The following is a 120,339-nucleotide window of genomic DNA, read 5'->3' as shown; positions in this document are numbered from 1 at the left end:
ATGTCCAGAATGTTGCAAGTCAAAAAGAAAAATGTCATTGAGCTTGTTTGGGTGGAAAATGAATAAATAATAAAACCCCTGAGGCAAACAACATTCTTAAACATGATCTTTTCTCTCAGCTGTAAGCGTTAAAGAAACACTTTCTATCCTGCTGTGTTACAACAGCCCCATCTACAGGACATGTGGGGTCACTGAATGTTTTAAGTGTGAAATAGGGTGTAAATCCTGTGATTTGGACAATCTATGCCAAGCTGCAGGGATGCTGTCCTGGTGACTCATGCTGCCCCATTTCATCATACTTTCAGTTCAGAACAAACAGTGAGAGAGGGATATGTCATACGGTCGTCACATATGATAACGCCCTGTTCCTGCATGTTGGCATCAGTGTTGGTGTAGCTTCATTCCTGTGATTCTACTTCCTCCCACATTCCTGAGTCATGTTGACGGCAGATTGTAGAATGTCTCTGCAGTTATAAAATGTCTGGTGACACTCACAGACTGTAAGCAGTCCGCTGTCAGTTGATTGAATTCATATGACTTCCTTAAACTCTGTTGTCAAAGGAGGGCTTCTGCAATTCTCCAATTTGACTTAAATAGCCTCCTTTTCTGCTTCCTCAAACATAGCAGGGGGGTTGAGAAGACATTTGTCTACTGTTTACAATACTGCTCTGACAGCTGTCCAATGGGATTGAGTCCTTTGCTCATTTGTGTCTACGTCCTCTGACTGCAGAGCTGCAGTAGACATATTTGGCAAATAAATACTTTTCCCTGCCGCTTTTCTTTTGGCAAAATACCTTCAGCTTTACATTTTTGACATTAGTTTCCCAGGACCAAAAGTTTGATGAATAAATAAAGAGCATTTGCCTGATATTTCATTGACAACACCAACAGAAATTGCAATTTTGCCCAAATTTAATCAGTTGACTTGCAAAAAAGATCACCTGCTTGTCAGCAGCCACTCCCTCTCCTTTAGGGAATGACGTATTCACAGATGTACTTCTTCAGGCTGCGACACACCTCATCAGACCATTTTCCCTGTGCGACCACCGAGAGAACAACACAGCTCTCTCTCTTGGTGCCTGTGGGCTGCTTCTTGGATCGGTCCCAGTTGAAGAAGCTGATGGGCATGCTGTTGACGTCCACATACTGGCCTTCTTTCACTATGTCGGCCACACCGATCCAGAAGTCCTTGGAGGCCGGGGCACTCCTCTTTGCATAATCTCTCAGTTCATTATTTTCCATCAGGTCTCGCGGCGTTGCAAGAGTTCCTCCTTGTGCAATGCAGTCTTCGTTCGCCTCATGGTAATGTTTGGGTTCCTCAATTGTAAGATAACACTTCCTGTTAGCTTTGATGCCCCGAAGACAAACTGAAAACAAAAAAAAGGTCTGCTTCATATGTATGTCCGTTTGCAATTTAAGGGGTCTAAACATATTAATCTTATTATATATATATTATATTCCTCTTTCTTCCGCAAACAATGTACTTTATACTATCGCAGTATAAACCCATCTACATGTTCTGACATATTTTACACAGTGTTACATCACACTTATCCTCTTTTGTAATCCAAAGGTCCCTAACATGTAAATGATATGGATGTTGCTGCCCTCTGCTGGTTGTAAATCATTCTACGAGGATCAAAATCTGGATCAAAGTGGTGTTTTGTTATACATCTGAACTCCTGTTATGACTGCTACATCTGATCTAAATGTACAAGTAACACAGAGAAAAGGTTGAATGTGCTCCATCAATCACAGCTATCATACAAATTACAATACAGACTATTCCATTAATTATTCATACTTGAGATAAAAAAGGAACAAATGAATCTCATCTCATCTCCTCTTCGGATCACTGCTTCTTTCATCCGTATTGATTCAGGGAGAGTAATACCTGTCTGCAAAGCCTGCATCTCTTTCAGTGAGTTCACCTCGTGCCACAGCCTCTCCAGCTGGGACTTCACATCCTCTTCATCCGCCGCTGCATCTCAATGGAAAAGCAACAATGTCCCAGGTCAGAGGAACCAGTACGGCTGTACACCGACACATTCCTGACAGGTGCTTTATGAGCTTTCATGCTGTGTATAGTTACCAGAATGACGGGCTGACACGGCCTTTCTGGTGCGGGGCGGACGGCAGGAGCTGAAGTGCAGCAAAGAGAGGCAAAGGAGGAGGAAGAACGGTCGGGTCAGACGTGCCATTTCTCAGGCTAACAAAGCACAGGGGCAGCTTGTAAGAGTGTGAGAGGAACCAAAAACAGCACGGCCGGCTCAATATATACTGGCTCCCTGTATGCCCTTCTGGGTTCTTTCCCTACATTGGCTCATACTGTGTTTATTTTCTCCAGGGGGTGGTGTTGGAGTGAGGGTGGAGAGGCAAATAATGCTTTCCTTGTGTCTGGCTATTGATAAATATTTACTCGGGACAAGGTGCACTGAGCAGTATTCCCTTTCATTTCACAAACAAGCTGGAAATTCATTGACGGCGTATCACTGTTGCAGTGTTCTGCACCATATTGCTCTTCAAAGTCGATTCTGGAGACTGGAGAGATAATATTACACATCTGTGTCATCACACAGTGACAGCACGGCCACCTGTGAACGCTCATATGCTGTTACTCAGATGTGATACAGAAGGATTGCATACACACACACACACACACACACACACACACACACACACACACACCATATGCTATTGAATCAAAAATGGATTCATTCATGCCTTTCTGCCGTATCAAAACAAGTCACAGGGTAAATATTGTTGTTTGATATAAATATCTTTGCCAATCACACACAGTTGCATAATCTTACATAAAGCTGCTGTTAGATGTGAGGAAGTCCAGCTCTCTGCTTTGGTGCAGCCCAGGTTATTTTTAGAGGGAGATGTTGTAGACAGATGGGAGCTACTTAAAACGCTGCTGTCTGCTGGATCACAGGGACTCACAGAGCATTGATCTCCTGGATGGAGCGGCTCAGTTTAGCAATACAACCATTGGAACCATTCAGAGTAAAGTATCTCACGTTTAACTTTAAAGTCGCAAAGTTAAAACTGTATAATATTGTATGTATTTATTCTAAGGTTCTAACAAAAACAAACATTATACAGAATGTTCTCCAAATTCCCAAGCAGAGATCACACCACAGCAACTGGTTATGAAATGGTTGGAAGGTTGTATGGCATGCAGGATAATGGAGGAGGGCAAGGATTGGCTGGTTGTGTGGAGGTTCTGTCCCTCAGGCATCGTCTCGTCCATGCCTACGCAGAGCAAAGATTGTGAGACCTGAGGGAGAGATGGAGGCAGTGTGTGTCAAACTGAAAGAAGGAGCGGAATAAAGGTCTAAGAGGACGGTGGGGTGGGTTGTGTGTGGAGTAGCAGCGTGTTCAGATGGATGTGAGGGTTAAAGGCAGTGTAATGGCTGCCAGCAGGTAAGCTATGCTGTGTGCCAGCTGTGGCTGTGCAGGAAGATAAACCTCACTCCACTTCACCTCTGCTGGCATGCTGGTGGCTTGGCTGCCTGCTTGGGCGTTTAGCAAAGCGTGTCGGCCTCCCGATCCAAGCTCAGGGTGAGGTCAGATACAGAAGGGTGGGAAGGATTGGGTATGAAGGTGGGTCAAGGGAGTGGACATAAAATCTGTGAAGAAACTTTCTAGCAGAGAATGAAGCCATCAACAACTGCCTGCAATCAACAACACTACATTCACAAATAAGAACTTCTGTCTGAGTTATCATTTTCATCAGTTAGCACTAAACGGTTTGTTATCTCATTCAAACACATTTGAAGTCTCTCTGGCGCCCCCTACTGTTTAGATACAATACCCCCAAATTACCAACGTTGCTGTATGAGGCGACATGGAAAGAAAACAAACACTCACTTTGCAGATACATTTAATCTGATGAAACAGAACTGCACACAAAGAAACACAATAAAGTGCAACATAAAATATACAACCACAGATCAAACCATGTCTGCTCAGAGCTCCAGGATGGACGACGCTTCATCATTACAAGGCAAACTGAAGACACAAACATGCACACTGTGCGTGCCAGAAAGATAGTGAACCGGAGTCGAATGTCTTTCCAAAGTCACCTGTCATTTATTTATTTACTAAATAAACAAATTAACTTCTAGAATAATTGATCTCTTCAAATGAATCCAGTCTATCTACACTTTCAGTTCATTTAGAGGGAAGTCGGCCTGAGTTTGGGTGTTTGTCTTGACAAGCGTTTAATGTTTAGGACCCTAACACTTTATTATAACAGTATAATCACTTATTATTTTTATAGAAAATATCCTAGATGTAATATCTGGCTTTCATTTGATCAACACAGGCAAAAGAATGATTCATTAAACTGATCTGTGTTTATTCAGAATGTCTAACCTGCCTGTGTCTCTGGAGCACTCAGCAGTGAATCGCTCCCTAACACGCAACAGCAAATTACTCATTAGATCATTGTTCAGTGATTTGGTTAAAAGGTGTTTCAGTTTTTTGTTATTTGACCTTTTGTCTGTTTCATGAGGACCTCACACAGTCGATGCATTTCAAGTATCAGAGCGGTGAAGCTTCTCGCTCAAAGGCACTGGTGATCCCATAATAACACGGTAAGGTTGGCCCCTAATAGAGTAACTATCATGTAAATATTGACACACAGACGTCTGGTATCTCACCTGAGTCACTCTTTGCTGCAGTAACACAAGAGCGTGAGACACAACCGCGATTTCCCCAGCTCTGATTCACTCCCAACACTGATGGGGCTTTCTGGGACCTAAATTGGATTTGTCACATTTTTACAACTGTGAGCATTGACGGGGAAAACAAAAGGTCGCCGCTTCTTTCTGTGAACTCAAGAGATACAACAACATTCATTTCACTGACATTTGTTTGAGTCTCACTATTCCAATCTTAACAATAGCAAATAAGCACGTTTACATGCTTATTCAGTCAACTGCTCATGTGGCACTTGACAAGAATCAGGCAACAGGTAGATGTGTACTGTTCACAATAGAATAATACTAATATAATACTGAGAATTGCACTTATGTTAGGCTGATTCAGATTAGTCTTCATCGAAACGGACCAATAGACTGGGAAACATTAGGCAACAGGCAGAAGCACAAGCACATACATACATACATTCTGCAGATCGTAAGCATGTGTGTGTGTGTGTGTGTAGTATGTGTGTGTGTGTGTAGTGACCCTCCGTGTTGTCAGAATTTGAGTCTCCAGCGTGTAGACAGACGTGTTACAGGTGGACTTCAGCGCCTAATGGATGAAAGGCATCCGCTCCTTGCTGTCGTTGTCTCCCTCAGGCTCCTCTTCCTCCTCCCCTGCTTCACTTGTCTCTGTGCTGTCACTGGCCATCTAGTGTTAAAATTAGACCTGTTATCTTACACACACATGCTGAGGTACCAACACAAAACACAGCAGTAACCTGTGAGCAGATGTCCAGCAGAGCAGTGATATGTAAATCGGTCTGCTAACGGGCATATATATGAGTGTGTGAGTGTGTGTGTACATCTAATTTAGTTGTTCTAGATGTGATGCCGAGATCACCATGGAAACAGCTGCTGTAAAACAGGAGGAAATCCTACTCACTGTTCCCTCACTGCCCTGACTATACCTACAAATATAAGCACCGGGCAGGTTACTACAGCAAAACCTGAGTCGTGAATGATTAAAGAAGCTTCGCAATCGTATGAATCATTGCAGCAGAAGCAACTGGCGTCATCACAGAGAAGTCCTGCCAAAAATATAACAGCAAGGAAAGGGCAGGTTGAGTCAAAAATGAGCAGGATTTCATGTTGTTCAGCTCCCAAACCCATTTTCTGCAGCACAGTAAGACTTGGCCTGACCGGCTGAAGTCAGCTTACAAGTCAGAGTGTAAGGACTCATTCCAGAATACACTAAACTACATTTAAGCCAGTTTCTTAGCACGCTGGTTGACACTTGGAGCGGTGACCTCTGCTCAACATTAATATCTGGGGCTTCAGGGGTTACTGCGACGTGCCTGGGACGTTGTGGGGGCTCGAGCCACGACCCGACAACCCTCAGCAGAATAGGCACATATGGAGAATGGATGGACGGGTGCACAGTCAGTGGGATATCATATTGATACATACATACATATTATATGATCTCTTAACTCTTTCATAGCACAAGTCGATAAGTTTTTGAAAATTATTTAAATCAAATGAAAGCTGTCAGCCCGTTCAGCACCATGGACAGAGTCACACACTAAGCGTTGTCACATAGATGTGTATTGTCTAATACAGCCATTGTTACAATACCATAAACAAACACATATAGTTACCAGAGGCGTAGGAGACTTCTCCACATCCAGAATGAGTTTCCCTATATTACCTCTGTCATGAACCCTCTGCATGGCCTCTTTGACCTGAAGGTAAAACACAACAGTTCACTCACTTCACAAGGTTCACTGTCAGAATGAAGCAGTCACAGTCACAGAGCTATGCAAAACTAAATCAATCTAAGCTGCTCAGTCACAGTAATATGCTTGGACATAGTCATCAACACACATAATGACTTCAATAAATCAGGTGGAATATCACTTAAAAATCACTTTAAAATCAGTGACATCGATCTCAAAGTAATTGCAAAGTGAAGTGATTGGCATATTGAAGACATGTTTGGTTTTCTGTTCCTATCCACCCAAAGCAGAGGTTCAATCATGAGTGCATTTTTAATCAAAAATAAACTGAAAACATTTCTCTGCTGTCTCTCATTAGTGTGGTTTATTTAGAGCAATGATGCATGAAGTACAGACTGACTGTTTATCATCTGAGACATGTTGAACCTCCAAGCATACAAACTGACCAACAGGGGGCCTGCCAGTAACATTACAAACGCATTTCGCAATACCACAATACCAAGACCAAATCCTTTTTGTTAGTAAAAAATATTGTATTGTAAATATTCTTCTATATTATCACCATTCTGGTCTTCAGAATCAGCAAAGTGTCAGAAACACAACACTATCTTTACTATGACAAACCTTCATTTCAGAATATCTCACTGGTCTTAACGTCAGAGTCTAATAGTCTAATCACTCCACTGAGGCCTAACGATCTAACATCTATATTAAGCTTGGATGCGTTTTGCCTCGGCTGAACAAAGATCAAAGGAGCCATAACAGCAGAATGTTGCACATGAGATTTGATTTACTGAGGCTGAGGCAGGAAGAGTCCCCGTCTAACAGCCAGTAAGTGAAGAGAATAACAAACATCTATGCAGTTTTATATTTTGACTCCCGCATCAACCAACACACATAAGTCTTACATATACTGTAGTGACTCACACTGACTCAGGTCTTCACTGTGACTCACCTCTTGCATAAACGAATAATCAATGAGGGATACGGACAGCCAGACTTCCTGTATGTTTTTCAATAATCCTGTTTCTATCCAGGGAGCTTAGACCGGCTAAGACCAGACTGAATTTAACAGTTAAGACCAGAGGTAAACGTGTTTATACGAGACAATACCAAGACACACAGCAAAACCTTTTAATCTCTACATGAGAAAAGGAGCAGCAAATCAAACCAGCACAGCAGGGGGCCTTAACTCTAATCCCCATGATGTGTGAATATAACCGGATGACATAAGTCTGCATCTCAGCAGTAAAGCATCTTTGCTTTGCTATCTGCTGTAGTTCAAGCTGAGAGGCTGTCTGCTTCAGAAAATGAGAATTTTGCCTCGAATCATCCCTCAACTGCAGTCTAATTGCTGTGAGGCTAGCAGGAGAGGGAAGATGAGTGTGTCGGACCTGGTCCAACACAGAGCAGAGACCTGACTGCAGCCCCACAGACTCAAACCTGCTTCTACTCCAGAATGATCCAGTTTGTAAAAAGCATCTTTGCAAGTTCTGCTTTCTGGGTACAGTGGACTTACATACACACATTAAATCAGAAACTATTCCAGTACTTTGTTGCTGCCTGGGCAGGATTAGAGGAGCAAAGAGAGAAGATCCTCCAGTTTAGTGGCTATAATAAGACTTTCCTGGTACTTTGTGTTCACTGGCCAATAATGAATGTGATGGGTTCAGCCTCTCCTCCTTGGCACATCCGAGGAGAGAAAGAGCCAAATGAATATCCTCGGCCCCAATATAGCCAGCGGTGAGACAACCTCCCCTTATCCTGACACGGTCACACACACTCCAACTTTTCATTCCGGCCAAAAAAGAAAAAACTGTTGCCACGGTCAACATTTAAACTAACACAGTCTGAATTCAACTTCCATAATGAGGCTGGCTGTGGCCCCAGAACGCCACCCCACGCCATCCTACCCTTTAACAAGATTCTTCACGGACATCGCTTCCACTGAATAGCCCAAGTATTCTGCCAGCAGGACACGGAAGTTTCCCAGGACTGCTGAAAATCTGAAGCTGATACACACTCATATTATGTCTCGTAGTTCAGGCTGACTGACCATTGTCTCCTTGCTGCATCGCCTCACTTTATATCAGACGTGTTGTTGCAAAATTTTGGAGTATAAATCAACGATAAGACATAAAAGCTTACAGGCAGATGATATTTGGAGAGCAGTAGTGGGATCAAGCTGCTCACCTGAGTGTGTGGAGAGTAAATGCATAAGGAGATAACTTACTTTAACTAGTTAAATGCTGGATTTATAGGCACATAATCTAGATGTTAAGAGTTGCATACTTCAATTAGTGACCATTTCAGTTTAATGACAAAACTACAGTAAGTAACTGGTAGAATTGTCTGAAATCCTCATTAAATCCTGATAGGCGTGCCTCTGGGTAAAACAACCTGTCTCACCTTCATGTCTCGTGTTCTCAGGAGAAGAGAACCTTTCTGCCACAGTGACACCTGATCATCCATTACTCAATTCCCCATATCAGCTGCTGAGCATAGATCCTAACCCGTTTTCCACCAGTTTTCCCTCAATTCTACCATTGATTTGGTAAATAGTGTCTCTTCACCAACACCAGCCTTGAGTTTCTGGTTATCTACTTTGCCCCTCTGCCTTCCATCTGGTTTACCATCATAAATTTTCCTCTTCCTTTTCCCGGTAGCTTCTTCAAATCCTCCTTCAGTCAAAGCAGTTCTGGCATTGATACATCTTTTGGGAGCAACTTTTCATTCTGATTCCATCATTTTGCTTGGATAACCGCCCAAAATAATAAATGTCTAGTAAGAAGCGATGAAAGCAGTCTCTGCAGAGCTCTGCACAGTGGTTGGCTGCACCCACTGCCATCCAAAAAAGCTAATGGCAGCATTCATCTAATCATTGTTCATCAAATACTTAAGAATCATCTCTGCTGTGGGCTGAGATTTCCAGCCAAACAAGCAAATAGATTGTCAGCTCTGACTGCCTGCCGCTCTATCTATTTGTGTTTCATTCTGATAATATAGCAGCAGACAGATTCTTTGACTTATGCTGTTCAATCAGTAAGCCTAATTACAAACATGAATCAGTAACTCAGCGTGTATATTTATCCTCTGTGAATCATTCACATCTCTTATAAAATGACTCCAGTCCTTAATTACGGACTAGAAATAAAAGAGACCCATGGAAAACACTCACCATGTGGTCAGCTGATTGGGAGGAGGTCTGCCTGCCTCCATTAGAGAAAAAGGCAAATTGGCTCAGAACAGAACTTAGCTGAGTTGAGAAACATCTACATCATCAAATAACCTTAAATCCAATCCATGTTTCGACATCCGACGAACCTTCACAGACTGTAAAGCAGCACTGGTCGGTCTTCCCGGCTCACACACAGGCCTAAGAAGTGTCCACTGTGTGACAACTACTGCATTCACCTGCCAGACGTCACTCATGGAACAAAAGCCTTGGGATTTGACAACGTACAGACGTTCTGGTTGAACACCCAACACCATTTTCACATGAATGAAGCCAATTTCAGATCACAATGAGTTCACCAGGTGCTGCTGCTCAACAATAAGGACTCATGCTTCAAAGCTGCTGAAACATAAAAAGCCAATTAAACTTTGACTGAAGATGCCTTCTGTGTCTGAGGGCTCAAATCCACACACACACACACACATACAAGAGAAACGACAAACACACACACACACACCTCACAGCAGTATCACAGGAGTCTAATAACACATTAATACCGTTTCTCCAATACGATGTTGTAGCAAGAGTGAATGCTCAGGGTGTTCTTCTATATTGGTGCTAATTCAAAGACATGATAAACTGTGGAAATAACAAATGAATAGAGAGGGAGATTGTAAAAAGGGAGAGAGACGTGATTGATGTATGGCTCACAGAGTGTGTGTGGGTGTGAGTTAATAGTGGAACAGGAAAACACAACCGAGCCACCATCTGTGGAAGAACAGAAAGAGGCAGTGACGACAAAGGCAAGATGTTTACCTCTGAACCCTGCTGGACTCTTTACTGTCATGTCGCCTAATTGGATGGGACCCTGAGCAGCGTTTGAAGGCTTTGACTCTTTGCTGCTATATCAGAAAGACTATTCCAATATTCACTGCCCACACTGTTACACCCATAAGCAATGATGCAAGACATGCTGGTTTGTTTTAAACATGTCCAGCAAGTAGCAGCACTACATCAATAATATTGGCTTACACACCTATGGCATAAATGAACTACTTGTTTTGTGTTTGAATACATGCTTCAAATATTACAATAAATACATAACGCTTGTCCTTACACATTCATTTCTACATAATTCCAGATCTATTGCAGGTCACTCTACTATCTCAATACTAACTTATACTCGACTACCAACGGAACAAACACGTATTCAAATCCTCAAACAGTGGGATCCAGCTCTAAAGATAATGTTCATTATAATATGATCATCATCTCTCTTCCCCCCAGTCTCTTACCTCCTCCAGGGCCCACAGGGAGTCCACCACCGGCCTGATCTTCTTCTGCTCATAAAGAGACAAGAGTTTGTCCATGGTTGCTTTCACCAGACTACACTTCCCCTGCCTGAAGAGGAGGTTGAGGAGCGAGAATCCTGCAATGACTTTGTTCTCCTCGTAAAGTTTAATCGGGTTCACCTTCTCCACCTGCCACCACTGAAGAGATCAAACCACAGACACACATTCATCCTGTGAGTGACTCTCTTGTGTTTGTGTCTCATTTGCCATGAAGTGTTCACAGGGTAGTAACAAGGGATCCTTTCCTACAAATGTTGATGACAGACTGCATCGCCCACTCACAGATTTTGCAAAGCTGAAGAAACTCTTTGTTTCCCCAGTTACCATGTTGGATGCGCCTGGAAAAACAAAAAGAAAAGGTTTGCTGGATGCTGTGCAAATGGCTGGAAAGACGTGACTGGTCAACAATGGCGGGTGAGGGGTTCAGGTGGGGGAGGACAGTTGGCACCTTTAGACCTTTCAGATCTGTGCAAGCATGCCCGAGCACATCCTCAGTACAATTAGAACTAATGAATTCCTCTCCCTGTAATGCTGTTAATCAATTCATAATGTGCATGTGTCAGAAACTTAAGTCGGTCAGACACATCTGAGAGTTGACAGACGCTAAAGCAATTAACAGAGATCCCACACAGTATGAATGAGGGATAACACACGTAATACAGACTAGGGAGGGTTTATTCATTCTTTGACAGCCAGTTTAGTGCCATAAGATTCAGCTGCAGCATGACTTAAATACATCAAACAGACAAAATGAACGAGCCAAGGCTGCATGAGCACACAGCCGGGGCAGGATTCTCACCGTAAAGGATGTAGGTTCCCAGTGGCTTGAGCAGCCCCAGGCTTTTCCCTGTGTTCTCCCCACACAGGCAGTCCAGCACAATGTCTACTCCCTCTGGTGAAATCCTGAAGCATAACACAGCAAATTAAAGCTGCAATGAGATGATGACACATCCGTCCAAAGGATAACTAGAGGGGTGCACATACCTCCACCGAGACCAAAACATGTCTGAGTGAAATTCCTCTTCTTTATTTGATCATCGTTACTACTTTGCAACATTCACACAGAAGAGATAAGAGCCAGTTTGGGATTTGACCAGAGGACCTTCTGCCTGTGATTGAACAGTGCTAACGACTAAAAACCCACATGATTAGAACCAGACATATTTCGGGCTTGTTGGGCCTTGGTGGAGGTATGCTTTCCGATTCTAGTTCTGCAGGTTTGGTTGAGAAAGAGTGGAAGTAGTTACAGGCAAACTAAGGACCTCAACGGGAATGAAAGCATTAGTGAGTCTTTCAAGTGTTAGACGGCTCAGTTTGTTCATTTTGTGGAGACAAAGTGGTGTTATTAAACTTATTTTGCGATACTGAACAGGTTCTGCTCTGAATATCTACAAGCAGCTTGAGCAGCCGAGGTTCAAGGTTGACTTTACATGCAGAATAACACAAAGTGATACTGGTGCGTTTGTGAGTGCGACAGGAAAGTAAAACCAATTATACGTCTATTGAGTCGGGTGATTTATATTCATCTGGAGCTGCTGGTTCTCCACAGTGACACACACACACACACACACACACACACCGCTCTTATAAAGCATTAGTGTCTACTTATGGACACATTACTGTTCTTCACTTACATGCGTAGATTATATCACAACACAAAACGTTTATGTAAATATTCCAATCAAACAAGTTTAGCATAAAGAGACCTGTGAAAGGCTGAAAGGTGAAAGAGAAATGTCCTCGTTCCTCACTTTCTACCTTGTGGCCTGAGACACCTGCTCAGCCCAACGACTCGGGAGCCTCGTGATTCCCATGATCTTGCCTTTTGTTAAAAAGAGTAATTTAATTTTACTTTGTGCCTGATCCTGAGAAGAATGTGTGAGCCAGAGAGATGAAAGAGCTGTTAATCCACTACCATCGCTTACATGCAGGCAGAGAGCATGAAACAGAAATGATGTCTGAATCTCTGAGCAGCATAACCAGAGAAGCGTATATGTTTAGCCTCTTTAGTACAGTGTTCCTAAGCTACACTTACATTTATTCAGGGTAAATGACTTAGCAGTGCATTAATACCAAGCACAATCATGTAAAGTTAGAGATAAAGCTCTGAAGCAGGAAAAAAAGCTTTGACATGTAAATACTGAAACTTAACAGAATATTTGAGGTAAAACTTCAGCAGCATTGCAGCAAATTCCAAACAATGCAGATTGTTTGTGGTAGAAATTGGCTCAGTGTGTTGTGTTGGGAATGGAATGCGGTATCAGTGCTCAGCACTAATTGGCTCAGTTGTTCCACATTGCCGGTGCAGACCTCCGCCCTACACAATGCAAATGCTCTCTGAGATGAGCTATGTTGCCATGGGGACCATGACCACACAAGACCAAATAAGGCAACAGGTAACATCTGCATCCCTGCAGAGCCCTCATCCCTCAGTGTGGCCACGTTAGCACATGAGTTCACATTGATGCTGAGAGCGTGAACCTGCTGGACCACAATCTCAAATGTGATCTCATCCTCAGAATAACAAAGTACACTCAATTATTTTCAGTGGAATGAATGACTGAATATTCATTATCAAGGCATGAATGTGATAAGACAGAGAAACTTTACACTCTTACTTTCTGACTTCTTGAATATAATCAACAGTTCTGTCGAAGAGGTGAGTCACAGAGTCTCTGATGGCTGCATGTTTGAAACATGAGGCGATCCCAAAGACGGTGACATTGGGCACAGTGGAGCACAGCTGAGCCACAGCTTGACCCTGAAAGTAACAAAAAGCAGAGAGAGGCACAACTCAAGAATATAAGAAAAGCAGCAGATTCCACTGTGAAACAAGAAACACAAATTCTTTCAACATGAGATACAATGTAAAAGAATTATAATACTTTGCAATTCTCTAGACAGAAAGCTCCCCCAGTGCAACGATGCCATCTGCACATATGAAGGGATGATAGGTTCTAACTATGCTACTCCCACAAGATTCTGTCCTGCTCCCTCCAAAGCAAAGTCATATTTACCCCTCCTCTTATGGCTTTCCCCACCAAAAATGTGAAAATTGACTTTAGATGCAGAGATAATGTACCACTGCAGACTGGCCTGCACAAGGTCTCAGCTGAAACTACATCAAAACCTACTTTGCATTTTTACACAGAATAATAAAAGGGAATTGCAAACAAAGCAGGTCTTTAGAGACGCTGTAACTACTGGGAAGGAACCAGGTAGAAAGTTGGAAAAATATCATATTTGCCAATGTCACTAGGCTCTCCATAAACAATACTAACTTCTTCTCCTTCTTCTTCCACTTCCACTCTATAATAAAATAAAACACATTTCTCTGAGGCGGTTGCCACTGTTTTATCCTCACAACACTAGTGCACCCTCTAATGACATTTTGATGCAAATAAAGGTGGTTGCAGACTTACTACAGCACCTCCTGCTGAGTGAACCAACACGGACATCCCCTCTCGCAAATTGGCCACCTCAAAGAGCATCATGTAAGCAGTCAGGAAGTTGAGGGAGAATGCTGCAGCCTCAGTGAAGCTCATCTCATCTGGCATCTTATAGACAAAATCCGCTGGTGTGCAAACAACCTCTGCCCAGGCATTGTAATTCACAAAGGCCATAACTCTGTCGCCAATCTGGAAGAAACATTGAAGGGGAGCTGGTCAACAGGCAGCCAGTGATGATGTAAGTAAGGGATATGGATTTGAGAATATACATAATAGATGTTAATGTACATAATAATGATCACACTCTGGGCATCACCAACCTCAAATCCAGGTGTGTTTTCACTCACTGACTCCACTATGCCACAGCATTCAAATCCAGGCACAATAGGAGGTTTGGGAGGATTGTCGATGGTTCCCTGACGCACCATGAGATCCAGGAAGTTCAAACCACTGCAACAGCAGCAAAAACATGACATCATGTTAAACATTCAACATGAAATATTTGGATGGATGCTGCAGAACATTCTCTAATCAGTCCAATCAATCAGATATTCAAATTTGGTGATCTGCTTCCAAGTCTATGCTGTACAAACATACACAGTCACAAAGATTGGAGTCTCTGCTTCGTCCCTTGAACAGCACATAAAGGCTACAATGAAGACAACCTTTCACTCCCTTCATAACACAGCCAGGGTCCAGTTCTCTCACTACCAGATAAAGACTATTTGATACATGTGACATGTTATTGAAGACTTTTAGCTGCAGCGTCCTACTTCTACTAAATTGTCTGCTTACCCAAGCAAACCTCACCCAAACTCCTAAAGCACAGCGGAGGAAATCTCTCACTCAACTGCTTCTCCCAAGATTTCTTCCAATTTCCAGATGTAGGTATGTTAAGGATTCCCATATGCCTTATGCCACATCTCTCTACTTACTCATCACTCACTAAATGATGACCTAATCAGAACACCAGTGTTTGACTGATTTATAATGAATGTTGGTGTTCTGTACCTGAAGCTCTTTGCCTGCTCAGCATCAAACCTTTATCCTTCAATGTGCCTGCGACAGTTTGACTCTTTCATTGTCAACAATGTCAAAGTTGGTATTGTTTTCATTTAATACTTCCTCACTTTTAATATTTTATTTACGATATTGATTCATTTAAAGTGTCCTGAAACACATCAGTGTGTTAATGCACTCTAAATGAACTTTAGGTTATTTAAGAGGAGTATTCAACAGGTCACCGCTATGGCTTCTGTCTCACTTTCTGTCTCACTTCTGTCTAATTTTGCCAACACATCACAAGGATTACTGGACTGTAATCACCTGAAATCAAACCAAGGTTGGAGATTTGCAACCTACAAGAGGCCAAGCTACTAATTGAGCTACTTTTTCAGTAGCTTGACAGTTTGATGTAGTAAGCTACTTTTCTCAAGCGTTGTATAACAATTAACTACTTTAGCTTGATACAGTTTGATTACTTTAAATCCTGAGTGGCTTGTAGCTTGAAAGGCTACAATTTCTTAGTAGCTTCTCCAACACTGCATTACAAGAGATCAAGCATATACAGTAAATATGAATCATACGTAAATAAATCTCATACTACACGTTTGTAGTTTGGTTTACTGTGTGTTGCAGTCAGTCAGGCTCATGTAGCGGAAAGGACCTGTGGCTCAGGACAAAGATATTTCCCAAACAGAAAAGCATCACTCCTCCACGCTTCTAATCCACCGCCGTGTGGGAATAACGGGACTCGAACACCTGAGCACCATAAGTGCACATGCAGCACAGAGCCCAGACTGGCCGCTGGTCCCCGTCTTTACCAGGCTTTGACGCGGATCTTCACTTCGCCCTCCCGCGGCTCAGGCATTGCCTTCCTGGCCACCCGGAGTTTGTTGAGCCCTCCGAACCCCGCCAGGATCACCGCCCGCATCTCTTTGGCATCAGCTGAAGGTTCCACATGTTCCGCGTCTTTCTTCCCCGCGTTCCTCTCGATCATGTGCTCGGTCTCCTCCGTCATATCTGCTCCTTCTTTCGCCATGTCGGGGACCAGCTGCTCTCCGCTTCCAGCTCAGAGTGACGAGGTGTGCGGGCAGCTGAGCCGCTGTGTGGATGCTGCCTGAGCACACTGGAGCTCCAAATACCTCAACTTCATCCGCACCAACATGGGGAATTCATCTGATCAACCTGCTGATTTAACATTACATCTGCATTAAACTGTTTATTATAATGAGATGCGCGGCGTGATCGAGCAACTTATTTTCCTCCTGAAAACGCTTTGAAAAATGTGCTTTTATGTTGTATGAAACATAAACTACGCCATCTGCTGGTGAATGACGTGAAGCGTCAGTGTCGTCTTCCACATTACTGGAACTACAGCGTGGCAATAACCCAGATGATAAATGAGACCACAGCTTTGTTTATTAAGTTTTCATTTTAATCATATTTTTATTGAGCATTCCAAGTAACATTGATCACATCAGCTATGACCAAATGAAATATATCGAATTTCCTCATTTTCATGTACATAGATTGATCTGTTACTTAAGAAGAAAGTGGAAGGAAAAAAGCTCCATACCTCCATTAAGTTTCATTCAAATGATCTCATCCTAATAATCAAACAATCACTACAGGTTTACTCCAAATCCATTTCAGAATGTGAAGGGTACACAGTGATGTTCAACACTTATTAACAATAACTTATCAATATTGAATACCTGGACACACACACACTCATGTTTACATCAGCATCACTGAAAGCTCCTGTCAGCCACGGGAGGACTCCACATCTGGAAGAGCTCATATTGGACCTGCTCGTGGTCAAAGTCATTTTGTGCGGACGACAGCGTCGCAGAGCTTTTGTCACAGTTAAAAAATATTCATCCAAACTTTTTGTGATCTTACATGTATTACATCACTGGCGCTGTGGAAAGGTGGTGTTTGATAGTTAGTGGTAGGTTTGGCTTTAATGTTTTGGAACGTCTGTGAATATCCGCAATCCATGCATTCCTTCAATCTCATCCTTGAGAGCCTGGACAAAAACAGGACAAAACACATCAGCTCATGCATAAAAATGAAATATTAGGACAATAACTGGCAGAGATTTCATACCTAAATGTCCTCAACTATAAACATGTGGCAAGGACAGAATGTTGCTGATAAATGACATCTTCAATATGTCAGATCTATTTGTGGACTGTTTATTGTTGTATAGTAATGCTGCTGCTGAGTCTTTACCTGATTCACTTGCTGGTGTTGCTGAACGGTCCTCTTGCCTTTGAACTCATTGGACTCTATGTGGATCTCGTACATGGCACCACAACCACCTGAACACAGCACAAGGGCACACAAACATCAGTGTGCTCGGCTGTGCTGCAAAGGAAGCCGACAGACCTCAGCTTTGTCTGTGTTCACCGGCGTGACAAAGCCTGAGCGCCACAGTCAGGTTTAATCGGTATCACCACGCAGGAAATCAACTCGCTTAGATAACACTGGCTGAGTAATGTGGCGGGGGGCGGAGCCTATAGCAGAAGCAAGGATTATATTAGGGGTTTATGAAGATTTCAAAGCGTTAAATTGTCCATAAAGTATACTGAGACATTGAGACACTTCAGAAACGCAATAGTCCACAGATCATTATTGCAACAGCTCGGGGCTCATTTAGTTTAAGGAGATTCTGGCACAGCGGACAAACAAACAAACAAACTTAATCAGAGTATCATCCAAGTTGAACCTGCATGTAAATGTAAGAGCTCTCTGATAATAAAAGAAGTCTATGTTGTGTCATAAACACAGAGACACCGAGAGAGAAGTGATACAATCAAACATAACGTGTTGCGTTTGTGGTCCGTTTGCAAGCGCAGGAATTAAGTTTATAAATAACTGCACAAAACTTTAAGTATGAATGGGAAAGTTTACTTAATTAAGCTTTTATCTTTGCCAGCGTGTGGAAGGTGTAGCTGACATGTCTTTGTCTCTACGCTGACATGTCTCTGTGTCTCTAGCTAACATGTCCGCTTTGCTCTTCCCCCATGTTAGTTTGTTTGTGTGCAGACCCTCGCCTCTCGCGTGTTTGTACCTGATATGTCCACAACTTTAAGGGACGAAGCTGACGGAAACTTCTCCTTCAGGATCCTTGCGATGCGGACCTCCCCGTCTGTCTCCGAGGACAAACACCTGCGACTGTGTCCCCGCAAAGCCACCTGCGGGACAAAAACAAACCAGTCCCTCAGCTCGGTGTCCTGTTAGCTCCGCGTGCTAACGCTAGCGCAGCTACGTTTGTTTACCTGGCCGAAGCGAAGAAGCAAAGCAGCAAACATGGCGCCGGCAAAACTCGATTTAAAGGACAATTTATGTAAGTTAGCTGTCAACGGAGTTTTGAACGGGACATGACCTCCCACACACACACACACAGCGGACTGCGTCTCAGTAATATGACGTCACAGATCCGGGTACTTCATTGCCTTCAATTTGAACATCTAGTTTACGCGTTGTGTTTGTTTACTTAGATTTGTTTACTGTGAACTAGATCTCTAAGTACTATACACTATTTATTTTATGGGATTAAAGTAATGATTAAGAAAAGTGTATCTTAAACCGAAACATTTGGTCTTTCGTGGCTTTCCAGATAATTACAAATTGGTAGTGATTAATTAAACAACTATTAAGGATTACCCTATTTAAATGAAATCACAGATCAAAATCAAATTAATGCTTTAAAACAAGTTCAATATGATTATAAACTAACATAAACTATACTAACTATCATTTCTCGACAAATAGTTAAAACTCTAGGAAGTAACTCTTAAACCCCAAAAATATGGGTTTTTTTAAATATTTTTTATTCACATTAAAAAAACAACAACCTGAATCTATCTGAATTTATCTGAATGAGAATATTTGATTGAGTTTTAAATCTTATTTTATGAATTCCAAGAGAAATGAACTATATTTACCTATTATATAATTACACTTTACTTATATCAGAGTTTGTACGCAGTCCACATTGTCTCACCCAAACGTCAACGCCAGTATCATTGCGAATGGTACAATAGGATGGGCAAAGTCTGTGGCTTTAAAGTAAACATCACTTCTCTTCTAGGTAGGAATGAGTCTGAATGAGAAGCTTATCTCTCTGTGCAGGTTGTGGTTCCCTGCATCAATGAAAGCAGGGAAGCAATCAGAGGCTGTTGACAGTAGGCTCTAGCCCCTATTCACCACAGACGGCAGCTTTGTTTGTACACAAGAATTATGGGGCGAACACAAAGCTAGAGAAGCTTCTATAACGTCCAAAACGACCCCAAAGACCTGATTTGTGTCAGAAATGTTGACGTCAGGACCCTTTAAAGACACGATATCAACACAGTCAGAGGGAACAGTAGCACAGACAGACAGACATGGAAGGTGCTGCTTTTCCTCTTCTGACTTTGATGCTTCTCTCACTCAGCTGGACCTGTTATGCTGAGGAAGAAACAGAGGCTCTATCCTGTCCAGAGCACCAGCAGGGCTTTGATGGATCCTGCTATGAGTTTGTGGGCCTGCAGCGATCCTTCCCCAGCGCCCAGGGTTGGTGTGAGCGGGGCGGCGGACACTTAGCCTTCATCCTGAATGACGAAACGCAGCAGTTCCTTCAGAAGCACCTGGAGCCGCAGAGGGACTGGTGGCTCGGTTTGGCGCCCGCGTCTCCAAACCTCACACTTGACTCTGCTGTCACAGATGGTGAGAGAATGTGCAGCCAGGGCGACCGGAGCAGACATTTCATGAATTCTGATGACGAGAAAGATTTTTACTAACCTTGTGTCTGTTTGATGGCAATGATTTGGTACAAGTCTTACAAAAGCTAAACATGTTTAACAAAAGCTGTGAAATTCTCTGAATGCTGGCGTATCCCTGAACATAAATTGAAAATATTTTTTGATCAATGTTGGTATACCTCTATTGAATGGAGACGGTCAGGAATGAAAAGGATATTGTGCGTCTTGTCCATTAGAAAGGTTTGTTTACTGATGTTTGTGAGGAGGCGGGCACATTGGGCTATCTCCCTGAAGCAGCAGGCAGAATGGCAGATTTTTCTCTTTCACTTTAGCCTTTCAATAGACTTGTTGTCAAGTGGTCTGATTTATAACTGAATCCTGAGTTCCTTTCACCAGGAACGAATCCCTTTCACTTGTATTGCTTTGTTGTTTTATGACGTGTCCCTGATGCATCTCTAACTAGTTCTCTCGTTAGGGCTCATACCCCCCTCAAGGCAGAGCCAGACGAACTGGTGCCTCTAGAATGTTTTCTTAACTGAACTACCCTAACCCTAACACTTTTGTGGTGGAATTATTTTGAATTTGACCGGACTAACAACTCTGGAAAATACACAAAAGATGATCAGGCTGTGGCTTCACGTACAATTAAATACTCTTTTATCAATAAATGAATGTGTGTTTGCTCTCTCTCAGGTTCTCTGTCGTGGCAGGACGGCTCTGATGTCAGCTATAATAATTGGGTGAACGAGCCAAATGCGTCAGCAGCCTGTGGACACATTCTGAAACATTCTGGTTTCCAGTGGGAAGCTACTGGGAACTGCACCCAGGAACTGACCTTCATATGCCAGTTTGGTACGCATACCTAAATCAATCCAAATGGTTTGTGCATTCATTAGTACTCATCAAATCCCAGTTTATATATATCTCATTTTCTTTCTCAGATTCTGGGAGATCTATTGCCTGTGAAGGCCAGAATGCCACACTGCAGTGCGGCTCAGGTCAGGTCATAGAGATAGACGACAGCTTCTATGGCCGCAAAACGGTACACTACTGCAAATCCAGACATCCCACTTCACCCGCTTCTACCCAGGAGGAGTGCACATGGATAGATGTGGTAGAATCTGTAACAGGTATTATGTAATACAATCACTTTCATTAATGTAGCTGTGTGTCTTATTTTATGCTCTACTGAAGCCAAACATGCCTTTGCGTCGTTCCACAGCACATTGCCATGGACTGCAGGCCTGCCAGGCTCCGGTGGATCTAAGCTCTTTTGGTGAACCTTGTCCTGTGTTGGGAAGTTATCTGTCTGTGGAATATCACTGCAAACAAGGTCTTTATATGCAGTAGTTCATTGCCATTTAAACACAGCTAACACATCTGTATGTTGTCTTTAACTAGATATTGTTGTTTGGTTGTATTCCCTCTCAGGTATGCAGCTGTTGATGACCAAGCTGGCTGCTGTCTTTGATAATGTCACCATCACTGTGAAATGGCTCCTTCATCCCTTCCAAGGAAACCTGACGTGCACACTGAACGCTGGAGACGGACACGTTATTGATTCATACAACCCAGAGGAGTGAGTGACTGACAGATAGACAGACAGACAGACAGAGAGAGAGACAGGCAGACAGACAGACAGACAGACAGACATCATTCTGTTTCATTTGACCTGTCTTGCAGCTTGGAGAGCACTGTGATGCATAAATTCAGCCGCCCCGGTGTTTTCTCGGTGGGGGTGGAATGCACGACCAGTGAGTGGCACGTCACCGCTCAGAAGTCCATCACCATTCTGGAGCCTGTTGGAGAGTTTGGTGCCATTGAGTGCTTTAGCAGGAACTTGTCAACAGGTGGCACTAATTGCAATGTGTTCCATGGCAGTCCCTTTCAAATCCAGGTCATAGTGGAGGCAGGTGAGGACACGAAATAAACAAATACTTCATCATGTGTCACTTCTGAACACATTTTTGAATAATTTGATTCTTTGCAGGTACAAATGTGACCTACACAATTCAAACTGAGGAGCGCTCGGTGGCAAACTCCTCAGTGGGCAGAGGAATCACACCGCAAAACATAACAGTCCATGAAAAGGAGATGGAGCAGCTTGGACCTGGCTGCCACTTCCTGACTCTAGTTGCATCTAACAAGATTACGGCTCACAGGGTGTCCACTGAGCTGCAGGTGTGTGTGCTGGAGCCTGTCGAAGGCCTGCAGGCCACAGTGATGGCAGAGGAAGGCCAGTGTCCAGACTCCTCTGATCTAATCATCAGTGTTTCTTTGGAACGGGGAGCTCCTGTGCAGCTCCTCTTCTCCCTGAGTGGAGCCAACAACAAACTGTCTGAGAGCAGAGACATGAACGGAAGCTCACAAGCGTTCACCTTCTCCAGTCCGATTGAAGGTACTCAGTTTAAGCTGCAGTGCGACGTCTAGGAAGTTAAAGTGCAATCAAATTCTCTTTATTGCCATTTTGCAAGTAGACTGACTTTGACTTGTCGACTGGATTTGAACCATCCTAACTATTAGGAAGCTTACAAGGCTGTCACACTTAAGAAACCTTGTCTGAACAGGATAGGAGTGGTGAGACTCAATTTGTCTGCTGTGTTACATGCTGCTACATGCTACATGCTACGTTGCGCAGCCACATCGGCATCCTCACAGTGGGTGTAACTGTCCCAGTGCTGGGTGTGTATCTGCCTGCTGGGAATAAACACCATTACGTTTATCAGCACTGTTTGGAAGTGAAGAAGCCTTTTGCATGAATCATGAAACAGCTTCAGGATCATATTCAGCTCCATTGATTGCACTTAAAGTTCCATCTTTCCACTCGGCTGATTTTAATGAACCTTCGCAGACTTTATTAGACTAAAAATTAACTTTAACTTTTGTTGAAGGGCCTTTAAATGTGACGGTGCGAGCAGTGAACGCCCTCTCTGCCATTCAAGTGGAAGTGGACTTACAGAACATATTCCATGTTTGCCAGAATTACACAGACTTTACATCGGATCATCATGGAAACACAGTATGTCCAACACCAACAGCAATAATGGAAATCTGATGAATTGTCACTTTGAAAAATGTTTACATAATGACGTGTAGGTTCATTTAAAGCACTATGACTTTGTTTCTTCAGACAGAAGACATTATAATCCCAGATTCTGGAAGCCTGAAGGTCATCACTACTCCAGACACTTTGGTTGACTACAGTCTAAACGTCACGCTGGATGTAAATGGAACAGAATCATTACCCAGCAAAGGAATCTCCTATGAATGGAACTGCAGTAAGTAGCACAACAGATTGCTCACCGCTGATATTTGCATGAGTTATGTTAACTAAAGCAGCTGTCAGATACAGATACAACCCTGTAATGTTTGCAATTTGTTTTTATTGAAGCAGACATTGTACATGACATTGTGCATGCAGGTGTAGGATATTTTGGGGATCTTTTTTTGTATAGAAAGAGGGGAAAGAGGAGAGAGAGAGAGATAGAGAGAAGGGAGGAAGGTTGTGTTATCCCTGCTATTGTTGTTGAACTTTATACGTAGACCCTGAGGTAGAGTACAAGTGGTCTGGAGTTGCAATGATGTCATGGGGTACATACAGAACCTACAGGATGATGTCAAACAGCAATGTAGGCTCGTACAAATTGCATCATAGGTTGCGATAGAGAGAGAGAGAGAGAGAGAGAGCTAGGAGAGAAACAAACAGGAAAGAAAAGATCCAGAGAGAGGACATCCCACCCCGAAACCCCACCCAACCCCACAGTCACACAACCCCGCATTCACCCACCCCCGCCTGAAATGCAAAATAAAATGATAAAATAAAATAAAATTCAAAGCTACTCAAACCTAATCATGATGCTTCAGAGTTGATCTATAATGGCCTCACAATGCATTTATCATTGTGTTTTCATCCTCCAGGAAACAACTGCACATGCCCTGAGAGAACACATAACAGAAGTCACGTTGTTGGAAGTGATTGCCTTCCAAACCCATTTCAGGTGTTCATATACACTTTAACTGTGAGAAAAGCAACTTGGTTCAGGAAATTGGTCCGTCTCAGTTCTGCTTCCACATGCATTACTGTCACTCCTAAAGAATTCACAAACATCACCATCAGGTAAACAGAGACATTCACACTCATATACGCTCAGAATAACATTTTAGGGAGTGGGAAATCCAGTCAAACTATATTCCAAAGTAGTCCAAACTACTATTTCTGTAAACAATATGACATGGTTTCTCAGATCAGGTTAGTCTTCTTCTACTCTCACTTCCAAAAGCCTGTCATGTGAATATATGGTGCTTACTGCTTCAGCTCCTGGCAACAAGGTGTTACTGCGATTGAATTCACAAACAGGGTGGAGTCAGACGTCAAACTGACACAAAATCATTCATTTCTTTGGGTGCTGATGATTTCTTTCTGTCAACAAATTTGCTGATGTATGGATAAAAGTCCATGACTTATAGCTGAAGTATTTCCAATCTATTCCATACTGCTGTTGTCAGGGAGATGTAAGGTATCATCATCATCAAGTTTTAGACCTTTCCTTTTTTCAAAAAAAACCTCTTTTAGTAAATTATGAATATTACAATGATATCATAGCTTTATATTTACTTTCATTCTTACAGTTGTGATAATTGCACCTCAATAAGTGTGGACAATGACATAAAGCTCAGACTGAGCTGTGTGAATGCTTGCCCAGGCGTAGTTTGGCAGATTGAGGATCCCAAACCTTTGACAGTAAGTTTTTGATCAATTTTATATCTGGTGTGAGATTAATGCGTCAAAGAAACACTGTTAAAAGTTACAATCTGTTAACTGGTGATCTCTCTGCAGGATGACCACCAAACATGCTATAGCAAAGCAGGAAGGAGGCCACTTATCAGGAGGCAGGATGGAAACACTGAATACACTGTGCACAGCCAACATGTTAGAGAGGCAAAGGATGCACAGAACAACATCACTGTGATTGTTTATGGTACGTTCTATGCATCATATGCAGTATCCATAAGATCCATATGTCATGCCAATGTATTGTTGACGACACACTTAAAATGTGTGTGTTACAGGCAAAGAGAAGCCGGGCTTTGCCAAATACACGATTCCGGTGGCAACATCAGCCCCCAGCCCCCCCTCATGCAGCATCTCCCCACCATCAGGAACAGTCCTGGATGCTTTTAATATCACCTGCAACACGAGTCCCTTCTGCTCCGCCGGATGCATCTACTGCTTCAAAACAGATACTGGTGACTTACCACAACATTAGGTTTAACATCGTTACAGTGTGTGTCGCTCTAAAAATGAGTGCCTGAGATTAATGATGATGCTTTTGCTCATAAATGATTGAAAAGTGTTTCCAAGTGTTTCACTAAATTGTCTCATTTGTCTTGAAGGCAAACATCTGCGCTGCAGCCCTGCCAACGAAGTGAAATCCATCTTCCTGCCTCTTGGCGATAAGAACAACAATTACAGCTTGTCTATTGTGGTGACTGTGAAAAATGAAAATGAGAAAACTACAGCGACTGTCACCACTCAGGTTTGTAACTGCCAGTGGTGATGTATGGTAATGAATGAAGCTTTCTGCAGTATAAAAACATGAAGTTTAGAGCTTTGAATCATTCAAAACAGATCTTTATCCTCCTGTAGGTGTGGACAGACAGCTCCAGCTCATCTGTGGAGGCTCTGCAGTCTGCAGTGGAAGATACTGTAGCTCATTTAGAGCAGCAAGGTCTGCTCTCTGGTGAGGCGCTTGGACAAATATTTACTTCAGTTTCCGATATGCTGAATATGGAAGGTGGGGAAAATCAGAAGGATGCAAGGAAGAAGGTAAAGGAAGGTGACAGGGAGTAGAGTTCATGTGTAGATGGTTTAATGAGACTGAGTGAAGCAAATTTCTGGGATGTTTTTATTGTTTTCACAGTATCAAAATCCCTATTATCTGAATGAATCTCTACTTCCTTCTTTTTCAGCTAAGAGAGCAGATGTTGACCACAATGACTGTGGTGTTGCTGGACTCCCCCAGCAATACAACTCAGGGTGTGCAAGCGACAGCCAGAGCCGTGGCAGGACTCACCCAACGACCAGACGAGCTCAGTCCCGCTGCTCAAGTACAGTACATCAGATTGAAACAAATTCAAATTCAGCTTCTAACAGTTTGTTTGATTCCCTGATTCAGACCAGCTGATTCATCTGCCTGGTTGAAGATTGGACAACATATCAACCATAATCTCATATGTTACTGTATTTATTCTCTACAGGAAGAAGCCAGTTCCCTATTGGCAGACATTAGCTCCTCCCTCACCTCCATCAGTGTGAGTCAGGACAGTGGGGAGGACGGAGAAGTGGTGGAAGCTGCTACACCAATAGTTGAGGCAGCCAGTAACATCTTAAATGTTTCATCAACTGTAAGGACAAAACTATTACTGAGGTTATTATGAGAATTTTCCTTCAGTTCTCAATCAGAGATATTTTACCGAACCATATTCAATCTTTTTTTCCACAGAAAAAAGTCTCAGATCTTCTTCTTACTGGAATGAGCAATGTTCAGAGTGCTTTGTTGAATGGAAAAGCACTGAACGGAGAACCTGCTATCATCGACTCTGGTCAGATCAGTGTGTACGTAAACAGGTAAGAGGCCTTTCACATCAGCTTAGATGAACTACTTCAGAATGGACACACATTTCATAAACTTGTTTTGATTCTGCTTGCTTCAGATTTTCTCCAGAAACTATGCAGCTGCAGAACATAAATGTTGCGAAGAACACTTCCTCCAGATTTTCCTTCCCCACACTGCCCACTGAAATCCTCTCACCAGAGGAGCCTGTGGATGTGAGAGTAAGTGTGTGCGCTGTGGTGCAGTGGTTGGCAAATGTTGACTCACAGCCCGGAGATGAGGCCAGCGCTGACCCCTGGCATGTTCTCTCACTTTCTGCACGGGTTGCCTCTGGGTAGCTTAGTGCCTTGCCATTGCCCTGGACTGAGCCTGGGGTCGGTCCCTGGGCACTGTACAGCGGCTGCCAACTGCTCCTAATTGTTACGATGGGTAAAATTCTGAAGAGAATTATATTGTACAATGACCACAAAGGGAATGACATTGCACTGGAGAACAATGAAAACAAAATACTGTTACAATTTGTCAAGATCCAATAGATTCATGAGCACATCTCTGGTTTTATCCCAGTGCTCCACATAGTTTTGGTAAATGGAATCCAGACATATCGGGGCGTTATGACATACTGTGTAAAGCGATGAGGCCCTTATATAGAAGTTGTTACTGTCGTTACTAGTCGTTTAGATTTTAAGATAGCTTCACACCAAGAAAATTCTGAAAAAACTATTAAGCAGATTATAGCCTCTGCTTAACCTTTTACAGATGATGAGCTTTGAGAAGAATCCGTATGCTTGGAGCAAGGGAAACATCAGCGGCGCTGTGGGATCTGTGTCTCTCACCAGACTGAATGGCAGCAAAATTCCTGTGGAGAACTTGCCCAATGAGATAGAGGTAATATCTCTTTTTGTGATCCATGTTAGCCTAGAATGTGTTTACAAAGCTGTTTCTTCCAAATTATGTGTTTTCTGTTGTGCAGATTCTCCTCCCAAGACTCGAGGTGGGACAAGAGAACAGCACAGTCCTGGACCTGGCTAATTTCAGCACATTAATCATTGATGTTCCTGCGCCTGATGTAACACTGGTGCTGAGGATGGAGCCCTCAGAGAACATTTCATTCAAGCTGTTCCTGGGATATCAAGATTATCCCAGTGATGAGAATTATGTAGCCACAACTCAGGTTCCTCTAGAGAATGCCAAAGAGGGTGAGAGAGAGAGAGAGAGAGAGAGAGAGAGAGAGAGACAGAGAGAGAGAGAGAATTGCTGGTGGTGATAAATGTGTTGATAATTCTTCTTCTTGTGTGTGTCACAGAGGAAAAATACACCTGGGTGCTTCCTCCCAGTGAGAGATCTGGGGATGTTGGGGTGCATTACCTTGTGCTGAAGCCCGTCGTCGAGCCAGGAGTGAAATCCATCAATGCCACTGTAACTGTCACGACAATCGCTGCCCAGTGCAAATACTGGAAGGAAAATGAGTCTTCTTGGAGTGAAGATGGCTGCAGGGTGAGCGTAAACACCGTAAATCACCCCTCAACAAAGAACATTAAAGTGTAACCAACTCCTTTTTTGTTTTTCCTCCAGGTTGGCCCACTGACCACGCCGCTGGTCACTCAGTGCCTCTGTAACCACCTCACGTTCTTTGGGAGCTCGTTCTTTGTCATGCCAAATTTAGTGGACGTATCAAGAACCGCTGAACTTTTTGCCACTTTCACTACCAATCCTGTCGTGGTGTGTTTCGTTGGATCCATATTTGCTGCATATTTCTTGGTGGTCGTGTGGGCTCGCAGGAAAGACATCCAGGACTCAGCTAAGGTGGACCTCAGAGAAGAGTTTGACCACAATATACGATTGGCTTTAAGTCAATGCAAGACCAGTTTAAACTCAGTAGATCAAGAGTTTGCTACTAGAACCGTTCTAAAAAGACCTTTAGAGACACTTTAACCACCGACTTGTGATCATGTGATTCTTCATGCATATGTAAAGCTTGACAACAAAATACTTGCATCATATTTATATACAGTATGAAGCATATGTGTGACAGTTTTATAACAGTAAATTCAAGTCTGTGAGTCCTTATCCTGAAGGTTTTGCATTCACCTGTAGGTCAAGATAACTGTGCTTGAGGACAATGAACCCCTGGCTGAGTATCGCTACATGTTGAATGTAAGCACTGGACATAGACACGGTGCCTCCACTTCCTCTCAGGTCAGTGTTCAAACATATAGGTTCTCACAGAAACATAACCTGCCTGCTGTGTCAGCTCTGATTTCTTGAATACCTATTGGTTTTTAGGTGACCATAACTCTGCTGGGTACAGAGGGAGAGAGTGAGCCACACCACCTGACAGACCCAGAGAAGCCTGTATTTGAGAGAGGTGGGGCGGACATGTTCCTTCTGACCACACACTTTTCCCTCGGAGAGCTGCAAAGCATCAGGCTGTGGCATGACAACTCAGGAGCGCACCCTGCATGGTATCAGACTGAGGACAGGATATGTAATATGACCTGAGACTTAGATTTGAGGTTATTTACTGTCATTCAACAAACACTAGATAATGATTGAAGTTCACTTGTAGGTATGTCAACAAAGTCGTGGTGCAGGATCTGGAGAGTGGTCAGAGGTGGCACTTCCTGTGTAACGCCTGGTTCGCCATAGATGTGGGCGACTGCACCCTGGATAAGGTTTTCCCAGTTGCCACAGAGATGGATTTGAAGGGATTTAGGTAAGCTGAACTGGTAAAGACACATTCAAAAGTAATTGGATGTCATTTATTACTGTTAATACTCTTGAATGTTCTTACTTGTTCTTGGTGCTCTGTAGTAATCTGTTCTTCATGAAGACGGCCAAAGATTTCCGTGACGGCCACATCTGGTTCTCTGTCATCAGTCGCCCTCCCTGCAGCACATTCACTCGAGTGCAACGAGTGTCCTGCTGTTTTTCCCTGTTGTTGTGCACCATGCTGACTAGCATCATGTTTTGGGGCATTCCCACTGATCCGTCTGAACAAACCATGGACCTGGGTATGTTACAAAATACAAATCATGACATCCTCCCTGCAGAAACTACAAAAGTATGACGTGAAAACCTGCAGACTACATACAACTCTTTCTTCAACAAATTCTTTAAACATTCTTCACTAAAATTTAGTAGTAGATACAGAATTGAAGAGGATTTTGTTCAAGCATCTGTTTAAAGTAACTTGGTCATCTTGTCGGCTTTGCAGGTCACATCGAGTTCACCTGGCAGCAGGTTATGATTGGAGTTCAAAGTTCAATCATTATGTTTCCGATCAATCTTTTGATTGTGAGTATCTTCAGAAACACTCGTCCCCGAGAGAAGGCAGAAAAAACAGATGCGTCTAAACAGGGGAAGACGGTTCGAGTTTCCCCCTCACAGACCACCTCTCCACAGAAACAGATGAAGGACATCACCCCAGATACTGTGATCAAGGTAACAAGTACATTCATCTGCAAATTTAAAGTTTTATCTCCGGTGTTCAGCATGTCTGAAGCGTTTGATGTGATGCTTTCTACATCAGGACATAAAGAGAATTGCCCAGTCACTGGCAAAGGCCATGAAAAGTCCTCTGCCACAATTGGATCTCCGGCCTGGTCAGCCGGCCGATATCAACACCTTGCTGTCTTTGGTGGAGGACATCATCAGACAGCAGAATCGTGCAGGTGGAGACTTCTACACTGATGCCTCCAAAAAGGAACGCTCTATGATCCTCACGTTAGGAGCAGTCAAGCTACAAGGTAAACTGCAACAAGTTCATTCATTCATTCATTAACGCATAACAAAGCAAAGGTCCACCCACATGCAAACAATCATATTGAACTGTAGAGATATTTTGACTTCCTGCCCTTTAAACCAAACGACCTCCAAACCTCAACTCCAAACTGAATTTCTGATTTCTGTGAAATAGATTTGATAGTGTTGACATGGCAGCTGAGTAACTCTGCTCTTTGTTTGGACAGAAAACAGCGTGTGGGGGAGCCCCGAGAAAACTTCAGATGGGGTTCAGAAGAGCAACAACAGTCAGTATCTGTACAGGCAGCTGCGTCACGTAGAGAAGGAGCTGGATTTATTGGGACCTTCTCGCTTTCCCAACCCAGACAGCTACAACCGGGCTGTTCAGCAGGTTCAGGGCATGAGGGGGCTCCTGGAGTACCACTTGCCCTCTTACAGCCTGGAAGGGGAGCAACTGGATCACAGCCCCAGTCCAGAAGAGAGCATCAATGGGGACACAGCCAAGAAGGGAGGGCTGCCATGGTGGTTTGTTTTTGTTGGCTGGATACTCGTGATTGCAACAAGCGGTGTCTCCGGATACTTTACCATGATGTATGGGCTGACATACGGGAAAGACCGGTCTATAAGCTGGCTTATCTCCATGCTAGTCTCCTTCTTTGAGAGTCTCTTTATTACCCAACCTCTGAAGGTGAGAAACAATACAGTGCACGGTCAGAAGAGACCAAGTCATATTTATACAACTCAGTTTGATTCCTCCCACTAATTGTTTCTCACAGGTTCTCGGTTTTGCTGCATTCTTCGCTCTTGTTCTGAAAAAAGTGGACCAGGAAGAGTTCGGAGAGCCTCAGATAGACGATAGCTTCAGAAATACAGGTACTTTATTTTCTAGTTTTCCATTTTCAGTTATACCATTGTTTTGCATGAAAGAACTAAACCCAGTGGTGAAACATTCCACTCACAGATGACCCTGATGCAGTGCGAGCAGCCAGAAGAGACAGCACATGCAGTTTTTACCAGCCTCCGCCTGCCACTGACATAGAGAAGATGAAGAGCAACATGATTAAAGAGCAGAAAGTGTTTGGCCTCATTAGGGAGATTCTGGGTAGGAGATCCCTTTTGGTATACACTAACCCTTAACCTCATATTCTATCCCTTCACTATATCGACCATGCATCTTCTCATAATACACCTATCAACACCAAAGTTTGATCTCTGTTGTGCAGCCTACCTGGGGTTTCTGTGGATGTTGCTCTTGGTGGCTTATGGCCAGAGGGACCCCAATGCTTACTACCTGACCCAACACATCCGTCAGAGCTTCACCAAAGGGATCGCAGACACGATGAGTATTCAGGATGTGTTCGACTGGGCAAACACGACTCTGCTCAGCAACCTGTTTGGAGAATACCCAGGTATCCCCCATTTTCACATCCTTGAGAATTAAAATATAAAATAACTCATTGGGACAGCAGTGGAATGTTTCTTTAACTGATTTATGTCTTCTTTTTTTTCAATACTGTGCACTGGTTAACAGGATTTATCACAGATGGAAACTCCAAGCTGGTGGGTAATGCTCGTCTGCGTCAGATGAGGGTCCAGAAAAACTCTTGCCTCGTTGCTCCCTCCATGCAGCAGTCTGTGCCACAGTGTCACTCTCCTTACTCGTGGGAGGTGGAGGATATGGACTCCTATGGTCCGGGTTGGAGCAATGCAATGGATAGTAATACGTCAACGAAGCTGCACAGTCCGTGGACGTACCAGTCCCAGGCTAAACTCAAGGCCTCTCCCATCTGGGGCAGTGTGAAGCTCTACAGAGGCGGGGGGTTTGTGGTGGATCTGGGACCAGATTTGCAAAATTCCAGCAGGTAGGAAGTTTATTTCTTGAGAGAACACCATCGTTTATTCTAAAACAGAGATCATGTTGGCTCTCTCTAGTCGATAAGCTCAATCAACTGCCCATACACCTGCTGCAAGGTTCCCCTGAGCAGAGCACCAAAGCATCAAAGGTTTTTCAGGAGTTGACTGTTGGAAAGGGGGTGTCCACCTCTCCAACCTGTTTGTCAGATGCAGGATGCAAAAATGTGTTTGAAGTAAAGTGACAGAACGAGCTCAAGATTTATGCCGGTTCACTTCAGGCACCAGGGATGATGACTCCAGCCCAGAGGGTTAATGGAACAATGCTTAGATGTAATGGCAAAATTACATAATGTATCCACGTTTTCCTCTTTTAGATCTCTTCAATACCTTTATGACAACACCTGGCTGGATGTGTACTCCCAGGCAGTGCTTGTTGAGTTCACTGTATACAATGCCAATGTCAACCTCTTCTGCATTGTCAGGCTGATGCTGGAGACCACAGCTTTAGGTCAGTAAGTTCATGTTCTGTCATGAGAGCAGCATGGAGGCCTTTGTGTGTAAAGCTGCGTCTGTTCCAGGAGCGTTCCAGTTCCGCAGTGAGCTTCAAAGTGTGCGTCTTTACCAGTCGACTGGTGGCCTTCACATCTTCGTTATGGCCTCTGAAGCTATTTACTTCCTCTTCGTTATCTACTACATGTTTGTCCAGGTACTCGCTCATGACCTTATGTTTAACATGAGATAAGGTTTATTGTCCCAAAGGCAAATTTGTGTCCCTTCACATTCAAATGTACACATAGTACACATAACACCTGTAAAAAAAAAAAAGAGATGCCATTGTTGTGATGTAATAGGTGTGTTGTAATTATTAACATGATGACATTGAAGGTCTGTCTTCACACACACTCCTGTTACATCTTGACAGGGAAAGCTGATGAAGCAGCAGAGATTGGCTTATTTTAAGAGTAAGTGGAATCTGCTTGAGCTGGCAATCATCATCCTCAGCTGGAGTGCTCTGTCTATCTTCATCAAGAGGACTTTTCTTGGAAACCGGGACATGGAATACTACCAGAACAACAAAGACCAGTGAGGAATAACTGCAGCAACAGTAAACTGTCACTAGCAAACACCTTAGGGAATATGTCAAATAAATCATTTTAGTTATGTGCACAAATAGACACTACAACAGGGAAATAGAAAACTGTGGTCCATTAATGTTGAAATGCTGAAGAAATACTGAAGTAATAACCACAGCAAAGAAAGTACTGGTTCAAAAGCAGAACAAGGAATCCTATATACACACAGCAAACTGTAATAGATACCTTTTCATGGGGAAATGTGACAAAAGCTAAATGGTTGGTAGGTGGTTTAAGTGGGAAAATCCCAGTCAGGACATAAAACTGATATTAGATAGAAGAAATACTAGATAGAAGTTGTTTTGCTGATTATCTGAAAGGCTTCTTCAGTTCACATACAGATTTCTTGTATAACTTGTACAGGAATCAGAGAAGGCAGTTAGAAAAGACAGTACTACAGGAATCACATCCATTTCAACCTTTAATGTAAACAACACAAACCTACCAACTGCATTTAAACTAAACACCTGAAGACTTTACACCCAGTGTTAAATACAAGGCTTTGTCTCCAGATATGCTAGTTTCCATGAGACGGCACAGGCCGACGCTGTGCTCGGGTATCTGATCGCCTTCCTGGTGCTGCTGGCTACAGTTAAACTCTGGCACCTGCTGAGACTGAACCCCAAGCTGCACATGATCACAGCCACCCTGCAGAGAGCCTGGACTGACATATCAGGCTTCCTGGTGGTCATGACCATCATGTTCCTGGCCTACTCCATTGCTGTGAGACATAATGAACACATTCACTGCTTTTCTTTCTGCTGTGTCTTTACTCTGTGAAACTGTTGGGTAAAATGTGGACGTAGATAGTAAGAAAGAGGTTCATTTGCTGAGCTTTTTGTTCTTCTTCAGTCTAACCTGATGTACGGGTGGAAGCTTTACTCCTATCGGACTCTGCTGGATGCTGCTCAGACCATGATCAGTTTGCAGCTTGGGATTTTTAACTATGACGAGGTAAGTGAGACAATTAGAATTGTACACACACAGCAGATGATGATAGCCTGCTATTATTCATTGACTGTCCTTTGATCCCCTTAGGTTCTGAATTATAATCCAGTGCTCGGTGCTTTCCTCATTGGTTCCTGCATTGTGTTTATGACCTTTGTCGTCCTGAACCTCTTCATCTCTGTCATCCTGGTGGCATTTAGTCAAGAGCAGATACATCACAAGGTAACAGACACACACACTGAGTCTCATATGTCTGAATACTAGGGCTGACCCTACAGTTTAGCGTGTGATTATTTGTTTGTTATAGTGGTACTCAGGTTTTCAGAATTGTATTTATTTGTGTGGTCAAATAGGTTTGACTTATTAACCTTAACTGTCACTGTTGCTTACTGTTTTATAGCCATCAGAAGAGGATGAGATTGTGGAGCTGATGCTCATGAAAGTGGGCAGTTTGTTTGGCATCAAATGTAAGAAACCAGGGGGGAACGGCCCTGCAGAGACCACAGATGCTTCACCTGGACTGGCAACGGTTTCTTCCGAGAAAATGGCTGGCAATCGATATGCTTAAGTATACATGAGTAAAATAGATCTCATTATTGAAGGATCCTTTATTTGAATTGCTGCTTTTCATGACTCTATTTATTCATGCTTTACCAATGCATTATAGCCTGTGTAAGATAATCAATAAGTAGCATTTCTCTCTATTCTTGCACAGCTGTCAAGACGTTTCTCTTTGTGACCTAAATTAACATCTATGAATATCCCTCTATTGTTGCAGAATCGTGATTAGGAGAAGCAATATTTGTTATTACACAATTGGAGGACCTACTATATTACGCCTCCTGTATATATAAATATATTTATTGTTATCCAAATAAATTGATGTTTCTCCCGCGGCACTTTGAATGTTGTGATTGTTTTGTATAGTAATTCTGCCTACTAATGAAGTGCATTTCAGACAAAAGGAAACTGATTTGCCTCGTGTTAGTCACTAACATTCAATCTGTGCTTGTGTTATCACTTTCTATTTACCTTTCATTGTGAAATACTGAGTAGTGAATTGCTTGTTATTAAAGGACTAACACAAATATTTTAGTACTACTTAGTAATAAATATTATATACTGTATATATATTTATATATGTATGTATATATATATGCAAAGTGGTGTCATCATTTGTGTCATCAGATTCAAGATCATTTAAATAACGAAACAAGGAGCAGGCACCGGATCTCTCTCACTATGCGTCAGTGCCTCAATGTAGTTGTGAGTTGTTACATTTTGCCTTTATGCTATTTACTTTTAAATGCTTCAAATCTGCTGCAAATGTGCTTTTTAAAATATGGTTTAATGGCATTGTCGTCATTCACCGTTGGGGTAATCTGAGGAAAGAAGACAAGCTTTTTTTTTCTCTCAATCATAAATCAAGTGTACGTGCGTGTTGCGTCACGGAGTGGGCGTGGCTCCGCGTGAGCCGCTCTGCCTGTCAGCTCATAATAAACACGCGTCGTAGGCGGAGATCAGCAGAGGCAGCAACGAGGTGACTTCACGTGAAAGCGGCTGTAAGCAAACACTCTGGGCTCCGAAGAGGTAGTTTGATAAGTTTTTGAACGTTTTCGGTCCGACACGGAGAAGATAATCTCTCTCCGGGACGTCACGCTGTTTGCACGGGTGTCCGGTTTCCTCACGGTGAGGAATTGCGATGCCCTCTGACTTTATCTCCCTTTTCAGCGGGGACCTCGACCTGAATTCTCCCAGAACACTGTACTCCAAACGTAAGAACTGGTATTTCATCTTTTCTACTATTAACTCACAGTGTGTTTGTGTTTACTAGCTCCTGTTCACGTGTGTGTGTGGTGACTTTCAGCCCGCTCAGTGTCATTCATCTATTTCTGTCACTAACTCATGGTAATTAATCCGGGAAAGTTTTAATCCACATTTCCGCGCATGTTCTCCGGTGTCTTTCGGGTTGTGTCGGTTCCGCTGAGCAGGCTGAAGTGGACTTTAAGCCCTCACCGAGCCCCGAGCAGAACAGTTTATTTCCCCCTGGCAAAGGAAAAGCAGTGCTGTTCATTTTGTGTTCTGTGTCTCGTTTCTTTCTGCCCCCCTCGCCCCCTCAGGGCAGCCAGCAGAGCTTCAGCGTCCCAGCAGGGGGCGCTAGTCACGACTCCAGCATGAACGATGTTGTCAGTAGAATAAATGCTTTTATTAATTTTGTCCTGAGTGGTTTTGGTAAAAATTTGACAAATAAGCTAAACTTGATTTATTTTATTTTTTTCATTTCTTTCACTTACAATTTGTAATAATTATCGAAATTCCAAATGAGTCGTTATAATATGGTAACTACAGCGGATTATTATTATTCAGCCTTAGCTCATCGTGTTCCTTTTAACCACTTCTTTCCTTTATTTAAATAACAGCAGTAAAAAGTCCAAACACTGTGCTCTTCTGCATAGGAAAGTGAAAGTACAGTTCAGGGGAAAATGTAATAGGAGCTGTTAAAGTGTGCAGACTAGCCTTCCTGTCAGCCTCCTTCTTTTTATTATTTTTCAGTAAACAAAATTAAACTGAATAACAGTTGAACAGGTTTGTGTTTGCAGACCCGATGTGCCGTATTTACACCCAACAAGACGAGTGTTTGATAGTTTGACAGGGTCAGAATACTACTATGGGTTTGATTGGCTGGTCAAACTCAAAATCAGGTCCTCTGATTGGCCAGACCGAAGTTATTAGATATCCAATTTTGGGGACTTATTGTGGAAAACTGCAAAACAATTTCTGATGTCAACCAGTTGACTTTTGGTGACTGACTGATTGACTTTTTCCTCTTTTGACAAATCAGAATGAGTCAACCAGTTGACTTTTGGTGACTGACTGATTGACTTTTTCCTCTTTTGACAAATCAGAATGAATCACAGGTGTGAGGCATCATACCTACAAACTGTATTATGCTTTTTGTTCTCAAATATTGGCAAACATTCTACGTATCTGCACCTTCAAACACGAGGCTTCATACATGCGTAGTTCCACATGTATGTCTCTGGTACTCCAAACATTCACATATTTGCAATTGTGCTTTTTGAGGCATACATGTTTGCATATATACAAATCCAGATGCACCCATGTCCAAATGAGAGCCGCAACACGGCTGCCTTTGTTATTCCATATTCCATTATCTTATCGAACAATCTTCTTGTTTGTATTTGAATTGATTCATATTTGCACTCTGTTTAAGTTCTTTGTCGTTACTTTTTTTGCAGTTTGTTTTTATTGAAGCAGACATTGTACATGACATTGTGTAACAGGTGTAGGATATTTTGGAGATCATTTTTTATATAGAAAAAGGGGAAAGAGGAGAGAGAGCGATGAGAAGAAAGGGAAGTTGTGTTATCCCTACTATTGTTGTTGAACTTACATAGACCCTGAGGTAGACTGGAGTTGCAATGATGTCATAGGGTACATACAGAACTTACAGGATGATGTCAAACAGCAATATAGGCTAGTACATATTGCATCATAGGTTGTGATAGAGAGAGAGAGAGAGAGGTGGGGGAGAAACAGAGAGAGAAAAAAAAAAGAACCAGGGATTTCCAATGTTGGAGCAGGCGTCGTCTGGCAAGCAAAGAGGTGAACATGATGATTTCCTTTTGGGGGGTGTTAAAACGGTGTAGGTCATACGGAGTACCGAAGATGGCAATATAAGGGGAGGGTTGAACTTGCATTCCCAATATGGTGGACAGTATGTTGAAGTAAAGGAGCCTGGGGCAAAGAAAAAATAAGTAAATCTAAATAAATCCATAAATTGTTCCAAATCTGACAAAGACCCTCAAAGATAGGCTGTAAATAAATAGTAATGTGCTAAACAAACTTATCCTGTATTATATATAAAGATCATAGTGTACTTGATTACTAGGCCACTTGTTTTTGTATTCAAATAAGCAGCAGGAAGTTGAGTAAGACCAAGAGCACAATAAGAATCCAGTCTCATTATTCTCAGTCTTGTTGACTCATCTTCATCATGTACTACAATGTCTTCAAAAAAACGATTTCATTAAGATTTCATCCACCCAAATTTGACTTCACCCCTGCGACGTTTCCTGCTCTGACACACTTCCACTGGTTTACAGTAAACAAGGTAGTCGACCTGTGAAAACGTCTCAGCTTGTTCCAGTGGGATCCTTTTCTTCAGTGGATTATTTGGTTTTGCTGCGCTACTTATCAGGACATGGAATGGAGATGCAGTGCAAGTTATACACACTCGGCTATTCGAGTATGGCCGACTTACTGGCCGACTTACTGGCCGAGAGTATGGCCGACTTACTTTGACTTACTGGGTGTCATAAAACATATTTGCTGCAGCTTAACATCAAAGGCTGAGCCCGTAGACTTCCCGTCACTCTTAAAGCCGGGTTAGCAATTGTGAAAGCACAGATCTCCACATAGTTTAAGTTTTTCTTATTGACACCCCTTTATGTGCGGTCAATCATTAACCTCCTGGCTGCTCTGTGTGTAAACCTGGGATTAAATAGCACTCTATTAATATTGACTCTGCTGTGTTAAGCAAACTCGCCGGCATGTGCCTAAAAATACTTGATTGCCTTGAAAGCTTGTTGATACTGTATGTGATGATGAAAGGAAAATGCCATAGAGTGAAAACAGACACCGAACTTATCAGATAGATCAGAACCAATCTGCAAAATGAGTTTATTTAGACATAGATATACATTAACATATCAGTAGAGGGACTCATGGATCTGCAGTATAGCAGCACCAGTGGGAGTCAGTATAGGACCACTCCACCCAGTGACTTTGCCATATAATGAGATTTAATGATGTTTTCCAGTAGTTTAAGAAGGTTGTAATGTCTCCGTTTAGTTTCACGTCATCCTCCATCCTCAGTGGACTTTTTATGGACCAACTCCTGCACTGTAACTGTGATTGCGACAGAAACAAGTGGCATTTTACAACCGGAGATAAAGGCACACAGTACGTAAGCAGGGCCTGTTATTGGGCGTGTGCTCTGGTTGCGTCCATTTATGGGGATTTCAATCTAAATATGGTGTTGGTTTCGAATTCCTGACTTAGTGTGAGTGGAATAAAAGTGGAATAAAACGTCATCATCTACAGATCTGCTAGTGTCCTGGCTAGTAGATGTGTTATCTTGGTTTCATTGTCCCGCTTCATGAACTCGGTGTCATATTAAAACTAAAATAATAAAGTGTGGCAACATAGCAACACTAACATAAGTGCTGTGAGTTAACTTAAATAACTCTCAGGGGTTAATGGTTAACACTAACCAAACCTCAGTAAGAAGACTAATCAGCCCTGGGTCAAAATATCACCTCCACTATTTACTGCACACTTGTGACTTTGTTTTGGCCCGAGCCAATCTATGCTCGAGTGGTTTAACCTGTCGAAGACCGACTCTGATACCGACATAGCACGATCCTCATTTGTCCTCTTTCGTTTAGCGATGTGCGTTTGTGTATTATATTGGAGGTCTTATCGGTGGGTCTGACCCAGATCTTTTGCTCACCTTGCTCTAGATTTGCATCCATAAAAGCTGCTGTCATACTCCTGTGACACTGCAGTAAATATTTTGCTTTGCTCACAAAAGCCAGTGCTAGCAGTTGTTTGATCTGTTGCCTGAATGCAACAGCCTGCTGTAACACAAGTGTTTAGCCTATACACATTAGCTCTCTCAACATACCGATTGACGAATGCCAAAATGACCTCATCTTGATATCCTTCACTTCCATTGCTCTTTTTGAAAGCTTTATTACATCTTTTGAGTGTTAGAAGAACATTTTGTTGTACTAGAAGTAATGGAGTGTCTATGATGATCCAGTACGTCAGCAGAGACAAACTTCTCTTGATGGTACCGATTCCAGATGTTCGTCTTAGATGACAGGAGTTGTTCTGTCCAGGAGAATCTGTTTCCCTAGTGTCAACTTTATACGTAAACACAATGGATTTAGTGATCTTTCTTTTCAATCAATGGACTTTTCAGCATTATACACACGTTGGTGCCAACAGTGAAACTGAAATAGAATGAAAAAGAATAAATCAAAGAGAAAAATGAGATAACAGTAGTATATATATTTTTCGTGGCTCTTTTCTTTCCCTCAGCAGCCATCAATGCATTTTTCGAGGTGAATGTTGCTCACTGTCACCCAGAGGAGCTACAAAGGACAAACAAAGCAGAACAGGATGTTCTCCTGCCATGAGGTTAATGTGCTGTACATTTGCCAGATGATACTTTCAGCAGCTTTTCAATCCATCTATTCCATTCCATCCCATATGCCACTTCCATTTTTGAATGTAGATCTGTGCTTAGACTCATTCACACATTTGACCACCATGGAGGAGTGTTCATGGAAGAAGCTCTGGCATTTTATGGAGTTGTTGTGAAAATAGTGAAGATTTCTGTTTTTCTGGACTATTCCCTAAATAATCATTATTCAAATAAATTGAATTAGGCCTTGGGACCAAAGATGAACACCAACAACCGCATGTTAACGTCCAGACAGGTGTGGGGAGGACGGATGTCTGTTGCTTTCACTCTGCTTCCAATCAACTGGTGGATGATTTCACAGTCCGTAGTGAAAAGCCCAAAGCGGCTGTGAGTTCTCACATCTCCACCCCTCATGTTTCTATCCAACGTTGGATACACACGAACAAAGACATCAAATATTAAGATGGCAAATGTTGGCTGGCAGGAGTCTTTCCACTGGCAGATAAGAAGCTGTGGTTTAGGTGTCAGGATAAGCTCAGGACTTAGCTGATACATACTGCAGCTCCAGAGGGACATGACTCCTTATTCAGACTCCATTCTGTCCCACTACCCCCCTCAGAGCTTTGACACCTGAGTCATCTCCGTAAGTCTTTACAGTCTGAGACTGTCTGAGTCAGATCAGGTTTTTATGTCCTGGATGATTTGAGTCCCTGCTTCATGTCGGTGCACTAAAGGGGCTGAACGTGTCTTTGTTGACTCTGCTCCTGCTGGCGTTACTCTTAACCCACGGCATTCCACAGTTACCTCACAGAGATTTGATTTCAAGATCTTCAGAAATGCTGAGCATCTTTACCATAAAGGAGAAAACATTCCAACATTGTGCCATGTGATGCTTGTGTTGTCTCAATATCCTGTGTTTCTCTTCTTTTTATGAGTCATCGGTTGCTTCCCATGCAGACTGGTATGGGTGCATTCAATAGCAGCATCGGCTCGTCCAATCCCCCCCTAACATCCTGTCATTGTGTTTTTTTTTCTGTCTGTCTTCATGAAAGTGCCATTTGAGTTGTTTGGATACGGAGCAAGCACGAGACGACGTTAAGTTCAGAGCTGGGAGAAAGGATGACAGATTATTGTATGACCGGAATTTTCTCAGTTGACATGCCACCATCCTGTGAAATCCCATAGCGTGTGTGTGTGTGTGTGTGCACGTGTGTGTGTGTGTGTGTGTGTGTGTGTGTGCTGATCCATACTTTTCTCCTATTCTGAATCCTGACAAATAATCTTGACCTTCTGTGGACATAGATGTATGTAAAAGTAATATATAAGTAAGTATTGTGTAACTGGGCCTCAGTTAATGTATAGGTTACGGCACAACACATGGTGGTTGGAGCAGAAATAAGACATTCACTCACTTTCTCTCCTTTTTCTGGAACATTCAAGAGATAATCAGAGACCTTTCTGTCACTGTCAACATTGCAGATCATCATTTAATCCACACACAGACACACTAGTTCAGGCCCCACTCTCATTCCTCTGTATCTGCCTCCAGTGCAGCAATGCTGACATTTTGGAAATGCTACGTTGTTGGCTACAATCCCCACATAATGTACAGTGTTGTTTGCTGCAGTCCCCACAGGATCCATGTGTGAGCTCCTACATCTTGACCAGCCGGACTGAAAAGCATCCATGCAGCTTATTGGCTCGCTGGATTGACAGCACTTGGACCCCCCAGGCTCTAGACAATCCAATACTACACAGAAAAGGCTGCACATATAGCAGACTGCACTTCCTATGACTAATTGTTACTGGTTTGGGGGGGCTGAATATTCGAATACTTGGAAACTCCACCATCCTTGAATCCTTAGAATGGATCTCAAGGTCAATCTGCTCTTGAGGTCACTCCACATTAATGATTATTTGTCATTCACACTTGAGTAATGAACGCATGTATTTTATGAAGCTTTTAGCTCCAGGATACATTATAGGTAATCCTTTAAACCCGTTCCAGCTTATCTTGCCGTCATTGAGCTAAACACCAAAGGTCAGATCTGCTGTTCGGCCCCTGACCTTGGCATGACACCCGTGAAGACGTCTGCTGTGCTTCCATCGCAGTCCAGCTGTAGAACTTTAAACTGACATTATCCTGATTCAATGTTATTCAATCCTTTGTAGTATTATTATAGATTAGTGAGATTCCCATTGTTAATTTGTGCTTCTGTGTTATTTTCATGTTGCTTGAGCTGTAGTCACTCCAGCTCCAACCAGACCTCATGGAGATTCATTAAAAATCATGCTAAGCACACAGCCTCATGCCGAGTCAGCAGGGCAGAGTGTTGTGTTACTATCTGAGTGTGTTGACACGTAATACCGCTTGTTTTGGTGTTTAAAGACACTACTTGGAGTCCTAGCACAAGGGGGAAAGGAGCTCAGTGACATTAGAACATGTATGACATCAAATGAAAACATGCCATTTCACTTAACTGCCTAATCAACTGAGTGCTCTTACTGATACCGTATCTATTGAATGTGTTTAAATGTGTAAATATTGTGGTTGCATGATGCCACTTACCCTACATGGTATTCCACAGCTTCTCTCTGCACATTTTAAACCGTATGATCAGACGTTGTAGTAGTTGTGGTATGAGTGCATTTGGTCAGTATTTGTCATATGAGCTCTGTCTCTTGCCTCTTATGCAACACAGGAGTTTTTGATGATTTGGCAGAGCGTCATCAGCACAGCTCATGGAGTCGGACTCCCACTGAGCAAGCAGGCCTCAACCTGCTCCAAAGGAAATTTGGCTCTCGAGCTTCAACTTCAAGCTTCTCCTTAGTTTTATTTGATGACAGTGCTAATTTGGGCCGGAGCAGCACCAGCAGGACGTCTGCCTGCGCCTCCTTCAGTCACAATAATGAGGGGCTGTTTGGAGAGAGATGGCATGGAACCAAAGATGCGAACTTACAGACACGCTATGCTTCATCCAAAGTGCCGATCAGGGCGCCAGATCACATCTGAAAGCAGGGGAAGGTATTAGCTCGCTAGCTTTTCCATACAAGCTAATTTAGATGAAGAATGCAAATCTGTGAAGGCGAGCTTCCATTTGTATACGAAGTATTAAGTATGTGAAAGAAGACCCTGCCCCAAAAATGACTGCAGCTTTTTATAAACATTATTAACTTGTAGCTAAATAATATTAGCATAGCATAGCACTAGTGGTAGCTGGGTGTGAACCACTTTCCCTCTCAGGCTGTGGTGGTTTGTCTTAACTACTCACTAGACATTCTGAGTCCTTTATTAGATTGTGCACCAAATCCTCTTAAGTAATTAAACACACTGACGGTGTCGACAGTCTGGCTCGGGGATATTTGTTGAAGGACAAATTGTCATACTGTAAATCTGGGCACCTGACCTTTTAAATGAGAATATAGGGGTGGAAAACAATATGTGTGTGTTCAAAGGGCCATGCTGGGGTTTTGGCTTTGGGTCAGACTTGAGCAGACCTGCTGGTTCTGCTGCCTTTGGATTCTGGAGACCTGTGGATTATTTAGTATTACATTTCTAGGAATACTTAGAGTATCTCAACAAAACGGGCCTGCCGGGTGTGTGCGTTGGAACTCTGAAGTCATTTTAAAACCTGTTCCCTCTGCTCCACTGCTCATGTGCAGTGTCTTGGAGCTGTACTTCTTCTGTACACGTGTGACACATTTGTAGCTGACACATTTGTACCGGATAATGAAGGCATGTGGAATGACGTGGAACATGTTCATTTATATGTTAAAACTACTTTTTTGCACCACAATCACATCAAAATTGTCATAAATCATTTGTGAATCGATTTGCTCAACCATGTAAACAGACAAAAGTGCAAAAAGCATCCTCATGCATTTAATCCTTCATTAGATGGCAGAAAGATACAGATAGAATGGGAGTATGGTGTGCATGTCAACATACTATGTGTATACAAAACATGCGTCTCATCAGGCGGTGGAGTACATACATATACACAGGTTCATACTTATGTACTGTATGTTTACACAGGTACATACATATATACTGTATGTTTACACAGGTACACACACATATATACTGTATGTTTACACAGGTACACACACATATATACTGCATGTTAACACAGGTACTCACATATAAACTGTATGTTAACACAGGTACACACATATAAACTGTATGTTAACACAGGTACTCACATATAAACTGTATGTTAACACAGGTACACACATATAAACTGTATGTTAACACAGGTACTCACATATAAACTGTATGTTAACACAGGTACACACATATAAACTGTATGTTAACACAGGTACTCACATATAAACTGTATGTTAACACAGGTACTCACATATAAACTGTATGTTAACACAGGTACTTACATATAAACTGTATGTTTACACAGGTTCAGAGAGACTGATTTGTACTGTATAGTAGTATTTTATCCTGCTCGTGTAAGGCTGACATGTGACAGTTTAATAGTCTGAACCTGTGGTGTTGCCACTTGGCAGCTTGGTGATGTCACCCGGCTGGTGAGTTCATGGGTGTTGCGTTGCTCCAACCTCTTCCTGTTGCCTCACCGTGCCTGTTGTGTTGTTCTCGGATCAGTGAGGAAACAGGCAGTTTAGGACTTGCTCATCACCAGATTGCCAAACAATAGCTAATTTCTTGTGCAGCCTTACACACAGCGCCCATGCATTCCAGCGTGTGTTTGTAAGCCTGGCATGTTTGGCATGTGAGCGTGTATGTGTGTTTTGTCATTACTAAATAGTTTGAATTCCATGGCTTTCTCTGGTCTCCCTTTCATGTAGAGCGAAGTGTCTTCCTACTATAAATCAAAGTTCAACAGTGACAGTACAGTAGACTTGTAGAGCCGCATTCTCAGCTCGTTCTGCTCATAGCCAGGTTGGTTCTTAAAACTCAGTATTGATGTTAGATAAGCCCAGTCATCCATTCTTTAGACGTTCCTTGTTGTTGGAAGCTTTAGGCCCTCCTGACGGCTTGGTGGGCTGTTTTGTGCGGGTGTTTGCTGAGGGCAGGTCATGTAAACTGATGCCTGGAGGTCGTTCCTGGTCACTCCCGGGTTAGATGGACTGTAAGGTCCACATGCCACAAACCCTGAGCCTTCGGTCACACACATGACCGTGTGGAGCTCGAGCCAAAGCGGGTCTGACTTTCACTTTCCAGTAAACGATGACTAGATTGAAAAACCAGCTACATTTGGAAGCTGTGATTGCAACACTCTTGTCCCTAGAAGAACAAACATCTGTGTCTTTTAAGAGTCAAAGTGTAATATGAGCCACGACAGAAAAATGCTACCTGGGAGCATCGCAACACACGATTGAGTTTAGATTTCACCAAAGTGCTTTGTCCTGCAGGACTGTGGTAACTTTGTACTAATTGTTGCTTCATGGTCTGCAATAACAAGGCCCAGTGCAGTGACAGTAAAGTTAATAAAATGTCTGCTCTGGTTCCACTTAACTACTGTGTAAGTACTTCCACGGAAGCCCTTCTCTTTCAACTCGCTTAGTTACTGAAAGTGTTGCTGCAGTGACTGCTTCATATTGAAGTTGTATCTGACACATATCCCACCAGTGACTGATATTCATGTGGGGATTTGTGTTTGCTAGAAATTGAATATTCACACAGCTTCAATACTACAGAAATGTTGCAAGATACACTTAATATGAAAGGAAACAAGTCATGCTCCATCACTCCTGCATGACTCACTGATGAGTGTTTGATCGATCATGTGGCTCCATATTAACTTTACTTTGTCATATTAATTAGCACTGGACTCTGTTACATTTAAAAAACACTTTCTAGAATTTGCTCTTCCCCAGTGTTGCATTGGTTGATGAGTGACACTTCATCAGCATCAGATAATGCAGCTTTATTTCCTCCTTTTTGCCACATTATCCCAGCAGAGACGCAAACGCACAAAGACTTGCCTCCCTGCTGCTCTGGGTTGCTATGGTGTCGCTGACTCGCTGGCAGCCTTCATGTAGGCTTGGCTGTAAACATTTCAGGGTTGTTGTACGTAGATCGCTGCAGGTAAAAGCCCTTCCTGTGTTTTTCTCTTTCCTGGAATAATCATCCAGTGTACTGAGAGAGTTTGTATTCCAGTTTGCTTCTGCCTTTATGCAACTTTTCCTGCACTAACTTGGCAAAGCTAAAAAGTGAAGTTTTTTCTGCTTGACGGGCTTCACGGTGACAATGCCTCTAACCTGTTGAGCAAGTAGAAGTATAGAAAAGGGTCTGCGAGCACTGTAAACAAAACAGAGAGAGGGAGGTGGGTGAAGAGGTGCGGGGGGACGGGGGGGGGGGGAGATAAATCAGTCACTCAGCCAAAAAGCAGCGCCACGCCCCAGGTGCCAGGGCTAGTAAGAGCAAGCAGCAGGAATGTGAGAGAAATGAATGGGAGTAAGTCCAACCATTCACATGGTGAGTGCTTTCCTTTTCAGCTCTGCACTACTTACCATTAACACAAAGTATGAAGAGGGTTTAAAGAGAGGAGCTCCAGAAACATCTAATGATGCCAGAGAGGTGATGAGCTTGGCCGCTTTTCAATTGTGTCGATTGTAATATTGATTTAGGCTTTGAGTCGACTTGATCTGAACTAACCGCACGAGTGCAGTGTCTGTCAGTGTGAATGCTGTCATGGTGACCAGGGGACAGAAAATGAAAGGCATTCCTCAGAGGTCAGCTAGCTGCAAAAATATGACTACAAGTCTGTTCAAACCCAAACACCACGTGGTGTGTGTGTGTGTGTGTGTGGGGGGCAGTGCTTTTAATTTCCCTGCTCACAAAGTTAGCCAGTTTTATATTCCCACGTGGGAGATTTGGACAGTGTTTTGTCGCAGGGAAATAAAGAATTGCCCTCAGTCAGCTTCTAAGGAGCAGCATAGGACTTTTCACCCTTGGTCCTGGGACTGTGGAAACACTTTGAACAGGCCAGCCAGTGATTCAGGACCACTGCTCTGAGAGAAGAGTACATATTTTCTGTCTGTGTGGTTGGCAATCTGTTTACTGGAAGGCTCACTGTGCGCACATGTTCCTGCATGTGCAGCCAGTCAGTTCGCCCAGAGAAGACTGTAGACTTTAAGCGTAGATGCAGGGACAGAGAGTGATTTTTGTGGGGATGGGGGCAGAAGAGTGTGTGGTTGTGTGTGTATTTGTGTGGGTGTGTGTGCACATGAGTGCATGTGCACGTTTCTTTGGCGAACTAAGTAAATAGCCAACAAAACCACACTAGAGCCCCTGTGTGTCGCTGTGTGTGTGTTTGGTTCAGGAGGAGGTAGAGGAGTTTGCTGAGTCCAGATTTAAGCTTCCTTTCTGGGAAGCAGCGATCCCAGCTCGGCCCCAAACTTCACTGCAAGAGACTGGAGGGCTTTGGGAATGGAGAGACATGGGCTCATCTCAGTGTGTCCCAGGTTGGTCTATTGTACACTGCGAGTGGTAACAATGGGAGGGTTAAGTATCTGATACACACACACAACCCTGGGACTCAGCTGCAAGTAATTAAAGCTGGCAGTTTGCAGAGAAGAGAGTCAGGCAACTGTAATGACCGCTTAAGTTCGTACCATAATATTTGGATGATGAATCGGGCTGCTAGTAAAAGTGTTGTCATGCTGTTGACCCAAGCCCCCCCCCCTCTCCCGCCTTCTCCTGTAGGCTGAGGGGAGGCGCCAAGTAGAAAGAGCACAGCTTTGTATGAGCCTGTTCACTACTTAGTAATGAGATATAGTGTTGATTTGGTGCGCCAGAGTTTTGGCTCTGACCTCCATAGTGTTCAGTGATACATTCTAATAGACTGTAGTTGTGTCCTCCCCAAGGTGCATCTGTGTAAACTTCAACTACATGACTGTGGTACAGCAGGTATGTGTTGTACCAAAGCAGATAATCCAAAGAGTATAAATGGTCCATTTAAATTGAGGAAAAAGATCGACAGAATCGTCCTTAACAACATTAAGCTTCTTTTGTTTTCCAGGCTTTGTTACCAAAGTAAATGCATGCATTTTGCATTTGTACATGGTGTTGGCACTGTGTTTGCCTGCAGTAATGAAGTAGCACAGTGTTTTGCATGTGGACTGCAGCTTCGTCCCAGTGCGTCCCGGTGCTGCTGGAGGTGAATTGGAATAGAGAAACCTTTGTAATGAAAGATAATAATAATAATAAAGATTGAAATCAAAGGAAAAATGCAGAACTTCATTTGCTTTTAATTTCACTTTTATAATCTTATTTACTTTAAACCCTTTCCATCTGTACCATAATTGCAGCACCGTGCCGTTTTAATGTTCGACCTCTGCAACAACTTTGTCGCTAAGCTATTTCTGACACACAGACTTGTTTCTAATTTTACCAGGTGCCGAAGTGCTGAAAGGCATCAGTATGTCGCCTCATTATTCATGACACTCGTCTGCAGCGGAGCAGTTGATTGAAACCAGTGTGATAGAGCAGGAATAGAATGCAAATTCAATTAAAAAAAGACAGAGATCGGTCGACCTGATTGTTCTGCTATGATCCCAACATTACGTGTTTCTGATAACTTCTGATCATGGCTCAGGTGCAGCATCTCTCTGAGCACATCTCTAATTTCAGCTGTATCCACTTTTATTCCAACAGATTTGGTTCATGACCCTCTTTCCAGAGAGCTGCAGTTGTCATCCGTCACTCAGCAGAAACCAACAGCCATGAGTCAAAAGAGTGGTGGAGAGGCGGGCGCCCCCGCTTCAGCTGCTGCAGCGTCAGGTAGGACCCTGCTCCTCCAGCTCCCAGCTCAGGCCAATGTAACAGTGATCGCTCTGTACCTGTAGGCAGAGGTCTTCTCTGACCCACAACAACCCCAGGAAACACCCACCACAACCTGACAGGCTTAAATTAACAGGATAATATGTAGGAAGGCCTGCACTGACTAGTTCCACTCCTCAGTAAAGAACGCCTTCATTCCTCCCTGCAGTCCACATGATCTCTGTGTCACCTCAGCTTGTCCTCATTCTCCCCTCTGGTGATTACACCATGTGATCAGAGCAGATAGGGAGTCCACCTGTATCCTCTCAGTATAAGACTAAGTGACAGCCTCAGGGACTAGAGTGGACCCGTGGAGACCTCTGCCTGTCGGTACTGAGCTGCATACAGCAGCAAAGCCTCATATTGCCATATTGAGTCACTCGCTCACACGCCTCCCTGTATTCTTCTGCCATCCAGTTGATGGAGGCAGCATGCCCAGTGTCCCTCTCACTCCCTGGCCATGTGCCCCAGCTCCTCCCAAATGACTTTGACCCTTTTGTGCCATTAAAAGTATGAAAGATGACCTCCACATGCTCCATAGTGGTTCTAATGTATCTGCTTCCTTCGTGGCTCTTAGGGAACTAAAACCAAAGGTTCAAGATGACCGAAAAGGGCAAGAAGGGTCAAAGGGTCAAAGCATGTTTTCCTATAAACATATACTTCACTGAAGAATGCTGGATGTGTGTTTCTATCACTGCGTTTACATGCACACTATACTAATTGTCAGGAACACCAGAGTGAGGAAAGTCCAGCGTTAGTATGAAGGCGTCATGCTCCAACTATCATGTCTGAAGAAAGTGATTTATCCTTGCATAATAAAAATAAAAGTGCAACGCAAATATCAAAACACAAGTAAACCAATCAAAACATTGACATTTTTTTTTTTTGATTTTTAAATTATGCTCTTAGATGCAAATCCAGTGAATTGATCATTTCCATATTTTGCAGACATCAAAGTTGTGATCATTTCTGTGCCTCTTCCTCTACCCGACTGTGTTCTGCCAACTAATGAGTCAACAAACAAGTCCCACTGTCAGCAGCAGTCTCACTATCTTCCCAATCTGCCACTTCACTTGATGTTCAGCTCGTTGTAACGATCCAAAAGCTTCTCTCATGTCAGCATGCTGGAACATTAAGGAGAGAACATGAGCCACACGTCAATCTGACACACTAAATACACTGTTATTCTCTTCTTTGATTTGAATCAATTCTTCTGTTCAGCTCTTATTGCTCATCCGCTGTCTCGTTTTTATTCCAGGAAGTTCCCTCTGAAGCAGGGAGTGTCTGCATATAAAATGGTCTGCAGTTCTCTGCTTCATAGGTCAGAAGCTTGTTTATTTTGTCTCTGTGGCTACGTTCAGTCCCAACTAAATGATCTGAACCTTTTACAGCAAAACCCCAATTGGCATGCATCATCTCACGTGCTTCACTGATCTGAGATTAGGTCATTGTTTAGAAAGTTGAAGGCAGTGACATTCTAACATTATGGATAGAGTCACTCTGTACTCTGACTTGTTTTTGAGTTGAACCTTAATCTACTTAAGTATTGAATAAGGGTTTACCTCAAATCCTTCATCATTAAAGGAGACTCTTCATCTCTTTGGCCCATCTTTAGTCACACCCATACTCATCTCACTCTGCATTATACATTCACAAACTCCTCAGACCTCATCAACATCACATAGATTCAGTTTAAGGGGATTTTTGATTGGATGAGCAATTACATTTTTAGCTGAAAACAAAAATAAGCAATCATTGACAAATTTTGCTGATTCAATGGGACTGCTAGCCAGCGCTGGCAGAGATACCTGTGTTTACTGTCCAATTGTTTGCACTGTAGATGCCAACGTGGTCTCCTCTTCTATGATGGGCGGCCCCTGCACTGGTTTCCCCACCAAGTCCAGCTCCAGCATGCATTCCACCTCTTCAGCCGGTGACCAGAACCCAGTTCACAGCAGCACCAACGTTGACCCTGAGAATCCCAGGGTGGTGGCAGACGATGCAGGGGGAGAAGAGGAGAACTGCAACTGCAGGAGTCCCAACTGCAAAGCTGGCAGTGAGACGGGAGGAAATGGATGCTCGGGAGGTGGAAGAGGAGGAATCCAGGAGGCTCAACAGCATCACCAGATGACCGCGTCCAAGCGCCGCACTATATTAAACATCTCTCCACCTCCACAAGATCTGTTTGACAATAGCCGCATGTCCTGCCAGGAAGAGGCCACCGTGGACTCTGAGCAGAGCAGCACCATTTGGATGGACGACTCGCTCTCCAACTTCAGTATAATCAGTTCTACCTCTTATAATGACAACACAGAGGTGCCACGCAAGTCCCGCAAGCGAACTCCCCGCCAGAGGCCTGGCCCTAAGTCTGCCCGCGCACAGGAAGCCAGCATGGATGTGTTTGATGCAGACAGTGCCAAAGGCCCTCACTTTGTCCTGTCACAGCTCTGCCCTGACAACAAGACAAAAGGAAGGTTTGTGTAACCTAAAGCTCCATTCAGTTTGAAATACTTAACAACTTCTAAAGCATTTGTTAGGTTCTTTAGGCAAGAACATGTCTATGTCGGATCTGATATGAAGGATCCGATTCCTTGTGATTCCTTGGGAAACAATCGGATCTGGGCCACTTCATACCTGCAGTCTGAGCTTAGCCTTCGTCACAACGATTACACAAGCACGGGGAATTGGGCATTCCAAATTAGGAAGGAAAGGAAAGGAGGAACATGCCCATGTCTAGCCCTTCTATGTCTCCTGAAGTCGACCCAGGAGGCTGCAGTTAAGTTCATTATGACATCACTAATGTAGGAGGTGGTGGGCTTCACTTAATAGAGGTAATTGACATAGAATAGATTTGATATTGTTTTGTTTGGAGTTTCACATTAATATCTGAAGCAGGTCATTTATCTTAGTGGTCTTTATCTCCGGGCCTCTGTGGATCGCTTCATGTGGCACTTAACCCTCTTATCAGAATAGATATTAGGAAATGACACGCTACACAACAGATGGAAATCTTAAGCAAATGGCCCTGGCTCTCAGTTTTTCACTGGAGAGAAGAAGAGTGGTTGGATCAGAGAGCGGGGCGGGGCAGGATACCGAAATACAAACAATGGTCAGCCACAGTGAATCACAGTGCCTCTCTCAAAGCCCAAGGATAAGCAGAGCAGATTAAATAAACAGATAAGTCTGAATGCTTTAAAAGCTGGAGATGGAAAATGCTCCGTCCATTAAGATTCCTCTAAGCTCTGCGGCTTGTTTTTTAATTTTGATGATAAATGGGCTGTTCAGAACCTAAACCTGCTGCCCTCTGTGCCAAGTCTGTTCATTCAAGGTGAGGTGAGGTTAGACTCACAGAATAAAAGTGGAGGAAGCCTGATCTGTTACACTAACGCACAAAACCGTCCTCTCTCAGTTCCGATGATGCGCCAACAACTAATCACAAAGGAGGAAAACTTTCAATGCAATACCCACAGAAGAGTGAGGGGAAGGAGCTGAAGATCCTCGTCCAGCCTGAGACCCAACACAGAGCCCGCTATCTGACTGAAGGGAGCAGAGGATCTGTGAAGGATCGCACTCAGCAGGGCTTCCCTACTGTAAAGGTAACTGATCAACCACTCAGACTGAGACTGATATGTAATTCTCTCTCTCTCTCTCTCTCTCTTACTGGAATAGGACTCGTGTTTTGCTTTGCTGAATTCTTTCATTAGTCATTTATTCTCGCCCACCTGTGGCTTCTATTGCACCCCTGCTCATCCCAGAAGCCGAGGTCCCTCTTTGAATAGCCTCTCCCAATGTTACTCCCTTTTCCTTATGTGTTTAGGTTCTTTGGAGTTTTCCCGTTGTCCTTGGAGAGTGTTTTGAGCCAGGAACAGTTTGGTGTATTGATCAAGTTCTTTTGTCTTTTCTGCACACACAGCTTGAGGGCGTGAATGAGCCTGTGGTGTTGCAAGTGTTTGTGGGGAACGATGCCGGCCGCGTCAAGCCTCACGGGTTTTACCAAGCGTGCAGGGTGACTGGACGCAACACCACAGCCTGCAAGGAGGTTGATGTTGAGGGCACGACAGTTATCGAGGTGCTTCTGGAACCAAGCACCAACATGATACTACCGTACGTACTCCAGTGTAAAATGTCATTTGTAAACATCTTCAGAAATCAGTTCTCAGACTTGTTTTCCTAACTGTGTGGTCACTATACAGGGTGGACTGTGTTGGGATCCTGAAGCTCCGCAACGCTGATGTGGAGGCTCGCATCGGTGTTGCCGGGTCAAAGAAGAAGAGCACGCGTGCCAGGCTCGTCTTCAGGGTCCACGCCCCCCGCCCTGATGGATCCATGCTCACACTGCAGACTACATCATCTCCAATACTGTGTAGTAAGCAGATCTTCTTTACGTGCGAATGGAATGTTCTGTGTTTCCGAGTTTATGGGTCAACTGACAGCCCAAGATAAGCTCTTAAGTTTCCTTCAATGAGGGTCTTGTGTCTGTAGTTGCATACAATCAATCAGGACACACGGGAGACAATGTACAAAGACCCATCAGATTCCAATGCTCTGTGGGCACAGGGCAGGGAGTGGTCAGTTTGATAAACAGGAAAGACTCTCACAGACAAGAAAACTCCTGTGCAAGTCGGTTTGAAAGAAATGTTTTGAGTCATTGAAGAAAGACGAGGAAAGTCAGAAACAATAGAAGTGTGAGGCGGTCAGAGCCAACATGCAATCCAGGGAAATATCTTTCCACAGCAGAAAATAGTAATCCCCCTGGCATTTGTGTGTCTGTGTGTGTGTGTGTGTTTGTGAAACGCGTGGGGAAGGTAGTGGTGAGAACAACAGATTGTACACAGCAGTATTTTCCATTACAAGGCAAGAGAGTAAGTAGTTCGAAAACATAAACAGTAATATAATTAAATACACGTTTATCTCTAATCAGCACAGCATCACACACTAAACTGACACAGTAACTGAAGGTCGGACACAAAGCTTCGGTTCAGGTGTGTCCCAGTCAACAGCCATGTTAACAAGCTGCAATGTATTAAGAACTTGCTGCAGTCTTCATGAGCAAAGTCTGAAACTCAAAGAATAAGCATTAATGAAATATCTGAACATAAAATGCATGACCTGTGTGTTTCCTCCTGGCTGTATGCAGCCCAGCCTGCAGGAGTGCCTGAGATCCTGAAGAAGTCCCTCCACAGTTGCTCCTGGAGAGGCGGAGAAGAAGTCTTCATCATCGGGAAGAACTTTCTCAAAGACACCAAAGTCATATTTCATGAAAATATTTCCGGTAAGAATCAGAGTCTGTTGCTGTTTGAGATTTATCCATTTGAACTTTTCCACACACGTTGGCATTCATCCTCCTCTCTGTGTTCCAGATGAGACATCCTGGAAAGCAGAGGCTGAAATCGACATGGAGCTTTTCCACCAGGTAAATTATGATTGCTCTTGTTTTGCTTCGAACCAAATCATCACTAATGAGCCGAGTGGATGATAGCAGCCACTTCAGATTTGTTTTGGGGATTTAGATGTAATCCTCTTTAATGGTTGCTGGTTCAAGTGTTTGAGTGGTCTCATCGTGTTCTGACTGAAATATGCTCATCCATATTGATTTCTAGCAGACAGGCCAGTGTAAACATTTACAAAAGCCAAGTAGAGGAAAGTTTATGTCAAATGTGTGTGTCATTACAAACGTTTGTGTGACCACTGATTACATCATCACTGGTCTGCAAATAATGGAAGAGATTCTTGGTTCTCAGTCCTTAGAGTCCTTCGCCTCTCTCTGTTCCCTTTGCCACACAAACACATTTGGCTCTTCCCTTGCCATCGATCACATTGTTTTGAATGAACTCTGTATTCATACGTGTGTGTTTTTCCCATATGACCGCCACCACAGAATCACTTGATAGTGAAGGTTCCCCCCTACCAGAATCAAGCCATCACCTCTGCAGTGTGTGTGGCAATCTACGTTGTGACGAATGCTGGAAGATCCCATGATGTTCAGTCCTTCAGCTACACTCCAGACTCAGGTTTGTTTGAACGAGAAATGCCTTTACAAAAACACAAGTTGCATGTTCTTGCCCAGCAACATGGAAGGAAGATGTCTTTCCTAATTCAGTCATTCCCTTTTCTTATATTACCATTAAGAATACTCATTATCCACATTTAACTCTCAGGAAAAGTCATTCAGTTTCCTTTTTCTTTAACCCACATCCATTTTGAAGCTGATAATGTTTTTCATTTCACAGTGAGCTTCTTTGCTCCTCATGTTATCCTGTGAATGTTTCTGTAGAATCTCTGTCTTTATTGTACAAACACAGTTATTTGCTGATGTGTTTGCTTTTGTAGCAAAAAGTGATGTTTCAGTAAAGAATGAGCCTCCTTCTCCAGTGAAGACTTGCTCTTTTGATGAACGTATTAAAGGTATTTTCCCATATGGTATTTTTACAAACAAACTTGATAGGAATGTTGTTTCAATACTACAATATCATGACTGGCTTAATTATGTGTTGGTTAAGTTGTGCTAATGTGGTTGATGTAACATTTGAGGGTTTAGCAGTGGAAATAACTAATCAAGTATTGAGACTTTGACACAAGCAAAGACAATTGAGATGTTTTGAACTGATTGGTGAAACAGTGAATACAAACTTAAAAGCAAAACAAAACAAACCGTTTTGACAATGAAGATGGATAAACTCTCTGCTCTACAGTTCTAGACGGTGCGTTGATGTTGCCTCTAGTAAAGAGAGAGGAAGTCACACCCATGGAGGTCTCCAGCAATCTGCAACCTTCAGGGGTATTTAAGGTGAGTCTCATTACAGTCAAGGTCCGACAGCAAAGTGATACAAAATAAAAAAGAGGGAGAGAGTTTAATTCAGTTCCATAACATTGACTTTGATGACTCAGTGGCTGGATGAACTGTTTTACATAATGCATCATCTAGGTCTGTTAATTGAAGTAAGCAGTCCAAACAGTGTCAGCCCTCTATCTGTTTACTGCCCTCATCATAAGCATAATGGGAAGTTTTGAGAGAATGTAAATCTACTGATTATAAATACAATTTCATGCAGTAAAGCTGTATGAGATAAAGCACATTGCAAACTGCTGCAGCAAATATGAAACAAACAATCTTCTCAATACGACAGACCAGGCAGTTGTGGAATAAACATCCATAATAAATGTAAGATTGAAAATGACTGCAAACACACAAGACAGCACAGCCTCCTCAAATGAAACAACACATTTGAGATGAATAAAACTTTCCTTTCACTGTTCTCACACTTCTTTTCACTCTTATTTCACGGTCCAGCAGACAGCAGATGTGGTTTGTCCAGCCCAACAGAGTGTAGACATGACATCCAGACCGTTCTCCAACAACCTGTCTCAGCCTGCAAGCGACTCTGACAAAGGCCAGGCTCCCGTCTTTACCAATCCAGAGGCACTGAGCTCCATCCAGAAGCATGACATTGTTGCCAGCAGCCCCTTCCCTGTGGCCTCAGACTCTTTGCTCCAGCAGAGCTCACAACAGTTCCTGATAAAGCCCCGAGATGTGCAGGAGAGGCAAGGCAGCAGTCCTGGAGCTGTAGGCAGTTTGTGTGTGGAACCCACATCACAACAACAGCCACTTCCCCTGTTCCCCCCAGATGAAGTGGCACAATTAGAGGAGGCAGTGAGGCAAATGAAGGCCAAAGGGTTCTGCAGCTCCATTGCCAAACAGCAGCAATGTCAGCAACACATCCAGCACCAACAACAGATTCAAAAACAACAGATTCAGCAGCAGCAACTCCAGCAGCAGCAGCAGCAGCAGCAGGTTTTAGAGAACCTACAACAGCAGCTGTTTGCGTCTCAGATTCAGATGCAGTGCAGCATGTTCCAGGATGCGTCCCAGGGTAAGAATGTGGAACAGCAGGCGTCATCACAAGGGGTGGTACCAAACCAGGGCACACTGTTCCAGCAGGCCCAGCAGCAGCAGCAGCAGAAACAGCAGCAGCAGCAGCAAGCCGCCCTCTTTCAACAAGCCAATGAACTCCTTTCTATTCAGACCAACTTCCTCCAGCAGACACCCTCACACACCTCCCCACCCATGTTCCACAATCCCAGTTCTCTGGCTGAAACACAGGATCCGCAGGGGGCTTTGTTTCATACCCAGAAACCCTCTCACACCCAGGAGCAGGTCCAGGCTGCTCTCTTCCAGAACACTATGACAGTTCTGAGCGGAACAAGTCTCTCTCCAGAACAACAGCCCTCAACCCCAGGTCTTTTCCTCTCCCAGAATTCCTTGCAGCCGCAGCTTGCAACCAGCAGCACTCAGCAGCAGCAGCAGCAGCTGGCATTTCTTAGTGCACTTCAAACCCCAGACCCTGAACCACAGTCAGTATTCCAAGCACAGACCCAGCTCCCCTCCATTCAGCAGGGAGCCCCAATGGAACAGCAGCAGCCTTCACAGCCTCCGCCCCACACACAGCCAACCCAGCAGGCCTCTCTGTTTCAGAACCTGTCCTCACACCCATCTGCAAACAGCCTTTCTCCAAGCCAGCAGCAGCAACAGCAGGCCGGCCTCCTGTTCCACAGCGGCCCCATGTCCTCCTCAGACCAGACCCCCGGCCTCCTCTTCAGTAGCCAGGGTCAGATGCCCCCCTTGACCAGCAACAGTTTAGTGTCGCAAGAGCCCCAAAATCCCTCCCTGCTCTTTTCCCAAGCCAGCATGGTTACTGTCAACCAACAGGATCGCTCTGAGCCCATGGCCTTAGGGAATCCTCCTGAACCCCGTCAGCAAGTCCTGTTTCAGGAGCAACAGCCCATGCATCTGGGCAGCACCTCAAACAGCCACCAAGAGCAGCCTGTGGGCCTCTTCATGCCTCAGTCTAACATGGCCTCCTTGCAGGGGGGACTGGCTGCTCAGGAGCTCGCCCAGACAGCCATGTTTGCCACACAGAACGGTGTGACAAACCTGCAGACCACCACCTCTTCCCCTGTGCAGCAGCCAGGGACTCTGTTTCAAACGGCTGTCAGTGGGACCATCAGCCAGCCCAACCAGCCTCAACAGCCCGGCCTCTTCCTTTTTGGCATTCAGAACGGTGAGAAATTACTAAGGTCAATGAGAGCAGTTGTTGTTGCATGTGTTCGTGTCATAAGTCTTCTGTCTTCACCCTTGCAGAATGCGGCCAGCTGATGAACACTCCTGGAACCACAGTGTCGGATCAGATCATAGCGATCAGCCAGTCGGGTCAGAACCAAAGAGAAAGTGAAGCACGAATCCAGTCCCTGCTCAGCCAGTCCCTGTCCCAGCCCGGGACGGTGCAGAACAGCATGGCTGCTCCTCAGAATATGGAGAAGATTGATGACCTGCTGCTGGTTAGTTTGCAGGAGCCGGGCGGCAGCTTAACTCGTTCATACTGAGCTGGATGAAGATTCAGACACATTTGTATTTATCGTTTCTTTTTTACTGATATTTTAAAGTATACATACAATCTTTGAAATGCTTGCTGTTGATAGTGACCTGCAGGTTAAGGTTCAGAATGCATCGTGAAGGTTGAAAGAGTCATTTAGATCTGAGTAGGAAAGGAAATGACTTGGTGGTCTTCTCATATCGTTACTGCAACTCAAGTTTAATTTCTGTCCTCATCTCAGCTGAAGATTCCTTCATGTCCCTCAGTCAGAGAAGCTCTACTTCCCTGGAATCTTACCGTTAGTCCTTTGTAGTGTCTCCAGGTTCCATAGTGAGTAGATTGTGGATGATCTGGCATTGCTATGTGTTGACGTGTTGTTGGAGGTAGAGAATGAACCAAAACAAAAGTGGAGCTCTGCCCGCTGTCCCTTCATGGGTGAAGCAACCAGAAATGTGGCATTTGGACCAATTACAGCCAGGGGGGGGAGAGGGGGGAGCAGAACTCTGGCTCCACCATAGTAAACACTAAAGTGTGTGAATCCCTGCATCTTGAGCCTTAAAAGATGTTTTTTTTTTTTTCTTTTTCCTAACATTTCACATTCATATGAAACATTAAATGTAAGTTTTATTTTCCTCAACAATACATAAATAGATTGAGGTGGAGCCAGACTGAGATGTATTTGCGGGTGCAGACATTGTTGCCAGTGGGCGGAGCTCACCCAGCCATGTGATGTTTGGACCAGGGCTGACCCGGTATCAAAGGTAGAATAGACGAAGTTCAGCTTTGTCCTGAATGTTCTAGTGCTTCTGAAGTATACGTGGAACTCAAGTGTGTGTCCAACCCAGAGGATCTGTGAATCGATGAAAAGTCGTCTCTTTAGTCGTTAATCTTTTGTGTAAAGCAGAATGTTCTTTAAAGGTAATGCTGGTGTGTTATTGTCTGTTTTCCCCGTTTCACCGCCCTCAGATTAGAGTCAGTTTGAGTTTTATTTCTTAAGAGGAGACTGTTTTAGATGTTTTAGAAGCTTGGTTGTAGAAATCCAACACACTGGGAGAAATTCTGAATATTTTGACTTTTTCATTCAGCACTTTACAATATTCTTTGTTGTGAGCAGTTACTCGTTGAGGGATCAGCTGCCTCTTCCTCGTTGTTTACAATGAAAGAGAAAAGGAAAGATGTATCTAGCTCACAGATCAGAAACAGTGGTCTGCCTTGTGTTAAACCACCAACACTTTGCATCAGCAGACATTCTATTAAACCTTTATACATTATTCAAACATTTAAATCAACTTGAAATCTGGACAAATTAGGGAAAGAATATAGATTTAGATTGAGAGTGCCTTCATATTCTATAACTTCAGTCACCATAAATCTAATTTGAATACATGAAAAGCTATAATAGAGAAAATAATATAATGCAGATATTTTTATTTTAGGGTTGAATAGTTGTTTTAGTGTAATATGCATGGCATGATAGTGCGTCAGGAACGCATCAAATAGTATTTTTACACCAGTTAAAAAGAGCCTTAACTCCAGTTTAGTCATTTGATGGATGTAGTGAAAAGCTCTTTGCTCTCATCTGTTTGTCTTTGGCTTCATGTGCGCTCTGGATGTCGCTTCAACCAAATGACTAAATGTAATATAAATGTTATTTTGTTGCAGGCATATGTTGACAAGCAGGAATAGAACCCTTTAAAAATAAACGCAGTGTTCAGGTTCTGTAGAATTCCTCCTCCGCCACCTCAGGACCAAAGTTTGTCTCTGAACATGTTTTGGATCGATCCTGATGACGGGCCAGTTTTATGGCTTACAAGTTTTTCTTTTCTTTTTTTTTTGACTTGCCATTTGACACCAAGGATGGATGGAGGGTTTTTGCTTTTTGCCTCATAGGATTCTATCTCATTGTTAGGCGTGATATCCTGCTGCCAAACAATTGTTTTCAGCAACATGTTTGTAAACAGAACACATGGTGTTTAGTTTGCGGTCTGTCTGTGTGCATAAAGAAGGGGCTGGTCTCTGATGATGACAAACGTGGCTTGATTGTTGTCTTTCTGCCTGTGTACAGTTTGTTAGAAATAATTCTAAACATGTTACATTTTATACACTTTAAAAACAGTAAACAGAATTTATGATGGAGATCACGTCAGCTCCATTCACTAATGTGATTGGTGGAGGAGAGCGCAGTGTGTGGATCAGTCTGAGGGACGCTGCTCCTGAAGGAAAGCTTACTTTGGAGAGAAGAGCTATCTGTGATGGGCTTTCTTCAACATGTGAACTAGAAGAACTTAATGTTGAATATTTATGATTTCTGTATTTGACCAGATTTACAAATACTTTAGCACATTTTTATGGATGTAGTGCCTGTACGTCTTTTCAGAGAACCCTTTCTAATTTATTTGTGTGTTATTAACTAAATTTTTTTGCAGTAATCTTACACCAGCAATGTGATTTGTCCCCTCGCCTGCTCTTACTGATGTCCAGTACACTGAATAACATGTACAGCGCAGTTACCCCTTTGTGATATGAGGATACTTAATGAATGTGTTACATGTTTGTTCAAAGCGCTGGCCCTGTACTTCCTGTAACCAAACATCAACAGTTTTTATTATTATCGAAATCAAAAATCCTTCAAAGTAGGACCAACAGATTTCTGTGTTTTTAATTTGAATATACTGTATGTGATTATACAGCATTGCTGTAAATATTTGTTGTTTTTTTGTTTTATAACACATGGGACTGGTTCTACCCTGAAATACTGTACTAAATATACTTAAATTAAAAAAATACCTTTTTGAATTACATTTACATTTTGGAATATTTATTCAAACAATTCACAAACCTAAAATTCCCCAATTCCAGCAATACAAGTTAATATTTTACCACTACCAGTTACTATACTAAACAAAAGTGACTAAAGCATTCATATTTTGACAAACAAGTCTTTAGATTTTAGTCTTGAGACCAGACATCTATTTTTCCGTAGCGGCCTGTTTAACTTAGCTCTTCACTGGCACTTCTGCGGTTAAGTAGCAGCTCTATAGTGAGAATGTTGTGAGCCATCCTGTTGTGAGTGCTTCGACATGCTCGACAGCAGCAGCGACCAGATTAATGTAGTGTATCCATTGCATTTATGTTGTATGGCATAAATGCAGACATTTTCTCTGAAACTGCTATGCAGCTAATATAAATGTAGTTTTTTAATGTATATTTTTCTATATAGCCTCTCCATTTTTCCACGTAAAGATTAGATATTCTATTATTTATGTTTGTGATGCTTTGAGCCCCACCTAAAATGATTTGGCCTCTGAAATTAAAAGCCCACACACAGTGTAAGAGCCGGAGAGATGATCTGGGTGACATTTCACAAAATCTAGAGATACAATTTAGTCACATTTAAATGTGACATCATTGCTGTAACTTTATTTTAATGACATCACTCTGTTTGTTGGATGGCATCACTATGGTATATTTAAGTAGCTTTAGAGTCTGATACTGTTGTAAGCAACATTGGGAGAAACACAGTTCTTTGACCGTACGTTTGACTTTATTTCATCTTTTTGTAATTAAACAATATTAAAGGAAAGTTACTTAGTCTCCTCATGCAGGCTTACCCAAGAAGAGACACATCTATGCTCCAGAGGACGCAAGAGGCGCTACTACACACAGGATGATGTCTTTTGTGAAACAGGGCTCAATATTTGTCAAATAATCTTTATGCTGTCTGTCTTTCAGTAGCAGTTTGATTGATGTCCAGGCACACTGTTCATTGGTGTAGTGGTTCCTGATCTCAGTGATGTTGCCATATGGTTATAACTTTGCCCAATCATCAGACTAGTAAAAGGAAACAAAGGACAGATGTTTCCTATTTTGGATTTTTGGATTTTTTTAACAGGAATCCCCTAAAACATATATTACTGTGATTTTAACCATTTGTTCCCCACCTTGTTCTGGATAGGATATTTGCATTGTGTCATCACACTAACATCTTTAAAGTCCCTTTACTCCAAACAAAAGTGAACCACTCTCTGCTAGTAAACAGCAGGGGGGAAATTGCCTTCATGTTTCTAACCAAGTGAACAACTCTGAAATATTACCCTTGTGGGGAAAATTGTATTAATATACATTCTATTTTTGGCTTTTGTTGGGACATTTATATTCTCTTGCAATTATATTTCTGCAACCCTGCTGCTATCTATATTAAAATATATCATGTTATACGTTTTTGCTTTCTGTACTTTTTGGTGTAAGCAACTGCACATTTCATTTAGACTTTAACGTATTAAAGTGGCTGTCAAAGGAAAGCGTGGATGTGATGGCTTTCAGTAGTGCTGCTCATGGGTGAGAAGGGAGATGTGATGAAACGTTAGATCTACAGTATATTATTACAAGTTCACTTAATAATTATTGTCCAAATGAATTTTGTTTTTAAATTGTACGGATAGATTTAGTCCCCAGAAGATTACTGCTGTTTATGTCACTATCAATTCAAGATTATGTTTTTGATAGCAATTGTCTCTGGGGATTAATCCAGTTTTGATGACCCCTATGACCTTTCTCTGAAACGATATACATTTGTAGAGGCCAACACACAGCTAACTTCAGAGGCACAAACGGTTTGAGGTCTGCCCAAATATTATATTGTCAATTTAAAACTGGTGTGAATATACACTATTAACTTATCCGTACACGCACTTCTCTGTTAATAAATATATTGTCTGAAAGAAAGGCAGATGTGGTCGCATACAGCGGCGCAAATACCTCTGTATTTTGGGGTCAGACGTCATTCGGTTTCCTCTTTTTCTAACGGTTCGCAAACACACCACGGACTTCTCGCGTGTTTGTGATGCGCGTGCGCAGATCTCTACAAGCGCGGCATCTCGAAGAACATGGCTGACGTGACGGCGGAGGACGGAGGGAAAGTCAGCAAAAAGTGAGCTTGTTCTCTGCCTATTTTCCTTTTAATTGAAACCCAAAGCCTCAAGTACCGCTTTCACGCCGTGACGTTCACGCTAATTATAGCTTTAAGCTGCACTGTGTTTCTTAGCGTTATATACAGATCACAGCATGACAACGAAACGTGGGCTTCATATATGGCTTTTGCTGCAAGACTATACGTCCCACAATTCATTTCGGCGAAGGGCTGGTGGTACTTGTAGTTTTGCAGGTGAACAGAAGCTTTCTGAATGTTCCCAGTGTGAATTGTTAAAAACTACAACACCCAGAAAGCATTTTAGTAAAGGTCTGTTACGACCCTATGTCATCAGATGTCATATATAAATTGCTGTACGTTTGAGGCCGCAGGTTTTCTTATAATCTGCTGTGGTATATAGTAACACGAGTAATTAAACAGCTTTAGACACTTAACATTATCATTTTTCGTCAAGTTAAATGTATCTTGTATAGCCCGGTATCATAAACAATATCTCTTAAGTTGTCTCACCCTGATCCCCTCTAGCTGGACTGGAATAAAACCCACTGAAGTTTGGGTATTTGCGGCATTTCTGGAGTATTTGGCTGAACAAACTTAAAGATTAACCAACGATACTACTGCTACGTCTGACTAATTATTATATATTTAAATTGTTATACAGATTAATGCTGTTTTGTCCCTGTAAAGATAACTGAAAGGCATCAATCACATTATACTCAACATGGATGTGTGACAGTTACTTCTAAATTTAAGCTTAATATCACAAAAGTTATTGCCTGTGTACAGTGATGGGTCCATGTAGGCCGAATTTCACAAAATAAGTCATCGGAACAGCCATTTTGTCTTCAACGATTTCCATAACAAATGCGTGTTAGAATACTCAAACAATGGACAGCAGCCATACTTCCCAGCCTAAGGAAGCCTTTCTGTATGTGCTTTTCCAGGTGTGTCTGCTGACCTGGGTAGCTCAGCATGCTGTGTGTGGTCAGAGCGACCAGGCAGCAGCTGTGCCAAGCCTTCAGGGTCAGGGCACAGTGGTTAAAATTTGCGCCCCCATGTTCAGCCCCAGTCCCGGCTCAAATTTGCGGGAGCCGCTGGAGAGGTGACAAAAGGTTGGTGGCTTTTCCGTTCCAGTGAGAAAGACAACCAACCTTTTGTCATCGCAGTAACTCTGGTCCCATTTATTACCTTCACTCCTCTTCCTCGCATGCTTGTGGTGCTCAATGTTGTCATACACTTAAATATATAGTATATATCACACAGTCTTTGTTTAATGTTTGGATTTGCTAACTTATTGTTTATTTAAAGGGTTCTAGTAATTCATTGTACAGGCGTTGTTGTTCCAGCTTGAACACAAAGCTCCATCACCTAACCTGTGACTTCTCCTCTTTCATCTCTCCTTTCTTGTCAAGTGAGCTGAAGAGGCGAATGAAAGCTGAGAAGAAGGCGGCTGAGAAAGAAACCAAAGTCAAAGAGCAGGTGGAGCAAAAGAAGGAATCCAATGACCAAGGAGCTCAGAATGCCTGTGTGGTGGACGAGGAGACCCTTGACCCCACGGTGAGCCCTTTACATCCCCTCTTTTCTATTTTTTTTTCTCACACTTCAAACTTTCATCTCTGACAAAGTTCCACTGTTCGTCTCTGTATTGTAGCAATACTACAAGATTCGCTCCCAGGCCATCCAAGACCTGAAGGGCACAGCCGAGGACCCTTACCCACACAAATACCATGTGGACCTGTCACTCACGGAATTCATAGAGAAGTACAATCACCTACAGCCTGGGGACCAGCTCTCTGATGTGGTCCTCAATGTGTCGGGTAGGAAGCATATCTTCTCATTGCTTTCATTAATGCATACCTTTTATTTTTGGTTTGTGTAATGTTTTTATTGAAGAAAGCATTTGACATGACAAGAAGCATGCAGTTATGAGACATTTGGGAGAAAGAAATAGTAATGAGACCTAGGAAATATGATCCACATGTGGACAAAGAAAGTGTTATGTCAGATGTTGAAATGACTACTTTTTGTTTAAGATGAGTCTAAAATGAGATTGGGCCTTGGTGAGAGAAGGAAAGACAGGGGGGGGGACACGGGGAGAAACAAAAAGGGAAGAAAACACAACCAAAGACCCAGCAGCCACACAACCCCCATCCTGGCCCGCCTGCGATAAAGAAATGATTTGCAATGGAAATTATAAATGCATACTGAAGAGACACGAATGTTTCATTTAATGTTTGACTGACAGGCCGAGTCCATGCCAAGAGGGCGTCTGGTGCCAAGCTGATCTTCTATGACCTGCGAGGTGAAAGTGTGAAGCTGCAGGTTATGGCAAACTCCAGGTACAGAGTCAACTTATGAGAGAGAAAAGCAGATAATCAGCGCAGTAGCTTCCTTTACTTACCTGCAAGTCTTTCCACTGCCAGGAGTTACAAGTCGGAGGAAGCCTTTGTGGCCATCAACAACAAGCTGCGGCGTGGCGACATCATTGGCGTCTGCGGTAACCCGGGGAAAACCAAGAAAGGGGAGCTGAGCATCATTCCCACCGAGATGACGCTGCTGTCGCCCTGTTTGCATATGCTGCCTCATCTCCACTTTGGCCTCAAGGACAAGGTATCACTATTATTATTGTTATTATTTAATTGTAACTGCAATCATTTAACAATATAGTTTAATGTTTGGTCCGTATTGATGACTTGTTGAAGCTTGTTTTGTCTTCTATCTCTTAAAGGAAACTCGATTCCGTCAGCGCTATTTGGATCTTATTCTTAACGACTATGTGAGGCACAAGTTTATTACTCGTTCCAAGATCATCACTTACCTGCGCAGCTTCCTGGACCAGCAGGGATTTCTAGAGGTGAGAGCAGAGGAGAGCAGAGCAGACTCCCAGAGCTGCAGGGTTAGGCTTCAGATGTTTGTGCATTTGATACTTTACTGACATGTGTTTGCTGTCACTTCAGATCGAGACACCAATGATGAATCTCATTCCTGGTGGAGCCGTCGCCCGTCCTTTTGTGACTTACCACAACGAGCTGGATATGAACCTCTACATGAGGATTGCACCTGAGCTCTATCACAAGGTAACCAGCCAGCTGTGCGGTATCTGCAAAGTGTGTTGTTTGATCGGGTTGCATTCGTGCATTAAAGGCTTTGGATGCTTTGTTGTGTAGATGAGTGACGTTTGGCTGCCGTAATTGTTTTGCAGCGATGCATAGCTGCTGCAGTTTTCAATATATCCAGCAGGTGGCAGTATTGCATCAGTTATATAGGCTCTTTCACCTGTGGCACAAAATAACTACATGTTGTTTGTGTTTACATACTTGTAATAATTAATAATTCCACCTGTGTTGTCCAGACATTTAGATCAAAATGAACTGTTTGACCTGTTATAGTTTAAAGTACAAGAAGGTTGACCATATTTCCTGGTACTCTTCCCACAGATGCTGGTGGTTGGTGGGATAGACAGAGTGTATGAGATCGGCCGTCAATTCAGGAACGAGGGCATCGATCTCACTCACAATCCAGAGTTCACCACCTGTGAGTTCTACATGGCCTACGCAGATTACTACGACTTGATGGACATCACAGAGAAGCTTCTTTCAGGTGAGCAGAGACGCAGTCAGAGATATCGACCCCTGGAGCCTCAAAGTGACTCTCTTCCTCACACATCAGTGCCTCTGCCTCCATGTCCCCAATTGGGCTCAATTTGTATTCACAAACAAACTCATTACACAGTACAGTGAGCAAGTTTCCCCCCTAATTGTTACACATGCAGTCATAAAAATAACAACATAATGAAGATGAACAGAATGCTCACCTAACTCATCTACTCAGGCATGTAAATAGCTTTTTGACTTTCTCAGTTCAGGACACAAATGTAGTATAATGTCCATGTAAACAAGTTAGCTTTTCCTAGGTCTGTGACCTCCCGCCCCCAAGCACATTTCCTAACATTTGTTGAATTGATGAGCCCCTGTTAAACAGTTATGGAGGGTGGCATGATTGAACCCATTGTTTTTCCAGTAATGTCTCAGTCAGTACAAAACTTTATATTTGGTATGTGAGCTACTTCACTCTGTTACTCTCCAGGTATGGTGAAGCACATCACTGGAGGCTACAAGGTGTCTTATCACCCTGATGGTCCTGAAGGTCAGGCCTATGAGATTGACTTCACTCCACCTTTCAAAAGAATCAGCATGACCCATGACCTTGAGAAGATTATGGGAGTGAAATTCCCTCCCACCGACTCCTACAACAGTGGTGGTAAGAAGCTTTGGGGCATTTCTTCTTTTCCTTTTTGGAATTAAGCTCGTAAAAACCATTTTAACAATTGTTTCGTCTTCACTTTTCCTCTTCAGAGACTCGCAAATTCTTTGATGAGCTGTGCGCCCAAAAAGGAGTGGAATGTCCTCCACCCCGAACCACCGCTCGCCTGCTGGACAAGGTGCTCTGCCTGATGCATGTCCTCATCAGCTCTACACTTAACTGTTACTCAGACATGTCTCTCTATTTAACTGTGAGAATAATCACTTTGTTTTCTGCAGTTGGTTGGAGATTTCCTTGAGGTCACCTGTATCAACCCAACATTCATCTGTGACCACCCTCAGATCATGAGTCCTTTAGCTAAATGGTGAGAAACATTGAGATGTAAATGTAGAAAGATGTTGATGTTATCATACATGTACTCAGGGCTTGGTCTGCATACGTCATGTTACCTGGAGGCCAAATGATCCTACCCATATACACACTTGAGCTGGTGTGATCCAGGTTCTGCTCACACCACTTTACACCCAACTATACATGTTTGTGTCAACACTTTTACTTTGTCTTGTTCCAGGCACAGAACGGAGAAAGGCCTGACGGAGCGCTTTGAGCTCTTTGTGATGAAGAAGGAAGTCTGTAACGCCTACACCGAGTTGAACGATCCATTCAGACAGCGGGAGCTCTTTGAGCAGCAAGCCATGGTTTGTATAAAACACCTAACTTGGTGGTTTTGTTATTATCTGCCACATTGTACACGGTCCACTCCTGGGCCCTAAATGTTGAGGCTTTCTTCATTATTTGGAAAGCATCATCCACAGAGTGAGTCCATGCTGGTGATGTGGCTGATCTTAATTGTGTTTTCTGCTCCAGGCCAAAGCTGAGGGTGACGATGAGGCCATGGGCATTGATGACACCTTCTGCACGGCGCTAGAATACGGTCTTCCTCCAACTGCTGGCTGGGGGATGGGTATCGACCGTCTCACCATGTTCCTCACCGACTCCAACAACATCAAGGTAAAGTTATTAGTTATTATCCAAGTAAGCATCGTCTTCCCATAGAGGTAGAAACCCCTCTTGGAGATTGACGTTTGCCTCCTTTGCCTTCCTGCTTTGTAACCCCTGATCTTGTGGTTTCACAGGAGGTGCTGCTCTTCCCAGCCATGAAGCCTGACGACAACAAGACGTCTGCACCCACAGAAGGCACCTCTGTCTGATGGAACGACCCCTGACCTCACCTGCAGGAGTCGGCACAGTCCAGGAGCCTGAACCTCACTGCGATCATCAGTGGAGCCCCGTTTCTTTTCTTTTTTTACTGTTTGCTTCTCAGTCCAGTTGTTTCGCTGCGGTTATGAAGGGAATTTTTCCTATTTATGTAGGTGAATGGTAACCAATGACAAATGCTTTTTTCTTTTCTATTTCTTAAATTCTTGTGATATTTCCACTTCCTTGTTGTTTGCCTGAGAGGGGACACTTCCGTCTCCCATCCACACAGCACACGATCATGATGCTCCTGCTCATTGCAAACCTGGAAAAATTTCACTTTCACACATTTGCAAAATAATTTCCAGCAGCTCTAAAATGTAAATCGTGTTTTTATCAGGTCTCTATTGTCTGTCTATGTCTTTCAATATGGACTCCAGGAATTAAATAATCATCATCCAAGATCTTTACATGGGTGTGTAAGAATAAAGTGCATATAAATCTATGCAGTCTTAAGTTTGTGATTGTGTTTTTTACTTCACAATACCTAAAAGAGGATTAAAACGGCGATCGCCATGAATTTTGTTTGAAGTTGGATTCATTTCAGAGGGAGCCGGTGAGGAGCCTGCGTGCCCAGCGACCACAGCCGATGGCTTATATTCCCTTTAATGATTTACAAATGAAATGAAGGCCTGGTGTGTGTGAGGGAGATTGGTTTCCGTGTGTAATAGCCAATCCATTTCCTTTTTGGTGTGGGGAAATAAAAAATGAACAAGGATTTCCAAATTTTGTTTTAGGGAACTACAAACGAGTGGTTTTCAATTCTCTGGAAATGGGGAAATTTGTTGCTTTTGGGTTTATTTTGCCCCACAGGCTCAACAAGACACATTTTACATCGTCCAATGAAAGATGGAGGCGGTAATCCTCATCTGGCTCTCACTTCTGGGTTTTCAGATGCCAAAGTAATAAATGTTTGCCCTTCAGGTTCTGATGAGTGTCAACATGCTGCCTAATTCCGTGTTTTGTATTTTCCCAGCTTGCCAGTTTGGTGCATACTTCCAAACGGGGTGAATATTGAGCCAATATGCATCTCGTAAAGTGATGTAGATGTTTCTGTGAGGAGTCAGTGTTTGAGTGTGTGTTGTGTTGTAGGTTAGCTCAGGTGAGTGTTGGGTGCGGTACATATATAGTGATGCCATCCTCACAGATCAGGTTTGGGATCTGCTGAGTTTAGCCACAGGGACTTGACAAACAGGGTGTGTATGGGCTAATTGTTTCTTTGGCTATTTAGTTATACATGTAATTGCCTGTATAATTAAATAATGTCAGCCACTGCAATGGAATCATCTGAGTGTGGGACGTGCATCTAAACAACGTTCTGGTTGATTTGGGGCAGCAGAACATTCACTGAGTGACTGCAGGACTTTCCTTCTGCTGTTGCTCAGTCACGGATGTCTGGATCATGGCTGCAAAAAATGCCTCTAACTTAACATATAAAGACTTGAGTCATACTAAAATTGTCAGTCTCAAAACTACTTAATGATCCCTGGGAAAGTCTGAATTTACAGTACAAAGTATTGGAATTTTTCTGATGTAATTTAAAAAAAAAGTGTCATCTAAAAACTGACTGCAGAATTGTGATAAAAAATTGCAGTCGTGGAAAAAAGATAATCTCAGTCTAACAGGATTCATGCAGATAGAGTCATAGAGACACCAACCAACACCTTGATGCATTTTGTCCATGAAATAACAAAGAGCCGTGTGTATTTGGCCTTAACGGGCAAATACAAACAGGAGTTGTATCCGTCTGATATCTGTTCTGTGGTCTGGGTGGCACACTTACCTTGCCCTACGGACCGCAGAAATCTGTGCTGCGGCCCTGGATACGGGTCTCACGTGAACTCTCCCGGCCCCGCCCCTCCCCCCCCCTCTCTGTCCCACGGGAGCGCGCGCACAGGGGGATGGTGCCCGCTCCCGTCTCTTGTAAGTTCTCGTGCTACTTGTTGAACAAACGCGTCGGTCACAGCAGCAGCGAGTGAAGATGGCGATGACAGCAGCGCTCCGGTGCCTCTCGGCGAACTTTGCCCACAGACTGGCTCCCCTCTGCCCCGCCGCACACCTCTCAGCGGCCCGGCTGGTGTGGAGGAGCGACTCCCCGCGGACCCTGAGCTCGGCCTCGGTCCTGTCCTCAGGTAAACACAAACGAACCCAACCGAACCGAGCCGAGCAGAGCCGAGGAGCCTGCGGGGGCTCACGCATTCCCGTCTCACGCAGTTTGTGTCACTTTCCCATAGCGGTTCCGTCTCCAGCGAGCAGAGTTTTAACTTTGCGACTAACTTTACTGAATCGATTCTCTGGGCAGTCAGCCGGGGACAGAAATGTGATACAAACCCCGAATTCCACATTAAAGTTTGATGATTTACGCCCTTAAGTGACAAATTACGACAGTCTCCTCGTGTCTCATGCAGAATAACGTCCCACATTAAGCTGCACATGCGCCACATGTGATGGATCTGATTAAATAGGAAGCAATCCTGTTGATTTTGGCACATTTGTCAATTACATATTTGTGTTTTAAAAGGCTGCGATCGAAGTTAAGCTCTTGTTTCACGGCTGGATGAACGATAACAGCTCATGCATCCTCCTCATCTGACAGTTTGGCTCAGACCTGTTATTTCTCTGCATGATCTGATGTGAAGTTGTTTGCCCTCTGGGCTCCATAAACATGACAGCATGTTCCATCCTGTGTCCTTTCATTAGAACTGGTTCATCCATATATACATGATCACTTTCATATCAAAACACTGGCTCTTGTTTTGCACATTTTGCAGTCATGTTTGACCATGCACTGCTTTTATGGGCGTGCAGAGGCTTTAGATGTTAGAGGAGCCTCATGTGCCTGCAGGATCACTCAGATCCTCCTGTGTTGCTCTGTTAGATCGTCCTGCTCCCACAGAACAACCGCTCAATGAACACATGAAAGACTTTGACTTTTAATCTTCTCTCTCTCTGTAGTATCTAATCTGGATGTAATAGTTCGATCCACATTCTCCTGTTGTTATTATTGTATCTGTAACATTCAGCTGCTTGAACTCGATCTGCTCATAAGAATAAAGATTCATATTATTGTTGCATTTTCAGGTTTTGTAAATGTAGTAAGTCACATATGTAGTATTTGTCATAGAGAGACAGGAGCTGGTGTTGTTAAAGTAATGACTTAGTGTTCAGCTCCGGTCTGCAGTACAGCAGCGTGTTCTTTGGACATATGTGTACGAATGTTGTGACCTGTGCAGTTTGCAGGATTGAGCCTGATGCAGATCCGCTGTCACAAACCAGCTTTGTCTCTTTTTCTCCCTGCAGCCCTGAAGTTCACAGATAAGCACGAGTGGGTGCAAGTGGAAGGTGGAATTGGCACAGTGGGTATCAGCAATTTTGCTCAGGTAGGTTGCCTGATATTTTCTTACTAATTATTAATTTCCAATGTTCTCAGTTCAGAGGTTTATTGTTGGCTGGAGATATGCTAATGCCTCATGTGTCTGTTTCTCTGTTGCCCTTTGCACACAATGCTAGAAACTGTTCCATAGCAAGCAAACGTACAGTTTTATGGCTATTGTCTTAAAGGCGATGGCTGCATCAGGCATGTCCAGGTATAATACTCTAAGGTCCAAAGGAAAGCAGCTTATCGTCCCCTTAACAGCAGCTTTATCTCAAACGACAGTGTTTCTGCTGCTGTGCTCATGGTTCTTTATTGTGCGCTTTCAGTGTTGCAACAAAGCTCAACATTCAAATCATTTGAACTTGCTATTAATTAATGGAAATAGCTGATAAAGGACCTTGCAGCCAATGGAAACCTTCCTTGTGGCAAACTGTTCTATGCATTTATACAGAGCGGCTTCAGGTTCTGTTTTGGTATTGCATCACTCCACCTGTTGTGCAGCTGTTTCTCTGTGAAGTGCGAGTAAGATTCCCCAGTAGAGCTCTGACTTTGACTGCTCTTCCATCATAGTGTTTCAAGTGGGGAGTCGGAAAATAAGGCAGTCTGAGAAATACACTTACACTTCCCTTTTTTGGGAAACCTGTGTTACCAAAGCCAAATGTGTCTCTTCCTCTTCTACAGTAGATTTGTGTGTGATGTGCTGTGATCTTGGGATATGTGGTGAATCTACACACACACACACTCTTGCTCTGGGAGAACACAGTAAACTTCCCACTAAACCTCATGTTATATGGGCATTCTGTTGTCGGCCTCGTCACTACTACCTCCACTACGCTGCCTGTGGAGTGTGTAGGCGGCCTCGTGGCGTCTCCAGCTCCTCCTCCTCACCTGTCAGGAGGAGTCTGAGCGAGTCAGCGCGATGTGAGGGAGGCTCACACTGTAACATAGACATGTAGGTGCCTCAGCATTTACGTTTTAGACACAAATACACAAGGAAAGCTGTAATTCTACATTTTCTCCACAGCACTGAATCTCATGATGCAATGGTGCAAATTCTACAGAAAGCAGGGCGGGCTTCCTCGCTGGCACGCAGTCAGGAAGTAACTCCAAGAAATAAATAGTTAGACATCATCCACAATTAGATGCAGCTGCGACTGCCAAACAGTGCCAGCTGCATCTACAAATACAGAAAAGCACGACCCGTGACCACACACTGTCTCTGATATCTGGTCCTGCCAGATGAAGTGAAGACAAAGTAACTTTGTTCTGCAGTCTGATGTTGATTGTTGGAGTGTGATGAGGTTTGCTGATACCATGTTAGGTTGTTGCCCCATGTGAAGGAGTTCAAGATTAGGCTGGAGCGTCAGATCAATAGAGCAACCGATGCAGCATCTGAGGTTTCCATGCAACACAAGGAAAGATCTAGCCAGGAGAGAACCAGAGTAAGAGGCAAGAGGCAGAGCAGAGAGGAGTCTCCCCTGATGGAGCCTGACGCTGTGAACTTGATATCTAATCAAAGGTGTGAACAGCAGTTTGTTTTTGGATGTTGCTGTACAGTGACACAGCAGTTAAACATCATGGCCGAGGGCTCTGATGTCTTGTATGGTTTCCTTTGCTGATCCTGTTTGATCCTTTCAGGAAGCGTTAGGTGATGTGGTTTACTGTGGACTCCCAGAGGTTGGCCAAAGACTTGAACAAATGGGTAAGTTTGGAGTTTACCACACACCATGATGGAGTCTGGTGACAAACATGTAATGGTGTCTGTGTTTGTGTTGCAGAGGAGTTTGGTGCCTTGGAAAGTGTCAAAGCTGCCAGTGAGCTTTACTCTCCTCTGACAGGGGAAGTGACAGAGATCAACACAGAGCTGGCAGACAATCCAGCACTCGTGAATAAATCCTGTTACAAAGAAGGTGAGTGTTTTACTATGGCTGACATGGTTCCACTGCACAGTTGATGACATGCAGATGGAGAATTTATAATCCTGAAAAGGGCAAAGGGGGTCATTCTGGAAAAATAGTACTACGTGTGTGAGATTAGATTAAAATGAGGTACTCATCGGCTGAGTGAGTTTATCTATCCAATGTGTTTGTCAGTGTGTGGGAGGGAGGGAGAGGGAGGGAGAGATTCTCAAAAGTGCCGTAATCATCATCATCATGTGAGACAGTGGCTGATGAGCCAGAATGTTTTGATGATGATGATTAAGTTGTTGCGTTCAGATTCCAGGCCTTATTGTTCTTCTGTGCCTGACAACGATGTCTAATAGTTCTAAATCTGCTTGGTGGTGGTATGTCTCCTCCAGCTTGGCTTCAATGGAAGCTTCCTCTCACTTCCTCTCAACTCAAATCTGATCCATGACCCTATACACAAGTGGAAACATCATATTTCCTCACGTAAACACAAAGGTATATTAGTTTCTAAGTGTGCCCTGTTCTCTTTCAGGATGGCTAATCAAGATGACGATCGAACAGCCTGGAGAACTCGATGGCCTGATGGAAGAAGATGCATATGAAAAATTTATTAAATCTCTTGAAGACTAAACTCCCAGTGAGTTGGTGGAGCTGTTTGGTGATTAGTGAGCAGTGCAGCTAACGCCTGGTGACACTCTTCATCTGGGATATTTATGGTGATACTGGAATTGTATTATCAAAGTCATTAGTTTCCTCATTAACATCATCTACTTATAAGGATATAACTGTGACGACCTTTAAAGGGCTTTTAATATCAGGATCTGTCTGCAGCATTGGGTCGTCTGGTGCTTTGCTCTGTTCCACATGTGCACAGACATGGTGAAGAGAGGTGATTGTATATCCAGTGTCATATTTAATAAATTCAGTCCAGGTGTTTGAGTTTTTGTATTGTTTTTCTGCATCTCATACAAACAAACAAAACCTCACCCAAAGCCATAGAATACACTTCTTACATGTTCTGCTTTTACTTTGACAGCAGGGCCAGAACCAGAATTGCTTTGGAAAATTACAAAATATAGTTTCGGGAAAATGTTTAATAATGGGGATAATCAGAGGATAGAGCCTGATGAAGATAGGTTTTCATTACCTGGAAATCTGGTCTTTTATCATCTTGGGGAATCAGCCAGTGATGTAATTCTCCTCTTTTGGTGTGATTGCTGAGTCACTCCCTCCAGTCATCGTCACTAATGTAGTTTTATGAAGGCCTGGTTATTGTATTGTTGGCTATTGGCTGATAAATATCAATAACGGATCAAAAGTTGAAGACACAGGACACATTACATGCAGGGATTTGTTGTTGCTGCACTGAAGACAAGTAAACACGGATTCACACAAAATCATTATCATTAGTAGTTGTAGTGGCAGTAGTATTGTTATTTGTAGGCTTTTTACTCACTCATTGTTCACTCCATACTACTTGCAGTGTTACTGTACAGAGTAAATGTTTGTAAATATAAAACTACATTTGTATGAAAACCTTTCAGTTTGTCTTCTCGTTCATACTGAAGGTGACTTTGTGCCTCGTGCTGACAGAGCAGCGGCTTCTTTTTGTACCAGAGTCCCACGCACCTTGACCTTTGCCCTCAGGTGAAGATAGGCAGAGATTGCAGATGTTAGAGGATCAATGATTAATGGAACAGTGGTTATAGAATCAGTGACTGAACCAAAATCACTCTGTTGTTGATAGGATTCTGTCTTCCTGCAATATAGTCAGAGGTGGTTTAAACTCGATCATGCCTACATTACATTACATTACATTACATATGTAATGTAAGTTCAATCTGTCACACCATTATCCAACTTAACTAACGCATTCAAACCTTTTAATGAATGAAGTTATAATGCGTTGTAGTGTATGTCACAGTATTATCATCAAACCTCTCTGACTGTCACATAAAATAGCTTTTCACTCCTTATTTTACACAAAATGCTGTTTTGCTGAAATCTTGAATTTGCCTCCAAACTCACTGCTGTAAAGACCAATGCTGTGAATGTTACAGGCAGACTGGGTCTTTCAGAGAGGAAGAATGATGAAGAAGGCTTTGGGCAGATTGGCCCTTTCAGAGGGTCTGATGTCGGGTCGCTGCAAAGAGGCCCAGACTTCTCACGAACCCTGAAGTGTGAGGGGGCTGAAAGAACTCTATGGTTGGCCTTGGATCCCAATTGTGAACTCGACGACTGGCAGTGACGGGACTGAATTAGCCAAAAACCTGAGGAGGCAATCACACGTTTGAAACAGCAGCTGGAGGAGGAGGAAAACGAGGAGGAAAGAAGGAAACCGAAAAATGATTTGTTGGCCAGAGATCTAACATTGAGCGGGACTGTTATGGTGTTAGTGACGGGCCTCAACGCTGAAGGGGGTAGAGTTATCAAATTTGACTTTGTTTGTTGACACTGCTAGCAGTCACAACAGGAATAGAGATGGTGCCAGGCAGTGATGCAGGCTTTCTCCTGTGATCGCTATGATGTGCTTGACCTTGTGACCAGCAGTGTAAGATCTCCAGCATGTTTGAAGAAGGGGCACAGGGTCTGTGTGTGGTTACTGCTGCACAATAGATCCTCAATTTGATTGAAGTGGCTGATGTAAATGCCGAATGACAGATAACAGATAACAGATAAGAGAAAATCAACACCCAAGGCAGCTTAGCCAAGACTTGAGGGTTATTTCCCAAAGTGTGGCAATTTAACTGCAACAGTCCTGGCGCTTAAACTTTCTGGAAAGTTGGAAAGTATTAATGTTTTCTGAATGTTCCTCCAGTGTCTTCATTGTGTTATCAGAGTCTGGAGCAAGTACAGACAAAAGTTCAAACAGGCTGAGTTTGTCTTGCATAACGCAAGGAGGGAGGGAAGCATGCACACAGAAATGTTTCCCTCTCAAATTGCCACGTGTGACTGAGTATATGACCAGAGACGATGGGACATAAATCACAGCTCTTCAGGGTCATAATCAACCATCACTGTGCACACATTCAGCTTCAGGGAGAGCACAGATTCTGATCACTGCTTATGTTTTGTTTTACAGTGAAACATGCATACAGAGAAGTCAGTGAGCTCTGACACTAATCTCCCTCTGATTACACCTGTCTGAATAGTTAGGACAATTACAATGTATTGCGTGATTGCTGGTTACATAATGTAACCTAAGGCTCAGAATCTATTCATGAATTGGTGCATTTAGTTCAATAAGTTATGTTCTCCTGTATGACCACAACCAACCTGTGCAGGAAACAATCAATCCAACATGTAAAGTAGGACATCTAGTGGCCAAAGAAAATAACGTTTACCTGAAGAGAAAGAAAGAATTGCAAGATCCCTAAACGTGACGAGAGTGCAAGTAAATACCGTTAACTTGGTTTATAAATTCATGTGAGACTGATAGAGCAATGGAAACCTCCAAGCGTTGTTTACTTGAAATGATTACAATGTTGTATTCTAGTAACTTTGTGATGTTATATGTTTTTGGATTGTAAAATACTATTGGGTCTTTATTTTGGGCAATGAGTTCAGATTAGAACAATTTATGATTTATAATAATAGTTGCCCTTTTCTACAGAGAACGCTCTCTGCTTTAAATACTCTTTGATCTGTCTTGCCATTGGTTGTTCGAAATATATCCCACAATGCCCCGCTATTCTACTTCCTTTTTCCTTTCGGCCATTTTCCTCCCTCGTAGGTATGTGAAAATAACCTCCACTACTTTCAAAGTAATCCGCCTCAATCTTCAGCATTTTGTCGTTATGCGTAAATTTCAGACACTAGTCATGATAGCGCAGTTTGTCTTCTGTGAAATAATATAGTTATTGTCTAAAAATGTATTTGTTATATACTGAAATATTGTCTCAGAAGTAGCGGAGATGCCTGTCCTGGTACCTGTTAGCATCGCGCTAACAGGCCAACTTTACCTATTCCGTTCCGTATTAAACTCCTGATAGAAATATAAACACACACGCACACTATGACTAAATGGTGAAGCATGATTTTTCATTAGCGTTTTGTCTCAATTTGCGTTAATGCAGTCAGTCCGCCTGTGAGTTTGACGCTGTGTTTGTGGCCGTTGTGCCGGCATGTTTCTCTCCTGACGGCCATGCTTGTGCTATGTTACAGGGACGTAGACAGCCATGGCCCCCAGCCGGAATGGAATGATCCTGAACCCACACTTCCACAAAGACTGGCAGAAGAGAGTGCGCACATGGTTTAACCAGCCCGCCAGGAAGATCCGCAGGTGAGCACAAATTACTCGGAGCCCCCCGCGGGAAGCTACCGCTAGCTCACAACATGTAGCATGGAGCCTCCTAAGGGATGAGACCTACTGAAGACGCGGGCGAGTTTAAGTTCGCTACTCGAACTGCTTTTCTAAGTGAAGTTGCTGAATGGTTGCTAAATGCTCAATGGAGAGACGAGCACTCTTTGCTGTATAACATGCTCGTTTTTTGCTATATCATCGGTAGGGACACGTGTCCACGGATTGCACAGTAAACACGCTGTTAAAAATGAACACAGTGGCCATTTTAGTCATATGGAGCAGGGATGTAGCTTAAGGTTATAGATCGGGCCTTGGACACCGTTGCGTGTATCTTGCAACTGTTGCAGATCCACCAGGTGTGGCCAGTTCACTCATTCGTAGCTCCACCTGAGAGTGCTGATTCAAAGTGAAGCCATTTCTCTTAACCCCACGTGAACAATGACCTAGAAATGTCATCCTGTAGTTTGTTTCCTTCATCTACGTGTAGGTGAATGGATACACTACTCCAAGGTGCCTGGAGAACAAGTGTGGAAACTCCTACTCCATCACTTCATGGTTATCCTCATGGACAGCATTAAGATTGATTGTGAAAGTGCAGTGTTATAGCTTGTGTTTAGATCTGTAAGGCAGTACTCCTTGGTGTAGTGTGGAGGATAGTGATGCCTGTCAGACGTGTTGAGTCCTAATTCAGAAGAAGATTCTCTGTATGGTCCGGTTGACTTCACGTATTCAGTGCTGATCAGTATTTGGATGTTGTCGCTTCTTTACTTCTCTGGTTGGCGTGATTTAATTCCATTTTGTTGTGCCACTCAAATTTACATAATTGATAATTGTGTTGCTGGTTGCTAAATCTCTCCTAATTGTCCCATGTTTAAGTGTTAATCTCCACATTATAAATGAGTGAAGCAGCCATTTCAGTCTATAGTGTTAATGTTGTTGTGTGTGTTGGTCAGTGTGGAGCTGCCAGCTCCTTCATCTTCCTCAGTAACACAGACCGTCTGTTGGGTTTGCAGCAGTCAGATGATGATAAATCTCCGGAATCTCTGTATTTCCGTGATGAATCTTTGAACCCCTTATCTGATGACTGCTTTCCTCCAAACTCCTGTATGAATTCAACTTGGTAACCCAGATGATGCAGAGTGGGTTTGTGTTGGTTGATACCAGTTTAGGTGCTCTTCAATGACAAATATGACTCTCTCCTCAGGCGAAAGGCTCGCCAGGCCAAGGCCCGCCGCATCGCTCCACGCCCTGTAGGAGGACAGCTGAGGCCTCAGGTCAGGTGTCCCACCATCCGGTACCACACCAAGGTCCGTGCTGGACGTGGCTTCACCCTGGAGGAACTGAAGGTAAGTCTCATGATTATATAGGGTGTGTTTACTCAGCGATCTATATGTGAAAAAAAGGCGGTAGCTGGCATGCTGCGTTTGTGCGATCCTACAGACATTTTAATAGCTCATCACTGTGGGAAGATGAGAATCATTCTGAACTGAATTGGATGCCGTGGTGCCAGTTTTCAGTGAATCTCTCCTCAGTCTTCCCCCGAAATTTACTAATGTGTTTGCTTTTACAGTCAGATGATGATAAATCTCCGGAATCTCTGTATTTCTGTGATGAACCTTTGAACCCCTTATCTGATGACTGCTTTTTAAAAAAGGTCCTGAATACTAAATGCTCCATGTGCGTATTGTGATATGGAACCCTTCCTCTGTGTTCTCCTCCACAGGCGGCTGGCATCCACAAGAAGACAGCCCGCACCATCGGCATCTCTGTTGACTCCCGTCGTCGTAACAGATCCACAGAGTCTCTGCAGGCCAACGTACAGCGCCTGAAGGAGTACCGCTCCAAGCTCATCCTGTTCCCCCGCAAGGCCTCTGCCCCCAAGAAGGGAGACAGCACCGTGAGTGTCTTTAAAAAAACATGTTGGCTCATTTAATGGGAAGATGTAGTTGATTAGAGAGATTGGAGTATGTGAATTTAGTGAAGAACTAGAAGTAAGATGGTGTGAAGTCTTTCCCAAATGCTTTGCACTTCTTTAGACACCTGATATGTGCATATATGCATGCAGAGTACAAAGCTTTAATGAGACTGATGTTTGTTTTCTCAGGAGGAGGAGCTGAAGATGGCCACACAGCTCGGTGGTGCAGTCATGCCCATCAAAACTGTAAGTTGGTGTTCCTTGGTTCTGAACTATGAGGTTAAGGGCTTAGGGAGCAAAGCTGCCTCACCTCTCATCAAGCTCTGTTGCCGTGGTAGCTTGTGCTTCAGGGCAAGCCTGGCCCAGAGCAGCATATAGTCCCTGCACTCTTATGTTTTGATGCCATAGTTTTCTCTCAGTGCTTTAGAAAGATCCACTTGTTTTAGTTTAGCCTTTGGTAAATATTTTAATAATGAACCAATTGTTACCTCTTGCCAAATTGATTTTAGAATGACACACACTCACCATTGTTCCTTTTGTTTCCAGGTGCACAAGAAGGAGAAGGCCAGGGTAATCTCCGAGGACGAGAAGAACTTCAAGGCCTTCGCCAGCCTGCGTATGGCTCGGGCCAACGCTCGTCTGTTTGGCATCCGTGCCAAGAGAGCCAAGGAGGCTGCAGACCAGGATGTGGAGAAGAAGAAGTAAACGCTCTCTATGGAACTTTGGAAATAAAAATATTAAAAGAACAAAACCAGAATGTCGTCACAATGATTTTCTGGTTTGGCTCACTTTGTTTTGGTTTCTCTGCAAATGGCGGCCCTGGTTAAAGTGATGCTCCAGCAGGTTAACAAGAGTTCATGAAGCGTGCAGGTGTATCATGTTAACAGCTGTATTGCAGACTGAAGATGTGCCCAGTGTGTCTGATGTAATGCTTGATGATCCCTGACATTGAGCCAATTAAGGTTCCAATGCTGGTAGAGATGGAACACATGCAGCTCTTTGGGGCTCAAGGTCAAGATGAGCCACTGGGATTCTCACCAAATTAGGTCTGAAGAGATGAATTTGAGTGTTGGTGCAACTTTATTGGGGTGTAAAGTGTGCAATGGCAGGCTGACTGAAATTTAATGTCAAAACTTCAAGAAAAGAAGCTTCAATGAGAAATGTATTGTCTGAACCATGAATAATTGTTTAATATGAATGAATTGAGACATCTAGGTGCTGCACTAACCTGGAGTGTGTGACCAACTGAGCCTAGTTCACGTTTATGTCGATAGGTGGCAGTAGAGGCACAAGGTAAAGCTAACATTTAGTGGGAGGCTTCGTAAAAACAGTTTCAAAAGAAAGATGTACAGAGCTGATATTTTAAGGTCATTTTGGAAGCTTGTTTTGATGGAAACAGGTTGTTTTCCTGCCCAGCAGCTGCCTGCGTATACACCAAGCTGAGGGCAGGCAGAAGCCGAGTATGAAGGTCTTTGGTTTCATCTACTTGATATTTTCCCCAAGTATGGAACAGATGAGCAATGGAACATGACGAAATCTGTGGAGGTCAACAAACTCTTAGAAGGAGGAAGGTCAGGAGTAATATGAAGAAACATCTGAGACTGGGAACGATTCCAAGGAGAGGGAACGCTGACATACATGAAGGATCTGAGCTGGCACAGGAAACTGGAATGTGACGGAGAGCAGAGAGGGAAAACTCATTATTACATATTTACTGTCGTGGTCGAGTGATGAGGTAGAATAATTAATAATGTAGACTCAACCAGAGGAGCTTGAGATTTCAAATGTTAATTTATTGATCACAGGATGTTCAAAATGTATTTTATGGAGTCGATGTATCCACAAATTCAGAGCCCGCTTATGATCTGCATATACGGTGTGCACACATGGAGATACAGCATGAATACATGTATGACTTATCATCAGGTCAGACCTTTGTAGAGCAGGTGAGTGAATGTTCATTTTGAACTTGAATTGAATAAACAAGGAAGTTTCAAATGCTTCATCAGTCAGTGTGACCCAATCAGGTAACAGGCATGAAGGAGCTGCTGTTGTTTCTTCTGTGTGTTCACTGATGCTCCCATGTGACCTGCATTCACACATATGAGGAGAATTTCTATACAACGAACCCCCGGGCTCAGATATCTTATAGGGCCCTGCACACCCATCCAATTATAGCCAAATACAGCCAAGCACAATGATTAAACTGACCTTCACCTCAACAGGGCCCACAGGAAGGTGGAGCCATCCGGTAATTGTGAAAGTATTAGATGGGAAAACAACATTAGACTCCTCATAAACAAGCTTTACATTGGAATCCTTGAGATAATGTATTCACAGTTGTTACGTGCTTACACAGCCAAGCACCAGAGAGACGTGGAGATGCAGATACATACAGTAGACGTGACGCCTCACATAGACTGAGCAGAGCACTCACCTTTACACAGCCAATCTGGGCTTTGTTGACTTAACTTGGGGATGATAAATGCATAGGTAGTGACAGCATCATCATTCATCAGACTCTGACTCAGGGGCTTCTTCCGCTCTTGGACCTGTTCCCCATCTGCCCGTTCATTAATCCACCTCTGTCTCAACACGATCCTTTCCCCATTCTGCCTCTGTTCATTCACTGATTGCACCGTTTTGCTCCGTGCAGCCATCTGCTCACATGGCTCCTTATGTATTTTGTACAGAAGGTTTCCCAGTCTCACCTCGGATCTCAACATGGATGAAGGAACGCCACCTTCAGCTAAACCCAGGAGCCGTCTAGACTGGATGGAGATAATTGGCTGCGGCCTCCAGCTAAAATGTATGACAATGGAACCAAACCTGCACAAAAACATCCACATTGTCCAGAGGATTGAAAAGATATTAAAGGAAAGATATATTCATAATATATTAGATTTAGTTGTTAGTGTACCTTTAGTCAATATATCTTTAAAATGTCTGCTTTTTCCCTTTTGTTTAAATCTGGACCAGAGATTTGACCTCCAGCTCAAAGGTCCAGCATGTGGGTCCAGCCCTTTTCCCTCCAGCTGGTCCTTTAACATAACACTCAGTCAGTGTCGTGCTCGGCTCCTCGCTGCTCGAAATCTGAGCGTCTCAATCAATATATAACCTTATTGATCACAAGCCATCCCTTTCTCTCGATCATGTCGATGTTCTCTGTGTAAGGAACATTAGACTCCACCTATCTGATCACCACTAAACTAAAAAACTAAAATATTCTGTCTCTAGCAACTAGGAAGTAAACCAGATTTTTTTGAAGGTTTCCTCGCCTACAATTTAATTACATAACCAAAAATACAGGAATAATTTCGGCACAAGCGCAGAGGCAATATGCAGGTTCTGACCTCAGTGGGTTGCCGACAACCTTGGGGATCCATCTAAAGTCAAACTAATTTGATCTGGAACTGAGGAAAATTTCTTTCTGGCAAAATACAAAAATAAAACTGTCGACAACTACCAGACCATAACTGCTCTCAAAAGAGTTGGAATTTGAACACAGGAACAAAGGTTTAAGTAAATCTTCTCTAAATGTGCCAAATGGTGCCTCAACTAATGATTAACAATGCAATACTATTTCTGTCAAATTGGCGTGTTAATTCAGTCGGAACACATCACTGCTTTCTGACGTGACCTTTGACCCCCAAATTACTAGATTCAACCTTTGTGCAAATTAATTATTTCCCCCCGTTTGGTGATCCACACTCAAAGTAATGTGTTAGTGTAAGATGGAGAACAAACACAGGTGAGGATTTTCCCCTTATGGTGACAAGAAGCACTGAGAATGAAGGAAGAAGCAATCACAACACAAACAACACAATATATTGTAAGTAATATTGTTTCAAACATCAAATTAAAGAGCTAAACAAAGACATTGGTATTGAGTTAATGTTTCACAATCCTAATATATCTTATCCATATTATTTCTTCTTGCTTTGGAGCTGGTTGTTATGAGTATGACAGTGGGTCCCTCCACTAAGAGAAGATGATTGTCAACACACACTTTCATTAACTGAATTATTTATTTCCCTCCAGACAGTTAGAGAACAACCGAGTGAGAAAATTGAGCTTTTACGTGGCCTCCATCTAAATGGGTCTTTACGCCAGACTGAGGATCTCTCCTCCTCTCCTCTCCTCTTCTCTCTTCTCTTCTCCTCTCCTCTCCTCTCCTCTCCTCTCCTCTCCTCCTCTGATGAATTGTCAGTATCATGTTCTCAGTATTTTCTTTACCTCTTCCACTGTTTCTAGGTCATTAAGACAAACATGATGACGACACAAGACAAGCCAGGAGATAATATTTCTATTCAGTGAGCCATTATTAGAATTAGAGCCTTCTGAAACACAAGCATGATGATTGATTACCATTAATGTGGATGTTACACCAGCTATTGTCAATAAGAAAGACTTAAGAATCAATACAATATTGGGAGTTTTCCAAAAAACCTTAATGTACAAAAATACCTGTACTCAAGGGATCTGATGGTAAAAACAGCGGGTTAGGTTACACACACATACACACACACACACACACACGGACACACACACACACGCACACACGCACACACGCACACACGCACACACGCACACACGCACACACACACACACACACACACACACACACACACACACACACACTGCAGCTTTTATAGGCGGAGCGGAAAAGATTCTTCCACTAAAAATCTGAAGTAATGTTTTGAAGCGAATCTAAAGCCCACGTGTAAAGGCAGAGAACATCCTGCGAGGTAGTGAACTGGCAGAGGAGCAGCAGATGGCTGCTGTTACTGTAGGAGTTGTGGCATAACAGGGCTCAGGTGTTTGCCCCAGAGCAGATGGTCCATATGCATCCTGACTCTCAGTGGAGGAAGAAGCACTAAGGGTGAGAAGGGAAAGCAAACATTTCAGGGGACGGACAAGCAGTGTGTGTGTACTCAAGCATTACCCAAAAGATCTTCAGTGGTGACGTCTACTTTTCACGGAATTAGACTAGTTACAGTGCTGCAAGTCACAAGGCCAAACATGTGAAGTCGTACTGCACCCTATCTGAAATCTAACTCCAATATTCCAAACACACACACTGGAACCACTCTATGATAGCAGCTCCTTTGGCTTGGTGCTGAGCTTCTATGGTCTCAGTTGGGGCGTGTGTGTGTGTGTTGTGTGTGTGGGTAGGAAGCCTGTCTATCATTGCACCAGTGACTTTTGACGGTCAATTGCAATGTAGAGGGCAGGATCTGGGGGGCTGAACCTCCCACAAGTGGCGCCCTCCTTCTATCATTTTGACCTTTGGTCGTCCGGAGTCAAGAAACAGTAGTAGTAGGGAACCCACTTGGGAAGGCAGGGCGGTCATCCAGGGATTGGAAGGTTCCTGGTTTGACCCTAGGCCCCTCTTGCACTGAACCCTAACTGCTCCTCATGTGCAGGTTGGCTCCATATAAGTACAGTTTCATTAACTCACGTGTTTATTGCAATTAGCTTTCTCTCACTTTACAGTCCAAAGCTTCTGCATACAATGTCTAACCTTGAAGTGCTGATGCTCACATAAACAGCAACGGCCCGGTGAAATGTAAACAAGGTAGTAATAGCAGGTAGCTGTAATGAATTTGTTTAGACTCAGTTTGTTTAACCACAGATGGTAGTTTAGAAACGGACAAACTAACATTTTTCTCTCTATGCTTCCTATTGTATTCTACTAATCTCTACCTTTCTGAGTAATCTAGCCATTTTCCCCAGATGCTTGGTCCATTAGCCCTGTATCCTGCAGGAAACAAAGCCTTGGTCTATAAATGTTATGCAAGGTCTAGAAATACATTCATGAAAATAATACATTTGTGGGTGGACTGCCCAAAGGTTCAAGCATAAACACGGTGCAGAAACAATATGTTATGTAATGTAAACACTGTGGTGATTCAAAATCTGCACTGTAATTATCTGTGAGGTTTATGACCATTTGTGAGTGAGTGACACATGTACAGTATGTAGATACAGCGTATGTGTGTGTGAGTGTTTGTGAGTGTGTGTGTGTGTGTGTGTGTGTGTGTGTGTGTGTATACTGTATGTAGGTGCACATGTGTATTTAATTCAAAGTCCCTGAAGCTGCTTCACTCCACTGAGGAGCTCCCACATGGAGCTGTGGCAGTGATGTGCTGATGTTGGACGATCTGTCTTTTCGGCTGCCAGTTGGTTTGCTGTGAAATGTGGTGTAGACTCCATCGGCTTATTATTATCAGATAAACCAGGTGACATAAAGCGCCAACGACAAATTGACAAACTATTTGACCTGCTGACAGGATGATCATCTGTCACTAGAATCATCTTCAGCTTGGATGCGCAGTGCAGTTCAGAGATTTAGGACAACTTTGCATTAAAAGCAAAGACGTACAGTATCAAGAAAACAGAGGTGAGCTGGATGATGTCAAAGCTGTAGACAATGAACAACAATAACATAAAGGGAAAATAAGACAAGATAAAATAAGAAAATCATAAATAAATTCAAATGATACGATTTTTTTTATGTACATTGTGGATTCCAAACTAGAACTGTGTAATGATGTAATCACACCCTCACATTCTCTCAGCTGAGATGAGAAGACATGCAGACAAACATACAACATACAGAAGCCTGAGGGTCAAAGGTCAAGACACTTCTAATGTAATAATGTATCTGAAACGTTCTGTGGCTCCATACAGAACGAACACAACAATGTCAGTGGCCTAGTTTGGACATCTGGTAATTTTCCTGAAAATTGAAAACCAATACATTTGTTTAAAAATAATGTCCCCAATGATAATAACAATAAACCAAAATATCAAAGAAGGAAGTACAGTGACATAGGCGTAACAGAAATGCTCTCAAATGAACTATTGATCTGATCTGATCAGCTGTCTCTCGCTTTTCGGCTACAATTTGAAACGCATTCGGAAAAACCGAATCTCAGCGCCGCGCTGAACATTACATCACCGGCGGAGCGTCTCTCCCTCCCATGCCGCCTCCCCTCCGCTCCATTCCGCCAATGAGTTTCCGTGAAAAACCCCACCAGCAGTGTGTAATGTGAGAGGATTAAAGTGTGTTTAAGTGTGAAGAACAGCGACAGGTAGGAAGTGATTCTCTGCTTCTCACTTTAGTCACCGGGACTCTTTCCGTGCGCTGGATGAGCGGTGATCAGCTGCATGTTGCCTGATTGGAAGTGAGTATCAGCGGGTTTGAGCAAAGTGAGTGTGCGGCACTTTGTTGGTCGTTTTCAGCCTGAACGTGGACTGATGTTCAACCTTCTGTGATTTTCAGCTCCATTCATTTGCTGTGATGAAGAACTAACAAAGCATTTAACCGCGTTTCTTATCCCGCATTCGTGAGTTTACGCGGTTAATCCATCAGTTAACCGCTCTTGTTTGACCCGTTATGTGTGTCTTAGCGTGTGTGTTGGTTGCAGGTTATTGTTGTATTTGTTGATATCTGGAAGTTTGTGCTTTCCACGCTCCGAGACGCGCGCGCAGCTCGGGCGCTGTCCATGGTGCTGAAACACAACGTCCTCTCTTGTTCCTAATATATCGACACGTAATTGTTGTTAGAGAGTAAATTTGGTTGGCGAACCAGCAGCGTGTGTTAGATTCTGTGTCTTGCTCACCGGCACTTCAGCAGGGCGAATGCTTATTGCCAAAGTCCCTGTTTGTGGGTTTTGTGTGTTTGTGTGTCTGTGGTAAAGACCCGTTTCTGTTCAGCAGCCAGGGGGGACTTGGCTGAGGCACACCCAGGTACTTGGCTCCTTCCTCAGCCTCTTCCTCTTGATATTGAAGCATATATTTGTTCCAGAATCAGAACTGTCATTGTTGTTGACATATTGCTGTCATAGTTGTTGACTGACTGTCGACCAAATCGTCCTCAGCTACAGGCAGGAAATAACCTGTCAGAATAAAAGGGTGATTTTATATCTAAAGGAGTTTTTGATAATAGGGTTCCGGTAAATGCAAACTGTGGCTTTGAGTCACATTGATCTTAAAGAGTGGGAATGTTTGTCGTTGATAAGTGCTGAACCTGTTTGCTGTATCGGACTTGGAGGAGAAGCGTGAGGCAGCACATAAAGACAGAATGCACGAAGGAGGAAAGGAAGTGTGTGTTTTACTTTACGTCTGTTTTACCTTAAAGGCGCTGCATTTGACCCTTTTAAATGAGGGCTTTCCAGGGATACAATCTAGAGCACTAAACACTCTCTCTGGTTGTTACAGAGGTGAGATGATGCTGCTCCTTTCCAGGGAATAGCTTTGACAGACAGTAACATCAGTGTGGGTTTGTTCCCCCTGGGGGCTCACAGGAATCTCTCTCCTCTCTCCGACACAAGTCAGAAGAGCCGGTCCGCTGCGAGTGTGCAACTTCTACTCTGAGATACTTCTGCCCGCCGCCGCGTCTGCCATCCGTCAGGTCAGCGATCACACTGCTCCACTAGCTGGCAGCTCCTCTTCCCCGAGCCAGGATGAATGACATGCAGGACGCCACCTCCCCCGCCACCAGCCTCAGCGGTCCAGTCGCCTGCGTGTCCAAAGTGGAGCTGCGTCTTTCGTGCAAAGCTCTGCTGGACCGTGACACGCTGAACAAGTCTGACCCCTGTGTCATCCTCATGGTCCAGACCAATGGACAGTGGACGGAGGTGAGACTGTTTTCATTATAACAAACTGCTTTTCTCATTTGTATACGTAAACAGGCGCTTGTTCAATTCTTTTTATGTGCACGTCTGAGTCATTACCCGCTTTGCCGTTATAAGGGAATCGTGCGTTGCTCTCTCTCTCTCTGACTCACACGCGTCAGAGTTCAAATTACAGGCCCTTGAGATGATCCAAACAACAAGGCTTCTTAATTATCACACAGAGTTATTGCACACTCAGATGTTGAGCATATTAAAAGCGGCCCTCCCTCCCTTGTCTCCCATTACAAATGAATCAGGCTGCAGGTAACATTGCCTGAGTATTAACTGTGACGTCTCAGAGTTTAAACACAACTGCAAGGGGGGTATGAAGAATATCAATGTTCTAATCCACTTATACCCAAACCTGCATTACCTCATGAGAGCTCAGATAACAAAGTACAGCACAACAATATTCACAACAAGAAGTAAATCCTCTCCGCAGTGCAAAACACAGCCAGTTTGTACCAGTTTAGATATCCACTTTATAACACTGAGTAATGGTGTAGTGTAGAGTTATAGTTTGCACTCATTTTGCATGCTTCATATGTATTCATCCAATATAAGGGAAGTCTCACAGGCTGCTGGTTTAATGCAGCAGGTTGAACTCCAGCTTGTGGTCAGAGTGAATGTTTACCTTCTTGGATTAGCTCTGAAACGATGCAGAGTGAAGGTGGCAGGTTTCCTATTTCCCTGTTAATTACATCATTTATGAACATGCAGGTCTCCATTAAGGGAGGAGGATGTGTTAAAAGTGTCTAAGTGAGTGAGCCTGACAAATTATGTAGATTTTATTCTGATGGAGCCATTCATCAAACCAACTGCTTGCTTTTCGGTGAAAAGGGAAATAATTATTAACTCTTACTGCCAGATCCTGGTCACAGGAGAGCCATTTGTGGAGGCACTCAGTGTGTGTGTGTGTATGTGTGTGTGTGTATCCCCCAAATACCGTTATGGTACATAGACTGTATTTTTTAAACCAAAGTGCTTTACCTCACATTCAACCATTCACACACTGATGGCAGAGGTAAACATGCAGGGAGACGTCTATCTATCTATCTATCTATCTCTCTCTCTCTCTCTCTCTCTCTCTCTCTCTCTCTCTCTCTCTCTCTCTCTCTCTCTCACCTCCCCTCTGCAGCACTGATGTGAGGATGATTTTTCCCTCACACTTCCATGTGAGTGAGGATCTGAGCCGGCTCGTGTCAGCAGAAGCTTTATTCTCTTCCCCGGCCTCCCACTGTGCCTCCCCTCTTAGCGCGGTTGCTCTGCCTCTTCTCCTCCTCCCTTACATCATGATTACCTATCTCAGCACCTGTTTGATTCTGGGGACAAACCCAGGAGCATTGTGGGAAAGTCTTTACATTTCCTCCGGCAGCAGGTTTCCTTTTGTGCGTCTTCCCTGGATAATGAGTTAATATGAAACTTATTCTTTCTGTTTTTGATAGCTGTTGAAGGCTTCTGGGGCTTGTTATGCATGAGCTACATAGACAAGATCCTACCTGGGAGAACTGATTAAAAAGGCTTTAATTTCCCATGTCAGCTACCTTTCTACCGCTCTGGCCCCATACCAACAACAAACAGGCGTCACAGGCTTTGGCACAACCTGTCCTCCGTAGCTCTGATTAGCTTTTATCAACAAACACACTCATCCCAAATCTGTCCATCCAGATGGCACAAAGACAAGATGAGCAGGGAAGAAATGAACACGGTATCAGAGGGGGCTGGATGAGGCTGAGGCTCTTTCCTGTGAACTTTGCCAGATTGATTTGAAACATAACAGATCCCGCCTACTACAATTTACAAAGATTTAATTATACTAACGGCTGTGCTAAATGACATTGTGGATTGCTATTAAAAGTTCTGCCAAGGAGGTACAGAGAACTCATCAGGTTATTCTGCCACAGCAGTTAATGATCCAGTATTTTCTAATCCGCCGCCAAAGTGGCAAACAGGCGTCACCAGTGTGTTAAAGAGGCTCAGCAGAGTCTGGACCTCTACTCTGCACCTTTATACTGGCAACAAGGTCCAAAAGTCTGGACTGACACCAAGCAGACACAAGAAAACACACCAGAGGCTCATGAGACTCCATCCAAAATGTGGTCGACCCAAACAGCCCAAGTAGAAAGAGAGAGAGAGAGAGAGAGGGCGAGAGAGAGAGAACACCAACAGTAGCAGCAGCACGATGCTTCGCTAATTAACCAGCTGCAAGTTGTTGCGTCGACAAAGAACGCCTCCACTTTCCCTGCACTGCAGTTCACACTCTCAGTCTCACCAAGAATAAAGCTAATTTTATCCCGTGGTGATTCCGACGAACCACGTGAACAGAGCTGATAGGGACTCTGCTCACATCCACTCGGTCATAAGACACACTGACGTACAGACCCTGAGCCGTGTAGCTCCTCTAACATCACTGGGGCCGGACCAGGAGATCATTAGGACACACACACACCGACTCGGGTCCTAGATCTCGTCTGGGTTTCGGGGGAATTGAGTTGCAAGATATATCTTTGGTTTGAAATTTTGAAGAAGCATACAGGGATCTGAAGCACTGTCTCCTGATTACATCGTCTCCTGGAGAAGGAAAGGAGAAGTAGGATCCGTCACTTGGGGAGAAAATGGGATTTCCCAATATAGAATAATTGTTATTCCACTTGATTAAAGGTACAATTGAATCCCTCGGGGGTAAATGTACTTTTGAAGGCACAAATGGAAAGGAAAAGGTGCAAGATGTTCTGCCTCAGTGATAGTATTATTCAAAAGGCACATTTCTAGACTCCCTGTGTCACAGATGAAAGGATATCAAAACATGTGGGTACATTTAGCGTAATGGCTTAATTCCAGCTGTCAAACCTTTCATGACACGTCTCATTTATACATGAGCCGTGTTAAGCAGTAATGGAAGAAAGAGGTTCACTTCATTCCAAAACGTTCCTTCAACCATCCAGGACCGTACAAATACACTCCTGTGTGTGTGTGAATTCTGATACTGTGGCTTTTCGCCTCAGTTAGTGTTATAATCCCCCAAACGCACAAATGTTTTGCCGTATGATGACGTCTCCATGTAAAAAATTGGACAGCATGTAAATGTTGCTGGAGCTGTATGAGAGATAAATCCTTCGCCACGAGCAGATGGGGCCTCAGAGAGCTCAGCTTTCCCGTGTCAGCCATTTAAAGTCAAACATGGGCGTTTTGTGTATGCAGAGATTAAATGTCAGAGCTCTTCACTTTTCCCTCATATCGTTCTCTGAAAGGGAGAAAATCACGTCGTTCTACTCTGCACATGAACTCAGCACAGGCACAGAAGTGTGTTGGTGGTTCTGTTTTACCACATTCACAAAACACATGTAGGGCGCAGGAGCATCACACATCTACATTCCTCCTAACCTCTTCTAAACTCTATTAGGTGTAAGTGATGAATACACATGGCAAGCTTTTATGTAATTTCACACACATTTCGGTTTCGGCATACATTTCATTTAATTGGCCTCTTCCTCAAGCGTCAACCTTGCAGCTCCGCTCCCTCCCAGCATTCTGTACCTCCTGTCTTAGCGTGTGGAGCACTAAAGCAGAGGATTTAGGTTTGGTTTACCATTTGTTCATTTATCTGTCACACCAGAGGAAGCAGTTTGAAGCGTATTAAATATGTAGAAGCTCCCTTACATGCCGATTTGGGCCGATGTTGGTCCATATCCTGCTGAATTGAGAAACGCAGCTTTACTTTCTTTACACACCAGGTTACAGCGCCAGTAAACAAATACCTTAACAATTCATTTTCTCTTGGTTTTGTCTCAGCTGGACAGGACGGAGGTGATCAAGAGCAACCTGCACCCGGTCTTTGCCAAGGTCTTCACTCTGGACTACTACTTTGAGGAGGTTCAGAAGCTGAGGTTTGAGGTCTACGACATTCACGGCACACACAGCATCGGCACCCGCGATGACGACTTCCTGGGCGGGGTGGAGTGCACGCTGGGCCAGGTAGGCGGGGCTTGTTGTTACTGTACAACTCTGTGATACACGATATGAAACATTAGCAGCCTGCAGGTTTGGTGTTCTGAAATAGCTGCTATAATGTGATGGACACTTGTAGAAACACAGAGAAGCCACACAGCCGCTGACTAATTCACCATCTGATGCTGTCACATTGTTTGACATACATGCATATGATTATGTTAAGTATATGTAGATGTAGTACATCCTGTGTGTGTGTGTGTTTGTGTGTGTGGAAGCATAAGTGACAGATAGTAATGTCTGGTGTTGGTGACTCATTCTCTGCACCGCTCTTCACTGCTGAAGGCTCAAGGACAAACTGTGTCCGTGTTGCTCTCTGCAGATTGTTGCCCAGAAGAAGATGCTGAAGCCTTTGTTGTTGAAGTACGGGAAGTACGCCGGCAAATCAACCATCACGGTACGTCTGGGATCTAAATGCTACTGCTGACGTGAATGGAATGTTCTAGATGGTTGAACTTTGAGATCGCTGACGTTTTTGTTGAGAGTTGGGGCGAAATAATTGAAATGGATGTGATTTCTCTATCAATCAATCAGGCGTAGGTCAGATTTCATACAACTCCAACTCAAATGGAGCACTTGACTGACAAGAAAAGAAAGAATATCTGAGTATCAGATAAAGGAGAAGGTAAAAATGCGTAAATCGATCAAGAAAACTGAGTGGAATCAGAAAATGCTCAATCAGATGGAGGAACACAAATGCAAGTGAAACAAAAATAGCAGATCAGAGCAAAAATCTGATCTGTGTCCCAAATCACCGTTTAGATTTAGGTCACTGGAGCCATTAAGAGAACATGTGACCTGCTGGAGCAACACTTCACTCAATGGACAGCATCTGTAAGCACTCAGAGTGTGTGTGTGTGTGTGTGTGTGTGTGTGTGCTGGGTTTAGTGTCTGGTGGAACGCTGAGCTCTTCCTGCTAGAGCTCCAACACACTCAGAAACAAATCTCAATTCTTAATAAATGGATAAGTAGTACACAGCAAATGTGAAGAGTGGACGCTTCATTAAGCAGCATATTACAGCTAATGAGCCAGCAGTGCCTCCGCAGTGTGTGACAAACAAGACAAGTCTGTCTAAGACTACTGAAGACCAGCCAACATCCTCTGCATCATTCTCTAGTAGAACCATTGTTTCCCGCTGCACCTTAAGTACAGATGAGACGTTTGCTGCCCTCACGGTTCCTAACACACACACACACACACACATTAGACTTTGAATGTGCAGTATCGATGCAAACACAAATGTGCATAAGATAACAGGACCACCCGAAGCTTCATTATTGCAGTCAGCAATCACCGGGTCCAGGCAGGATTCCTGTCCTTGTGGTTATTGTGGTAGTTATTTAGCTGAAGAGATGAGGTCGTGACCCCACAGGTCCCACTGCGGCGTGGGGCGCTGTAGGTGTTGGAGGCGGTTGGTTGTATCTTTCCACATCATTGCTTTCTATGAAACCTCTGGCTCTCAGCGGCACAGTGGAGGTCTTGCTTCTGTGTGGATTTGCTTTGACTTCTTTCCTGAGCTGCAGATTGCATGGTTGAGTCCATTTTCTTTTTTTTACATGATATGAATAATGAACTCCATGCAAGTCAAATATTGCGCTTTAATCTTATTTTTCCTTTCAGGTGCACGCTGAGGAGATCTCTGGCAACAACGGATACGTAGAGCTCTCTTTCTGCGCCAAGAAGCTGGATGATAAGGTGAGAGAAGTGCCTCTTTATCAGAGCAATATCAATATGAGGCGAGTATTACCAGCATATGGTTGTGGCTCTGACTGTCTGCCCTCAAAAAGATCCCACAATGCATCACTGGCCTTGAAGTTTTCAGGTGTAATTTCAATAACAAATCCACCACTAACGCCTCTGAGCTCTTCCGCCCACTCCTTTCTCTCTCTCTCTCTCTCTCTCTCTCTCTCGCTCCACAAACTGGATATTTAATAACAAAAATCAATCCCTCATGTCCATCAGGCCCTAAATCGCTCTCACACTCTGCCTCCGGCTAATCAGAGATATCTGCTGTTCCCTCTTCCCTTATCAGACACCTTTTATGAATTCATGAATTTCAAGCAGCATTTCATTCTTATGAGTGGATTCTGAAACAGTCAACAGAGCGTTTTCCATTGTATCAGCACGTCACCTGACACTGCCACCATGACGGGCAGATCTCTGTGTTTAGTCTGTGGCTGAAATCTTAGTATCAAAACAAAATCACATATTAATGAAACGTCTAACGGAGCCAATGAGTCAAATCTGATGTGAATATATGTTTTTGTATAATCCATGTCAAACAAATGCAAATACAATGTTGAGCCCACGTACCGTCTGAATGTAAGCGAGGAAGCACAAAGAAGGAGAAGGAACAGTTTGATTCTGCAGTGGAGGGAGAGAAACCGCAGCAGAGGAAGAGGAGCAGCTGAAGTTTACATAACGACCTAATGCAAACATCCCAATGGAGCTGATTGTTGCTTTGCTTTGAATATTAAGTTTTATTTAGTTGCTGGCGGCAGTTCAGGACTTTGGTTCAATCTGCCCCCAGACCTGCTTTAAGACAGAAGACTGTTCCGTCTTACAGCTCCATCTAACTGACTGTCAAAGGTTAAACCCACACATTTGAAAAATATAGATATGACCCCATATGACCTGAACGCATCCACTTTATAGTTTCTCACCAAAATGTCGGATAGATCCTTGTAATAAAGAGACAAAGCTACTGTTTGAAATCACGTCACTGTAGTAGAATCAGCTGTGACAGTAAGTGTTCACATGTAAAGGTGTAAACATGTTCACCTCACATTTCATCACTGACCTCGCCTGCTCCTGCTCTCACTCTCTCTGCTCAAAGCCTTTTGGACTCAACAATCCCAGCAGGAGCTGACACCCATAATTACAAGCTCAACTATCTGAAGTCTCACCGTAAAGACTCATTTGTTGATACGTGTTTGAAGTTCAGGCTCTGGCTCTGGCTCAGTGCGATGGTGTCCTGAGATTGATGGAGCCAAAGGTGAAGCCTGGGAAAAAGTAACATTTGCTACATCATCACAATGTGTTTGGCAATTTAGACTTTATTTTCTGCTACCTGGTGTATTTTTCCTCCAGCTGTCATATGTCCAATCCGCTGCCTGTCTGCTGTGTGTGAATGACTTTAACTGTTTGGATGTTAATTAAGAATCAGCGGTGGCCATGTTACTGCGTGTTAAATGTCTGCGTGTTAAATCATGAGGCCCAGAAGCATTCAAGGTTTCACTCTGACCAAACAGCAGCAGCTCCTACTAACAAACTATTAAACTCCTGCTTTAGAGAATGAATTTAATATATATATTTAATAAGGATGGTAATGAAGATCACTTTTAATAATGGTCTTAATCTGGACGAGTCAAGCTGAACACTGAAGGTCATTTTCCCTCAGGTCATTTCCTGTGAATCTGCTCCTGTATGATGGAGGGAAACCAGACATATTGGTTGCTATGAGATATTCTAATCTCCCAAGATGACTGATCCCTCTAATGTCTGCTCGGCTATTTGGCAGCGAGTCGACTCCAGTCAGTCACAATGCCGAACAAATGCAGTTGAATTTATCTGCTGAGAAATAGACATGTTGGACAAAAGAGACGCAGGATGTTCACACTTCCTCTTACATAACACACACAGCGTTTACACAAGCAGGAGAGTTGTAAAGGATTCTTTCACACATTATAGAAAATGTATAGAAAAATCAGGGAAGAAGTTTTGGAATTTTATCAACAAATGAGTGTAGAGAGTGTGTTTGCTGGCTGCAGGAGCAGATGGTGTGAGTGTGCTGGGGAAGGAGACGGGCGAGGTGTGATGGAAGCAGGTTGCAGAGGGCTTTGTAGGTGGTGATTAGAAGTTTGAGGTGGATTCTCTTTTCTGACGGGGAGCCGGTGGAGGTTTGGAAGTACAGGGGTGATGAGGTCTCTGGAGTCGGATCTGGAGAGCAAACCTCAGTGCTGCATGCTGCTGCAGGAGTGGAGTCTTGAGGTGATGAATGCAGGGATGAGAGTTTCCTTCTCAGCCGCTACAACTCTCATCCATGCATTCAGCAGCTCAGGGAAGTCACTTTTACTGGACATGGGGATCATAAATCATGTGTGTAAATGAATCCTGCTGGAGATTATTTTAGTATCATAGCTTTTGATTGGTTTGGTTCTCATAGAAAGCTGTCATATGCAGTTTGGTGGTAGTGATGAATCGGTGTCAGCCATCTTATGTTACTACTGATCACTTACACAGTTGAAGCTTACACACACACACACACACACACACACACACACACACACACACACACACACACACACACACACACTGTGACTTGTTACCGTCTCCACAGTATATCTGTCTCAGTCTATAATGATATCAAAGTGCCAGTAAAACTAAACTAAGCATCGTGATTTTGATCAATCATCATGATTATTGAGCATCATCGTGATTCTCTAACTTTAATAAACACAGGGAACAATAATTGGCCCAGGCAGCACATCCATCTGACCTCTTCGCTGCAGTAAGTATGAAAGGGTCAGAGTCCACAGAGGGCAGAAGGAATGATGAGAACACCAATGATTGGCTCAAAACTCATTGTTAACATGTGGCTCTTATATTTCATGCTGCTGATGGTTACTGGTTACCATGGCAACAAAAAAAGAGGATGCCACATCTCTTTTTTCTCTCCCATCCTTGGGGAGACGTATCTGGCTAATGTGGTGGGAAATGCAGCATTAACCACCTCATTCTCAATCCACAATACTCCCCCCCCCCCCCCCCCCCCCCCAGGGTCCCCTTAACCAGAGCAGGAAACAAACACACACACACACACACACACACACAGGCGCTTTTACACACACACTATCTATTTTCTTCCCTGAACAATCACTTGACTGGAGAATTCTCGACTCTCAGAAGACTCGATACTCAGGGTTAGGCACCACAAACTAATATGAGGGGAGGGGAGGGGGGAGGGGTCGTTAGGGTAACGCAGCCACAGATCGTTCATCTGAATCCACTGCTGCTAATAAAGACCTGATCTGGCCTATTAAGATACATCTGGTGCATGTTTGGAACACAATGGAGCACAAAATAAAGCTTTCTGCTCCCCAGTTTGAAATATCGGGTCAGATAACCAATAAACATGTTTCAGAAAGGCAATCTTCCTCCTGCGAGATGAAAGGCGGCATCGGAGGAAACTGCAGTTAAATAATACAATCTGCTGAGGGAAAAGGTCAGTGAAGGACTTCATATAAGATCTCATACCTGTATGCTCGGAAACCTGGAGAATGTTGTCATCTGAGGCGTGATGTATAATTTTACAGCCGCCCTCTCCTGTAATCTACAAGAGAGAACAATTTAACATACAGGCCACGATATGCCACCAATTGTACACCTGAGTTCACCGAAGGGGGCAATTTCCATTCTTTCCTTCCATACATTTCTGCCTTACATTGGAAAACTGAAAACAACCCACAAGTATTTATGACCTCCAACAAGGAGGATATGTTGTGGCCCATGTTTGTCCCTCTGACTGTCTGTTTAAAAGCAGGACAACATGAATGGCTATGAATTAGATTCCTGAAACATAGACGTCAGGATGGACGCGATCAAAGGAGGAACCTGATACATTTTGATGGTGGCGCATCCATAGTTGTGACTCATTCTTCCAGCATGAGACGTTGGTTTGCTCACGTATTAACAGCATCACACTAGCACAGCCTCTCTTCTAAGGGAGACTCTTTCATCCTGAGTGTATGTATCTGATGAGTCCAGGGTCATTCTGACATCTTCACCGTGGAGAGTTAGAAGGCGTCTGCACATCTTTGGGGGTTCAGCTGTGTCCAGAAAACCTCCCCGCTCACTTCCCTCAGTGAGGTTCCAATCAGAGTGAGAGTAAACAGAGCAACCACTCCACATTTCCTTTGATTCTCCAGAGACAGACAGCAGTGTGAGACTCATTGGATCTGCTACACATATGAGAGTGTGCATTATACCTTTACCTCTATATCCTCATTTACAATCATGTGATGATTACAAAAACACTCACCAGACACAGAATTTCTGTTCAGAAGTGTTAATCAGAAGTAGCAAATTTAACAGGATGGGCAAAAAAATATAAACTACAAGAGAGTTTTCCAGCCAAGTGTTTTTGACATTGAGGCCCAACAAAAAGCTGTAATAACAACTTTGCTGTTCACCGTGCGGCTCTGTGTGAGTCAGTGGTGCTGTTCTGAAAATAGTCCATTGTTCCAACAAAAGAAAACAAAAGACAGAGTGGATTCATTCAGAGACGCAGACACAGACTGACACCGGGCCCTGTTTCAAAAACAGATGGTCCAAAGAATGAATCCCATATGGAAACATGCAGGTTAGGAATCCGAGCAAACAAACAAAAAAAACATGCTCATATATGCAGCAGAGCATTCAAACTATAATACCAGTCAGTTTGGTTGAGCTGCCAACCAAAGCAGATTTTGAGCGCTCACACACTCACAGCGTCCCTCCCCTCTCACACTGCAGCAGACGCACACAGACGGCCTGGAACAGAACTGCTTGAGTCCAGAAAATCACTTCTGTATTTCACGGACGGCTTGATGTCGTGATGGGAGAATCGTGCTCAGGCGCTGCTTCTGCATATCAGCTGCAGCTTCCCGAGTGTTGAGTTGTTGAAGCAGGTGAATAGAGTCATAATAGTCCAAATGGGAAGAAACTAAATCAAATTTTATGGATTCCAGGGCAGGATGAGAGAGGATGGAGCCTAAATTATAAATATTTATAAGGTGAGAGGAACAGATAATGAATTCCTCAAAGTTTAAATGTTTCCCCCCCCAAGTTTCTGCTACAAGCTAAATGTGGAAATCCTCAGCAAATCAAGTGTCAGTGTCAAAAAAAGTTCATGAACTGTTTTATATACTTTCCATGATTAGATTTGTTGCAGACGTACACAAAGGCAGGAGAGTTTATTACTGGGTGGAATTACAATAACAAGAACAATAACAAGAACAATTCTTCCCTGCAGGCAGGTTCAGGTTTGAGTGACCTGCAGTGATTTCACATTCATCATTCAGAAGCAGCCTGCAGGTGGAGAGTTTTGTTTTGACTTTGTATCTTCTCTGTTTCTGCAGGATCTCTTTAGTAAGTCAGACCCATTTTTGGAAATCTACCGAATCAATGATGATGAGACCGAACAGCTTGTGCACAGAACTGAGGTGAAGCCATCTCGTCCTCCCCTCTGCTTCCGCCAGACACACTCGCATATTTTTGCATTTTTAACATTTTCTTTAACACGCCATATTTCCAAACTCCACCAGGTGATTAAAAACAACCTTAACCCCGTGTGGGAGCCGTTTAAGGTGTCTCTCATATCCCTGTGCAGCTGCGATGAGGAGCGGAAGCTTAAGGTGAGAGAGCGACGGGACCTGCAAGTCACAAGTCCCAAGTCATTACAAGTCACAGGCCCAGAAACAAACACAACAACACTCGTTTGTGTGTCTTGTACACTACACATTAAATGTACGACACACTTATATATGGAGGTAAGAATAGAATGAAAACAATACATTTTATGGGAATACATGGGGGATGAATGAACAAATAATGAATTAATAAATGACTATGGCATGTTAATGAGCCCTAAGTGCATAAAGCTATTCTGCTTTTTGTATCTGTTCATTTTCTAATATTCCCTGTATTTAAACCGAAGAATTGGGGGGAAATTGAAGAAATTCTCTTTAAATTTTCCTTACATTAGACTAAAATCTAAGTACGTAATCTAAGTCAACTTGGTGACAAAAAAATGTACAAATTCTAATTCTTAGTACTGAAGTGTAAAATGGATACAGTTGCCCAATTAAATTTGCAACATTTGACATCATGGAGGGTCAGACAGGATCAAACAGTGGGCCACCACCACAGGGACCCGGGGCTCCTCCCCAGCTGGTGTCAGCATTCCCGCAGCCTCCTGGTTAGTCGGGACTTCTACACGTAGAATGACAGGATCTGGTGGGACAGTGTGAGTCTTCAACACGTTCCCCTCAGCCTGGACTGGCAGGTGACAGCACCTGGCTGTTTGCACCCTTCACTTTGGCACACAGTGGGGCGCAAACAGTGACAGTGACAGGGAATGCAAGAGCAGGGAGAGTGGACGGTCCAAAACTGGGGCGAGGAGAAGGCTAAATAAAGAATGTGTTAAGGTCTGAATAACATATCTGTGTTTGATCAACGTGATACTGTACGCTGCATGTGTGTGTGTGTGTGTGTGTGTGTGTCACAGTGCCTAGTCTGGGATTATGACTCCAGGGGGAAACATGACTTCATCGGCGAGTTCTACGCCACCTTCAGGGACATGCAGAAGATTTCCGGTGGAAATAAGGTCAGTAAATCAGGGGAGGAGATCTGTTTCATCTGTTCCCAATGTGCCTCTCTGGTGAAATCCATCACAGATGAAACGCATGACGTGGATCCATGCTGACAGTCAGTGCTGCTGTTTTTAAATGTGTTTCTTAAAGGTGTCGTGGGATTGTGTCAATCCCAAGTATAAACAGAAGAAGAGGAACTATAAAAATTCAGGAGTTGTCATCCTCAGTGACCTTAAGGTAAGACGCTGTTGTCACACATTACGTCATCTACTACACTAACATTGGAATTCTGTTCTTTGCTTCATCTTAATTTCTTAAATTTCACTTTTATTTCATCACACAATGCAGTCTTACTTTACTCAGATGTCATCTTTGTCACATTCTTATTTTGTTATTAACACATTGTCCTTATCTGGATACTGAGCTGACATGTTAATGCCAGCTGTCAGGGCTCACAGAACCACTGTGATCCCACTGTAATTAGATTTCTGTTACAGGTAGTCGGAGCTAAATGCAGTGCACACAGCTGGGACACATTCATGAGATAAAAATCCACCCAGGAGTTAAAAACGTCAAATTATCCTCCCAGATCAACTCCCTCTCTGTTATTAATAAGTAATTTTGAATGTGAGTTGCCTCTTGCTGGGCCCAGAACAGTGACAGTGCATGCAAAACAGAAACGAAATGAAATAAATTGACACGCAAAGTGATAAACCACATGCAGGACGTTTCCCCTGGCCTCTTCCCTCGTTAGCTTTGTCTCCCATTGTCACTCAACAACATGATTCACACTCCATGTTTCAGAGTGGCCAACACGTCCAGCTATTAAACAAACTCCATGGCGCCTGTGTTGCCTCGGCGACCCTCGTGATTGGCATTGTTGACCAATTCACACACGGGGATCCTGGCTGACAGAAACTTGCCTTGACTCGCCTCAGACGGCACAGAGAAGGTTCAGAATGATGTCACGTCCATGAGGCACCGACTCACTGACTTTCCAGTTATCAATGCATAATCAATCTCGTGTGGTGATTCTCTGTGTACATAAAGTTTGTAGTATTCCGTGATTCTTTACACCCGGGATATTTTTAGAACAGCTTTCACTGCTTTGACAAGATCTATCACCTTTCCCTCCTCGGCTACCCTGTACAGCCAGCAGGTTTGTAGAGCTAACAAGGCTTTAATGACCAGATGGTTCCGACATTATAGCCAAGTGTTCAACCCCCCACCCGAGTGTCCCTTCAAGAAATGTTCTTTCTCCTGCAGCTCCACAGAGTCTACTCCTTCTTGGACTACATCATGGGAGGATGCCAGATTCACTTTACGGTAAATTGAGCAGACGATGTGCAGAGACTGTTCCGTGTCATGCAGATTACAACACACTGACCCTCAGCTGGTGTCAGGATGTCCACTCACTCCTCATTTAAGATCGTTTGTATGGATTTTTGGTCCAGTTGCAGACTACATGCAGTCATCCGGAGCTGAATAATGAGGGAACGTGTGTTTAAATGCTTTTCTATCCGCGCTCGCTGCTATTTCACTTGTTGTAGGCGGCTTCCTGGAATGAATTAAAATCTTTGTTGAGCTGCAGCCCTTTGGTCTTCTGCCCTCTGTGTGTGTGTGGCTACCTCTCCTCTCACTCTGTGACTGGATTACAGAACCTATGAATATTAATGGTGAGGCCTGCGCTGCTCTCGGTCCTGTTGCAGTTGCTGCTTAGATCTATTTGGGTGCTGCAGCTGTTTCAGCCTATGTGGGTGTAAAAAGTACAAGTGCCAAGCCATCCAGAACGGCATGCACACTTCATCACAGCAATTTATGGAATTAGTAAATTAGTCTTTATAATGTTGCTAATTTATATAATGCGTAATCAGAGGGTCAAGCATAAAGCCACCTGCTCAGGATAGGATAGAAGATAATATGATGCAACATATGTCACAACTCCATGTAGGGATTTCATCTGTAGTCCCTTAAGAGGCCAGTTTAAGAAAAGGAAAACTGTTTAGAATTCCCGACGCTTAGAAAAACAGAATATTAATGCACTCAGACATTTACACAATTCACACAGTTACAACATAACAACATGTGATGGTTGAGTAGCTGTTAGATCATTCTTACCTAATGTTTCCTTTAGAAAGCATATTGTTTATGCTCTCAAAATACAAACCAAACATGTGTCTTGACTTACAATGCTGCTCCCTTTACTGCCCATTAGTCCAATTATACACCCAAAGGTCTTTATCTGCTCTCACCTGGGCGTTACTTGCACCTGCTGCACTCAGTCTACAGTGCAATGATGTACTGAACACTTGGAGTCTTGGAGGTGTGTGTGTGTGTGTGTGTGTGTGCATGGAGGCGAGGTGTGCCTACTGTTACTATTTTGGGGTGGTCATACTTTTTGTGCCTGGCGATAAATGTGCACGTAAACAAATTAAGCAGAATAACACCTTAACTGGAGCATGACCAACAGCTGCGTTCCTACAGGCATGTTTGTTATTATACATACTGAGATGCTTCACAGACGGACAGATGTCAGACCTAGTTTATGACCCATTTGAATTTGTGCCTGCTAGAAAATTTAAAAATAGCTTAAATTTTCACAAGAAAGTTTTCAGACTGGATCCAAGAGCCAGTAAAGGCTATGATGTCACAGTGATGTCATAGTTATATCCCTCCTAGAGATCTCCAAACATGCGGAATAAACCGCTTCCTTTGCTGATAGAAGATGAGATATTAATACTGCAAAGAATAAACAGGAAAATGAAGTTTAAATAAATAACACTGGTTAATTCTTCTCACCAGGTGGCGATTGACTTCACAGCCTCTAATGGAGACCCAAGGAACAGCTGCTCACTGCACTACATCAACCCGTACCAGCCCAACGAGTACCTGAAGGCTCTGATAGCAGTGGGGGAGATCTGTCAGGACTACGACAGGTTTGTCTTGCTTTTGTTTCTCACTAAGGCTCTTTGATGCCTACAGGGATCGTCTCTGTCTCCTGCTGTGCAATGGAAGGGCAGGGAGCCTCCAGCCGCTTCATCTGCATCTTAGCAAACAGGCCTGTGATGGAAATTGTGGAACACTGAAACATAATACCAGAGTCATGCCATGTTATTATATTTCTGCTTACCAGTTTGAATTAGAGCTCAGGTATCTGGGCTCTGTACCATCAACCCCTCTAGACCTTTCATGCATTTACTGCTTTGTTTTCCTATATCTGAATAATAAGCTGCAGTTGTTTTCTACACCATGTACACATCTGTTGAAACCCTTTGCTCGTTACAGCATGAGAACGTGTTTGTACTCGGGAAAATTAGAGCAAGCAAATGTGGCCTCCACCTACATTACTTATGCATGAGTCTGATCTGGGAGGTGAAGATGTGCTTGATAGCTGCAGTCAAGGACGTAGACACACTAGTGTGCTTTCTGCTGCCAAGTCATTCCATGAATATCATTGTGTTTGGACTTTGGTATTTCTATCAAAGCATCTATTAATTTCCATCTTTTAAGAATCTATCAGGAAGATGACAGATCTGACCTTCAGTTCCTGTGCAGACATCAGTGGTGACACGTCTGCTAGTAATTTCCTGCAAATGTTTTTGGTTTTCAAAAAGGAAATAATAACCTTTTGATTATATGCAAATCAGATCTCCACCTTTGAGTTTCTGTTTGGGGAAATGGAAATTGTTTGCACAAATGCCACTGTGCTACATTTTTGTCTCAACAAAGGCATTTTTAAGATAATTACTGAGTAGCTTATTCTCTTCACTTCCCTTCCTGTGGTTTGTGTGTTTGTTGTTTTTAGCAGGATTACTTAAAACTTTATTTTGATGAAACGTGGTTGAAGTTTATAATCTGGAAACTTGTTCAATTATGATGCAGATGTGGATCCTGGAGCTTTCAAATTATTGCTTGGCATTGGTAAGCTTTGGAATGTAGCCCGGGCCACTTGAGCTTCTCTGTGAGGTTCCCTGGTTCCTCCCATGTCCACTTTCAGCCCACGTTTCCTCCAACCTATATGCAACCCATACACCTCATGACACCTCAAGAATGCCAGACAACACGGTCATGTACTGTGAACCGCACAGCGATCTAACTTTAAAGTGGTGTCGTGTGTATGAGGCATTAGAGGAATTGCGTGTGGGTGTGAATGGCGGTGGGATTGAGTCTGTCTCTGTGTGACTCGTCCATGGTGTCTGGACACCACTGGGAAAGGCTCCAGGATAAGTGAGGAAAGAGAAAGGATGGATATATTCGTCAAAAATAATGTGCCAATTTTTAAGAAAACATCCGGCATATTCCTCTCTGGATGGACGATCAGCAGGTGCAATTTGTCTCTTTTGACAAATTGCTTCGGTCCTGTCATTATTATAGTCTCGCCTCTTTCTCTCTATTGGCCAGCTTGGTTGCCAAGTGGTTAGCACTGTTGTCTCACAGTAACAAGGTCATGGCTGTAAACTGTGTGTATGCCCTAGAACTCAGGGTGAAGGTACAATATGAGCTGGAATGAGTCCATATCAAGTGAAATGTGTTTTGGCTGGGTTTTTTCATTTCCTAATACCTATAATCATATCGGGTGACATTATTGTGTGTTCACCCCCCTGAATTTCCCCAGGGGGATGAATAGTACCCATCTATCTATCTATTACAATATTAAAACAACACTATGAACTGTCAAGTATCCCTGAAGTGTCCCTCATAGTCTTGTTTCTCTCTGTTAATAACAAGGACAGTTTCCTCTCAGCATCTGCAGCATCACTGGTCCTTAAATGGGCTCGTTACCCTGAACTGCAAGCAAGCAGATCAAGAGATAGGAGCAAACACTGGGATAACAGGCACTGGAGAACAGGCAAGCGATTAGGGCTTGTTGGTTAGAGGCATCGTGAAAACCACAGAGGATAATTGCAATCATATTTTTGTGGTTTAAAGGTTTTGGCTTTAGTCACACACACACACACACACACACACACACACACACACACACACACACACACACACACACACACACACACACACGCACAAGACGTTTGTCTTGCAATGAATGTGTGATTTGTGAACATCACCATCAGGCTCGCAGGTACTTCATGGGAAATCATGTTGAATTAGATCTGTGTCAGTGTCAACATTCAGATGGGGCTTAATACTCTTGATTTATGCAGATCCTCCTATTGCATATCAGGGGGGTCGCAGTCTGGCTTATTATAGCATGAAGAGATCACAAAGGAGACACGGAAAAACCTGTCAGAATATTAGTAGCTCCTCCTTGTGACTCTATTAGTTGAATGTACAAGAGTATCATACATACAAACATGCCTCTAGGTGAACTGAGTGTAGGCAGTCCTCCCCTCTCAAAGTGGAAATGTTATTGAGGTAGAAAATGTGGGCAAGCAAACCTTTTAGCCTGTAGTGAATATAGGTGATGTGGGCTTGTGGAGTCCTTGCAGAGGAGTGCATTATGGAGCTTTTGTCTGTGTGGGCTGAGGCTCATTTACCTTGCTGAGAGGGTTATTATCTCGGCACATCTCCCCGTGCTTCTCACATGTGCTGACAAGTGAGAAAGCAGGGACCACGGTGTGCTTTACAACCAAATCCATATGAGGAAAACCATGGTCACGTCTTTGGTGTCATGAAAGCTCTTCTCACCACAGCCGGGGGGTCAAGAGCAAAGACTCGCCTTTGGAGTGTGTACGTCTCTACAGACCCATTAGGAAGAGATTCATTCATAAACACTGAATGCAAATGCAGAGCTCATGCAATGCTTATGTAAGAGACAATCATTTATTCATATGTATTTACGTATATACAGTGTGTGTATATGTTTGATTTTCCTAAATATCCTAAACATCCGTGCTGTGACATTGAACCCACCTGCTTCCAATATTAATATCTACTTATCTAGAAATCAGTGTCAGCATCTTGGGTCTTACCACACTGGGAGCTGTTTTCTGTTGGTTTTCAGTTACAGGAAATGCATAATAATGGATTTTCCTGCAGTGAATCCGTGCAGCACATCTCCATGCATTTCACTTGATGAATAATGGGATAAAAACATGAACCATACTGGTGCTGGGCCGAGGGCAAAGCCCACATGACTTTGTTAGATTGTAACAGAAGGGAGTTCATACCTGCTGTATTGTAGAATGTGGAGCCGTAGACCTGATTTCTTTCTGATAATGAGGAGCTTGAACTCATGTTTGACTCATCTGGTCTTGCTGGTTGTTGTTACTATATTTGTGTGTTAATGTGAAAGGATGTGGGAAATCATTACACCCATCTGATAGTGGTGCATGGTGCCTCAGAGCCATTTAGTGTGTGTGAGTTGACAAAGTTTCTCCAATCAACACTTCAAAATCAAAGCATTGGTGTGACAGAAAAAAGGTTGGATGCTTGTGCAAGACACATACAATCGTATTATTAGGAGAATCTTAGTCATAAATTAGTTTTTTCTATATCCTGCCTGGTCTCACAGGCAATTATCCAAAACAACCCGAGTGTGTGTGTTTGGTTAATGCTGCAGCAGCACTGTGGTTGTTTTAATATAACATAGTTATGATTCCACACCAGTACTGAGCTATGACAGTGAGGACACACTGACCTGAACAAGGAGCACCTGAGGAAGAGACAAAGAGTCACAGAGAGTCAAAGATGTCCTCAGATCAATATTATTCTGAAAAGAACAATTTAGCAACGTATAAGAGCGACACCATGGCTGTAACCCTGTTGATTTAGATCACATCAACATTGCCGTGTGATCACAGCAGTATTACTTGTTTAAGGCGTAAAATCCTGACTTTTCTTGTATTTGCATAAACATGCACTATTCAATATTTATGGTACAAACATTGAATCAATTACAAATGTCAAAGTATTGCTCGCAGTGATAAAGGGAGGTTGAGCTGCGTTCAGGAGCCTCAATAGCAATATAAAGCAGCTTCTTGTGTTTGAAAAATGCTTTAATACAATCACAGCAGACAGATAATCCAGGCAGCTCGCGGTGTGAAGAGTTGAACATTTCAGAAGCGTAAGAGGAGTTGGAGAGTAAACTTAAGCTAAAGAGAGACAGTGGGTTACTAATGCTGCTCTGTGTCTTTGGATTGTTTAAGGAGGTCATTGTTTTCTAGGGGCCATATGTTAGCATGACATGTAGCCTGATGGTAGCAACAGTCATGGCGGCTGTTTTACTGCATTTGAAACTCTCCAGCACATTCAATTTCACTATGTGAGTATGTGGAGAGTTTGTTTGACAGCTTTGTTGACTTATATCACATTTGTTGTGGTGCACACTGGGTGCGTACAGACTGACAGATCAGGTTTAGATTCTTGCTACACTGACGGCCAAGAACTGAATTTGCTTTTCCTTAAATGCTGCACCTAACTTACTATTGGTAATAGTTCCCACTCCAAGCAGCGCTCACACACAAACACGTCGCACTCCTAGCAGTTCTTTAAAAAATAAAAAAGGGATTCTATGGATGATGGCCGCCTTTGAAAATGTGCTGCTGAATCTAAGATGAAAAAAGTAAAAGCTCTTCAAAGGTTCTGTGGTTTGTCGAGCTTTTTATAAGAAGAGAAATAATGAGAAAAACACACACAGTGCACTTGGGAACCTGGATGTCCCTGCTGCTCTTATTACTGTGACTATTATTATATATACTGTGTGTCCCATGAAGGATGTCATGTTCCTACAAATACTGAACGTCTCTGTGCAAAGGGAGAACTTCATCACTGTCCATCTCAAAAGACAAAGAGGATGTGAGCAACGTTTTCTTCTTCTTCTTCTTCTTCTTCTTCTTCTTCTTCTTCTTCTCAGTGCCAGCTAGCAAACTCAATAGATGTGCGGCTTTGTTCACTTTCAAACCCAGAGGAAATTGATCCAGGCATGATTGTGTTTGATGGGGTCACAATCAAGCGCTGCCACTTACACTTTCAAATGATGTCGGTAGATACTTAGTCACATTTGTACAGTATTTCTCCACGCTTCATTTTTTTCACTTATATGAAACTGTGAACAAATGTCTTGAGCAAGGAGGAAGCAATCTAGCAGAGTGGAGCCTCTTACAGCAACACCGGCCCCTCAGAACGGCGTGATGGAATATAGAGAGGATTAAACCACTAATAGGTTTGGTGAACAGGTGCAGAACATGGCTGCAGGCACATCAGGGCCGCTTTCTAATTGCATTCCAGGCTTTTAACATTTATACAAATGCAAGCAACCAGAGGGCTCCCCGATGGAAAAGTGAACCGATGAATAATCCATTCATTTCTTTCAGTTGATCACTGCAAAATGATCTCAGATTAAAACTACAGCAGCTTTATTAATGATTTATTTACTTTTCATTTCAGCGACAAAAGATTTTCAGCTTTGGGATTTGGTGCCAGAATTCCTCCTAATTATGAGGTGAGTGTAATCTCTGGTGTGTTCCCTGCTTTTCCTCGGTCCCAGACCTCCGCTGTCTGTCCTGCTGACCTTCCCTTCACATTATGCATGTATTCATAACCCTGACCCACATCTCACCCTGGGTCTGTATTGAATAAACGGATTTCCTTGACCTAATTTATGAAACAGCATTTAAAACTCATTACTTTTTTAATTATTTCTATTCATAAGCCCGTAGTCTTCAGATATCAACCTGTTGAAATGAAAGCCCTTTGGCATCGGTGCTCAATTACATGAGAGTTCTTGTGTGATAGTTTAAGTAAATTGGACTCTGAGAAACAAATGTCTACAGTGATTGTGAATAGAACCCCGGGGAGAAGCCTGACTCACACACACACACACACACACACACACACACACACACACACACACACACACACACACACACCCACACCCACACACACTGGTCTACCCTAGGTGTAATGTAAAAACTCCCATTATATACATATACATATATATATGTTGCTCATTTTTCATGGCTCTGACTAAATTAAAGGAGTCAACATTGTATTCCCATGTTGCTCATCTGTAAAACAGGCTCCACCTGTTTGACGGACCCAGGGGTCTTCTGTCCCTGCTGTTGCTTGAGTTTAGATCATTATGTCTCCACTGTGCAACTCCCAACATGGGAAAACACATCTTTGAATTACGTCTGACACTTATCTGCCTGACGTCACAACATGGTGACTGGTGATGCTCTTGTCTAGGCGGATGGATGGACAGCTTTTTACATGTTTTTCACAGCACTGGAATGCTTTTTGATTGATTGATCAACCCTGAAATATCCGATTTCCAAGCACATTGAATTGCAGGCTTACTCCATTTCCAAAGCAAAACAATGCAACAGTTAAACAAAAACTTCCCAACGATACGTGAATTAAGTGTCAGATTACATTCTGGCACACACTGTTAAATGTGTGTGTTAACAGTGTGTGGTGTAGGGAATCAAAGGTTTCACTGTGTTCCACATTGTGAAGCACTAATGGATTTACTGAGATGAAACACAAGATCCTTTCTCTTGTTGTAGCACAATGCAAAGATGAAAGAAAACCAATTAATATCTGCAAATGAAACCGCTTCAACATGAACAGAATCAAGCTGATGTTTGGCTGAGGGATGACACAGAGGGAACCAGATGATAATCTGCTGTACTACATGCTGCATATACAGTAGTATATAAACTGTTCCACCAGCAGCAGACCCTGCCAAATACAATTTATTATAGAATTAGGATCAAAGTCTGGCTCATTCATAGTTGTGTTCTTCGTGTATTTGGCCTTGAGAAGGAGTTATATCCTCTTTCATCTGTGCCATTCAGACTGTGATATCACCACAGAGAGTCACTTTCTCTGCTCTGTCTGTCCCAATGTTCCATCTTGTTATTCTGCAGATACATTTTTACAACTGCTCAATAGTCACGAGGCATGTCTCGACACAAATTATGCCTTTTTTAATCAGAAAGAGTGTCAAAGCTGGTAATTGCCGCTGTTGAACACATCAAGAATAATTATAATTGTAATATTGCAGTCTGAAAGACTGTAATAAAACTTGATTGAATAGTTTTCTCTTTAGTAAATACCAAACATTGAATGAGAAAAAAAGGCCTGGCTGAGGAAGAAAACACATTGTCACTCACATGACTCACAGCAATAAGTGAAATGAGTGCAGCCGTGGCTCAGAGGAAGAGATTAATTGTGTGGATTTGTCTTTCAATTTACTGTCGCCAAGCTCTATATGGGGGAGTGACATGATGTCTCCTTTGTTGAAGGACAACTCCCAGATCTCTGAGTCACCAGGCACAAACTAAGGTTCAGTCAGAAACTCAATGTTGAGACTTTAATGGAAGAATTTCTTGTTGGTGGAATTCAGTAAGGTGTGAATATCGTCTACTGCAGTGTATTTAGAGTTTAGACCAATGAAGCAACCTATCCAAATAGCACTAATTAGTCAAGTCCATTTTAATTGTATAGCCCAACAGTGTCTCAAAGGGCTTTACAGACCCACAACATCGGGAAAAATCCTGACCCCAGCCCAAAGCTCTCTAGGAAGACGAGGAAAAACTCCAGAGAAAACCTTAATGTAGGAAAAAAGACAAGAAGAAAGAAGAAAGACTCCTTAATGACCGGCACCTACCCAACGCCACCACCTCAAGTGTCTTGTCTTTCAGGCTGAGCCGTGTTACCATTTGTCTTTCTAGACATGTTAGACAAAGCAGGGGGCAGTGATGTACTGCGGCTCTGTAGGTCAGGCATCTGGGGATCACTACAGGTCTTCACATAACCTTAATAAGCTGAGGCCTTGTGTGTTCAAGATGGAAAAGAGTGAGCCAGGAAGTGCAGACTTGCCTGATGTTGCTTCTTGTGTAACATTTTGTCATCCAGTTCCAGTGAGGTGAGCTAAAACTAAGAAGATTGTAAGCAAAACCGAAATTGGCAGCTACCAAACCGTGTGCATCGATCACAATCACAAAAATACACACAGACATTTGTTTGGGGGAAGCCAATTTCTACAAAAGCCTTTTAAATACAATAGCTTTGTTTTGATTGATCTTGTAAGGGAGCTCTGTTTAATCATGTTTCTCTTTCTCCACTCACAGGTGTCTCATGACTTTGCCATAAATTTTAACCCAGATGATGATGAATGTGAAGGTAAAGGAGGGTTTCCTTTCTGGGTGCACTCTGTATTGAGCACATAACTTAGTCTGGCCAGCACCCAAGTCTATAAACACACATTTACAACCAGTTTCCTGCTAAAATAAATCTCCATGCTGATGATGCAATATTTCACATTCAGAATCTTGCAATGTGTCCGGCTAAAACATAAAGACAAATGTTTTATATGGTATTATAATTCATCCTCTCATGCCCTCTCTCACCTGTTTCTGCATATCTCATTGTAAATTTATAGATTAGTTTTCCCAAATGCATGGATAAAATGAGATTCTGTGTCTCAGGATTTTGTGCTAGACTTTGGTGTTCTCTCTCCTCTGTGCTCATGCTTATTAGAAATCCAAGGAGTGGTTGAGGCTTACCAGAACTGCCTCCCTAAGATCCAGTTGTATGGCCCCACCAATGTTTCTCCCATCATCAACAGGATAGCCAAGCTAGCAGCTGGTGACGGGAACATTAAAGACGCCTCTGTGAGTGTCTCTGTATCATCTGTTATGTAGGCATAACTGCCGTCCCTCTCACTGTGCACTCCTGAGTGAATCATCTGTGGGTCACATCACTATTTACAGCCATGAAGCCCTATGCCACAGAAGAGGAACCATCCATTAAGGGATGGATGACAGTAATGAAACACACTTCTGTAACACTGGTTCAGTTTTTTCTGAGTGCCTGCAAGAAATAATGGTTGGTTGAGTTCACTGTTGTCTTTATTTAATGTCTCTCCGGGGATAAGCAAAGGAACCCTGTATCAATTATATATTCTAAATTACTGTATGGACGCTGTTTTCTATACTCCTCTGCATTTATAATTGCGCCTCATTTCACTCAGTCTCAACCGTCCCTGGCTGACGGTCTAATGAGGATGGGAAAAGGAAGTAAATTTGTAAAAACTAACCATTATATCCAGCGGAACATTGTTAGATGTGTCCAACACTGTGAAGAGACTCATTTGCACCGGCTCCCAATTTATTTAATCCAATCCAAATCCAAAGCAGCTCCTTCCATTGAATAGCAAAAGCAGTCTGATATCCAGCCCAGAGCTGTTTAGAGGCTTCTACTACACTGTGAAATGAGACTTGATTGAGTTTTCAGGAAGAGTCATAGCTGCTTCAATTCCCAGGTGGGACGTCTGTTATCAATTTTGCGGTCCATTATAAAAAAAGAATTGCCTGTTTGAATGCCATGATTGTCCAATTAGAATGATGCATTACAGAGAGCAGTAGAACACGGTCCAGACCTGCTCCATGGGAAAAGTGCCTCCAGATAACTGGTTGTGATTTGGTGCTAAGGAGTTGAATAACTTTATTTTTCCCTTTCCAGCGTTACCACATTCTGCTGATCCTCACGGATGGTGTAGTGACAGACATGGCAGACACTCGTGAAGCCATCGTACGGGCCTCCTACCAGCCTCTGTCCATTATCATTGTCGGTGTGGGCAATGCAGACTTCACAGACATGCAGATTCTGGATGGAGATGATGGAGTCCTACGCTCACCCAAAGGCGAACCGGTCCTTCGAGACATTGTGCAGTTTGTGCCCTTCAGGGACTTCAAAACGGTCAGTAGTGAAGTTTTCTTTCACCCACACTCAGATTGTAAATGTAATGATGCCCATAGCCAGATGGTCATCATGGGACCTGAAGCAGAAACACAGAATGTTTCCATTTCATTTCAGCTGAAAACCATTACTGTCTGTTATGGAATAGATTTATTATATTACATTATATAGAAGTGACACTCTGGTTATTTTAGGCAGCGTCATGATTTTCTGGCCATTAACTAGGTCACTGAAATGCAAAATGCAAATGTACATAGCTCATCTTCTTGTATCTTCTCGTGCATCCACACCTAAAACTGCTGATTATACCAACAGATGAAACACTACGGATGTTATTATACAGAGAGCCGCTATCTCCTACATTCTACATTGCCACTGTGTCAAATATGGAGGGCTCTTAAACCTGATGACACAGAAGGATAAATGTTGTTTTGGATTTCAAGCATAGGGATTGGATGTAACCAGTTCAATGTTAAGATGGTAGAGAAATAAATAATGCTGAAGTAGAGACTTCAGTCTACGACCCTGACATCGTACTGTCTGAATCATCCAGGCTCTGACAGAAACCTGATGCTCATACAGCTTTAGCTTGTAAAATTACATCTTGATAGAGGGGCAACATGGTGAAAATGGCACAATGATGAAGGATGTGAGAGAGGAAAGGTGACATCCTGTGAGCAGAACCACATAGCAGTACCCTTTAGACATTTCAACCTTTTATTGCCAACCCTCCCTTAACATCCTCCCCCTGATATTTCACCTCCTCATCCCTCCCTGAACGTTAACAAATCTATCCCTAACCCAAGTCTCCCCTGACCCTTTCTCCTCCAGACCTGTCATTTCTTCCTTTTCTCGCAAACTCTCTCGTAACATCCTCCCCCTGATATTTCACGTAGTAAAAACTGTCTTCCTCTGGCGTTGTTTATGAGCTCCAGTTGTGCTCTGTCTTTGTTGCAGGCCTCACCTGCGGCCCTGGCCAAATGTGTCCTGGCCGAAGTGCCCAAACAAGTAGTGGAGTACTACAGCCATAAGGCCATCTCTCCAATGTGTCCTCTCAGGGATTTACACACCCCCATCCTCACCCCAATCGCCACCACCCCGATAGAATAACCAGCCTGTGGGGCGGCGGCGGCCCGTTCTGACCAGGTCATCGGTCCAGCAGGCTGAGGGGGAGAGAGGACGCATGTCTTGCTATTTTGGACAAGAACTATAAATAGTTTCTAAATGTGATGTTATTCATTTTGTTCATGTTTCACTCCTCAGAAAGTGTTTACAAAAGGACCCACAAGAAATGTAGGTTATATTACATACTATATATAAAAATGACCATCCAGCTGTTTAAGTATCATCATCATCATCATCATCATCATCCTCATCATCTTCGTCATGAAGGCTTTTCCCCCCTATTTTATGCATGAAGGCAAATTCCCCATAGCCGATCCACTGATCAGGAATGCTGGCTTCCCTTTCCTCACTGCTGCTGAAAACACTTCAACTACTGTTCCAGTTATGTCATCATGACCTTAAGATCACGTTCAAGATGTACCAGGCAGAAAATCACAGTTAAATGTTTGGTATCAGGCTGATCTGAAGTAACACTTGACAGACACGACTGCCGGACACGTCACAGTTCCAAATTAGACACAAGCACAGTGGAGTGGTGGTTCATAAATGTTTTGTTTTTCAGATAAGACATCATACATGTGGTGACATAATACAAAGTGAACCCTGTATGGAAACATGTACCAGTGACAGCAAAACCAAAACCAACACAACAAACTGAAACTAGGAATATTTACCATCAAGCTGGCCAAACTCCTCATGATTATACCGTAAATGCAATCTTTTCTGGATGTCTGTGGTTTCTCATCAGCTACTATGTTATGGCAGGTGCAGATTGCTTACTGTTTTGTGGCGGTAAATAGCTTCTTAATGACCAAGTGAGAGAAAACAGCAATGGTAATAACCTTGAATTCTGATGCGTCGCCATAGAATCAGTTTCTTGTGTTTTGAGACAGGAAAGAGAGACTGCCAGTGAGATAGTAACTTAATCTGTGTGATGTTTGCCCCGACCGTAGCTCTTTGTGTGATATTCCTCACACATCATTTGTTATTTTACCTCTGCAAGAAATAATATGAGGTCATCAGCGTACAAGTTCATCTTCTCTGGATTTAGCTGTGAAAATACTAGTATTACTGAATGTGTGGTTATCCCTAAGCTTAATCTTTCTGTAGAATGTTGCATTATGACCACCAGATCTACTGAATCTGCTGAACTGATGTGTAGCCAGATTAGATCAAATGAACGCAGAAAAAGTCATGATGTGGCACAAACAATAGCATAGATTGCTACCATGAGGACTCAGGGAATTGGATGATTTATTTGAACAGATGTAAATGAAATGTAAAGTGTCCCCTGGCCGGCAGAATGCGGACCCAACTAGTGGCGGTGGGGAGGAAGGGGAGATAAGAACGTTTCCTTCAATACACAGCAGAGGTGAATGTTGGCATTTAAACCTATGGGCGTGATAATTAGCGGCAGATGTTGATGGTGTTGGGTGGAGTAAAGGACGTGACCGAGAGTTTCCCAGGTAGAACTAATGCTAATGCACCTTCATGGAAGAGCTACAGAACATGTAAACTGATGCAATCAAGTCAACAGGAAGAAATGAAGTAAACGTGCCATTACTACTAGCTGTTTACCAGTGAGTACCATGAGGTCAGTGTAATATAACTCATACCAGAACTATTACTGTATATACTGGATCAATGAAGAGTTTTCCATTTTTCCTCTGCAGTTCGATTGAGCTTTTCAGTATCTGTGATGTTCAAAGAGTCTTACACTTCTTGCCAGTGTCCAAAGTTTCAAAGTTGCCTCCTTTCAGTGGATCATACAGCATCCGATGACACAAAGATGATGTTTTGTATGTAGGATATAGCAGAACAGAAATGCTGTGTCATGTTTAGGCCACATGATTTTACATAAGAACAAAGTAACACTTACAGAGGCTGAGCCACATCCTCCCACTGAATCGACTCTTTTGAGGAGGAAGAACACTTTGCGCTGTGAGACACCATCTTCACTGTATGTGATAATTTGAATATATTTATGTAACCAAATGTGGTCAAGGTGCATGTAATTATGTATTCAGTGAGAAGAGCAACTGAACAAGGACAAGCAAGGCTGGCATAGACCTTGAATAGACACACACACACACACACACGCACACACACACACACACACACACACACACACACACACACACACACACACACACACACACACACACACACACACACACACACACATTCCACACTATTTCCAAAACACAGATGATGCCCTCTGAAATCCATCATGTCGATTGCTTTCAACACATCTTGATGTTTTAATGAAATATGAATCTGTGCTGTGATGTGGCTTCAGTTTTGTGGTCGCATTTTATTCAGCTGTTATAAAATGTCTGATTACAATATGGATTTGTTTTTGATCCAATGGAAATAGCAAATTCTGTCAAATGCAGATTTCAGTCCTAGTGAGAAGTACATAGGTCAGATTCTTACTTTTCATAATTGTGCCCTTTTTCTTCTGCGTTTCTGTTTTCTGTCGTTTTATGGACCAATCTATGTTGTTTTGTTTTTTTTATACCATAAAGTGAGACTTTGCTTCATCAAACCACCGGTTGTGACATCTGAAAATGTTTGCAGAATCACATAATCATCTCCCTGTTCCATCTTAACAAACACATTCTTTAGCTGTACTTGGGCGCTTCATGTTTCTCGGGGACATTTGTGAAACTCATATTTCCGTGGCTCCTCTGTGAAAGAGTTTGGCCCAGTAAGTTTTGTACTCTGATGACACCACTCAGTACATTTATTGAAGTTGCTGTGTCCAATTTTCTCTTTTCCCATCATTTAAGAGATTTTATTGGTATTGTGATGGCCATTTCATCAATTTGCATGTCCATGTTTTTTCCTCCCTGGGAGAAAAACACAGATATTGACGATTTGGACAGAAATACAATCACTGACTGCCACCTCTGACCTACTGAGCAATTACCTCATCTCCCCATGTCATTCATTTACTTTCTGGGCTATAGCAAACTAATTTCAACTGATAAGATTTTGTACCCAAGGAGGAAGTTGTGTGAGATTCTAGCCTAGTATCTGGATTAAGTAGCTTGATGATAAACAATGATTACTGAAGAAAACAAACTGTAAAACTTTTTGCAAATACATTCAATATGATAGTTGAGTATGATCAACTTTCAGCCAGTATTATGTTTTTTCCAAAACATAGACTAAGTGAATATGTTAATATATGTGAATGTAATGTGAAGCAGACGGGAAGAGGACAGACATGGACAGATTACATCATGCTTTCTGGACATGAACCAGAGTTGTTAACATGAGATAATAGAAATGAGAGTGGAGCACAGAGGCAAAGCCCTGAAACCCACAATGCTCCTCCACTCTCAGACCAAACTGCACCGTGTACAGAACAAACCTGATATTATGCTTCATTATTTGTCTCCTGCTCTAGTAATGACTTAGTGCTTTGTGTTTTTGCGTGACTTGATTTATGTTTTTGTTCGCATGCTGCAATTAGAGGCTCATTTGTTCCAAAATTAAGCTGTTGCTCTAATTAAAAGCAAAGGGAAGTTATCTGCTTCTATGAGGAGTCAGACATTACAGCTCCATTCACACTGAAGGCATAAAGTGGCCCAGATATCGTTTTCTTCACTACTCCTTCCTCAAACTACAAATATCAGTGTGACTTTGATTTGTCCTTCCTAAAGCAGACTAGATACCGACTATTGACATCAGCTGAATGCACCTAAACACAGCACTGCTGCTCTCTGAACTCTTTTGAAGATCAAACCATTGAGGATTCCTTCTTTCACTGTGGAACACAGGATGAGTCTTATTGATTCAGCTGGCCCAGATCTGCTGCCGTAACCACTACTTGGAATGTAACTGATCCTGATGGGACTTTGGTCTCACAACCGAAGCTCAATTCCATGTGACAAGATTACAATGGGATAGAATGGACAGCAAAAGTTTGCACATACTGAAACTCACTCTGGAGGTTATTTATGGATTCTATGTTTACATGCACGCTATACTCAGATTATTTGTAATGTAATTAAGGCAAAATGTAACTAAGATGTATACAGTTAATGAATATGTTCCCATGGTTCTCTGAGTCTACATGAATGTATCTGAGAGTAATCAGAGTATGAAGAGAGTTCACCTGTGGAGGAAATGCATTTCACTTACTTTGACTGTGACATTTACGGGGTTAAATGAATTCCCTTACATTTGCATAATCTACATAATACCTGTAAAGCTGATTTATGCTGATCTCAGTTGCATTATGGTGTACAGTATACGTGACATAAACAATGACTGCCTTATTAGGAGTATAATCAAAGTTTTACCATGCATGTAAACATACTGAGTATTATTGTATTTTATGTTTTTGTGTTGTATTTTCATTGGTTATAGATTTTTCACCAGTAAAAAAAAAGTACAGATTCTAAGGCTTACAAATGCTGAAAGGACTTCCAGTCCATAACAAACTTAGCAAACGCTGCCATTCTCACGGTGTAATTCTATCACATAAGGAAAACGATCTTTGCAGCTCTTATGAAATCAGCTTTGTGCTTTCACATAAATCTTTGCTGGCTGCTTTTCTTACTAAATAAGGCAGAAACTGTAGATACCATCCAATCTTTCGGTTCTCCACAGGCAAAGCAGCTCACATTTTAATATCTGTATTAGCAATTCTTCTTTTATTCATGCCTTATTTCGCAATTCTCTCCTTGTCCACCACGTATCAGCTGGATTGCCTTATTGCTACTTTGCCCC

At 43.0% G+C, this 120,339-nt stretch overlaps 9 protein-coding genes, 1 long non-coding RNA gene and 2 other non-coding genes across 18 annotated transcripts; 9 read left to right on the top strand and 3 right to left on the bottom strand.

Annotated features, from left to right (window-relative positions):
• Positions 1-894: 894 nt before the first annotated feature.
• Positions 895-2,266, bottom strand: clec3a (C-type lectin domain family 3, member A). Of its 2 annotated transcripts, none has more exons than XM_076155445.1 (3): positions 2,093-2,266; positions 1,895-1,987; positions 895-1,367 (listed from the first exon to the last, which is right to left on the bottom strand). In XM_076155445.1, exons 1-3 carry the CDS (start codon positions 2,199-2,201, stop codon positions 970-972), a joined length of 600 nt encoding a protein of 199 aa, XP_076011560.1. In that variant the 5' UTR covers positions 2,202-2,266; the 3' UTR covers positions 895-969. The 2 variants fall into 2 exon arrangements, with proteins under 2 accessions (XP_076011560.1, XP_076011561.1); XM_076155446.1 differs by having other exon boundaries at positions 1,895-1,981.
• Positions 2,267-3,974: 1,708 nt separating this feature from the next.
• On the bottom strand, positions 3,975-16,539 carry vat1l (vesicle amine transport 1-like). Its single transcript, XM_076156042.1, has 9 exons — positions 16,191-16,539; positions 14,688-14,817; positions 14,341-14,556; positions 13,537-13,679; positions 11,718-11,821; positions 11,201-11,256; positions 10,862-11,056; positions 6,314-6,397; positions 3,975-5,364 (listed from the first exon to the last, which is right to left on the bottom strand). The coding sequence occupies exons 1-9, from the start codon at positions 16,406-16,408 to the stop codon at positions 5,266-5,268; spliced, it is 1,245 nt and encodes a 414-aa protein (XP_076012157.1). The 5' UTR covers positions 16,409-16,539; the 3' UTR covers positions 3,975-5,265.
• Positions 16,540-16,782: 243 nt separating this feature from the next.
• On the bottom strand, positions 16,783-18,808 carry bola3 (bolA family member 3). Its single transcript, XM_076155299.1, has 4 exons — positions 18,654-18,808; positions 18,446-18,569; positions 17,605-17,693; positions 16,783-17,398 (listed from the first exon to the last, which is right to left on the bottom strand). Exons 1-4 carry the CDS (start codon positions 18,684-18,686, stop codon positions 17,333-17,335), a joined length of 312 nt encoding a protein of 103 aa, XP_076011414.1. The 5' UTR covers positions 18,687-18,808; the 3' UTR covers positions 16,783-17,332.
• A 4,220-nt stretch (positions 18,809-23,028) lies between these two features.
• Positions 23,029-24,216, top strand: LOC143004803 (uncharacterized). Its single transcript, XR_012963987.1, has 3 exons — positions 23,029-23,139; positions 23,251-23,398; positions 24,039-24,216. It is a non-coding gene; the product is annotated as an uncharacterized LOC143004803 (long non-coding RNA).
• A 1,205-nt stretch (positions 24,217-25,421) lies between these two features.
• LOC143004671 (polycystin-1-like protein 2) lies at positions 25,422-34,981 on the top strand. The gene is made up of 29 exons (XM_076155766.1): positions 25,422-25,425; positions 25,515-25,657; positions 25,768-25,947; positions 26,091-26,228; positions 26,379-26,525; positions 26,624-26,748; positions 26,835-26,955; positions 27,494-27,622; positions 27,708-27,933; positions 28,041-28,231; positions 28,310-28,540; positions 28,832-28,933; positions 29,021-29,199; positions 29,304-29,450; positions 29,549-29,748; positions 29,952-30,178; positions 30,267-30,483; positions 30,706-31,166; positions 31,255-31,351; positions 31,440-31,580; positions 31,702-31,887; positions 32,010-32,340; positions 32,707-32,840; positions 32,911-33,038; positions 33,255-33,415; positions 33,978-34,188; positions 34,318-34,419; positions 34,504-34,635; positions 34,814-34,981. The coding sequence occupies exons 1-29, from the start codon at positions 25,422-25,424 to the stop codon at positions 34,979-34,981; spliced, it is 4,959 nt and encodes a 1,652-aa protein (XP_076011881.1).
• A 948-nt stretch (positions 34,982-35,929) lies between these two features.
• nfat5b (nuclear factor of activated T cells 5b) lies at positions 35,930-63,033 on the top strand. Of its 5 annotated transcripts, none has more exons than XM_076155548.1 (13): positions 35,930-36,188; positions 49,281-49,406; positions 51,286-51,919; positions 52,855-53,041; positions 53,359-53,549; positions 53,639-53,811; positions 54,583-54,717; positions 54,806-54,858; positions 55,324-55,456; positions 55,776-55,850; positions 56,138-56,232; positions 56,740-58,504; positions 58,585-63,033. In XM_076155548.1, exons 1-13 carry the CDS (start codon positions 36,116-36,118, stop codon positions 58,824-58,826), a joined length of 3,882 nt encoding a protein of 1,293 aa, XP_076011663.1. In that variant the 5' UTR covers positions 35,930-36,115; the 3' UTR covers positions 58,827-63,033. The 5 variants fall into 5 exon arrangements, with proteins under 5 accessions (XP_076011663.1, XP_076011661.1, XP_076011665.1 ...); XM_076155546.1 differs by having other exon boundaries at positions 56,737-58,504; XM_076155549.1 differs by lacking the exon at positions 35,930-36,188 and adding an exon at positions 47,028-47,099 and having other exon boundaries at positions 56,737-58,504.
• A 637-nt stretch (positions 63,034-63,670) lies between these two features.
• Positions 63,671-69,711, top strand: kars1 (lysyl-tRNA synthetase 1). 2 transcript variants are annotated; one of them, XM_076156050.1, is made up of 15 exons: positions 63,671-63,746; positions 64,691-64,858; positions 65,159-65,303; positions 65,398-65,563; positions 65,992-66,085; positions 66,170-66,356; positions 66,475-66,600; positions 66,704-66,823; positions 67,184-67,346; positions 67,833-68,006; positions 68,102-68,187; positions 68,288-68,373; positions 68,581-68,707; positions 68,877-69,020; positions 69,146-69,711. In XM_076156050.1, exons 2-15 carry the CDS (start codon positions 64,719-64,721, stop codon positions 69,218-69,220), a joined length of 1,833 nt encoding a protein of 610 aa, XP_076012165.1. In that variant the 5' UTR covers positions 63,671-63,746; positions 64,691-64,718; the 3' UTR covers positions 69,221-69,711. The 2 variants fall into 2 exon arrangements, with proteins under 2 accessions (XP_076012165.1, XP_076012166.1); XM_076156051.1 differs by lacking the exon at positions 64,691-64,858 and having other exon boundaries at positions 63,675-63,746.
• A 1,425-nt stretch (positions 69,712-71,136) lies between these two features.
• gcshb (glycine cleavage system protein H (aminomethyl carrier), b) lies at positions 71,137-75,488 on the top strand. Its single transcript, XM_076156318.1, has 5 exons — positions 71,137-71,398; positions 72,567-72,646; positions 74,281-74,344; positions 74,421-74,552; positions 75,082-75,488. The coding sequence occupies exons 1-5, from the start codon at positions 71,248-71,250 to the stop codon at positions 75,177-75,179; spliced, it is 525 nt and encodes a 174-aa protein (XP_076012433.1). The 5' UTR covers positions 71,137-71,247; the 3' UTR covers positions 75,180-75,488.
• Positions 75,489-78,221: 2,733 nt separating this feature from the next.
• rpl13 (ribosomal protein L13) lies at positions 78,222-81,518 on the top strand. Its single transcript, XM_076155998.1, has 6 exons — positions 78,222-78,282; positions 78,714-78,831; positions 80,057-80,198; positions 80,576-80,749; positions 80,957-81,013; positions 81,314-81,518. Exons 2-6 carry the CDS (start codon positions 78,728-78,730, stop codon positions 81,470-81,472), a joined length of 636 nt encoding a protein of 211 aa, XP_076012113.1. The 5' UTR covers positions 78,222-78,282; positions 78,714-78,727; the 3' UTR covers positions 81,473-81,518.
• On the top strand, positions 79,874-79,947 carry LOC143005109 (small nucleolar RNA MBII-202). The gene has a single exon (XR_012964008.1). It is a non-coding gene; the product is annotated as a small nucleolar RNA MBII-202 (small nucleolar RNA).
• LOC143005110 (small nucleolar RNA MBII-202) lies at positions 80,429-80,505 on the top strand. Its single transcript, XR_012964009.1, has one exon. It is a non-coding gene; the product is annotated as a small nucleolar RNA MBII-202 (small nucleolar RNA).
• Positions 81,519-89,238: 7,720 nt separating the features above from the next.
• On the top strand, positions 89,239-115,581 carry cpne7 (copine VII). Its single transcript, XM_076155881.1, has 15 exons — positions 89,239-89,412; positions 93,241-93,423; positions 93,779-93,853; positions 95,078-95,152; positions 100,576-100,659; positions 100,762-100,851; positions 101,724-101,822; positions 101,959-102,045; positions 103,075-103,134; positions 104,611-104,744; positions 110,152-110,206; positions 112,842-112,893; positions 113,251-113,384; positions 114,235-114,471; positions 115,429-115,581. Exons 1-15 carry the CDS (start codon positions 89,239-89,241, stop codon positions 115,579-115,581), a joined length of 1,692 nt encoding a protein of 563 aa, XP_076011996.1.
• The last annotated feature ends 4,758 nt before the right edge of the window (positions 115,582-120,339 follow it).

Source organism: Genypterus blacodes, unplaced genomic scaffold (genome assembly GCF_046128005.1).
Source record: "Genypterus blacodes isolate CSIRO-AG114 ecotype Tasmania unplaced genomic scaffold, CSIRO-AGI_Gbla_v1 ptg000067l_1, whole genome shotgun sequence".
Classification (NCBI taxonomy): Eukaryota; Metazoa; Chordata; class Actinopteri; order Ophidiiformes; family Ophidiidae; genus Genypterus; species Genypterus blacodes.
This window is presented reverse-complemented; position numbering and strand designations above follow the sequence as displayed.

Bases quoted from the DNA above. Each gene is read 5' to 3' on its own strand.
- clec3a (XM_076155445.1), bottom strand. From the start codon at position 2,201: ATGGCACGTCTGACCCGACCGTTCTTCCTCCTCCTTTGCCTCTCTTTG. The intron at 1,988-2,092 runs GTAACTATACAC...TTTTCCATTGAG, and splicing joins CGTGTCAGCCCGTCATTCTG to ATGCAGCGGCGGATGAAGAG. The intron at 1,368-1,894 runs GTATTACTCTCC...TTTTGTTTTCAG, and splicing joins GATGCAGGCTTTGCAGACAG to TTTGTCTTCGGGGCATCAAA.
- vat1l (XM_076156042.1), bottom strand. From the start codon at position 16,408: ATGGCGAAAGAAGGAGCAGATATGACGGAGGAGACCGAGCACATGATC. The intron at 14,818-16,190 runs GTAAAGACGGGG...CTGCTGTTGCAG, and splicing joins AAGATCCGCGTCAAAGCCTG to TGGTTTGAACTTCCTGGATC. The intron at 11,822-13,536 runs GTAAGAGTGTAA...GTTATGCTTCAG, and splicing joins TATATTCAAGAAGTCAGAAA to GATTTCACCAGAGGGAGTAG.
- bola3 (XM_076155299.1), bottom strand. From the start codon at position 18,686: ATGTTTGCTGCTTTGCTTCTTCGCTTCGGCCAG. The intron at 17,694-18,445 runs GTACAAACACGC...TGCTGTGTTCAG, and splicing joins TAAAGTTGTGGACATATCAG to GTGGTTGTGGTGCCATGTAC. The intron at 17,399-17,604 runs GTAAAGACTCAG...GTTTTTGTCCAG, and splicing joins AACACCAGCAAGTGAATCAG to GCTCTCAAGGATGAGATTGA.
- LOC143004671 (XM_076155766.1), top strand. The intron at 28,232-28,309 runs GTGAGCGTAAAC...TTTTTCCTCCAG, and splicing joins GGAGTGAAGATGGCTGCAGG to GTTGGCCCACTGACCACGCC. The intron at 31,581-31,701 runs GTAGGAGATCCC...TCTGTTGTGCAG, and splicing joins CCTCATTAGGGAGATTCTGG to CCTACCTGGGGTTTCTGTGG.
- nfat5b (XM_076155546.1), top strand. From the start codon at position 36,116: ATGCCCTCTGACTTTATCTCCCTTTTCAGCGGGGACCTCGACCTGAAT. The intron at 53,812-54,582 runs GTAAGCAGATCT...GGCTGTATGCAG, and splicing joins ATCATCTCCAATACTGTGTA to CCCAGCCTGCAGGAGTGCCT. The intron at 54,859-55,323 runs GTAAATTATGAT...CCGCCACCACAG, and splicing joins ACATGGAGCTTTTCCACCAG to AATCACTTGATAGTGAAGGT.
- kars1 (XM_076156050.1), top strand. From the start codon at position 64,719: ATGCTGTGTGTGGTCAGAGCGACCAGGCAGCAGCTGTGCCAAGCCTTC. The intron at 66,824-67,183 runs GTAACCAGCCAG...CTCTTCCCACAG, and splicing joins CACCTGAGCTCTATCACAAG to ATGCTGGTGGTTGGTGGGAT. The intron at 68,374-68,580 runs GTGAGAAACATT...GTCTTGTTCCAG, and splicing joins ATGAGTCCTTTAGCTAAATG to GCACAGAACGGAGAAAGGCC.
- gcshb (XM_076156318.1), top strand. From the start codon at position 71,248: ATGGCGATGACAGCAGCGCTCCGGTGCCTCTCGGCGAACTTTGCCCAC. The intron at 74,345-74,420 runs GTAAGTTTGGAG...TTTGTGTTGCAG, and splicing joins CCAAAGACTTGAACAAATGG to AGGAGTTTGGTGCCTTGGAA. The intron at 74,553-75,081 runs GTGAGTGTTTTA...GTTCTCTTTCAG, and splicing joins TAAATCCTGTTACAAAGAAG to GATGGCTAATCAAGATGACG.
- rpl13 (XM_076155998.1), top strand. From the start codon at position 78,728: ATGGCCCCCAGCCGGAATGGAATGATCCTGAACCCACACTTCCACAAA. The intron at 80,199-80,575 runs GTAAGTCTCATG...TCTCCTCCACAG, and splicing joins TCACCCTGGAGGAACTGAAG to GCGGCTGGCATCCACAAGAA. The intron at 81,014-81,313 runs GTAAGTTGGTGT...TTTTGTTTCCAG, and splicing joins CAGTCATGCCCATCAAAACT to GTGCACAAGAAGGAGAAGGC.
- cpne7 (XM_076155881.1), top strand. From the start codon at position 89,239: ATGAATGACATGCAGGACGCCACCTCCCCCGCCACCAGCCTCAGCGGT. The intron at 101,823-101,958 runs GTCAGTAAATCA...TGTTTCTTAAAG, and splicing joins AGATTTCCGGTGGAAATAAG to GTGTCGTGGGATTGTGTCAA. The intron at 114,472-115,428 runs GTCAGTAGTGAA...TCTTTGTTGCAG, and splicing joins CCTTCAGGGACTTCAAAACG to GCCTCACCTGCGGCCCTGGC.